Below are 144,179 nucleotides of genomic sequence, written 5' to 3'. Positions count from 1 at the left end.
TCCATATTTTTTTAAGCAATTTAAGTTGCTATACTAAAATATGAGGCCCCCTAGAATAATAAAATGAAACAACACTAATTTGTGTTAGATTATATGGAATCATAGGAGGGTGTTTTGAGCTCAAGTAAGTATTTAACTATATTTTATTTTAATTATACTATGGGAGTGAATACTGTAACAAAAATTTACTTTTTTTAAAATTTAAAATCATAACTGGGAATATCTGGCAAGCACGACCAATAGGTTGTGTAGTTTAGGTGGTGCCATCTCAGGCACGCACATACATGAATAATCTATACTGTCCCGCTGGTTTGCTTAGATAAACAGGGTGAGTTTGCATTATAAGGGACTAAAGACAGTATGGTGATAAGGCAGAATTAGCCCTGTGCATATCTTATCAGTAAACTCATTGTATGCTGTCTGGCCATCGACAACCCTCCTGTAGAATCGGTGCCTACAGAATCATGACACATCAGAAACACCCGCATCATGGAATGCCAAGTCATGTTTTCTAGTATCAATATGTACAGTATGTCCCTTTCTATTTAACCTGGTATAATGTATCATTATAATGTATCATTTGAAATGCTACATTATTAGTATTTCAATCTCTTTTATTACAGTTCTGAGCAAAGAATGTTTTTTTTCACTACAGTTCAACAGCATGTACCTTATGCTATCATTTTACTTCTCCGGACAAAGCATTGCTTTTGGAGCTTTGTAACTTTTGGAAAGTGGGTTTGCTTCGGCCTTTTTGTAATTATTAAGCTATGTATATTAAAATGGCTCATGGTTTCTAGCATTATACGATCTAAAAATGGTGCCTTTGAGCTACATAAGAATTGCACTTAAAGAGCCATAGTTAAAGGGATTGTATTTTTATTTTCCCTTTTTACCAACTGTAGGTTAAACAGTGAAAGGGTACATGGATATAAGCTTATTAATTAACACACACTCTAAATGAATGCCAGCACTCCTACATATTTACAGTATATGATATTATAGCTTTATGCATCTAGCTTTCACTCTTCCTAGGATCATCGATATATTCCTGTTAACCATGCATCCTTCTTATATTAATCCGTTTGAGCTTGGGCACTTTGTGACAATTTTATGTGTATATGTGAGGGATTTAAAAGTTCAAAGGAAATTAATAATTTTAGAATTTACATCAAGATGTACTTAAAGGAGAAGGAAAGGCAATTTTTTACTTGGGGGTGCCAAACGTTAGGAGTGATCCTCTTCTTCTCTTCTTTGCTTTTCAAATTTCCCTGGGCAGACGTATGCACAGTAGAGCAAAATATATACAGCTTTTTCATAAAAGTTTGGCTTTTCTCACTACTGCACAGCTGCAAGCTTAAAGAAGAAGCAGGAAAATGATCGCCCTGTGGTGCTCTCTAGAAGAACCCCAGGCCGGTGCAGTTTTCTGCTGATAGAAGCACTGGCCCAGGCTGTCAGGTAAGTCAATACAATCACTTGGGGTGCCTAACTTTTGTCACCCTCAGGTATAAATAGCCTTTCCTTCTCCTTTAAAGTAGACAGTAACTGTCCAAACAAGTATATAAGGTGGCTGATGTCACAAGGCACAGGAATACTGCTGTAAAAGTGCTGCACAGGCTTGAAACATGTTGTGATAGTGAATAAAGGCACGTTTGCAGCAGTATTCCTGTGCCTTGTGGCATCAGCTCCCTTAAATCATTTTTTTGGACTGATTGCTTAAGATGGTAGTGTAGTGGTCTGGTAAATTAGCCACCCTTTTTAATATTGGCAGACAATGCCCTAGTGCTATAGACACTATATGGGTCCTAAAACACTGTTAGGAAGAGACCTTTTCCTTTATTCTGCCTTAAGCTATGCCCACTGGAGTTTTCATGTGTCCAGTAGATGACACTGTGCTATAGTATAAAGGTCTGGGTAACCATGTGTTCAGAGTCCATTGCTTTAGCCCTTACCTGAGCAGGCAGGCAGGGAATGGGTAGTGGAACCTAGATAGATCAGGCCTAGTAAAGGATAAGCTAAACTCTGTATTAGGTCACTCTAGGAGTAACAGATAGGTTATTTAGTTGAGCAGCCAGAGGATCCGACAGGGAGTGTGAGAGGAATTAAGATTCCAGGTATTAATTGCCCATAAGTAGGGACTAAGTATACAGATTTAGAGATGTAGAGATTCCCCTGGGTTCCATTTAGGGAAAAGGCTGAAAGCTGGTTGTACCTTTATTTGCTGCTGTGTGTGTTCCCTTGCCTGCAGGGACTGAGCTGATCATTGGTGCTTGTGAGTATATGCTATCCTCTGTTGCTTTATGTTCCTGTTAAATTCTATGAACTCCTATGTGGCTCAATCTGTTGAATAAACTATGTTCTCTGGTTAAGCATAAAGATACACTGGCGCCCAATCATTGTGCATAGCACTTTATTGCAGTTACACTACACCCTGCCTCCATACCACTGCGAGGGCTTACATCCTGAGAGAAAGGTCTCATCCATAGCACAAATATATATAAGGGTAAGCTCATAATAGAGACGTTGCCACTCAATTTAATATAGCGCTAGAGTAGCGAGGGATTAAGATATATACCAGATTGTATACTTTACCCCACTGTTTTTTTAGAAAGTAGAGGTACCGGCACTGTTATCCAGAAAGACCTAGGGTTTTGCAGATAAGGGGTTATTCTGTAATTTGGATCTCCATACTTTGTCACCTTAAAAAAAACATTTAAACATTAGGGGGCACATTTACTTAGCTCGAGTGAGGGAATAGAATAAAAAAAACTTTGAATTTCGAAGTATTTTTTTGGCTACTTCGACCATCGACTACGACTTCGAACTAAAAATCGTACGACTATTCGACCATTCGATAGTCGAAGTACTGTCTCTTTAAAAAAAACTTCGACCAAGTACTTTGCCACCTAAAACCTACCGCACATCAATGTTAGCCTATGGGGAAGGTCCCCATAGGCTTCCTAACAATTTTCTGATCGAAGGAAAATTGTTCGATCGATGGATTAAAAACTTGCGAATCGTTCGATTCAAAGGATTTAATCATTCAATCGAACGGTTTTTCCTTCGATCGTTCGATCGTAGGAAATGCAGTAAATCCTCCGACTTTGATATTCGAATTTTACTTCGGCGGTCAAATATCGAGGGTTAATTAACCCTCGATATTCGACCCTAAGTAAATCTGCCCCTAAATATACCCAATAGGTTTGTTTTGCTTCCAATAAGAATTAATTATATCTTACTTTGGATCAAGTATATGGTACTGTGTTATTATTACAGAAAAAGGGTTCCCAGATAAGGGATCCCATACCTGTAAATGGCATGTTAGTTATATAGGCTTGTATTTCAATTCCAGTTACTGACTTTTCATAGTGGATTAATAATTCTATTGACTATTAGCCCATTCCTCCATTCCTTCAGCTCTTGGATGCTGGTGGGTTTCCTCACATGAACCAATTGCTTTAGGTCTTCCCAAAACATTTCAGTTGGATTAAGGTCAGGACTTTAACCTGGCCACTGATGTTAATTGTGCTGGTTTCTGTGCTGACATGTACCAATAATTATTTACTAATCAGCCCTATCCTAATAGTGTGATATTTATGTTAAATATAGTCCGTATATTGTGTGTTGGTCCCCGGATCTTTACAGGTTTCCAGATAACAGATCCTATACCTGTACAGATAAAGGATCTATTATCCAAAAACAAGTTATCCTGAAAGCTCTTAATTACAGAAAGTCCATCTCCTATAAGACTCCATTTTAATCAAACAATTCAGATTTTAGAAACAATTTCATTTTTCTCTGTAACAATAAAACAGTAACTTGTATTTGATCCTAAGATATGATCAATCCTTATTACAGGCAAAACAATCCAATTGAGGTTGATTATAAATTTTACATTTTAAAATTTATTTTTAGTAGACGGGAAGATTTTTTTAAAAAAAATGTGAAAAACATATTTATTAAATGGTGAACGTCATTGATAAATACAATTTTAAAAATCCCATAGGAATGCATAGAAAGTGAGTGAGTTTTTCATGTGGTGAGTTCTAATCTAATATTTTGAGAAATCTGCCCCCAAAAGTAAGGAGATCCAAATTACAGAAATACCCCTTTTCTTGTCCCATACCTGTATATATAATGTATATGATTGTATATAACTTTTTTGAGTTCAGCTTCAGTTCATACAGTGACACCTTGTGACTGTATTAGTGTATTGCACTTTTGAATGCATTATTGTTATACACAGTGCTTAAAATATTATTTAGGCACATAAAATGCATCCTATCAATGCTTTAATGCAAGAGGTACACAGAGATTATGTGAACTTCTGATACAACAATGAGTTGGCACAGGTGACTCCTAAGAATCTCCAAAAATAATTTAAAGTGCTGATATTTGTGTCTATGTAAAATATGTGTAATTTTGCTGATAAATGGGTGGTGTATTGTTTCCATATAGCGGCTGTTAGATGCAAAGGAAGACCCACATTTGTTTTCCAAAAATAAAATGATTTAACTTTTATGTATTGTATTTTTGTTCAGATAAAATGCCTTTGCTTTCACAAACTTACTTACTTATTACTAGTGTATCTGTCTTTCTTTCTTGTTTAGGTATTCCACCTAGCCGCAGTACATTTTCAATTCGACCCTTGATAAATATGCCCATTAACGTACTAAAAACATTTAAACATTAAAGGGGTGGCTCACCTTTAAGTTAACCTTTAGTATGTTATTAAATGGCTAATTCTAAGCAACTTTTCAATTGGTCTTCATTATTTATTTTTTATAGAATTTTAATTATTTGCCTTTTTCCTCTGACACTTTCCAGCTTTCAAATGGGGGTCTCTGCTCCTGTCTAAAGATCAAATGCTCTGTAAGACTACAAATGTGTTGTTATTGCTATTTTGTATTACTCATCTTCCAATAGAGGCCCTCTCCTATTCATATTCCAGTCTCTTATTCAAATCAATGCATGGTTGCTAGGGTGATATGGGTCCTAGAAACCAGACTGCAGAAGTTGCAAACTGGAGAGTTGCTGAATAAAAAGCTTAATAACTAAAAAGAACACAAATAATAAAAAATTAAAACCATGTGCAAATTGTCTCAATATTCCTCTATACAGCATGCTAAAAGTTAACTTTACTCCCTTTAAATAAACCCAATAGGATTGTTTTGCCAATAACATGGAATTATGCAGCTTAGTTACCATCAAAGGTAATGTTATTACACACAAAAAAGGAAATCATGAAAAAAAAAAATATATATATATATACACACACATAAATATATATATATATATATATACATTTTAAGCAAATAATTCTATAAGAGATACAATTCCACTAATTTTTAACTTTTAGGATATCCGGTTTCCAGATATGCCTATGTTACTTCGAACATGTCTTATATAAATAAACAAATCCCTTTACTGTATATTGAATTTAAGAAGCAGTGTTGGGTGCAATACTGGTTGCAGGACTGCGCTCTTTAAACCAGTATGCACATATCTACCTTTTGGATTTAATCTGTTTTGGAATAAATATGTTTGTTTATTTCTATGGAACAAGCCCAATTCTCTCTTGACAACAACCAGCTCTAATCTTTTCTTTCATTTTCAGCTATTCATCTTTGGCAGAACAGTTTTCCCATCAGTTTCCTGGCCTTGATCTCCCATCAGTTCTTTCGAAGTTTTCTCTGTCTGTTTCATTGTCAAAGCTTAAAAACCCTTTGTCCCTGCCAGGACAGGAGGTAAGGCAATCTACATTATTTCCTCTACTAACTCTGATATCTATCTAATTCCAGCAAGAAAAAAAAAAGCAAGTCAGCATTGTTGATTTTAAAGTAAGGGTGTTCCAATCCCTTAAATGTATTGCTACCTCAATAAGTTGATTTAAATCAAACTTGATAAAATGCAAAAAGTGGATTAAAAAATTGACCCTGTTCAGTTCTGCCTTAATTATAGTGTTTGTTGCATTAAACAGTATCTGTTGTGATTAAGTAGTCGATTTTGAAATGCTGTTTTGCAAGTAAATTTTGCAAGCCAAAATCCTAAATTTCCCTATATTTCTACTATTGGTTGGAGTATTGGAGTATCCCTAGATCCTCATGTCCTTTAACTTTCTATGTGCCTTATACATGTCTAACAAAGAGACCCCCCTCCAATGGTGGTATTAACAAGCTATCTCATACCCCTGTGTCTCATGAGGTAGAAGGGAATAGTAAGGCAATGGGTGGACCCTTACTGAGCATTTGGCAGGGTTCATAAACAATGTTCCCTCTAATTCCTTCTCAGCTTTGTGTGTAGAAAAATTATTTTTTGCGTACATTTTAAACTTTTGTGTGCTTGCTTTTTAAAAACTGTGTGCTCAGGTCAGAATTAATTCAAAATATCATGTTTTCACACAAAATTCATTGTGAGCACTACAATTTGTTGTGTACACTGGCCTCAAAATTTGTGTGTATGAGCGCACACCTTAGAGGGAACATTGTTCATGAATATAAATCCATATAAACCCGGGCCAATAATTGGATTATACAGAGTGGCCTACACACTCATTCGACAACATCAACATGCCAATGAAATCCTTGATGAAGAGGAAAATTAAACCTGCCCTACTGATATCTGGCCAGTCCATTGGTGGGCTCCATATACAGGCCAATACTCTCCCCAGTCTCGGACTGGGACACAAGGGGCCCACCCAAAAGCCTTAGACCAGGGCCCACTAAAAAACCTTAGACCAGGGGCCCACTGTCAGTACTATTATTCTTCCTCTCCTCACTCAACCTCTATTCTCCTAGTCTCTTTTCTTTACATACTAGACGTTAGAAACCTTTAACCCAGCTACACATAATCATTTTGCTTACAGCGTGCATGCATACACTTTTGTTTTACACACACATGCACACACTGTATTCTACACATTTACAGTAACGTTTTGGACATAAATGGGGGAATGTAATAAAAATCGCAAACAGCAAAACAATTATCAAAATAAGAATGAAAAGTCTAATTTTGCAATGTAAAACTGTTATTACTTTGCGAATTTTAATTGCGCGTTGCCCACTTTTAAGAAGTGCTTGAAGGAGCAAACAGAACAACTTTTTCAGTAAGAAGTTTTATTACATTCACTGCGCACTGGCACTAACTATAAAATTCACAAAACTTCTTCCACTGTCGGAAGTGGTCGCTAAACAGTTTCCGGGTTCCCAAAAGCTAAATTAAATTCGCACAAAGGCAAATTTTTTCGCACTGAGGCAAAACTTTTCGCATTGCGAATATTTTTTCCGTTACCGACTTAAATTACATTCCCCCAAAGGTGTCTTTTACTTCTGCAGCAGGTGACACAGTACAAGAATTGCCCCTATTCATTTACATGGCAGCCACCTGTGTGTTTGCTGGTCAGGAGATTATTCCTTAAAACACTTGCTACTGCCTTTTAGAGAAATAATAACCTGAGCCATGAATGCACCCATGGGTGCAGAAAATTGCCATATAAATTAATGGGGGGCGGTTGTAAGCTGAAAATTACTCTGTTCACAATGTAGAGTTCTTAGAGAGCTCCAATGCAATTACAGACTCTCTTATCCTTTCTGTTCTACTCTGTGTTTAAACATGCAAACTTGATCATTGCAGCCACACCTCATACAGATGGTCCTATTTATGCTGCTCATAGCCTCCTGATCCAGATCCACACATATGTTAGCCTTCTGGTGCCTCCAAATGAAGACGTGGCTTCAAAGATGAAGATACACCTTTTGCTGCTAGAGTTGGATGAAGAAGTCTGGGCACTCCAAATGCTTTGGCTCAGCAAGTAATAAACTAAACAAAACTTTTTTCCTCTTTTTAAACAAAACTGCTTATCATTAATGTACATTTATCATTAAAAAAATCTGCTTTTCCTATATCTGCTTTTCCTAAATTTCAACAGCTAAACTATATCTCTACTCAGTAGGTAATGAGCACAATTTAACGCAATCTCCCATTCAATAATATCAACTGAGTCCCCTGCTCATAGGCTATTGCCATACAGTGGATCTTGGCCTGCAGATAAACCTGTACTGGAACCAATGCCTCACCTTGGGGTGCAGGCACATGTGGCAGATTTCAGCACTAAAATACATACTTGTATCGTTTCGGCACCAAAATCCTCTGCGTGTGCTTGCACCGGGCCAACGCAATGGTTCTCGTTACAGGCAGGGAAGGGACTGATTCGTTTTGTAGGAACGGTGTTTGGGGCATTAGCCATGGGCACTTGCACATGATCTTAATCAGTGTTAATGCAAAACCTATGCGTGTATTCGGGTGGTGCTACACGCATATGTATTCGGGTGGAGCTACTGTTTGTTATTGTTATCTTTAGACGTATGTAGTGTTTTTATAAGAGGTCTATGGGGTATATTTATCAAAGAGGGAAGAGTGAAGTTAATAGTGAAGTTCCGCCACTAGAGTGAAATTCCGCCACTCTCCATTCATTTCTATGGGATTTTTATAGGTGTATTTATCAAACGGTGAACTTTCACTTTCACCTATTGATAAATACGCCTTTCAAAATCCCATAGAAATTAATTCAGAGCTGTGGAATTTCACTCTAGTGGTGGAACTTCACTCTTTGATAAATTTACCCCTATATCTAAGTATTTACCTTCTATGTTTATTTATTGTGTTGAATTCTGTTCTACTATAAAAACTGGTAAGTAAACACAAATGATAAATTATGCAGGTACAGGACAAAGCAATTTCCATTTGGGGGTGAGGCATCTTTGTGGGAAAAACACTAAGGGGCAAATTCACTAAGTGGCGAAAATGCGATAGCAAAGCCTTCGCCGCACTTCGCCAGATGAAGTTTCGCCAGGGCCCCGCTAATTCACTAAAATCCGAAGTTGTGCTCAGGGAGGCGAAAGGTAGCGAAGTTGCGCTAGCGTTAATTCGTCAAGCAAAGCGAAGTTACGCTAGCAATGCCTAATTTGCATACAGCGCCAAGTTAAAGTACAATGGACGTATATGTAGCAGCAAATACATTACACTACACAAGCCTGTGAAAGCTTCATAAAATATAATAGAGTTGTTATTTTGCCCTATACATGTGCCCACTGTATAGTTTAGGTGCCATATGTTAGTTAGGAAATGTAACAAAAAAAAGTAAGATGCCACCCTTTTTTGGGACTTAGAATATATGTCAACTTTTTTTGAAGCAAGCCCTATCTACTCTATTGCACTTTGCCTGGTCTGAGGTGGCGAAAGCAAGTCTGGCGCAAGAGGTAACGTTAAGTAAAATTCGCAAGTTAGTGAATTTGCATAGTTACGTCCCTCCGCCATAGCGCAACTTCGCCTGGCATAAGGGTGCGAAGTAGCGATAGAGTAGGTCCACTTCGCTAGTGAATTTACACCAGCGCCCGTTAGTAAATCGGCAAAGTAACGAAATGACGTCACGCTGGTGAATTAGCGCTAGCGTTAGCCGCTTTGCGCTTTAGTGAATTTGCCCCTAAATCAGTCAAGACTTGCTGTATTTTTTTAAGCCGTTTCACTAGTCATCTGACTGTCTTTTTCAATTCAGAATGACCTGTGCCAAATATTTGTGGTTATATACCCTGGAATCTTACAGTCAGCTAATCTGTATGAACATGATTGGAGCTATGAGTTATTAAACGATCCAGGGAGAGGTGCCAAAACAGCATTTTACAGTATATGGCAGACAATAGGGGGGTTATTTACTATACTCCGAATGCAAAAATCACAAAAGATTTGTCATTTTATGATTTTTCATAATTTATTAAATCCTCGAGGATGGAAAAGTCTGAATCAGAAATTACGGTATCTCAGACCTGTCGAGGTTGCACATAAGTCAGTGGGAGAAGTCCCAATGATATTTTGATGTGAGCTGGTTTTCGTGCAATCCCCCCGAGGTTTTCAGATGAAAAATCCGAAAATCACCCAGCTCAGCCCTTACTAATATGGGCCAGTCTGTGACATGGCTCGAATTTAAGCAGCTTCATGGTTTATGTTGCACTATGGAGGTGGGGCAATGTTCTGATAGACTGGGGCATTGTTTACATTTGTCCTCCAGCCTATCAGAAAGTTGTCTCAAAGCTATTGAACTTTAAGTCGTGTCGGAGACCAACACAGGTTGAGCTGGTAGGAGCACTTCCAGTCACTATCTCTTTAAGGAGAGTCTTCATACATGGAGAATGTGTATTCCTTGGTATATCACATTTATATGAAAACCCCACTTTAGCTGAGATAACATTGTGCATTTAGACCACATACAGTACATGCAAGGGGTCTGCCTTACATCCTTTCTGACACTTTGTGGTTTGACTGCTCTTATCAAGAAATTGTGGGAAAAGCATGTCTATTGCCAGTGAAACAAATGTTTCAAGAAAAACAGATTTACAGTGGAATATAGAAAAATTCAGCCTTTTTGATGAGCAGCATAAACACTAATTGGCAGATTTATCAAAATGTGAGATTAGAACCCGCACACTTTCTATTCATTCTTATGGGATTTTAAGAATAGTATTTATTAATGGGAGAAAGTTCGATTTCAAAAATCGAACATAAATATGATTCCAAAAATCCCATAGCAATCAATGGAAAGCCACGTTACAGCAAGGTCTCACCAACTGCATATTAAATTAATTCTTAAGACAATGCATGCCTGTTATTCTATATATCTGCACTCCCCACACACTCCTCACAATCTTGGGCCATGTGGCTGCCCTTCTGCATTTGCTGAAACCATCCTGTGACTTAAGTCACATAGATGAATATACACTTTTTACACTAATGCACACAAATGTTCTGCAAGAGTTTTGCATTGAAACATGGGTCATTTCCAAGTTGTATTTTTTGTGTATAAAAAAAAAAAAGATTTCTCTATGTATTAAATGTGATTATTACTATGGCTAGAGCCAGACAATTGTGGATCTCGGCCTGTGGAGAAAGGCTTAGAATCCGCTCCCCCTCAGCTCCTGCCTGCCTGCACCTGAAAGTATTGTCTCCACTCAGGTACAGGTAGACGCAGTGGATTTCGGCCAAAAAATGTCGCCCTGCCTACAGAAAGAGAGGGGAGCAGCCGGAAAACAGATTCTCCACCTGCTGAGAATAAGTTATCATCTGTCCGAAGCCTAAAGGGAGTTAGCAAAAAATGTTGATAAACGCTTTGGCATAAATCAACATAAATAAAGTTGGACTAGAAAAGGGTAAAGCCTTTGATACAGAACTGCAAAAACATTTGATATTTAACATAAAAGAAATGGCACTTTTCTAACTGAAGTGGGACATTGGCTGTAAGGTACTCCTTAGTATCCTGTTTGCATATCTTTTTATTTTGGGGTCCACATAACCTCATGTGCTGCAAGGATTACAGTATACTTTGTAAGGTCTGATTGGTTAATGGAAAATCCCCCATGTTTCTTTAAAATTGCAGTGCTACTTTTAACGACTGCAGAGAAAAAAGCCAATGTTCTAAACTAGAAAACTAAAAAAATGCTTTGCTAGATTGTTTTAATTTCCCAAAACATCCTATCTATTACATTATGAACTTGAAGCAGGTGGAACAGCAGGATGACATCATATCGACATGCTTTATCCCAGCTGTCCCTCCAGATCTGGGCACCTTTAGCATAGACTCTGTTGTGAACTGTATTTCAGCATGGAGTTGGGGTGCCATATAGTCCCATCACAGTAACACTGGGTAGTTAGGGCAGTTTTCTAATCCTAGGGTTTACCTGTATTTTATTTGCTAAAGATAGTACCTGGAACAGTTTCCATAATAAAAATGAAATTATAAAAAATGTTCCAGTAATTCATTGTAACATCTTACCGTATAATGTCAGCTGTACAATGCCTTTTGTGACCATCTGTTGTAACTTACAGCTATGGAAAATCCCATGTGCTGAAACCCTGAAGTTTATTTTCTGAACAACTTTATCCCCTAAGGACATATTCTGGCACATCATTTGACTGACGACCAAATTAAACAGCACTTATCTCAAAACAATGCTTCTGCCCAACAAGTTTGAAAATACAGTTCCTTTGGTTGTCATTGAACAGTATCACCCTTTTCACATAAAACCATTAGATTTCCAAACAAACCAGTTTAACTTGGCTTTTACTTTGAAACCATTCTCTTTGAATGTATCTATGTGAATGTGCCTGCGATTATGCAGACAAAAGTCCTCAAAAGTTCTTTTAACGTATCGAAAAAAATATATTGAGGTGGAGTGGAGGCTGATGTTTCAGCTAATACAATAGCCTTTATTCAAGCAGTGCTTGGGACCATGTTGCCCAAAAACAGTGATCCACTACCAGGGGGATCATGAGCAGCATGTTGCTTTGCAGCTCATTGGATGTTGCTCCCAGTGACCACAAAGCAAGTGCTTATTTTGGAATTCCAGGAGTGGAGTCAAATTATGGTTGCATAAACACCAGGTGTACTGCCAAACAGCCTCCTGTAGGCTGCCAGTGCACATAGAGGCTACCAAATAGACAATCACAGCCCTTATTTAGCACCCACAGGAACTTTTCTCATGCTTGTGTTGCTCCCCAACTCTTTTTACATTTGAATGTGGCTCATGAGTAAAAAAGGTTTGGGACCTCTTCCCTTAAATATGGCACCAAAGTGTTCAAAACTACTGCCATTGTCTTGCATGGGAATCACCTTTAAGTGCTTGTCAGGCAATAGTTGTTAGGAAACCTTTACAGGCCATTTTCAACTGAAAAACACTTGCAGAGGGCACCCATGCAAGTCAGCAGAGGTAAATTCATGGACTTTGGCCCTGTGTTTTGTGCCTGGTAAAAAAAACAGAGCCCAAAGCACTTATAAATAACCCATGGCCTTTATACTAGTTGCCTGTACATATAACATCTAGGTTTCTCACAGTCTCTTGCATGCATTCTCTTGCCATAGAGCCCTCTGAAGGTTGCATAGGCTTATGGCATTTCCTCTCCCCATGGTACTTTCTATTGATGGCTCAGGACAGATGGATTTCAGCCTGAAGATAGTCACCAGGATAAAAAATGCTTGGTGTGTCATTAGGCTTATGTGGTACTTTCCCCCAATAGAGGAACACCCATCACCCCCCAGAGGTCTGGCTTGTATAACATTTTCCTCTGACCTTACAATAAAGCTCTTCCCACTAGATCTTGATAGGATTGAGGTCTGGCAATCAGTCCAGCTTCCTGTTTCTTCCTCAATAGGTTTTGCATTGCTTAGCCTTAGAAGTATGCTTCAGATTGCTGCATTGTGGAATTCTTATCTATTAAGACCTGACAACAGGGGGCAGCATGATAACATTTCAAACTCTAGAGCTATATATATATATATATATATATCTTAACTTGTTGCCACTTCTGGAAACTGGAGTGACGATTAGAAACTTAGGTCTGGCACTTTGCCAATCTGATGTTCCATGTTCTTTCTGTTCCAAATAAGCAGTATCACAACTGAAAATAATGCACGGCATAATTAATCCATTGTAATTGTATACTTGATGAATGGCGCATTGACAGGTACATCTTTAGTGTGACAGAGGCCATTCAGTGGAATATACTTGTAGAGAAGTATACTTTTTATATATGAGCAGCTTGTATGTTAGCAATAGTTGTTTTTTACAGTGTAAATATATTTGCCATTGTAGCCATTTGGATCCAACAATGAAGCTAAAACCATGTGTTTGTTTCACTGTAGGCTTCTGCATTATTTCTGAGGATGACACCATCTGGAACCATCATGTAAAATGAAAACATGCAACGCTCACAGCTTTTGATGTTGTGCGATGTAGTGTGCTTGTAGTTACCAACCATGAGGATCCAGTTATATCTGTCTTTCAGTCTCTGTTTCTTTAACACAAATAATGCTCTCACTGTTGTACTGGTGTAGTCAGTGTTTCTTGGTTTTAATTTACTAACTCTGGGAGAGTATTTCTATATACAGAAAGACCCACAACAAGAAACCACAACTCCTCTGCACCAAGCACATTGGTAACCAAATTCCAGTTTCCTGGTGACATATTTCAGTATTTAATAGAAGCAACAATGTGTGATGTCTCTCAATCAGAGCTACACAACAAACATGGAAAAGGAAATATATTTCCTCAGGCAACATTGCACAGTATCTCATAAACATTTCAGAGGCCAATAAATTATGTTAAAAGCACATTGAAGACTCTACAATCTATTTCCAAGTGCCTTTTTCTTGCTCTCCATGCTTATAATACTTATAATGTGTGATTTGTAGAGGATGAATCATATCTCCCTTTTGACCTACAAAACTCCTATTACACATGCATCTGAAACCAACATAGATATGAACATGATGAGAAGACCTTTAAAGCCACCCATAAACAAGTGCCATTCCTGTGTTTAATAAAGAATACCATTGTTGGACAGCATTGTGGCTGCTGGGGTACACCCTAAATTTAGGGCTCTTGCACGTGGGCAGCACATTGCTGTGACATGGCTTTTCCCCACATGGAAAAGCAGGGTTAACTGAGCCCAGGCTTCTCTATGAGCACTGTGCCATGCAGAATGTGGATAAAATACTAATAATTTTATTTGCGACCCCCATTAACATACACTCTCAAAGGTAAATTTTCCATAGAGAAGTGTGGGGTCAATAGCAAGTTATAGTGGATTCTTGCATTGGCACATCGAGGGGTTATTTCAATGAACAGATAAATTCAGTAAAAAGGCTGTTTTACAGCATAATACTGCTTAAGATTAATACTGCCTAAAAGTAAATCATTTGGTCTCTAAAAAAGATATATATATATATATATATCTATATCTATATATATATATATATATATATGTTTATTTTGTTGTGTGCAGTTCATACACCTATGTGAAGCAAATATATTGGCAAGAAGCCCCCAAAAAGTCCCATTCAGTGGCATAACTACCGGGGGAGCAGGGGGTGCAATTGGGCCAGGGCCCGCACCCCCGCAGGGCCCCTGGCAGTCACGCGCCCACTGCAGCGCCGCGCGGAAGAGGGTGGGGGCGGGGCCCGGCTGCACGGCCCGCACCAGGGCCCGCCCCCACCTAGTTCCGTCTCTGGTCCAATTGTTGAACAAAAATGTGCTGAATAGGTTACAATTTGTGCCTAAAGAGAAATGGTGCTACGTTTTGTGGACTATGAAAGCAAGATTGTTCATTTTGGGTCCAGGGGCCGCTTTGTTTGTCAGTTTGTCACACAGTTTGTCAGACAACCCTCAAACACTGAATTCAAGTCACAGTATAGAGTGAAGACAGTGAAGCATGGTGGCATCATGATATGGGGATTTTTCTCATACTATGGGGTTTGGCCTATTTATCTCATACCAAGGATCATGGATCAGTTTCAATACATCAAAATACTTGAAGAGGTCATCTTGCCTTATGCCAAAGAGAAAAAGACAACAACCCCAAACAAACCAGCAAATGAGTAACATCTTGGTTCCAGACCAACAAGAATGGCATTATAGAGTGGCCAGCCCAATCCACTGCCTTAATCCAATAGAAAACATTTGGGATGACATAAAAATGTTGTTTCTGAGGCAAAACCAAGAAATGCAGAATTGTGGAATGTAACAGGTGCCAGAAGTTGGTCGACTCCATGCAACACAGATGTGCAGCAGTTCTCAGAAACACTGCTTATACAACTAAATATTAGTTCAGTGATTCAAAGGAAAGCAACATCTTGAAACATTTTGAATGTTTGAGTTTGTAAAGAAGAATGCAGACACTGCATTTTTTGGCACAGCCTAATATTGCCTTTTCTTCACTTTATGTAAAGGAATAATACAAATTTGATACATTTTTCTTCACGTTTTGATTTGGAATAGAATGTTATTATTCTGAACACAACTGTACATTTTTTTTTTACTTCCTTCATTTAGCCTGTTGCTAATATGACTTTATTTATGCATAAACTGGGAGCTGGCATGTTGCGTGCGTCAGAGGACATATTCTCCATAGACTTAAACAGAACAGGATCACTGTGATCAGAAGTGTTGGGCTAGAATAACAGTTGGGAGGATGGAGATGCAGCTCCAGGCCTTTTGGCAAAAATAAACACTTCACTGTTTGAAACTGGTTAAAAAAAAACGCATGATTGCTTAAGAGGGAAATGAAAGTGCCTACAGCTTTGACTGGGGCCAAGTTGTATAAATCCAAAATTTTATTATGATTATTTCCCCTCCTCCCCTATCCCTGGATAAAACCCAGCCCCCCAGACTGACTGGGGCAAAGGGTGGAAGCCCAGTAGGAATGAAATGGATTATGAATGAAAACAAGTGCCTCCTACATAAGCTGCCCCCTGTCTCAGCACAGCAGCATCACCCACACCCCAGCAGGCAGAAAGTATTTTTTATGTATGGGGATAAAACTACACACAAATACATTCAACACATTAAGCAAAACACACTACTGTTACTACTCATTACTATTCATTTTCATGTAGTCTTTCCCAAAAGATAAAAAATATAAAGCCAAGTGATAATCAAATGCGGACGATGCTCAACTATAACTCGCCGCTTGTTGTAGCGCTAGGTGAAAGCTGCTGGTCCCCCCCCTGCCAGGGACCCACTTATAACTCCAAGAAACACACGCTGCAGCACTCCGAATCCTGTGAAAGTGTTTTAAGCTAGTCTAAGCTAGTTTGTTGGCACAATAAACCACTTTCACATAATTCGAAGTGCTGCAGTGTGTGTTTCTTGGAGTAATAAGGTCAAGTGATGTCACAGTAGCAGAAATTTAGCAATAATGGTGACCAAATTAGTTTTTTCCACTGCTACAGGGCCTACCTCTTTGTCAGATGGCCAATCAGTATCATCCCTTGGGTTTTTCTTCTGCGTCCCTCTATGTCAGTACATATGGGTATTGCCCCACCCAGACAAGAAGGTAGGACCTATATACCAAAGCCAATCAAAATTAATCAAGACCACATGACTTTCTTCTCACCAGTGTTATTTTTTGTCCTACGCTGAATCTAGATGAAAGTGATACACGGTTTGTTTTTTTCTTTTGTCTATTTATTTATTTTTAATTTCTGCATGGAAACAAAGGAATGATTCCCAGGCAATACAGAAGAATTTTCAAGGATTTGCCAGACACAAAAGGAAGGTGTACCGGGGAAATCCCCTGCACGTTTAATAAGTCAAAGAATAGAGAAGAATTTACCTGATGCCCTGATTCACACAATATTCAAATTGATGCCTATTGGAAAGAAATGCAGGTATGGTCCTAGCCCTGTGTTAAAATACTTATCGCAGGTATCATGTCGGATGTGCTGAATCTAATGTAAGTAATACAAATGTGGCACGTAGAAGCTGATTGCATTTAACACGACACGACTGTCTATTGAAGACGCAACATGCAGCGTTCGCATATGTCGAAAAGGAAGGTAAAATCGCCCTTGGAGTTCTACCCTAAAGCTATTAGAGTTCCCTCCTGCTGAACAGTCACTGCTACCTTTTAAGGTACATTGCCTCTTGCTATCCAAGGATGTATTTACATATCAGGCACCCCTAGGCCAGCTGATGTTCATCGCCCCCCGTCCCCTTCCTTTGTGCACATATGAAAATTTTCAGCATCAGGTTCAAAATACTGGGGATTGGTGCATAGGGAATTTTAAAAAAAAAACGATTGACAATCCCCAGTACTTCCTAACCAATGCGGGTGTGTCCGTCCCCCTAAAATTCTGTCACCCTAGGTCCGGGCCTTTATAGCCTTTCTACAAATCCGGCCTGTTGCTATCACTGTTTTATATTTAAAGTTTCTTATTGTGAGTCCAAGTCCTGTGTGCAGACACAGTGGATATGTGTGCTCTTATTATTATAAAAATGAGTGCCCCAGCTTTCCAAGTGTGATGTAACATAATGTGGCAGAATAAAATCTCTGTGCAAGAGGGGTATTGGGAAGCTTTCAACTTACTTTAAAAAATTGCAGAGGGAGGTTTTAAAAAGTGGAAATCTTGGGTGGAGACTAACATCTGGAGAGGTTAAGTGAGCAAATAGTACTTGGTCAAACTTCTATGGAATTAATGAATTGTTTCTCTGAAGGACGGCATCCAAGAACAGTGAAAAATGAGAGGTCTGCGAAGAATTAGGGTAACACCCTTGCAATGTGCTTAATGCCAGAGAACTGTGCAATGCACTTAATCCACAGGGAGCTGCAAACTCCTAGTCCTGGCATGTTTATATTTAGGCGAAGAACACAAGAATATTTAATATCTGTGGGCTAATTACCATCACAGCAATTCTGAATCACAAGTTCAACATCTGTTTTTTTTTCCTTTTGGTTTTCCCCTTAACATCTGACTGCATTTCAATAACGTCTCAGTATATTCTTGTTAGAAGAAGACACGTACAAAGACTCTGTTGTTCACACTATGATCTTATGACAACTAGAGTTGCTGCTACAGTGCAGCAATTTGTAATGTTCTATTGTTCCAATTTTCAGTTAGGGTTAAAACAAAACAGCTGCACACAGAATAGGTTAGATTGCCAAAGATTTAACTATGTCCTATACCGCCCCCAACATTTCCCTCTGTTAACCCTTGACTTTGAAAATCGTGGGTGTGGAGCACTTGATTACACACACATACATGATATCATCCAATGACTTCTATATGTAAAAGCAAACTTTTCATTCCTCTTTAAAGCAGGTAGGAGAAAAGAAACCTATTTACTGCTGAAATTGCATTTTTGTAATTCATGATGGGTTTGAGTCATTAACCGGTTATGTGACTGATTCATTCACTGCAAAAAACAAAAGCAAATAAAAGGTAACAATCATGAAAATAGAAATTGAATATAAACGTCATCTCATGGAAATTAAGAAACTTTCTGTATATAATCGATTAAATATTTTTCCTCCTCTCCGCAAACTGAAAGCTATAGAAGCATCCATGATCAACCATGTGAAACCACCTGGGTACAGTGTAATGAGTGACCAGCCTAAGTTTAGGAGTAAGAGGATTGTTACCTTTTATTAAATATTTTGTACTATTTCTGAAATACTGAAGTTACTCTTCATGTTCCTCCTCTCCGCAAACTGAAAGCAATAGAAGCAGCCATGATAAACCATGTGTAACCACCTGGATACAGTGCAATGAGTGACCAGCCTAAGCTTAGGAGTAAGAGGATTTGTAGAAACAAGTAACCAAGAGATACAAATATTTTATAATAATATTCGTGTATTTTATTAACAAACTGTTGTTTAAATGCTAAAATTAAATACATGACAAAATGTTTAAAAAAAATTGTACATCATGCCACAAGAAAATTGAAAGGTGAATTTCCCCTGGTAACTTTACATTTATTTTAACGGAATGGATTGCATGACAATCTGAACTGTTTTTTTTAAAAAAATGTCATAAGTTTGCCTCTGCAGCTTTGTCCCTTACACTGACATATTTGTTTCCTTTTATATAAAATGTGAAGGCTTTTGTGCCCATTCTCCAGCATTCCCAGTTCCAATTTGTGAACAAGGTACAATGTCCTGATCCAGTATTTTGCTACCAGCTGCCATCCATGTATCTTGGTCATCACTAAGGTCTCCATCCAGGGCTTGGCAAAGCTTAGAAGGACCATTACAAAGTTCTGTTTCTTTCAGAGGTTTTGCCTTTTCATTTCTTTGTCCATTCCTAAAATTTCTCATGATATCAAGGTCCTCTAAAGGCTAAAGGGACCTTAAAAGAACCACAGCTCTATCTCCTGTTAATGGAACAAAATAATCATATGGTAATAAAGTGGATTTACTGTATATACATGTATATGACCTCCTTGGGACCTAGGGTTTTCCAAACAAGGGATCTTTCTGAAATTTGGATCTACATACCTCAAAAGGGTTGTTCACCTTCAAACACTTTTTTCAGTTCAGTTGGTTTCAGATATCTTTGTCCCTGCTGAGCAGAATCCCTGAGTTTCATTAAAGACAGCTGTTAGAATTGATACAATAGTTGCTAATATTCTACAGATGCTGCTGAGAAATGAAGCAACTAAATGTATCAACTAAATGTATCAGATTGTAACTGTTCAGAATGCTCCTGGATCACTGAGCTGCCAGACTGAAATACTAGAGACAGGAACATTAAACTTCAAATTTGGGAAAACGGTAAAAAATAAAAGATGGAAAGCAATTGGAAAAAGTCTTTCTTTATGTGAACTATCTGAAAATAACTCAACTAAAAAAAACATTTGGAAGATGAACAACACCTTTAAGTACTCTAATAAATAGTTTCAGCATTTAAAAAAACCCAAAAGGATTGTTGTGCCTCCAATAAAGACTTGTTAAATGTTAGTTAGAATCAAGTACAAGGTATTATTATCCTGTATTGTAAAAAGGAAATCAATTTTTAAAATTTGCAGTCCTCAATCCGATGGGATATTTAAACCTGCCTGATCAACAACTCGCCAATTTTTTTGGGCAGATATTGATTGGGGAAGCCCATTGGAGGGCCCTATATAATGGCCAATAGGCTGTTGACCTGGTCTGTCAGTCGCTTTATTGGCCTGTGTATGGCCGCCTTTTGACTGTCGTCTTTTACACTGCATATCCAAACACATTACAAATCTTGTATTCATCTATGCAAAATTATCCAAATACGCCCCTACCTCAGCTTAGATACAAAACACTTATTCACTCTCTTATTATTTCTTGCCTGGACTGCTGCAACTTATTCCTTGCAGGCATTCCAACATATTACCTTTAACAACTTCAATCTGTTCTAAACTGCTGTTAGACCCATCATCTCATTGCTCCACCTCAGCTGCTCCCTATGATTATTCTTTCACTGGCTTCCAATCTCCTCTAGAATCAAATTCAAATTACTAGCCTTCACATTCAAGGCCCTTAACCATGAATCCACTCCCTATATTTCAGCTTTGATCTTAAACTACACTCCTTCTTGCAACTTTTGTTCTGCTTCTGACCTTCTGATCTCCCCTTTCTTCCAAATGCTCTCTAAAGACACACCTGTTTAGGGAAGCAGTGAATTTTTTGCCACGTTTTGCCATGGAAGTGGCGCCCATAGACTTCAATGGCAGGAAAAAAATGTTGCACATCAAAAAACAAATTGCCACACACTTGTTTTCATACTGCTTATGTTTTATGTACTCTAACATTTCCATTGTAAGCTCTTGTGAGTAGGGCCATTTGATCCTATTTTTTACTCTGTAACCCTTGTTATAAGTTAATGTACTTGCTGGTTCTACATAAATAATTGATGATGATGTCTTTCTGAGCCTCAAATCATTTATAATACTTCATAGAAAGGGCCATTCACAGACCCCAAAAGAGCCACAGATATTAGGTATAAAGTGGTGGGGGGAAAAAAGCAAATTCGAGGTTTTAAGCTCAGATACTTTGAACTTTAATAAAGTGCATTACAAATTAGTATTGAAATCCCTGCCCCTCCTTTAAAGCTAGGCTCTTGCTTTTGACTTTCCTGATATGTGGAGGTGTAAATCCCCTGACAAGTATTATCTTGCCACAAAGCATCTCACTACGGCTTATCAAGAAGAGATCTTACTACTTAAGTAGTAAGTAAGTAAAGTAAGTAATTAATTAAATTCCCCCAAGCATTCCTTATGTTAACTTTATATTTTGGTCCAAGGCAGACAGAGTGTTGGCTCCACTCTTTTTAGACTTCAGACTTTTTTTCAGGCTGAGAGAAGAGGATCGGCTTTGTGCCCCATTTCCATTAATTTTAATAAGATCTGCTTGTGTGCAGTCACACACATTGCAGCAGAAACGTCTGTTATTTCTTATCTGGGGCGTCCTCCATTCGTGTGACTGCACACAAGCAGATCTTATTCAATGGACATGGGGCATGAAGCTGATCCTCTTCTCTCAGCTTAAAACAAATATACAAGCTGAGAGCAGCGGAGCCAATACTATGTCTGCCCTTGGCCAAAATGTAATGCTAACAGAGGAAATGTTGGAGTTAATTACTCGATTTACTTACTAATTAAGTTGTAAGATATCTTCTTGAGCAGGACTGAAAGCAGTTGAGAGCAGTGGAGCCAATGCTCCATCTGCCTTTGGCCTTAGCTCTACACACACATCCTACACTGTGGATATTAAGCCAAACAGTTGCTAAAGCCAATGCCAGATGTCAAAACAAATACTGTAACAATGACCTGGAAGAGGAATTATGCTGCAGAACAGGGTGGCTTAAAAGCCGGTACAGCAAAAGTCAAAACAAAGACCATTGTAATTAGATGAAGGAACAATTGATGTAAAGGAAAACCGTTATGCTCAGAGGCCAGACCCACAGACTTCTCAATTTTGCTGAATGGCCCAGAATTTTAAATGGCATAAGGTGAATAAGGTTTTTATTATTCAGACTTGTACATATTTTAAAATGAAATTATACTGCAAACGAGATACATCTGTTTCTGAACTTCAAATATATCAATTCCCCAGTCACTTTTTGCTAAATTGCAGAAGCAATAATTTGTCTCCTGGCAAACCACTGGGGCTTAAGGGGTCACGTACAGTATCCCTATGAAAATGTTACACTTCCAAGTGCCTTTCACAGGCCCACCATCAGAAATCACAGGGCCCGTTTGACAAGTATTTGTTGGCCCCCTGGTGCCCACCCACCACCACAGGCCCTGCCCAAGACCCCACACACCCCTACACAACAGTAAAAAAGCCACACAAACATGGAAGCTAAAAACCCATTGTTGGTCAGAGTACCCCCTACAAGTTAGAAAAAAAAACAATTGGTGGTCAGGGGCCCCCAATAAAAGTTAAAAAAAAACTTCATTGGTGGGCAGCCTCCCCCTCTACTGGTTAAAAAACCCATTGGTGTCCAGGTTCTCCCCGACAAGGTAAAAAAAAAAAAACATTGGTGGCCACCTCCCCCTTACAAGTTAAACAAAATATTGGTGGTCAGGGGCCCCATAGAAAATGAAAAAAGGGTGGTAAGGCCCTACCTTACAGGTAAAAAATACAACGTGTTCAGGGGCCCCATAGAAAAAAATTTAAAAAAACTGGTGGTCATGCCCCCCCTTACAAGTTAAAAAAAAAAAAAAAACATTGGTGGTCAGGGGCCCCCGCCGGTCACTCGTCTACACTTACCTTACCGAAGCGCTGACCGACAGATTCGGGTTGAGGCGCTTCCGGTGCTTCCTGTTCTGGTGCAGAGGATCCTGGCAAATACGCTCTCTGCAAGTTTGCCTCGGGTGCATCCGCACCTAACTAACACGCACCCAGCATGTCCACATTTGGTGCTTTTCAGCTCCTTTCAGGGCTTCAAGACTTTGAGTCTGAACTTTGTGTTTTCGGGGACTTAGGGTCTTCTGGACATCGGCTCTTCAGGACATGGGGTTCAGCTTGTGTGCTGTCATGGGGGGCCTGGCTAATTCAGAAAGAGCAGCACAACCGGACCCCCCTATAGGCCCGGTAAAACAGTTCCCCCTGTGCCCCCCCCAAGAAGGCGGTCCTGGCCTTTCAGAAGCAATAGTGTTGTTCATGCCCAAGTAATGATCTGACACACTTTATACTCTATTTCTTAATCTAAAGAAGAACAAAATGTATTTGTTAGGCAGCCCGAGTGAGTCTAGTCACTTACTTTCCCAGGCTGGCATTCCTTCTTCTTAAAAAAATGTACTGGTCTGGGCTACTTCCCCTGTAAGTTCTGTACCACCGTGTTGTTCTGATATCCTAGACATCATTTTCCCAGGTATCCTTTGCACTGACTTCAGCTGGCTATATGCACAGTACAAGCAATAATGCTATAATGCAGGTGTTCCAGGTCAGGCAAAGCATGTCCTGTAGCAAAATTTGAGCAATTGTAATCACTGGGTTTCCTAACATTTATAAATGTTAACCATTCTTAAATTGGTATCTCCGACATGTTACTTTTTTCTTTAATGAGAAAATATACCCCCCTTTTTTCAGTTGATTTGGAAGATATCAGGCTGATCATTTAGCCCTCAGGCCACAAAATGATGGAAAATGCAGGCCATCAGGACGAGGACCACATTAATGAGCTAATGCCTTCATGAAGCAATCTGTTTGCTATGCTACTGAGTTAGGAGGACAGTTCTTAAACCACTGATGAGTTAAGTGATGTCATGAAAAGAAAATGTGGAAATGAGTGAAAGCATTGTGAAAGGTCCCTATTTCTAAAATAATCAAGACAGAAAGGGGTGTTAAAATAGTTGAAATGCCTCTTTAGCTTTTTTGAGTTTATCCCTTGTTAAATCTGAAAAATAAATTAAATTAGAAAATAGATTAGTGTCACTGAGTATTTATTTATCCATTTATTTTACATATAGGCAACAGTTCCAATGCAGCCAGGATACAGTTGTGATCAGAATAATAGCAGTGTGTTTAAAAAGATAAATAAAGCTCAAAATCCTTATAAAAGCTTTTATTTCCATACACGCAAATGCATTGGGAACATTACACATTCTATTCCAAATCAAAACATGAGGAAAATGTATCGAATTTGTGTTGTTCCTTTACAGAAAGTGAAGAAAGGGGAACATTTAGCTGTTCAGAAAAATAGCAGTGTCTGCATTCTTCTTTACAAACTCAAACATTCACTGTATAAACTGATGTTTCTGAGAACTGCTGCACATCTGTGTTGCATGGAGTCCACCAACTTCTGGCACCTGTTACATTCCACATTTCTTCTGTGTTTCTTGGTTTTGCCTCAGAAACAGCTTTTGTTTGTCACCCCACAAGTTCTTTCATTGGATTAAGGTCCGGGGGTTCAGCTGGCCACTCCACAATGTCAATCTTATTGGTCTGGAATAAAGATGTTGCTTGTTTAGAGGTGTGTTTGGGGTCTTTGTCTTGGTGAAACACCCATTTCAAGGGCATTTCCTCTTCGGCATAAGGCAACATGACCTCTTCAATATTTTGATGTATTGAAACTGATCCATGATCCCTGGTATGTGATAAATAGGCCCAACACCATAGTATGAGAAACATCCCCATATCATGATGCTTGTGCCACCATTCTTCACTGTCTTCACACTGTCTGTTCCTTTCATCAGTCCACAATATGTTGTGCCATTTCTCTTTAGGCCAGTCAATACGTTCTTTGACAAATAGTAACCATTTTTTTAAACAATGGTACTTTTTGGGGGCTTATTGCCGATAGCTTGGCTTCACATAGGCATCTTCTAATTGTAACAGTACTCACAGGTAACTTTATACCTTCTTTGATCTTCCTGAAGTCTTGCACATTTTGGCTATTCATCTATCCATTTGAATGGTCATTTTCCATTTTCTTCCACGTCTTTTAGGTTTTGGTTGCCATTTTAAAGAATTTGAGATCATTTTAGCTGAGCAGCCTATAATTTTTCTGCACTTTATATGTTTTTCCCCTTCTAACAACTTTTTCATCAAAGCACGTCATTCTTCTGAACAATGTCTGGATTGACTCCTTTTACTCTGATTTTCAGAGAAAAATGCACTATAACCAGCATGAACATCATTTGCTGCATTCCTTCCTTAAATTAGGGCTGTAATTGACACCTGTTTTTTCACAGAATGAATGACCTCACTGCACTGAATTGAACCTCACGCTGCTATTATTTGGAACAATCCTCAATTTATGATTGAATTACACTGAATCAGCAGCATGCATGTCATGACTGTTGTGTCAGTTAGTTTTCTATTACACTACTACACATACTAGTAAATTATTTGCCATGTAGAAATATCATTTCTACCAAAAACAGTGATTGATCAGGTTAATGACTGTTATTATTCTGAACACAACTGTATATAATTCAGCTCTAATTGATAGCAAACACTTTTCAGCATAATAACAGACTCAACCCTGTAATTACTAACAGAAAGCAGCAGTTAGGCTAATGTCACAAGAGTTGCAGTGAGAAGCCTATGCACTCCTCTCTGCTTTACCATGTCTCTGTACTGACAGGAGTTGCATCAGCCTATGTTCAGACACATGAAAAGGATTTATCGTGCTAATTAATCCTCACTCCCACGGATCCTTTTCCTGCAGTTGTAATCCAATTGTTTGGCCCTTAGGTGGGCATATCGGGGAAAACATTTGCTCATTTGGCAACCTCACTGGCCAACTTTACCTGTACCTGAAGAGCTAATCAATTATTTGTCTGAAGGCAAGTAGAAATGAGCCTGAGCTGACTCATACAGTCTGACAACTTTTTGATCTGCCCAGGTGCCTCCAAGCATTTTACACATCACTGAAATAAAAGCCTGTCCATATTGTAATTTACTAGTCACAGAGGCACCCATATCTGCAATGCAAAACTGTTGCACCATCAACACAAGGGTGAAACCATGCTCCTGCAAAATAGGCTGGAGTTGATGGAAAATCAATCCAGTTCTCTAAATACCATTTCTTGCACTGTGTTGTTTTTTAAAAAATGTGCCCATGTAACGTAAATACACTTAACCAGAATGGAAACATTCATTGAAAAATATATGCCATAGATTTGCTAGACATAAAAAACTTTAGCAACCTGAAAGATTCAAAATGTTTATATTTTGCCAAAAGACAGATCAAATACCTAACCAAATCAAATCCCTAACTTGCATAAGAATAATATCCAATAAAATGATACTTAAATCTGCAATTAATATAGATATAGGTACGGTATACTGTATATAGCTCTTGGATGCTGATGGGTTTCCTCACATAAACTGTTCACTTTCCACAACATTTCAGTTGCATTAAGGTCAAGATTTTAACTTGGCCATTCCAGAACATTCATTTTATTCTTCTTTAACCATTCTTTGGTAGAACAATGTGTGTATTTAGGCTTGTTGTCTTGCTGCATGACCCACTGTCCCTTGAGTTTCAGTTCACTGACAGATGTGTTGACATTTTCCTTTAGAATTCTCTGGTATAGTTCAGAATTAATTGTTCCATCAATGATGACAAGTTATCCAGGCCTAGATGCAGCAAAACAGACCCAAACCAGAACACTCCCACCACCATGTTTCACAGATGGGATAGGGTTCTTATGCTGGAATGCAGTGTTTTTCTTTCTTGTTAAAGCCAAAATGTTTTATTTTAGACTAATTCATCCACAAAACATTCTTTCAGTATCCCTCTGGTTTGTCCACAAGATCTTTAGCAAACTGTAGACAGTCCCCCAATATATTTGGGGAAAAGCAGTGACTTTCTCCTTGCTACCCTGCCATACACACCATTGCTGTCCAGTGTTCTCCTCATGGTGGACTCATAAACATCAACATTCTCCAACGTGAGGCAGGCCTTCAGTTGCTTAGTAATTACCCTTTGTAACCTCTTGGATGCCTTGCAGTTGGAGTTCTCTTTGATGGTCGACCAGTTCGGGATATGGTAACAACAGTCTTAAATTTCCTCTATTTGTACCCAATCTATCTGACTGTTGATTGGTGGGGTCCAAACACTTTGGAGAAAGTCTTGTAACCTTTTCCAGCTTTAAGGGCATCAACAACTCCTCAGGCACCTCCTTTGTTTCAAGCCATGATGTGTGTTCATATGTGTGATTAGGCTTTGCTGGATGCCTGTTCTTTAAATAAAACACACCTGATTGTCTTCCTATTGACTGAAAACACCAGCCTTTGATTTTGCTATAAAATTATTTCAAAGTTGAAAATACTTCGAAATTCGACCATCGAATTGAATTACTTCGACTTCGAATATCAAACTTGAAGTTTTTTTCCATTGAATTTGGCCATTTGCGGTCGAAGTAAAATCGTTGGATCAAACGATTAAATCCTTTGAATCAAATGATTTGAAGGATTTCAGCGATCGATCGAACGATTTTTCTTCGACTTCAAAAAACTTAGAAAACTGCTCTAGAAGGTCCCCATAGGCTAACATAGCACTTCGGCAGGTTTAATTTGGCGAAGTACTGAAGTCAAAGTTTTTTTTAAAGAGACAGTACTTTGATTATCGAATGGTCGAATATTCAAACGATTTTACTTTGAATTGAATTCGAAGTTGTAGTATCCTATTCGATGGTCGTAGTATCCAAAAAATTACTTTGAATTTCGAATTTTTTTACTTCAAAAATTCCCTCAAATTCACCTCAACCCTTGATAAATCTGCCCCTTAGTGTATAATTTTCATTTATATTATTTTTGCCAAAGTGCATAACCTTGCATTTATCAACATTTTCCAGTTTGCTCCAGCTCTGGATAAAGGATCTGTATCTATATAAATTTATTAAGAATTGTTGTAATATTATTTTGTAGAAATGTATTCACATATTTCATAAGCAAGACTGAAATTCAGGAACAGAACTCACTGAGAAGAGCTGGCGATCAAGAAGGAGATTGATCCGAAACATAAAGATTATAGGAAGTGTTTTTCAAAAATGGAAAAATACTGTAGTATCTTCCAACAGGTGTTTTCTGTGTCACACAGGGTGTCTTTCTAAAAGCCACAATAATAAATCCATTAAAAACATCCAATACCCCATCCACACATCTATATGTATACTGTATACAGAATAGCTTAAACTCTGATTTTGTATAACAGCAACAGAGACATTTCCAGGAGGTCATTATTTTTCTTAATTATTAGCACTTATATTATCAAAATTATCAAACATACTTATTATACAAATACTCATCAATAAAGTGGTAGAGGGCCTTGCTCATTACAGATTTTAATTGAAAAGGAGAACATAAATTAAGCATTCCTGTGACAAAATCTTACATCTTTATTAAATACATATTTCATAATTAATCATTTTGTCTGTTGCCTGTGTATTGCTTCTGCTTTCAATAGTCAAAGTTGTGAAGTTAATTTTAGGCATCAAGCAGCAAGTGTTTGGGTGTAGGTTCAGATGGAAGCGGAAAAATGAGTCAGGATTTGCCATAAAGGTACTCAAATTCAATATATACTGAGTGGTAATAAACCAGATATAACTGTTCCAGAAAGCTCAGGAACAGTACACTGATTCATGACATGCAATCACGAGATGTATCTTTATGATATGTAGATACAGTGTCAGTAGTTTGGCTGTTTTCAAAGCAAGGAAAAATTACACGTACATACTAATGTTTTATTCATTGGTAATAAAATAAAATAGTTCATACCTCTTATGTTTCTCTTCCTTGATCCTATGCCCTCATGCTTAAACAGTGTGCTCCTGTTCTTATTCCACCTCTTACCAATATATTCAGTTCCTCCCTAGCTGTTAGTCCTCTCTTTATTCAATCAGGTAAGTGTCAAATCCATTCTTGACACATACCTATCCTGTCTATCTAACTACCTCCCTGTCTCTCTTTCACCACTAGCCTCTAACCTAATGGAACATCTTGTTTTTCCTTGTATTACTTATTTTTCCTTTGGTTTTTGACCTTCATACTCCACTTGGGTGTCCTTATGTAAAGATGCAAACAATTGTAAAAATGCCAAAGCCAAAAGAAACGCTAGGCAGCTACTCTATTCTCCTTCTGGATATATCCTCTACTTTTGATACTTTTGACCATTCCCTTCTAAGGCAAATCTCTATTGTTTTGGTATCTGTAATCAAGCAGCATCTTGGTTATTTTTCTACCTTTCTAACAAGCCTAATGAACCTCTTGGTTCAGCTTATTGTGGGCGTACCTCTGGGTTCTGTACTAGACCCTCTGTTCTTCATGTACAATTTCTTTACCGTCTTGCTGTTTTTGGCTTTAAGTATTACTAACATGCAAATTACATCCAGATATGTGTAGACAACAACTGACATTTAAACCTAGATCTAGATAAAACTGAATTAAAACCTGCTGATTTTTCTTTCAAGAAATAACCAAGATACATCAGTTTCTTGCTCAAGCAACTGCTAAAACATTATCCATAATCTTACCCTATCCCTCTTTAACTATTGCAGCCTCCTACTAACTGGTCTCCCAAACTCCCCCCACAATCAGTTTCAAACTCTGCTGCTAGAATTCACCTGCTCTCTCCAAAGTGGGAACCTCTTCCCCTCCAGTAAAATTTTTATCATGCTGCCTTGATTGTAAGCTCCAGAGGTACTTCCTACTGTGTCTCTAACCACATAGCACATCATCTCTGTATCTACTATACTCATTTATTATGCTTGTGCATATGTAAAATATTTACATATGTCCTGTATATACATTATCTGTCAAATATAATATTGGTTAATTCTCCAAAAATACTATACTACCTGTGTTAAATTTACAAGTCTATAATTATTAGTAAAAGACTGTATTTTCATTCAGTTAGCTTAGGATAGGCCTATCAGTACAGCTGCAAATACATTGTATGGGTTTTTTTTTTGTAACTTACATTTTTATTGTAATTTTTCTCTTTTACAGGAAAGGAAAAACAAATATGAGTACACAAGTTGTAACCAAACAATGTATCAATAGTACATGCTTAATAAATTTGACAATAAAGCATAATATAAACAGTACATCATTGGTTATTATCTTGTTTGTTTTCTTTTGTTCACAATTTCCTCATCCAATACTATCAGAGCAGATACATTGTATGTTTTAATCCTAAACTGTATGAATATTTGTAATGTATGCATTTTGCCTCACAGGAATTTTTTTTTGTCTTTGCTGCTTTGACACCTTCGGGGGGCAGCCTTGTGCAGTGTCATCCTTTGGCCCCTGGTATTTATGCTACTGATTTACAGTTGTGACTTGTTACGCAGTGAGTACTAGCCAATTCAGAAACTGAGATACCAGCACTGGTGTAACTATAGAGGGAGCAGACCCCACAGTCCTGGAGGGGGGCAGACAGTCCTGCTTTCTCTATAGTTGTCTAGAATTCCCACCCCCAACCATTCTCCTACCTAAAAGCAAGCAGGGGACTCGAGCTGGTGGATTGCTGTGCGTGCACCAAGGGCAGAGCCACTGAACACCAGTTTTGCGAGATTTATTGAACAGGTAACTCTGTATGCAAAGCTCAGGTATTCAAAGCAAGCTAACTAAGAACGTCCCTTTTTTTTTTTATCACTACCAGACAAACAATGCAGACAGAACAGGCAAAATAGCAAACATTATACCAACCACAAATATGCATCAGTATAACAATAAAACTTTATAGTACAAACCAAGGCAAGAAACATTCAGGCATTTAACAACCCCTACTGATGGCCTCTTCCCTCATTCGGAAGGGTTCATTGTAACTATTAAAATATATAAATACACAGTGCCTGTCAAAAATAGTAAGTGCAATGGCATTTTTGTTAGCAGTGTTGCATTACATCTTTTCTAGAAGTGCAAAGTTAATTTTAGTAGTACTAGAACTTAAATATTTACTCATTTTTTATTATATATAAACTATGTTAACTATCCGTTATTTAAGTAATGCAGACTAGCCAGTTACACATTAGATTGCTTCAGATTTATAGAAAAACAAATAGAAATAACTACAGTTTTCATGCAGTCCAACAAAATACTATGTGTATATATCTATATATATATATATATATATATATATATATATATATATATATATATAGACAAATACAAGAGTCCTCTGCACTCAACCCATATCAATATATTTAAGACAGAGACATTTTGTGCATACTGCTACTGAAAAATGCCTTACCCTTTAAACAAAACAGGGATTGTTTGTCCATATATTGCAATATATTTAAGCTGGCCAACTACGTCAAAGTCATCCCATATCTGGCCAGTCCTATGCTCAATTTTATCTGATTCATTAAGAATTCTATTGCTTCATTATACATTTTACAAAGGGACTAAGTTTTACCTGCAACTTACTAGCTGCTTTCAAAGTAAAACTCCCATATTTGGCTGCCCTTTTATTAGACACCAGTAGGATCACCTGACTATATATATATATATATATATATATATATATATATATATATATATATATATATATATATATATCCACACTTATAGTATATATATACTTTTTAGTGGTTTTGCAAATGCTGTATGTCCTATGCAGATATTAGATATCAACTAAACCCAATACCTTTTTTTTTGGAAACATTGTTTCATGCTACCATTTAGCATGAAGAAAATTAGATTTAAAAATTCAAAACAGTAATATTAATACCTTAATGACATTTGGTTAATTGAGAAGTCTCTGAACCTTGCAATATATTGATTTATTGGTGTTAGGTTTCAAGGGAACTGAACTGTAAGTTCAGAGTGGCACATTTTAAATACACATACTGCATGTCTGATTAGTCTGCCTGCAGCTACAGAGAAAAAATTTAAATCTATATTTAAACTAATTGGAATTCACCGTCCTCTATTTTATTACTATCACTATTACTATTTTATAGTAAATTGGAAGTATATAACTTTCCCTGGAGTGGCCACAAATAAAATAATTGATTTGAGTATTTGTTTAGGTATTTTCTGGGGAATTAAACAAATTAAATATTTTACCTGCCGTGACTGCCATTCACTGCCACAACAAGGTGTTTTGGGCACCAGGGAGTACGATTTCCTGCTGGCTACAAAGTACCCCATGTGCCATCACCCTTAGGGCCACAGAAGCAGATTACAACTGGATACTGCAGTATCCTAAATGTTTCCCAGAGACTTCAGTGAACCCCAAATGATGAGATAATGATCTAGTCCTGTTTTTTTATTTAACCTAATTCCATTACACTAAGACCAGTTGCAGGTGCCATGCCCCATATTCCGAATGCACCAACAGGCATGGCATTGTACATTCAAAGCTTGTTCTGCCATACAAATATGAACATATGCATTTTCACTCTGATATTCACTCCATGTGTTACCTAAAGCAGGATCTAAAAGATACCCAGAATAGATTATTGTCCCCTTAATATACACTGGGTTAATTGTGGATTTAGAATTGCTACCATATCCATCTATAACGGTCCCTGCCAGAAGCACAGTAGGAGGGGGACAGCCAATCACAGCCCTGCAGTCACACAAGCACAGACAGGCTTCAGTTCCCTATCAGGTCCTGCTAGCTGCTGATTAGTTCCTGCAGTGAGCTGAGAGCCGCCGGCTCCCTTGCACAGGCTGGGAATTTAGGGAGCAGGAAGGGAGGGACTAGTAGGGTTTTTGCAGAAATATTTAATAAATCAGCCTGAAACACTACTTCTTTAAGCACAATTCTTCTATATCTAAATGAGTATAATGCACTGGTACGTTCTTATTTTTTACACAAAATGTAGCTTTAAGCTAAACCTCAACCACAGATTCTGCATTATTCCACATTGTCGGACTGGTGTGTTGGAGGCTCACCGGGGCTTCCAACACCCTGCCCCCCCAGGGTCCCCCTGCTACTGTAAATAGGTGTGGGTATGGTCTGGCAGGGCCCACTGGGTTTTTACCCAGTGTCCCGTTGGCCCAGTCCAAACCTTGATTATCCAGTATGCTTAATAAGGTGGAATAATGCAGTAATAAGTATATCCAATTGCCTCTACCCTTGTCAGAACTTGCCTGTTTAGAACACTACTGAAACCTGGTACTTAAAGGAACAGTAACGTCAAAAAGTGAAAGTGTTTTTAATTAATGAATAAATAATGTAGTGTTGGCGTGCACTAGTAAAACTGGTGTGTTTGCTTCAGAAACACAACTATAGTTTATATAAAGAAGTTGCTGTGTAGCCATGGGGGCAGCCATTCAAGCACAGGACACAGTAGATAACGGATAAGTTCTGAAGAATTACATTGTTTACTACAGAGCTTATCTGTTATTGGGTGGGTATCTTGTGCCTTTTCTCATTTTTCAGCTTTGAACTGCTGCCCCCCATGGCTACTTTTATTATGCCTCCAGAAAATCAACGTGTGTGCGGTTCTGTTTCCAAACGATTGTTGTTGCTAGGGGACCTGGCCAGGCCAACAGAGGACCAGCACCACCATTGCAGTACAAGTAAATTAAAGGTGTGGGGTGGAATAATTACATTGCCCCCCATGGCTACCCAGCAGCTTGTTTATATAAACTATAGTATAGTTTGTGAAGCAAACACAGAACTTTTACCAGTACAGAACAATATTATATTATATTTTAATTGGGCTAAAACTTAAATTTTTTGGGCGTGGAGCATTTGTACCCAACTTTCACACAATGATAAATCCCCATCTAAAAATCCCCCTAGGAATGAATAGAGAGATTTTTACTGCGGTGAGCTCTAATTTCACACTGATAAGGCTGCCCTGTAGTATCACACAGGCCTACAGTTAAGTACAGCCCCTTATTTTTAATTACCTCAAAGAACTGGATGGGGCACACATAAACCAAAAAGCCAAACCGGGATGGAAAGCTGATCCATGCTTGTACTTCATGAACTTGTCATGTGGGATGGAGACAAAAAATGCTAAATAGAAACTACTCACCTGCTTTCTTTTTTTTAAAATAAATTCTACAGTTTACATTTTCTCAAGCATTTTTTAAAAGGTTTTTTTTAAAGTTGTAAATGGAAAGCCAGACCTGATGTATTATTGGCATATATTCTAGCATTTAATGTGGCACAGCTCAATGATTCTAAAATAGAATAGATCTTGGACGTTAGTTTTATTATGAGAGTACATTGGTGAATGGTCTTCATAAAAAAAACCAAAAACCTTATTCTTTCTGATCTTAAGAAACATCATACAAACATTTTGGACTAGAGATGTACTAGTTACAGTAAGTCATTTTGATGGAATAATTATTTCTCCATATTTTTAAAACCAAATAATTCCACTGAGTTTTGTTAAAAAAAAAATGATCTTCTCTACAAATTGGTCCATGTTCCCTCTATTTCCTTTTCCGCATTGCTATATGTGTGCAGATCAGAATAAATGCACAATTTTGTGTTTTCTCCCAAAATTCTTTGTGCACACCACAAACTGTTGCGTTTGCAGGTCTCAAAATATGTGTGTGAGTGCACATCTTAGAGGGAACACTGACATCAAGCAAAAAGGGGTGTGTTACCTTTAAATTAACTTTTAGCGTGTTACAGAATGATTAATTCTATGCAACTTTTCATTTCACCTTGATGTTTCTGCTGCAGCATGATTGCTTTATTTTTTCTGTATGTCTCAGTGCAAGCCAGGATGAGGAATCCTACTGAAAAACAATTCTCAGAAGACAGACTTGAGAGCCAAAAAAATTGCATAATATCAACCCTGTTTGAAAAATCATTTTAGAAAAGATACGCTTTCTTGTATTATTGTTAGAAATCAATGCAAATATGGTCCTCTACATATGCAGGAGGAATCTAGTCTCATTGCATTCTTCTGTCTATATCCCCCCAAGGTACCTGGCAGGAGCCAGGTCTTATCTGTGCTGATAAAAAGGCACAATACAATACATGGGCTTTAAGGAATATATAGAATTTGAGGAATTATGATGATGTGCTATATAGAGGAGGAGGAGGGTGAGCACAAACAACACTCTTAGAAGGAATCAGTGAATTGTAAACCAAAATCAAATGAATTGCTTACACATCATGGCCTATACATTTTAACATTAAAGGAACAGTACCACCAAAATATGAAACTGTTATAAAGTAATGAAAATATAATGTACTGTTGCCCTGCACTGTCAAAAATTGTGTGTTTGCTTCAGAAATGCTACTATAATTTATATAAACAAGCTGCTGTGTAGCCATGTGGGCAGCAATTCACACAACAGATAACAGATAAGCTCTATACAGTATACAATGGGATTCTTCAGAATTTATCTGTTATCTTTTGTGTATTTCTGTGCTTAAATGGTTACCCCACAGCAACAGAGCAGCTTGTTTATATTAACTATAGTTGTCTTTCTGAAGCACTAGTTTTGCCAGTGCAGGGAAACGGTACATTATACTGTTATTCCTTTAAAACACTTTCATTTTTTGGTGTTACTGTTCCTTTAAAGGAATTGTTCAGTAGAAAAATAAAAACTAGGTAAATAGATAGGCTGTGCAAAATAAATGTAAATGTTTATAATATTGCTAGCCAAAAATGTAATCTATAAAGGCTGGAATGACTGGATGTTTAACATAACAAAACAGAACACAACTTCCTGCTTTGCAGCTCTCTTGGGGGCAAAGTCACTAACATTCGTAGTTTCGCCAGGCGCAACTTCGCTGCGCTTCGCCGCACTTCGCCAGGCGTAGTTTCGCCAGCGCTCCGCAAATTCACTAAAATCCGAAGTTGCGCTCAGGGGTAGCGTAAGGTTGCGAAGTTGCGCTAGCGTTGATTCGCTATGTAAAGTGAAGTTACGCTAGCGAAGGCTAATTTGCATACGGCGCCAAATACAAATTTCAATGGAGGAATACGTATCAGCACTGCAAATGCCAAGAAAACCTTCAAATCATCAAATAAAATTTTATTTTGCCCTACACATGTGCCCACTGTCTAGGTAAGTTGCCATGAGTCAGGAAATGTAGGGAGGAAGGAGGGGAGCCCCAAAAAATTTTTCGATCTTTATCAGCCTATCACCCATAATGTAGAAAACACGCCAGCGTTTTTTGTGACTTAGAAAAAAATTTTGATTTTTTTTTTTTTAAACAATCGCTATCTACTCTATTGCGCTTCGCCAGGTCTGAGGTGGCGAAGGAAGTCTAGCGTAAAAGGTAGCGTTCAGTACACTGCGCAAGTTAGTGAATTTGCGTAGTTACGTCGCTAGCGAAAATTCGCCTGGCGTAAGGGTGCGAAGTAACACTAGCGAAACTACGCCAGCGTTCGTTAGTGAATTTGCGCAGTAACGAAAATGCCAAACGCTTGCGAATTAACGCTAGCGTTCGGCGCTTCCTGAATTTGCCCCTTGGTTTCCACTGATTGGGTACCAGGCAGTAACCAATCAGTGACTTGAGGGGGGCCATGTGGGGGCCACAATCTGAGCTGAATACTGACATTTTTGGCTAACTAACTATCTTAGAAATATTTTTTATTTTGCACAGCCTATCTATTTAGCCAGGTTTTATTTTTTCACTGAACTGTTCCTTTAATGGCTGAACCTGAACCATTTTTGAAAAATTACATTTAGAAAAATCACATTTCAGTATAGCATACTACTATACCATACTACTCGGTAAATGGAGGATGATTACTGTTTCTAAACAAGGCATATGTGGCAAAGATAAACTGGAGGTTGCAGTCTGTCCTCATTTACTCTGAAATACATTAACAGGTAGATGGTAGATGAATGGCTTTTTCTATTTATATGATTCAATTATATGATGCCCCATCTGGTTGGAACATGTTTTCTTTTCGTAAATAAGACATGGAGGAGGTCACAATTTCCATGTTCCAATTGAAAAATGAACGCACTGTTTGTTTTTTCTGGCATTGTGGATGTGTCTGTAATAACAAAGCCAAGTGGGTTTCTTCATTGTATGTGGAAAACTGAGGCTATTTACAAAACATCTAATAAAAACACACACATTCATTTATCTTTATGGAAATTTTTTTAGGAAATGTACAGTTTTAACTCAACTCTGCTACTCGCAAAATTATTTTAGTTTATACACAGCTGACACACATACTTTAAGGGGGTTATTTATCAAAATCCGAAATTTTCTCATTATTTTCTAAAAACAACTCCGACCAAATCTGCACCAACTTTTCCCCCTTTTTATCAATAAATTTTCATGAAAATTTCTTGTGTTGGAAAAGACTCCAAATCGTATGTATTTTTTGGCTTTCTCACCGAACACTGTGACTTTTTTGGATTTGACGCCAAAAACCTTAGACATTTTGGGGTTATCACCTGAAAATCTTCGGATTCGAACTTCTGCCATTGATTTGTACATGACCTCAGCAGGTCTGACTTGTGACTGTTTTTTTATTCAGACTTTTAACACCATCAGGGTTTAATAAATCAAAACATTTTAGTTTGTTTTCCACAAAAAATTGCGTTTTGCCCTTTAAAGAGGAAGTCTAAAATAGATTATGCTAGAAATGCTGTATTTGTATACTAAATATAAATATAAATATAAAAATAAAATATAAACATGAACTGCACCAGAAGCCTAATAAAACAAATAATTTATGCTTTCAAAGTTGGCCGCTGGGGGCTGTAACTATGCTAAACATCTTTGCAAGACCAAGACTACACACATGCTCAGTGTGGTCTGGGCTTCAGTTGGGAGGTTAAGATTAGGGATCATCATAAATTATCAAAACAACACAAGTCAAATAATATCTGCCATAGATGCCCATACACACAGAGTGCACTGGTCTATGGACACAAATCTCTACATGATCGCCGGCTTCTCTACATGGAAACAAACAAAGCTGCTTGAGGTCAGAGAAGTAATGTGGGGGCTCCCCACTTCTGTTCGAAAAGGATGATTGTTTCCCTGCAGAGCAGTTAGGGACCGTCTGAAATTTCCTTTCCGCAGCTGTCAGAGCAAGTAAAACAAATGGGGAATTTCACTGTATACAATCAGGTTTCTTATAAAAACCTTTACATCCCCTTTAAATGTCTGACCAGAATAAAATGGACTTTAGTAAATAACTAAAGTGACACATACCAGGGCAGAGAGTTTCCTCTCATCTGCTCTTGTGTACGTTAGTTAGGATTGTGGTCTGTTATGTTCTATGGAGATGTATGGTTGATTTCTGAGCTAGCCAACTGGTAAAGAATACAATTCAGTGGGCAAAGGTCCCACAAGGAGATTACAGTTGGTTTCCTGTTTTCACTTGCCCATCTGACCCCTTCCGTTAGCTGGATGGCATGACAGGTGGCCCTCAGTTGGATGTGGTGGTTAATTGCAGCAAGCTTTCCCGAGTCTGGTTAGTGAAGTTACTTAATCATATTTATACAAGGAGAGCAGGGTTGCCAGGTTGGCGGTTTTCCAGCCAAATTGGGCTACTAATTTAAAGCCCAGGCTGGTTTTGAAAGTACAAACAAACCAAGGTAGGGATTTGGGCTACATTTTGGGCCTTTGGCTAGTTTGTACTAGTTTTGCCCTTATGTGCCAAGCCTAAGTCTCCCAGTGCATGTTGGGTAATGTAGTTTTTGTTTAACAATTTCCCGACTGACAAGTTTAATGTACGACTACAATACACAGCATGGAATAGGACTGACTTGTGTAGAAGTCCGGAGTTACCGGTTTTGGGCTCTGTACGCCAGTCTCCCGTCACTCTAAAGCATCCCCACATTTTCCAGTGACTTTCCTCAATTTCATACAATTTTGGGGCAAAAATCTGCTGGCCACCAAAATGTCTAGAGGTTGACCTGTTTTACCAATATTTATTGAAATTATATATGAATTAGGGCCTCATGGGGCCACTATATCTCCTGTTTTCCTATATTAATTTATTTTTTTAGACTTTTTTTTACTGCACTTATTGTGCTATTTTGGGCTACTTTTGAAGTGTAAATTATTTGATAATCAGGAGTCCATACATCTGATTTCTGTATATCTTTAGACATAGCCAGAGGGACATGTCCCGGTTCCAAAGGCAATCAGCACACAACATTTTTTATATCAAAAGATATATTTCCCAAGGCTTATTTTCAGTAAAAAGTTTGTTAAAAAGTTTTTGATACATACTGACCCCACATGGCCCACCTTACGCGTTTCGTAACCTTTCGGCACTTAGTCGAGGCACTTAGTGAGAGACACCTATGACTAAGTGCCGGAGGGTACGAAACGCGTAAGGTGGGCCATGTGGGGTCAGTATGTATCAAAAAGTTTTTAAAATGTGAATACTAATATATAATTTATTTTTACTGAAAATAAGCCTTGGGACATATATCTTTTGATATAAAAAATTTTGTGTACTTTTGAAGTGTCTCTTGGCTAGTTTTGGGCTGGTTTTGTAGCTGACTTTTTGTTGGTTTTGAAATTTAGACCTGGCAACCCTGCCTGCAGAAGTGATAGATTTTCTACTTGTATCCATGCTGCACCTTAGTCACAATTTTGGCATATCTGCGGCTGCCACCAATTGCCTTTAATGTTTACAATGTTTTACCCTGAATAGTAAATGGTGCGCAAATGCGGTTTCAATAAATTAGACCATTCATAGAGCCTCAATATGTACCTCGGTCATTGTGCAGGACTCCTGTGCAGCTCGTGCACTGCCTAGCTCAAAATTCACGTTAGTACTGCCCATCAATAGTGAGCATTTAAGTGCATAGCTTTGCTTACTTATTATCAAATACATAGCAGTCTTTTTAAGCCCATAGGTTCTGATACTTCATTTTCATACAACTTTATAAATTGGAAAAGTCCTACTACAATTTCTGTCCTTTTATGTGAGAGTTCTTTTTATAGCTTTCTATTCTCTGGTATATGCTTCTTCTATGGGAATAGCTCCAATTCAAATTGTAAAATCAAGAATTGTTTGGTATTTAAAGGGATTCTGTCATGATTTTTATGATGCATTTTTTTATTTCTAAAGTACACTGTTTACACTGCAAATAACTCATTCTACAATAAAAAATGTAATTACTGAACCAGCAAGTGTATTCTTCTTAACTTGTAATATTGGTATGTAGGCAGCCATCTCAGGTCATTTTGCCTGGCCATGTGCTTCAGAAAGAGCGAGTACTTCAGGATTGAATTGCTTTCTGTCAGGCTGTTGTTTTTCCTAATCAATGTAACTGAATGTGTCGCAGTTAGGGTTGCCACCTTTTCTGGAAAAAAATACCGGCCTTCCTATATATTTATCTTTTTTCCCTATTAATAACATCGGGATCAGCTATAATTTTTACTGGCCAGGCCGGTAAAATAACAGCCAGATGGCAACCCTACTGACAGAATACCGCATACCTCCCAACATGTGAAAAATGTAAAGAGGGACAAAACCATCAGCCGCACGGAGCACAGCAAAACATTTTTGACAATACCCATTTTATGGCCACACCCACTAATTAACATGTTAATTTTACAACATTTGACAGGTTATGAAAGTTTGAGCATTCCCACATTTTCCAGTGACTTCTCAATTTCAGACAATTTTGGGGCAAAAATCTGCTGCCCACCAAAATCTATATGAATTAGGGCCTCATGGGGCCCTATATGTCCTGCGGCATAACCCATTTTGCTTCATGGAAAAATTAGCGAATTTTCACATAGATTTGTTTATTTATTTTTTTCACTGCACATATTGTACTATTTTAAGGCTACTTTTGAAGTGTCTCTTGGCTAGTTTTGGGCTGGTTTTGTAGCTGGCTTTGGCTGGCTTTGAAAATTAGACCTGGCAATCCTGACAGGGAAGCACATTTATCAAGGGTTAAATTTGTAATTCATGCGAGTTTTTTAAAACTCCCATAAACTCCAATAAATAGGAAAATCGACCAGTCAAACTTTATTAATAAAATTTAATTTTTTATAGACAAATTTTAACGAACCGAAAATTCGAATCAAATTCGATTCGATCAAACTCGATTCGAGTTTTTCTCTGAAAAAAACTCAAATGTCAGGAAGGCTGCAAACATCTCCAAATTGATCCCTATACCTCTCCCTTAAACAGTAATTCGGCAGGTTTTAGGTGGCGAATAAATTCTTAAAGGGCCAGAGCATAATAAATCTCGAAAATCTCTTTTCTCTACATACTATTCTCTATTCTTCCATTATTAAGCCTCTTTGTTGCCATAAAAAAATAGGGAATGACCATGAAATAGGCCAAGTGGTTAGAAGCAAGAGGCCCACTGACACCTGAGCCCACCGGGAGTTTTCCTGGTATCCTGGTGGGCCAGTCTGACACTGGCCACAGAATAAGTCTTGGTTTATGGTTACATAATTCAGCAGCCACGTAATATACGTATAAATATTTTATATATATATATATATATATATATATATATAGTCCAGTAGATGAAAGCACTCACAGCTCCATTGTAAAGATAAAGTTTAAAAAGTTCCTTTATTGAACCCACATCAGATCAACGCGTTTCCCTGTGGGGGTTGAAACGCGTTGATCTGATGTGGGTTCAATAAAGGAACTTTTTAAACTTTATCTTTACAATGGAGCTGTGAGTGCTTTCATCTACTGGACTTTATAAATTTTTGGTTAGCACCCAGCCTTGACGCTAATGAGTGGTGAGTGCAGTGACGGCAAGTATTTTTATATATATATATATATATATATATATATATATATATATATATGGCCTAAGGCATAGAGGAGGGGCAGGTACTATATGATTGACAGCGGAGACTTTTAAATAAGTTTATAACAGGTATATTTGTTTTAATAAAAAACATAATTTGGGTTTCATATTTAATTTGCAAAGGACTTTCATTATACAGCTTTTTAAGTCTGGGTGACAGGTCCACTTTAAGTATCCAAAATAGACAATATTGTGTGTGCTTCAACCACCTTATTTAACCTTGTAGGTTGGGTGCAAAACAGTCCAGAAACCCCTGCCAGGGGTTTGCATAGACATATAGGAAAAATATAACGCTGCAGCACCTCTTTATTGCAAAAAGTGAAAATTTGAATTTATTAGGTCAAACAACCAGGCAACTTTTCAGGAGTACTCTTGCCCTTGAGAAAGTCTTGAGGCTTGAGAAAGGGCAAGAGTAAGCCCGAAACGTTGCACTTTAAATGACTGGAAGGACAGAACTGAAAACATTTCCATGAAAATATTTAGGCATATTATTTTGTCATACAAAATTATGTTGATATTCTCTGGGTAAGACTGAAGCTGACACAGATATGGAGGATGGTAAATATACAAACATTACCAGGGTATATTTGTATTTAATATTCAAATTATATTTTGTGATTAAAAATATACCATATGTAAGGAAAAAAACATTTAAAAGTGGAACAATTCATATTTAGGCATACAGTATTTTATGGAAAATAAGGAATTATTTTTTGTTCCTTCAAGGGCAATTCAGTCCATAGAAAATGACTGCATTCTTTTTTATATAATTGCGTTGCCTCGTACAGCCAGATTCTGTCACAAAGGAGTATTCATTCGCTTCCTTCCTACACTTTTCAAGCCAAAAAGCAGCCTGAATCTAAAAAAGGTTTTATAGAAAAAGTAAGCCTGTTATCTCATTAATAAGACAACACCCCATATATATTTAATTAGTGCTTACTTCTGTTTCTCCTTCTTTAATAATTGTAGACCATTGCCCATAATGAAATTCTGAAATTTGTGTTAGTAAGAAAAAAGTACTATTTAACAAAGTTTTCACATATTTTTGATGAATAAAAAAAGCAGTGCCAGTCAGGGCTTGGCCAAGTCTACCGGGTGCCCTAGGCCTAGGGGGAAGCAACAAGTTGGGGAGGGAGGAGAAAGCAATAGGGAAGGGAGAGCGACAGAGAGCAGCAAACTCTTTAACAGACCCTTTAACAGACCCTTTAACAGGTACCTGCCCAGCGCCCCCCCACATTGTTGTGCCCTAGGCAGGTACCTCTTTTGCCTACCCCTAGTCCCATTCCTGGTGCCCGTTAACTCAAGAATGTAATCTGAAACAGCTGTGGAATAGTTTTTTACGGGGTACAGGAGTGTACTTAACTGTGCCATATGATCTTTCTACCCCTCAGATATCCCTATCACTTTATCTATAAGACCAGCTGCTGACAACAAATCTTTTAAATGTAAATAAAGAATTTTTATTTTTCCATTTTATGGGTTACTGGCTAGTGGCATCTGGTTCTGGTTGTGAAAGTGAGAGAGACTAATTTTTTATTGCGTTTTAAAAATATGCATACTGCTTTCACCATTTAGCTTAACAAATTAAATTTAAAGTAACAAACAAGCAATGATGGCACATAGAAAATTTTCCAGATCCTACCAGTGCTCTAGTTATGTTGAATTGAACGTATAATGCACATTTTTAATCATTAATTAATACATTTAATTAAATAATTACATTTAAATAATTAATGTGTCTCACAACTCACAGTGAATAGCTCTGCAAACATGCCTTTTTGCAAGTGTCCCCCTTGTTCTCCCCTTACGTTACAGACATGTCTTTCTTTAAATCTCCTTGCTTCGTACATTATGAGAAACAGTTTTTCCCAGTTTCCATTCCCCTGTTTGAAATATGACAAACCAGACGAATGGATGGCACTTTTGGGCAAGGCTTTATTGCAATTCACAGCTACCTGCCAATAAAGCCTTGTCCAGAATTGCCATCCATTCATCTGGTTTGTCATATGTCACAGTAGGGGACACTGAGGACTGAGAACCTGGTTGGGTGAGCAGCGGAGAACTGGAGTGGTCTCTTTTTGTTTTTTATTGATACCTGTTTGAAATAACTGTCTGTCAAAAGTCCAAAATCCTAGTGTTACCTATAATGCTCCCAACAATTGAGCACTACATTAATCTAACATTACATAATTAGCTCACCACTATATATAACATTCATTCTGGATATGACCCTCTCTTTTTCTTCCTGTTCATTCCTCCAGGACTTTTGTTGTGTTGCACCTATCCTCTGGAGCTTCATCACTCACTGAAAACTTACCTCAGCCTAAAGAAGAGAAGGGGAACTGGTAACTGTCATGGTTTCCTTTCAATCTCATGAAAATGCCCTTTCATGTTTGCAAATGCTTCTCATAATAATTGCTTCTACAATAATTGGGACATGCACAGTCTATAACAAATGCTGCCACTATCAGGTGAGGATTATTTGGTGTGTCATAGACCCTACTGTACCCTAAAGTACAGTAGCACTACTACTTTGATTATGCTTCCCCATACAAATAATGTATGTATGTATGTATAACTTTATTTGTAAAGCACTGTTAAGGAGCCACAGCACCATACAATGCAAGTACAATATATGAAAGGTTTGCAATAAATACAATAATATACATAGTAAACAGAGCTCATATAAGGACACAGAGGGTAAGTGCTATGTGGTAAGAGACACAGTGTGAAGGAGGTCCGTGTCACGCAGAGCTTACATTCTAAGTGGTGGGTGGCTAACACGAACAAATTGGAGGGGGAAAAGTGCACAAAGTAAAGGCATTGTCTAATAGGTACCAAGACTATACTAATGTTCTAGTGCTCCAAAACTTAGACTTTTTAGCTTTTTTTTAAAGGAATAGTTCATTGTGAAAATAAAAACTGGGTAAATAGATAGGCTGTGCAAAATAAAAAATGTTTCTAATATAGTTAGTTAGCCAAAAATGTAATATATAAAGGCTGGAGTGAACAGATGTCTAATAAAACAGCCAGAATCCAACTTCCTGCTTTTCAGCTCTATAACTCTGAGTTAGTCAGTGACTTGAAGGGGGGCCACATGGTACATTTCTGTTCAGTGAGTTTGTAATTGATCCTCAGCATTCAGCTCAGATTCAAAAGCAACAGATATGACCCTTGTGGCCCCCCCTCAAGTCTCTGATTGGTTACTGCCTGGTAGCCAGGGTAACCAGTCAGTGTGAACCAAGAGAGCTGAAAAGCAGGAAGTAGTGTCTGACTGACATGTTATACATCAAATCACTCCAGTCTTTATACATTACATTTTTGGCTAACTAACTATATTAGAAACCTTTTTTATATTGCACAGTCTATCTATTTACCCAGTTTTTATTTTTACACTGAACAATTCCTTTAAATGATAGAGCACTCCTTATGGAAATCAGGGATGGAATTCCAGAAGTAAAGAGCAGCAAGACAGAAAGGTTTGAGACGAGAGATGGCAGTGGATGTGGTTGGTGTGAAAAGTAGGTGACTCTGAGAAGAGCAAAGAAGACAACACAGTGAGTGAGAGTAGGTGGGAGAAAGATTTAAACTTCCTATGCCTATGTTTCAGAAAGCTATGTATGGTATAAGAGCAGCAGTGTGTGGAATGAAGCAGAGAGGGTGATAGTATGATAAAGTGGGGACAGTCAGCTGGAATTGTAAAGGAAGAAACTACCTTTGGAAGCACATGAATGACATTAGCAGGACTAGTAAAATTCTGCCAATATATCTTGAAATGAGATCCTAGTTTACTAGACAGGAAGACTGACGAATCTTCTGCCGTGGCTCCCTTGTTGCTCCTCTTGTTGAACTCATTGGCAAACTTTTCTCAGATTACTAGTGAATGATTCACTTGGGAATTATTCACCCCTGCGCTGCTTTCCCAAAAGTAAGTATAACTGTTTAAAAGTTTAATACTTGACTGTCCATGTATCTTCATGTGTCCTAACAAATTGTCACTAGCACAGATTCTACGGTAGGAGCCACCTGAGCAGCTCCTGCAAAGCCGCACTCACCCCCCAGCCTTAACCTTTTCCTGCTACGGTGGGGGTTCGTGGGGGGGGGACACAGCTAGTGCACAATTGCGCTTTCTTAGACTAAAATTTTTTTTTTGGGGATTTTAAGTTAATTGTATTTGTATTGCTATTGAAAGCAGTGTTTGTCTGTCCCTTTCTATTCTCTGCCCTGGTGGCTCTGGCTTTTAAACAATGTAAAGGTCCCCATTCGTTGGTGGACGATCGATTTCAGTGCAATCCGACCAATCCGTCAAATTATCGTGAGGTTAGTGGGAATCGAACGATCGTGCATCTTGCGATTTTTCGTCCAGCTGTCAGAAAATTGACCGGCCAGGTTAAAAAAATGTTATCGTTCCCAGTGCAATTTATCTATGTTTGCAGGTCCAAGCAGGCAGCTACCCTCAGTTTTCCTGGCAATGTCGCTTGAAATGGTCTTTTTTAGTTGATGGACAGATCGTTTCGAGATAATCGTGGTCTCACGATAATGAAAAGATCTTTTAAAAATCTTTACACCTATGGCCAGCTTAACAAAAAGCCAACGGATTGGCAGACTTGTCTTGCTGGAGGAGACTGAATTTTGCAACATTGTTGAAAAAGTAACAAGCAGGAGTTAAACAAATGCTGCTTTCAACAGCATTTACATTTACAAATTTATTTTAAAGCGCTACATTTTTTTTAATAAATTTATTTCATTAGGCAACAAATTATTTTTTGGGTTGGCGTGTCCTTTAAAGGTACCAGGAACAGCTTTTTGTGTAAAGGCTAGGTTTTAACTATAGAATAGAAAAGAAGTTTAGATTTAACTCCTCTTTGACTGGCAATCACATAAAGGACATGCAGAAAATTTCTACAACCTGGCACAGTGTATATATATATTTTAAGGGCAGCTGTTTATGTGCCCTCCGGTGCTCTAGAGCCACCATGAATTTTCTCAGAAACCGCTTTGGAGTAACAGCCTATTATATGATACATGGTGCTTCAGTGAAAATCATGCGTTTCCACTTCTCAGCTCCAAAAATGACAGCTTTTATAAATGTAAAGCCCCCCACATCCTGGGAACCAATCTCATTGGTTCCTAGTTTGACAGTTGGAAAGTGATAAGTCTATGCTTCCCAGCTGTCTATTAGCTGTAGGCTTACGTTGCATGAAAACACTGTAAAACATTCATGTAAGTTATTGGACTGGGGAGTGATTTGGCTGCCAGAGAAGATGGCTATTTAATCAGAATGCTCAAGTACAAGTACCATCCAAAAGTGATCAGCACTAGCATAATGATGCCCAAACATTAATTGCTGAAAATGTGGCTTCTAACCCTAGGATGCATCAAGCAGAGATAAAGGATGCATCTTCTTTTTTATTGTGTTAACGGATGTTTAATATGATATCACAGACAGAGTAAACTAAGGCACAGGAGCTGGTTGGTCTGAAAGAAATGCAGGCAGAAAGTACAGTGAGGTAAGAATCTTCTGACCAGCTTCATACAAAATCTTCCAAACCCCCAATACATCATTTATCTTTGCTCCAACTTAACAGTGCATTCAAAGCACGTCCAAGTCTTCAGAGCCGCAATGCAATCTTTGGCTTTGTAACTACTGTTCCCAATATGAATCACAGCCAGTAACATGAAAAGTAGGCCAAGGTCACGGTTCATTTTCCAGTATGCTCTTGCTTGCTGATGATCACTGAAATTAATCACTAAGATGAATAGAAGTGACACAGCTAAAGGGTCAGTTATCTGACTTGAAGTGGGATTTAATATATTTGTAGCATCTCTTTCCCCTGACTCAGACACTACCTCCTACATAAGCCTTGGCAGGCAGGCAACCAATGGATTACTGCTAGGGTTGCCACCTGGCCGGTAAAAATGATGCTTGGTGCCAATGTTAGTAATAGGAAAATAGGAAATGTTATTAATAGGAAAAAAACGTCAAGAATATAAGAAGGCCGGTATTTTTTTCCTGAAAAGGTGGCAACCCTAGTTACTGCCCATGTGCAAATATGCCCAGTGTTTATAATTGAGCCCCACTAAGTTTCCCCAGGAGCAGTAACCCATAGCAACCAATCAGCAGGTAGCATTAAAGGAGTGGTTCACTTTTAGTATGACATACAATGGCAACTTTTCCATTGTTCTTCATTATTTTTTTATAGTTTTATAGTTATTTGTCTTTTGCTTCTGACTCTTTGCAGCTTTCTAATGGGTGTCGCTGACGCCATCTAAAAAGTAAATGCTCTGTAAGGCTACAAATGTATTGTTATTGCTACTTTTTATTCCTCATCTTTCTATTCAGGTCCTCTGCTATTCATATTCTAGTCTCTAAGTTAAATCAGTGCTTGGTTGCTAGGGAAGTTTGGACCCTAGCAACCAGATTACTGAAACTGCAAACTGGAGAGCTGCTTAATAAAAAGCTAAATAACTCAAAATCCTTAAAATGAAAACGAATTGTAAATTGTCTCAGAATATCGCTCTCTATATCAAACTAAAAGCTAATTTAAAGGTGAACAACCCCTTTAACTGGTCATCTGTTTGTTTGCTGTGGGTTACTGTTCCTGGGTAAACTTATATATAGGGGTAGGTAAGCTAATCTTTTGTTGCCTGGGTGGCCCTGACATTAATACAAAGGCAGCAAATTATTTACTTTAAGCCCTGTTCTCTGAAAGTGAACATTGGTAATGGAACACTATCATTGTACACTAGGTCATACAAAAGCATTAGCCAGAGGCAAACCAACATTTCCCACATCCTCTTCATGCATTTACACAATACAATAAAATAGTTTACATAGCAATAGGTTTGCTATCTGACCTATGAAATTTAAGTGGTTGTAGCTTACAGTCACAACATAATTATCTGCTTTTGCTACTTCCTTGTACAGGAATGAACATTTTGATTATACAAATAATTGTCACAAAAACCCTACAACAGACCACACATATTTCTTTCTCAGGCCATCCCTATGGCAGAAATGCACATACAGGTCTGGAATAAAATTCAAAATATGCCCTTGTGGTTCATGTATACAGATAAATAATAATGTATATGGCATCTTACAGCAGCCCCTCTGTGCATTTCTTATATACATCTCCATGGCCCACAGCAATATGTTTTTAAGTTTGCAAACAATTTGGGAATGTGGCAAATTTCAACAGTATCTATTGGACATTGCTTTACATCCCAAGGGTCCTGTACCCTATTCTGCTGCTTGTTTTCCCCTATAGTCATAGAGTTTACTTCCTACCTGTGGAGAGATGTACAGTATGTATGCCTATCTCACCTTATATGCTGCTACTTGTATATTTAGAGCTGTTAATTTTGCCAAATAAGTAAATGGAAATGTATATGCAAGCACATAAAGAGAGTAAAACGTTTTCCACATTTTTTTAATAATCTTTAGGAATGTATTTTGAGTGTACCATTAACAAATGCTGTGTCTGCTACCAGGCATCAGTTATTGAAGAAAGCACTTACTAAGCTTTGTAAGAAATATAGCTGAACACTGATTGCAAGCAAGTTTTAAGTGCTACTGTATATCAGTTAAGGCCCAACATGGTAACTTCTCTGCTACACGCAAGTGTAACAGGGAGCCTTGTAACTACTGGTTGTTATGAATAATAACAAATTCTGGATTCTCTCTATAGTAGATACATCCATAGGGCCCCTCTTCTAAACCATGGATAGTTTCCTTACACACAAAGTAAGTCATACCACACCTTGGTGTGGTGCTCTATGCCAGAATAATGAATGTAATGAAATTTATTTATGAATGTGGCTCATGTGGGTTTGACAACTAATCGGATCAGGTAAAAGGTCAAAAACTGATAAAAGAAAGTGCAAGAGCTAAAATTAAACTAGCAGGTGTACAGTAAATGATTTACTGATACTGTTGGATAAAACAGACACAGCTGCACAATCTTTGGCATGGGGAGGAACGTGTAAAAAAAAAGATGCAATGCAAGTCAGGGCCATAATGTGGTACAGTATTATAGGTAGAAGCATTTTTCTTTAGATACAGCCTTAAACCTGTAGCTGGATCTGAACAAAAAGACTTGAAAAAAAAATATCTGGTATTGCTTAGAGGTATCTAAACCACTTATTAACTTTTGGAGGGTTCTCTGCACAATTCAGTTGTAGCTACACTTTACATTCCTGTACAGTTGAGTAATGTTTTTTGCTGGTACTTTGAAACCTCTTTTGAATCCTGTTAGCAACAGAAACATCCTAATTGTGTACAAACAAAAAAATCTTGATAGGAAAGCAAAGCTGGCCAGATAAAACAATAACATCAGAACTATGTCCATAAATAGGAGATATAAGGTCACAAGAACATCTACAATTGCATTCAGCAAAGTGCAATATTAAGCAGAATCACCTTGTTATTTTCCCTCAATACTGTGGGTTTTCCCAGAATTCTGGCCTTTGCTTTTGATGCGGTTGTGCTGCACCTACCACAATTGTGTGCATTTCTGCAATATGCTGTAAATGCAACAGCATGTGTGCTGCATTGCAAATATTTTGCCTGGCATCATTGGGGGTTTCTTTCCAGCCCACCAAAAAGTGACTTTTTATGAGATCTTACAGCATCCCCTCCGATATTTGTCAAAATCCACAGATATTGCTAGTCATGGTATGTCTTTTCTCAATTTAAGATGTAACCTGAATGTAAGGTTGAAGGGACTGCACAGGGAATGCCAATCAAGATTTAGAACCAAAACTATTTTAGGTGAGCATGGGAGTGTGCTACTGTTCAGATCATAGCTGTCCCAAAATGTGCCAAGTCAAGAGGAGTACTTTATTTACCCTATAACCTGTGTTACATTTGGAGGATTTGCACCAACATTGCAAGACTGATTCACCCCTCTCCCCAACCTGGGAGACTTTCAAATAGATCACTAAAATCTGACTTGAGTGGTAGTACCTATAAGATCCAAAGCTACAACCCTGTTTCCAAAAGTTTGGATACTGTGTAAAATATAAATAGAAACAGAATTGTATGATTTGCAAATCTAAACCATATATTTAATTGCAAATAGTACAAACACACATATCAAATGTTGAAACTGAGAGAAATGTTATTGTTTTTTGAGAAATATATGCTCCTTTATTAATTTGACACCAGCAATGTTTCAAAAGGTAGGGCAGGGGCAAGTTTCACACTGCGTTGCATCACCTCTTCTGTTAAAGGGATTCTGTTATGATTTTTATATAGTTTTATAGTTTTTATTTCTAAATTAAATTGTTTACACTGCAAATAATTCACTCTATCATATATAATTTAATTCCTGAACCAACAAGTGTATTTGTTTAGTTGTAATATTTGTATATAGACAGCCAACTCAGGTCGTTTTGCCTGGTCATGTACTTTCAGAAAGAGAAGGCACTGCTTTCAGACTATTGATTCTCCATCTCAATGTAACTGAAGGAGTCACAGTGGGACTTGGAATTTTACTATTGAGTGTTGTTCTTATATCTATCAGGGAGCTGTTGTCTTGTGTCAGGGAGCTGTTATCTGGTTACCTTCTCATTGTTCTGTTGTTAGAAATTTGCTTAGAATGTTATTTTCTTTCTGCATGCAAGAAATACAGTTTTTGGCATGAGGATCCCTTTAAATAAAGTCCCAGTCCCAAATTTTGTCCCAGCAATAAATAATTGCAGTTTTTCTCTCGATGTGATCAAATTTTTTAACCATCATTTGAACGTTGAATGATTTAGGTTATGCATTAGGTATTTTATGGAGAAAGTGGACTCCCACCTGGAGCCCTCCAGCTGCTGCTGCTTACCCTTTTGATTATCTGGTATGCCAGGGACTTATGATGAAGAAGAGATTTCAACTTTCCAAACTCATTCATAGGGGCATGCTTTATTGGAAGGGACCCTCTCTGCTGCGCCTCGCTTAAAACATCAGTTGGAGAGGGTCAAAGGGGGGCCGCATAGAAAGTTCAATGAGAGCAATAATACTTTCTGCACTAGTGGAGCTGAATGTCTGGGCCTCTTAAAGTTACAAGAGGCGGCTTTTTGCAGCCCCTTGTAACTGGCCGCTTGCTGCTGTCTGAGGCAAGGTGGGTGTTGTTTAACATTTTCTTTACTATCGGAACTCAAAACATAATGAAACTTACTTAAGGCTGAAATACAAAGCTCAAATGCCCAGGGTTAATGTAATAAATGGTGCTAATTGTGTTACTTGACTAGTAACCTGTAGCAACCAACAAGCAGGCAGCATATAGTGGTCAGCTGTTTGAAAACAAGCATGATTGGTCGCTAGGTTTCAGGTTGCTTTTCAGACGTATTCGTACTCTTTAAGGACTGTAAGGTCTTTTGGGCAGGGCCCTCTTTACCTCTTGTTTACCTCTTGTTTTCTATGTATACACCCATTTATTGTACAACTCTGCAGAATATGTTGGTGTTTTATAAATACATAATAATATATTGCAGGCAGATAACACAAAATCATTAGGCCTCAGAATGAACAGCAATTTTAAATTGTTCAAGGAAGGCATAGCTCTTGAATGAAATGAGGGGTCAGCCTTAAAATGAAGCCTGCACCCACTGCCAACTGAAGCATGCCAAGGGGTGCTGGGAGTTGTAACGGCAAAGGGGCATGGAAGCTTTCAGAAGCATGATTGCAGTAGTTTGAGAGGCAGAGCCTATGTCAGTAGATATCTATCCAGGTCCCCTTTCCCTTACCAACTTGGAAATTAAGTCAGTCTGGCTATAGCAGCAGACATAACCCAGAGCAGAGGAATATAACAGAGAGAGGGGAGTCTGTATAGAAAAAAATAATTGTCTGCTTGGTATTATTAGGGGGTTCTAGCAGCCAGACCCAGAGCAGGACGCCTGAAGTGTGGCTCTGGCAGCAGAAGCTTAGCATAAGCAGGATAGAGGAATGTCTTCTATGGAGCCCACTCCTTATTTGGAAGTCAGCCCTGAAACTGCATGTTGTCACAAGGCTCATGAGTTGGTTTAAAGGAGAAATCAACCCTAAACTTAAAAGTCCCCTACGCTACATAGACCCCCCCTACCCCCCAGCCTAAGTGTTACCCCGGGCAAATGCCCCTAACGTTTTACTTACCCCTCGGTGCAGATTCAGGCATCAGAGTTCACGGGCACCATCTTGAGGCGCTTCGGTAATCTTCGGAATGAGACAGGCACGTTGGCACATGTGCAGTTGGAACAATTTTCTGTCTCGCGACAACTGCGCATGTGTCGAAGCTTGCGAAAATTGCTGAATCGCCGGTCTCATTCCGAAACATTACCGAAGCGGCTCAAGATGTCGCCCGTGAATTTCGATGCCTGAATCTGCACCGAGGGGTAAGTTAAATGTTAGGGGCATTTGCCCAGGGTAACACTTAGGCTGGGGGGAGTAGGGAAGGGGGACTATGTAGGGTAGGGGTTTTTTTAACATTAGAGTTGAATTCTCCTTTAAGGCAGTATCTCCCCATTCTTTCAAAAGGGCAAATTTACTAAAGGGCGGAGTGACTAACGTTAGCGAATTCGCAAATTCACTAAGATGCACCTTTTACTCAACGTTACCTGTTCCGCCAGACTTGCCTTCACCAGCTCACACCAAGCAAAGTGCAATGGGCTTATTCAATTTTTAGTCCCAAAAAACGCTGGCGTGTTTTACTTTTTCAGGGTGATAGGCTGCAAAAGTCCGTAAAATTTGTTTTGGGTACCCGGGCTCCCCCATACATTTCCAACCATATGGCACATAAACTATACACTGGGATCATGTGTAGGGCAATATAACAACTTTATTTTATTTTGGTTTCCCGGGCTTGTGTAATGTAATGTATTTGCTGCAACATATTCGTCCATTCAACTTTAACTTCCCGCCGTATGCAAATTAGCCAACGATATCGCAACTTTGCTTCATGCAGCAACGCTATCGCAACTTTGCCAGAGTTCGGCGCCCTGGACGCAACTTCGGATTTTAGTGAATTAGCGCTGTCCTGGCGAATCTACGCCTGGCGAAGTGTTGCGATGTGAACGAAGCCGGCGCTGGCGAATTTCTGGACGTTAGTGAATTTGCCCCAATCTCTGTGGTTTGTGATAAATTGGGTTCAAGGTAGGGTTGCCACCTGACCGGTAAAAGTTATGGTTGATCCCAATGTTATTAATAGGGAAAAAAGATAAATATATAGGAAGGCTGGTATTTTTTTCTGGAAAAGGTGGCAACCCTAGTTCAGGGCAGTGGTGTAACTAGATGATACTGCAGTGTCGGACAGTCCCCTCTCTCGACGCCAGTTTCCTCTCCCGATCACCAAAAGAAAAAAATGTTTTAGGTGCCCACCTCTTCATTCAGGAGCGACGCCTTCACACAGCGACAAGCGAGCGCTCGTTGCATCATAGTAGGGGGGCGGGGGGGACCCTGGACATTAGTCCCGGTGGGCCCCTGGTCCAATCCTGTGTTACTGGGCCCCACAGCAAATTAATTTTAAGGCCCCCAATGTAACCAAAGAGTTTGTCTTTTTTTTTTTACCAGTATAAGTTGAAATTGCTCATTATTTAGGGCCTCATGGGGCCCCTATACCTCCTGGGCACCCCCTGCAGCCAAAAGGCCGCAGTTACGCCCCTTGTTTTTTTTTGTCCAGCCATGGTCTGAACGGTCTGTGGGAGGCAAAATAGGCCCTGTCATTCCAAGTACACAGAGGCCCAAACAGCCCACTATATGGTAAATTTCTACGGAGCCGTACAGCAGTCCCTCTGGCATTTGCCAGAACCCACAGCTTGCCAGTCCGGACACGCTGCTTCCTTCTCGCTAGCCCTCAGCAAAATGCTCCCCCACACCGAATGGCACCGAATCTGTTTTTATAGCAGTTGTGATGCCAGTGCGCATGCCCACAACTTTACTCAGAATTTAGAGGGAATTGAAAAAGAAACCGCGGAATTGCTGAGGGGGTTGAAATAATAAAAAAAAAAAACAGGCAACTCTCAGAAATTCGGGGGAGCTGACAGGGCCGCAGTTTGGCGGGGTGGGGGTATGAAATATAGCGTTCTTCTTTCTTCCTTCCGGCCTGCTCTCCATGTGGCAGAATGTGGATCATTCCTCTCAGCATTCTCTCGCAGTGAGTCAGGCTCAGACTGAGACTCGTCCGTGAGTCGCAGGGCACAGGATACACGCTCAACTGGTTAGGCCGCTGCAACAATGTGACATTTAAGGCTCACTGGCCCCACCCACTGGGTGTCTCGGGGAAGGAGGAAAAGTGCAGGCTGTCTCAGCTGATAGGTGGAACCGGAGGGTGTCCCATCGCTCACACTAAAGTTCCCAGTGCCTGGAATTCCCAAACTATGCCGCTGGATTTTCTTTGACTTTCTGCCCGTCTGCCCACTTGGTCGGCGGCTCTGGGCTTGGCAGGGGAGCGTGGGAAGGCTGCAGATCCCGCTGGATGATGCTCTGGGCTGAGAGGTAACAACTTTCCGGGTTCGATCTGACATTAGCGCTGAATAATCTGTTCGGAATGTCTCCTGCTATGTACTATTTATTGCGCTGCATGTGTGCAAACAGATATGAAAGGACTGTCCAGTTAAAGGGCTACACGCTGGAAGTTGTAGTTCAGCAGCAGAACTCGGTTACAGTATATAATGGAGCTCAGGAGTGGTGTAAGCAACACATGTGGGTGCACATTCTGCCTGTCTGTGAGTGGCTGCCACTGGCATTTCAAGTAGTCACAGAATTCAGCTTCTAAGTCTGGAGACTTGTGATAACTACACATTGTAGCACATTTTTACTCTAAGGTGCCTTCCAGGTAATGTGGCTGGCTATTGATACACAGTGCTGAACACTGGCATACCCACTATTAATGGTTAAACACACACAATCTGTGTCTATGAAAGCCATACAGCGCCTGCTTGTGATGCTGAATGCACATGCAGACAACAAACCGAAACCCACGTCATGTGCTAGACACAGGGCTAATCTTAGCAAACATGGACGATTGGGACAGTTGTTTTCTTATACTTAGACTATAATCTCTACAGGGCAGGGCACTCTCTACTATTGTATCTATTACCACATGGCACTTAATTTCTGTAGACATACTTATTTTTATGTATTTACTATAATGCTTGCCCTCCCCGTGTGTACCTGATTTACAAAGATCAACACGTGCACTTCTGAATTAATGCTGAAGATGGGGATGTGACTAACGTAATGATGCACTGATCTAGGATTCTGCCCAAACTTTCAAGCACTGGACATTGTAGGGCAGAGAATTGTTGTCTTTGCTTAACTTTCAATATGAAAATTGGGATACAGACTTTGTTCTATGTTTGGGCAAAGTGCCCTGTATTAGGAAGTATTTAGCATTCTTCCGGTGAATACATAGTAGGCTACATAGATAATGTTTGGTGTGAACAACTGACACAATTATATTGTAAAAAAGTGTCTGTATTGTTCTATTAGCTATGGTACAAATAGCCATTACTTCCTGTTGATGACATTTGGTGTGCCAAGCAGCAATGAGAGGGAACCTTGTATAACTTAGCAGAGAGCATCTTTATTGTGTAGTGGTTTTCAGATTGTTTACCTTGAGGACATTTTTGCATTACAATATTTAGCCTTGCCCTTCCTTTCGAAAAACTATAGGTTAAAGAATATCAACAGGTGGACCTCTACAATATCTGACCGATAGGCATGGAGGCCAAATGAACAGATGCCATTCAAGATGGTCAGACAGTAAGCCCTAACTGCCTGATTGGTTCCAGGCAGGTATAGCTGTCAATTTATGACCGCAAATAAGCATTTATCCTAGCAACCTAACTGACCATCAAAGTGGGCTTTTTCAGATCTAGAAGAGAAAAAAAGTCATTCTCTCAAATCCCGCTATAAATGACCTACGGACCACACTTTGGAAACCACTGATCTTGTTTAATCTGTAAAAACAGCTAGGGATGGCCACACTAGGACAGTAAAGATCACAGGCCTATGATTGAATGGTAACTCTATATTACAGCTTTAAAGGAAAACTATACCCCCCAAACAATGTAGGTCTCTATAAAAAGATATTGCATACAACAGCTCATATGTAAAATCCTGCTTCATGTAAATAAACCATTTTCATAATAATATACTTTTCTAGTAGTATGTGCCATTAGGTAATCATAAATAGAAAATTGCATTTTTAAAAAATAAGGGCCGCCCCCTGGGATTGTAGGATCGTAGGATTCACTGTACTCACAAACATACCAACAAACCATACATTTTAGGTCACATGAGCCAATTAACAGACAGAGTTGTGTCTTTTGCTTCCACACTTCTTCCTGTTACAGTTAGAGTTGAAGTATTTCTGGTCAGGTGATCTCTGAGACAGCACACAGACCATCACAAAATGGTGGTTCAAGGCAAGAGATGTAAAAGGGCAATATTTACTTAAATATCTATTCCAGTTTGGTAAGATTCTTTAATATGCCACGTAATATAATATGAACTATCTGTTGCTTAAGTGTTCATTTTGGGGGTATAGTTTTCCGAAGGGCCATCAACCACATCAAAAGAGATGGGCAGTGTGATACTTACGGATGGAATTTTTTTGACCTCCATGGATGGAGGGCCGATAATGGAAGCCAGTTTTAGACACTCCCTGTTTTTAAATTAAATCCACTATACACCACACCCATGTTACCACAAGAATGTCCACATTATTTGTGGTAGCACACCAAAAACCAAATAGTTGGTGCTCACTGGAGGGATATCACTCATCACTCATATGTGAAAAAAGTTGTCATATTAAGACATACCCTTAATTCCATATGTCTCCTCTTCCCCTGTGGATAAAACAGCACCCCAAGCACATGATTAAACACCTTAAGGACCCCTAACAATACTTTTTAAATTTTAACAACCCCCTACAAATACCAGGCTTATGTTCCACAGGCAGAACAGGGCACACACAGGCAGAGTATGGCACACACAGGGAGCATAGGGCAAGCAGTGTATGGCACACACAGGCAGAGTATAGCACACACAGGGATCATAGGGCAAGCAGTGTATGGCACACACAGGCAGAGTATAGCACACCCAAGAACCATTGGGAAGGCAGAACAGGAGACAGGGAAACCTATCAGGACCACTCTAAGATGTACTACATACAGTGACACAGTGCTGGTGTTCCTTCAGCAGTTTGTATTATTGTGAACAGGTGAATAATGGGGGCAGTTTCAGTCTGGGTCTCAGGTGTGAACCTTACAGGGCTTTAGGGTGTGAACGATAGAGGTGTCACAGGTGTGAACAATGCAGGGGGAATTACATTTGTGAACAATACAGGAGATTAAAGTCTGAATTTGAGGTTTATACGATACAGGGGCCAGTTAATCTCTGTAGTGATACCATTTAAAGTTTACATATGGTAAGCAGACACAGCAGGCAGACTTCCATGTGGGGGGCCACACACATGCGGCCCATGGGCCGCCAGTTGGACAGCACTGGTCTTGGGCATCTAACCCAGCTCCACAGACTGCATCAGGGTAGCCTTTTCATGAGAATATTATGAGCAATAATAATAATCATTTTAAACAGGTGAAGTCAAAGTTTCAGTTCAGCATTCAGAGTAGCAGGGATGCTAACTCTTGAGTAATTCCAAACCCTTTTTTGGAATTCCTTTGGTTGGGGCTCTCTGTATATTTGCTTAAAGGGCACCTTCCCACCTATATAAAAAATTGTCTCCCCCACCAGAGGTGCTGGCTAACTGAGCCCACACTCCAGCCGTGGGAAATAGTAGTATTTTGTCAAGAAAACCTTCCTTGTAAGCATTAAACTACCTGCACCAGGAGTGAGCTCCCCGGGGCAGATGGTCATGTTGGGTAACATGCATGCACATAATATGTGAGTGTGCATGCATGTAATATATGATTAGCATATGATATGACCAATCGTACACTTGGACACTTGCCCATTATGTGCTTATTATGCTTGTGTGTTTCCCAACATGGCTGTCTGCACCAGTGGCTCCTTCTAGTATAAGTGTTACAGCACTCTCAGAGGGGGCTTTGATTGTGAGTTTTATACAGTCATTTATGTCGTGCATGGTGGTATCCCCAGCATTAAGTAAGAGATTGATATTTTGTCTACTATATGAAAGGCATTTTGAGGACTTTATATATAACATATATGTATAAATGTGCACATCACATTTCTTAGAATAACTGACAACTGAAGATGATCTTGTAAATATATGTGCATATAAAGTGTGTGTATAGCTTCATAAAAATATAAATAAATATATATATATATATATATATATATATATATTTACAGTGTGTGTGCATTTAAGTGTAATGTAGCTACTGAAGATGATTTTGTAAATATATGTGCATATAAAGTGTGTGTATAGCTTCATAAAAATATAAATATATATATATATATATATATTTATATTTACAGTGTGTGTGCATTTAAGTGTAATGTAGCTGTATACTTTTAAAATACCTTGGTATGCACAGAGCTAAGCACATGAGATACATAAATACAAAAATAAACTGGTGTTCTGTACATACTTTGTATTTCATCTAAATGCACACAGAGAGACTCAGCCAACAGATACTGTACTGTATTGAGTGGGTAGGCTAAATAATCATGCTTAAGCATTTTGTACAGTCTGTACTAGATAAACAGAAATATATACACACTAGAGCTTAACTAGTCTTGGGATTCGGTGATTTTAAAGAGCTCCTGACATTGCAGGTACACAGGGGTTTATACAACCCCCACCAGCCCAAAAGATAGTGACTGTCTATGGTTTCTAAAGCAGCCCCTCTGGCATTTGGCAGAACCCACAAATTTCCAGTCAGGGCCTGGCCTAGACTATTATTTTGCTGTCAGATAAAAAGTTTACACAGAGCTTCACTTGTTATGTGTTAGCAGATAGAAAAACATTGTGTGAAAAGGCATTACTTTAATGGTATCTAATATAAACAAGTGTTTACTCCAATTTTCATCTTTACTAACTTTTCAGGTTTTTTAGCTAGAGAAAATAAGCATTTGCCTTCAGGGATTGCTCATATAATTATTTTATACACAATGTTACAGAATATTTCAGTAATTTAATCTGTTCATTTGCCATTCACACTTTCCAATAAACTGTGAATTACTCCCTGTATGGATATTTTGTTTCTCTGTATGTTACATAAATGCTTAGCAGGCAAGAAAGAGCACACCCATTTGTGGATCTGTCTGTTTCAGTCTGTAGTCAGCTGAGCTCACCAGCAATTATATAAATACTGTAAATATCAGTTTCGCATGAGAATCATACACCGAATACTGCCTGTCTGGGGATTTGATCTTTGTCACAACCGTGTCATATGCGAAATTGCATGCAATTGGCTCCCAACTGCATCATGTGACTATTTCTTCTCTTGTCACACATACACTGGGGACTAGATAACAAAAACTTCCTTCAGCTTCTCCCAACCCAAACGTCTTTAAGAAAATTACTTTGAAAGTGCTGCTATTTTGTTAGGATCTAGGTTTACTTCACTTTTTTTTTTTTTATTTATTTCCTTATGAAAATATATTTTTTTTAAAAAACAAAGTTAAGCCTTAAAGGAATATTGTACTGATCAACTGTGAAGTTGCACCCTAGACTTAGTACCTACCCCTAGTTTTGGCCTTGATTCTGTTTCACTAAAATCGGATTCGGTTCGGGATTCGGCCAGGATTCGGCTGAATCCTTCTGCCCAGCTAAACTATATGCAAATTAGGGTTTGGATTCGGTTCGGTATTTGGCCGAATCTTTCACAAAGGATTTAGGGGTTCAGCCGAATCCAAAATAGTGGATTTGGTGCATCCCTAAACTTTACACATCACTGTCACATTTCATTTTTGTTGTGGTATCTGATAGTGACTCTCATGCCAATTCAGTCCTTTCGCCCCTGTTACTAGCGGGGTTAGCAATTTGATGCTTTTACCCTGTGTGTGTATAGACAATCAATGCAATAAACACCAAACACTGGTCTAAGGTTGATGCCGCCTCTAATGTACTTTAATGGAACAATGCTTGTCAACACCATTACTGCCAGTTTTTCATTCTAAAGATGCTCTGGCATGTTCCAAGTGAATGGGAGGTGGCAGGAAAGATTTCATATGTTTCTCCACTGGCTGAAGAAAAATGGCACACAAAATGACCCTTGTGTAATCAACCGAATGGTGAATATAAGATGCCATTTTTAGATTTTTTTTTTTCAATGCATGTTGGTACACCAAAATATAGTGGTCTTTTTGCTAACATGTCCCCTGTCCATTGCCCAGAGGGGAGAAAGGACACAGATTAAATGGTGGAAAGGCCTTTGTGTACATAGAATTGTGATTTAGCCACACTACATGCATTCATTATCATTATTTTTAGCATTGATATAGTGCCATTCTTCCCCACAGCCCATTAGAGATTCAAATATAAAACACAACAGTTTACATAAACAGAAAAAACATTTCACCAGAATTGAATCACAGTTGCCATTAAATATTGTTAGACAATAGAGGGAAGCCCTGCTCACGAGAGCCTACGATCATTAAAGGTATGTTCTTTCATTGGATCCTATAAAATGACCAATTGTTTTCCATCCTTCCACATGGCCACAGGCCCTAATAGAAGAACTGATGCATCTTTTCGCTTGGTGTGGAACTGAACAGGATGACTGATTTAATTTCACTTATTCACAATTATGAGCAAAGTGCTGATGTGCACAATGCCTTAAAGGGGTAGTAAATGTTTAATATGTTATAGTATGGCTGATTCTAAGCAACTTTTCAATTGACCTTCATTTTTCCTTTTTATAGTTTTTGAATGAATGCCTTCTTCTTCTGACTCTTTCCAGCTTTCAAATTTGGGTCACTAACCCCATCTGAAAAAAAACAAATGTGATGTAAGGCTACACGTATTGTTATTGCTACTTTTCGTTACTCATCTGTTCAGGCCCCTTTCCTATTCATATTCTTATTCAATTCCCCCCCTTTGAATGAATAACAGCAGTAAGATGAATGTGGATGCAGTTATTAGTGCAGTGCAGTTTCCTGTGCAGCATGAACATTGCAGCATTGACTATCATTGCCCATCATCTATCATTGTCTGCACCAAAAATATTCTGCACTGTAGAAATAAACAGAACCACCAGAAGGAAAACAAGTCAAGCACAGGGAAATATAGAGGGACTAATTTGCAAACACTGGACAAGTTTACACCAGTGCGGTTCAACCCATGCCAACCAATTAAACACATGCTTCTTTAGTTAAACAAGCTTCAATTCTCCTTTCAGTTTGCAGAACAAAGCTGATCACTGGTTGTTATGGGTTATTACATACTGGCAAATTAAAAATCCCATCAAATTCCAAGCAATGCTGTGGTTAGAATTGAACTCAAGTGTCCAGTACTGCAAGGAAGCGAAATAAACCAATGTGCTAATCAGTGGCGTAACTATATATTACTGGGCCCCACAGCAAATAATGTTTCAGGCCCCCAAGTGTCTAGAGGTTGACCTGTTTTATCAATATTTATTGAAATTGTATATGAATTAGGGTCTGATGGGGCCCCTATACCTCCTGGGCCCCCCTGCAGCCGCAGGGTCTGCTTCCTCTGTAGTTATGCCTCTGGTGCTAATGTGCTTCAATCCTTTAATTTTTACTACAACTGTATCTTACAGCGTACCAGCAGTCACTGAAAGGTACTTTCAAGTACAAAGAATAATAGATGTGCAACTGTAAAAGCAGATGAATTATAAAAAACACGAACAACTCTTCAGATTCTGTGCTACTGTAGCATATTGGAGATACATTTCAGTTTTTAAATTCATAAACTGTAAGTTTTACAAATTCCATGTTGTAGTAAAGACTGTTACGTAACATATAGTATTGTCATCCATATCCATTGTCAGTAGTACAAAACGTTGTCCTTTATAAGCAGATAGGCGTCCTTTTTGAAGGCAAAGCTCCGAACTGAAAGACACAGTGGGAAATATACAATGGATGTGACAGCATAAAATATGCCCTGCCATTGTATAAAAATTTGCATTCAGATAGAGTATCCAACATGTATAGAATATGCTGACCTGAAATACAGAGCTCAACTGCTTCCCATTTTAGCTGTGGGATTTATTGGGTTCTATTTTGTTCATACACAAAAAGAAGCCTTTTATATGCCTGCTCACGATTGGCCCTTTTAGGTAAAAAACAACATTATGTCTTCATTATTTCTTCTCAACTTGCCCACTCCCTGACCATCACATGACCACATCTGAGAATGTTTTCAAAATGTTTTCAAAAAATATATGTAAAATGTGGACATGGCAAGTTTTTTTCCTTTAGCCACAGTACATTAATCTTCATACTGTGACTTACTGTTTTCTTTCCTAACATCTTCTTAAAGTGAAAACGAATTTGAATTTGATGAAGGCCTATTTCACCCTGCCATTTCATTATTCACTTGCAGTTTGTACCCTGTGCAGACACATAGAACAATACTTTCCTAAATAGGAAATGTGAAGTTGAAGTTAAAAAAAAAAAAAAAAGTTTCCATTAGCTTCCAGAATAAGAACATGTGTTGTTATCTGCATTAAGGACTATTAAGATACTCAGAATATTACAAACATATCTGTGGTTATCGCAGCCTTTAATAAAAGGAAAATGTATTTTTAGTAATATTTATTGAATATAAAAGAGCTTGGTTGGCTTTTACTTTTAACATGTTTATTCCTTCTTGAAATATTGCTGTGCAAGTTCTAAACTTTGTCTGTTATGTTATTTGACCCTTTCTAAGGATATGGAAGTTTGTCACTTCTACTGTGTTCTTATACTTTGTATAATGATTGAATTATGTTTAAATCTGCTAATTTAGCACAATATAGATTGTTGTTTGGTTCATCCTTATGGCTAGGGGTGTATTATGATTTTGTAGTTTGGGAACATGGTGAAGATATTAAATAGAACACTTCTTGTGTTTGAAACCTAGGTGGTGACTGTCAGCTCAGCTATCAATGGCTTTTGATGTGGCATCAGGATAAATTTATTCTATCAAATGTAAATCAGTTGTGTTCTCTTGATTCATCACCTTTGCTTCTTCAGCCGTAAAACCCTCTTTCAAGATGTACTGCAGCTATTATTGAAATGGATTTAGGCTTATAGTAGCTAGTAATACCCCTATTCCAATAATCCCTGCAGTGTTAGAGAAGATAATAAAGATTATCCGTGCACACAACTGGTCTCTTACTCTTAACTTAAATGAATGCAACTTGTTAACCTCTTAAGACTAATTATTGTTGTGATCAGATCTTATTCATGGCTAGAAAGACAAATGGGGGAATGTAATAAAAGTCTCAAAGAGAAAAACAATTTGCAAAAATAAGAATAAAAGTTTGCATTTCGCACTGTAATTCTCTTCCTTAAACTGTTGTTGCATTTTAATTGTGCATTGTGAATTTTAATTGTGCATTGTGAATTTTAATTGCGCATTGCCCCCTTTTTAAGAAGTGCTTGAAGGTGTCGTAATGGAGCAGACATAACAACTTTTTCAGTAGGAAGTTTTATTACATTCACTGCGCACTGGCGCAGACTATAAAATTCACAAACATTCTTCCCGTGTTGGAAATGGTGGATGCAGCAATTACTGGCATAGCCATTCTTTTATTTATTTTTTTGCATATAGTATAGGCCATACACATAAAATGTTTTTTTCAGGCTGTCCCCACTGTTTTTTACATCCTATATGGCTGAAACCCTGGAAAATGCCTATTAAGCACAAAGTACATGTGGATATTGTATTGACACACCCATGTGCACATCTCAAAGCTAATATAAAAAAAACCTTTAAAATGATGAAACTATAAACATGGACAGTGTGTTAATGAGGAACATGAAATCAGCACAGAACCTGGATGTCTCAGCAGGAACACAGCGCAGAGGTTACAAAACCGCTGTTGTCAAGACAGGACTGCAACTAGGGGTAGGCAGAAAAGGCCTGTGCCTAGGGTGTAATGGTGGGGGAGGTGGCTAGTACCCTAGGCACAAACACCTCGTGCTTAGTTGTACTTGTTTTAGCCCTGTGAATAATCTGGGGCACTGCGCCAATGAGGCAAGTTGAGAAATGGCCTTCCTGGTAATTTTAAGAGCAAATTTTCAGTTTCCAAACCAGAAATTCAGCTCTTCTACCGCTATTGACATGGACCCTCCCTGGCTCCCCTCTGGCTCCAAAAAGGTGAGTGCATAGGGGGGGCGGAAGCAGCAAGTCATCTTAGGGGGTAAAGGGGCCAGGATCATCCTGTGAATAATTGCTGTCAGAGGCATGTACTACATGCATGTACATACCTGCTATTTCTGCTGTCAGTGGCATAACAGTTAAGCCAGTGGCATAACATTTGGAGCCACCTGCAGGGAAGTTTTTCAGGCCCCAACAGTTAAGGCTATAGGAAGAGAGCAAGCAGAAGTGTAACTGCACAGTCCTTTTGATACTATAAATGGCATAACCGGGGCTGCCCTCAAAAATCTTGGGGTCCCATTTTCCTACTTAACCACATTTCCCCATAATGCCTAAACAATCCAACGAAACACCAAAACCATAACCGGCATAACTGGGGCTGCCCTCAAAAAATCTTGGGGTCCCATTTTCCTACCTAACCACATTTCCCCATAATGCCTAAACAATCCAACGAAACACCAAAACCATAACCGGCATAAGCGAGGCTGCGCTCAAAAATCTTGGGGTCCCATTTTCCTTTTTAACCACATTTTCCCATAATCCCTAAACAATCCAATGAAACACCAATGAAACACCAAAACTCCCAACTATTTTTCACCAGTCCCCCTGCCCACTAAATGAAGCCCTGACTGAACTTGACAAAGACTCTTTTCCGCTTTAATTTTGCTAAGGTATAGAAAACTTCACAGTAAGTTGGGGGAGCAACACAGGCATGAAAAATGGTCTAGGGTAGTGCAAAATAAGGGCTGTGATTGGCCATTTAATATCCCCTATGTGGACTGGCAGCCTATAGGAGGTTCTGTTGTATGCAACCAAAACTTGCCTCTAAGCCATAAATTCAAAAAATTAGCACCTACTTAGAGGCCACTGGTAGGAACATCTAAGGGGACGGGGAGCAACATGTTGCGCACAAGCCACTGGTTGGGGGTCACCAGTAATAAGGCAAAACCTGCATTGCGTGTGCACTAACAGACTCATCCTATGCATTTTCTTTATTGGTGTACATACATGTGCCATTAGCCTACAGAGAGCTATCATAAAAATGAAAATTTAACAGACACTTCAATTCATGGAAATAAGAATACACCTAAATCTAATCAACATTATACAGCAAACTGTGTACTGTTATCTGTACAGTATCTTTTCTTAGCAGTCTGTCTCTTTTCATGCAGGAGTCAGAGTTAGATTCTGACTGACAGTTGGGTCAAATACAAAAAAAATACGTTTGTTCTGCCTAGATGATGTAGTCGGGCTGTTTTTCGAAATATCTTTTTTTGTTAATGCTTTGCCCCATGCCATCACTAGATCTGCCCCACCCCCTGTCCTAGTGTTTCCAAAAAAAATACCAGCCTTCCTATATTTTTATATTAATTCCATATTAATTACATCGGCATCAAGCATCATGTTTCCCATCCAGGCCAGTAAAATACCAGCCAGGTGGCAACCCTACCTTGTCTGGACCAATGGGGGAACAAATGTGGCTTATGTTAAATGTTAATTTTCACTATAGTTCCCCTTTAACCCACCCTTTTTGATCCCTGACAGGTGTATTGTGAAGGCCCCTGACATCACAATGACTTTTGCACTGCAAATTAAATATAGAACTTAATATATGTATAGAAATCATTTTATCTTAGGTAGACAGAAAACCATAACTATTTACTGGAGGGGGATTACAATCCTCCAACACAATAAATAGTGAAATTTAAGGGCACCCCATTCTTACTCAGGATTACATAATTTATAATGATTCCTCATAGCTGTTGCTTTTTAATTTAGACCAAAATATGCAGACATAACTTCCTATTTGTTACGCATGCAGATCATTTTCAGTTAATTTATTCCCTCCACTCATTTTTTGGTACAAGAGTTATGAATCCCTTTATGTCTGCACCATTTGTTCTGGAAATGGAAACCATTAAGTTTAATATTTTAGGAATGTTTGTTTATAACAGAGCAAAAGAAAGCTTTCTGTGCTTGCTCTCAGATCTCTCACTCTTTCCTGGTTTTGGTGCCCTTTAACCTTTTGCATGACTGTAGTTCTATGTATATATAAGAGCATTCCAAAATTAGGCCCACTTGCACATTTATAATGGTTTCCACATGGAAATATTTGCTTTCTTATAATATTCTTATAGTATTCAGACATTAAACGCACAGTTAGCAGAATATTATCTTGGGATTTTCCAATAAAGAGACAATTTATCTGTCTGACAGAAATGCATTTTTAATATACAGATATGGTTATCAATATACAAATATGGTTACAGATATAACTGCTTAATTCTTTAATAGAAGACATTTTTCTTTTAGGTACACATAATACAGGAAAACTGTAGTACTAGTAATTTGTTGCTCTCACTATCATTGTATAACCCTTTTAAATGTTTAACATCTGCCCCCCATATCTAATATATGGCACTAAGTTTGCCCTGGGCAGTATCCCATAGCAGCCAATAAGATGTATGCTTTTAAACCAGTAAATTCTACCTGCTGATTGGTTGCTATCGGTTACTGCACCTGGGCAAACTTAGTGCCCTTTATTACAAAATCCCCAAAATGTTGTATGTATAATATATACAGTACCTGTACATGTGTGGTTGATTAATATAATGAATGTGGATTAAAAGTGCAGAGTTCTAGCTTTAAAGCTGCTGTTCTCCTCTCCATTTTTTTTTTTTTTTTACCGGTTTTCCAAAATTGAGGTTTAAAGTTTAATGTTCCTGTCTCTAGTATCTCAAGCTGGCAGTTCACTAGTCCAGGTGCAGATTCTGAACTTTTACAATTTGCTACATTTAGTTGATACATTTTTCAGCAGCATCTGTGTAATATTAGGAACTAGTGTATCAATTATAGCAGTGGCTTTTAAGGACAGGACTCCACGGACGATTCCGGCGCGATCCGACTCGCTGCGCAAAAACGCAGGCGTCACGTTGGATGCGATGGAAATAAGGTAAGTAATGCTATTGTCGGATCGTGTCACATTGTTGATGCGACACAACTGCAGCGTGCAGTGTCTGCGGTGGTCTTTCGTGACGCATCAACGCTTCGACGCGATCCAACAATAGAATTACTTACCTTATTTCCATTGCATCCGATGTGACACCTGCGTTTATGCGCAGCACGTCGGATCGCCCCGGAATCGTCCGTGGAGTCCTGCCAGCAGCAGGGCCAAAGATGAGAAATATATCAACTAATGTATCAATTTGGAACAGGGATCCCCCCAGAGCTGCTTTAGAAAGACATAAGAATGTGATAAATGAAACTTTAAACTTTAATATTAGAAAAATAGTCACAAACTAACTATAGAACTTTTTTATATGTCCTTATGAAGGGACCAGAAGTAATTGGACAATTGACTGACAAGCTGTTTCACTGCTCGGTACAGGCAGTTCCCTCATTATTTCATTAACTATCAAGCAGGTAAAAGGTCATTCCAAGGTAAAAGTTATTCCAAGTGAGGAATTTGCATTTGGAAGCTGTTGCCATGAACTTTCAATATGAGTCCAAAAAGCTGTCAGTTCAAATAAGGCAGGCCATTATTAGGCTGTAAAAACACAACTTATCATAGAGATAGCAGAAATATTAGTAATGGCCAAATCAACAATTACATTCTCAATAAGAAGGAATGCACTGGTGAGCTCAGCAACACCAAACGGCCAGGATGACCAAAGTAGAAAACAATACTGTTACTTTGTGAACTGATTTTCAATTCCTGAGGCACAGAAATAGCTTTTCCTGAGAGTATGTTATATTTACCTGTTGCTAACAATGAAACTATGCTTTCGTATGTTATAGTTTTAGTGTCAGCCATGTTTAACTGTTGCATATAGAGGCACGCATAATGGGTTTAAAATAATCTAAGTAGAAAATTGTTTGCTGTTATTGCAATGAACCTACCCAGAAAGTACAAGGCAAGAGTTATGTACTCGGATCAGTCTGACTAGGAAACCCAAATACTGGGTCGTTCTGTGCATTGAATCAAGGCAGCTTTCTTAGACTCTATAGCTGAATCCGGTGTAATTCACTTCTCTTGGCAGGTATACTGTTTTCTTATATGTTGCCTTGGCACATTTCTAACACTCATTTAATATGACAGAGGGGAAAAGGGGCTTGTAGAGAAAGAATGGCTTGTTAGGGGAAAGAGCCCTGTAACAATGAAAATATTATTATATTGATGGACTAAAAAATCTAATACCTCTTTAGGTTTGATGAATTGACATCAACAAACTTAAAATGCAGGAAACCACAGCTTGTTGGCAGGCTAAATCCTCTTCAACGTTTGCTATGCTAACTCCTTGTATACACTTTCAGTAATACAGAATTTAATACCAACCACGTATACTGATTCATTTCCGTATATTACCCATTACCTTTGGCTACCCTCTCTATTGGGCACATGTCAATGCCATATGAATAGTGGCAGGAATCTTAGGCTCTCAGCTTTTGTTTAACTGCTCCCTACATACCCTTGGGAGTGGGTGAAAACCCCTCCAAGGTAGATAACGAATTGTGCTGCAGTCCAATGTGTTTCTTTATTTACATTGGAGGGTTTTGTTGGAGAAAAAACACACGAATGAGAAAATGTTGTCTTGTGGGAACTAATTCTTCATTACTATCCACCCCCTCCAACTGATATTTATATTGACATTGAGGACTTTTGATGATGCCTCCTGTATGGAGCTCACTTCTGACACATTGGCTGGTTGAGTAATGTTTCCTACTTTATCCCTTGCACTTTGAACGATTCCCACGGTCTGATATGTTTGCTTTTTTAATACTTAAAAAAAAATGGTAGGTTTGAAAAAAAAAAAAAAAAAGCATGATATCTCTGTATAGTATGGATGCACCGAATCCACTATTTTGGAATCGGCCGAACCCCGAATCTTTCACAAAAGATTCGGCCAAATACCAAACCGAATCGGAATCCCAATTTTCATATGCAAATTAGGGGTGGGAAGGGGAAAAATTTTATTTCCTTGTTTTGTGACAAAAAGTCACATGATTTCCCTCCCCGACCATAATTTGCATATGCAAATATGCAGGGCCGGCCTTAGGCCAATTGGACCAATTGGGCCCAATTGGGCCCCGCACCTCTGGGGGCCCCGCACTGCCCCTTTCCTTTCTATTTTGTGCCTGTATGCCCTTATTTTCCTAAATACTTGCTGTGTCAGTAGCCAGCAACACTTTGTCTAGGGGCCCCGCCAACATGGTCCCAATTGGGCCCCACATTTGATAGGACCAGCCCTGCAAATATGGATTCAGTTTGGCCGAATAAGAATCCTGCTGAATAAGGCCGAATCCTGGATTCGGTGCATCCCTACTGTATAGTGAATGAAGCTTATTTTCATACTACATAGCACAGCGGTACACAGGTATTTTTTATAGATAAAGCTGACTGGCCTCCCCTCCCACCTACTGTATTCTCCTTGATGCAGTAATGCTGCTGATTAGTTCTTATGTCTAGTTACTTCTTCACAATTCTGCAATTTTTTATACTGTATATCTATTAAAACATTTTTATAGATTATTGTGTTTTCTAGGTATTTAGTAGGAGTCTCCAGTGGCTATATTATCAATAAAAATTGTTTTTAAAATCCACAAATTACAAAACAGTTCAATAAATCTATGGATCCTGGATCCACTCTATACCTCATTAAACAGGACCCTTTCCCCGACTTCATTAAGGGTCCTCCTTACCTTAGGTAGGGCACAGACCTTCTTTATGGGGCCTTATGATCCAACTCAAGTTATCTCTGAGCCTATGGTAATACATCCCTCCCCATACTTAGCAGTTATACTTTAGCTATAATGCTTCTATAATACTTTTGCTTTTTCCTTTATATATATATATGTATATATATAGTAAACTGTGAAGGAGTCGGCACTCTCGTCATTAAGTACAGAAATGCCTGGGTGCAGTGTCCAAAATTTTTAGAATATCTATCTACAAAGAAGGTCCGCACTCTCAGGTCTTAAAAAATAAAAATGTTTATTGACTAAAGGACTAACATTTCGGCCTCTCCGAGGCCTTTCTCAAAGTTTTGAGAAAGGTATATATATATATATATATATATATATATATATATATATATATATATATATATATATATTTATTTTAGGGCCCCCTAACATTTGGAAATAAAAGGTTTATCAGAATAATTTTTTGAAACTGCTTATCAAGAGTCTTGGGCTCACTAAGTCAGGGTCTGTTTCCTCTATAGTGACAACGTTGATTATAAAGTGGTATTTTGTTTGCAGTTATTTTCATATCAACATTGAAGAGAGAGCATGTGATTTTACATTTCTCCTCTGTGTGTACTGATATATTTCCTTCTTCATAAAATATCCATCAGTCTAAAAACTGTAATATACTGTATTATAACATTTGTTTTTTTTAACCTGAAGGGCATTGCCACTCTCAAGGGAACTCCCAGAATATGAAATAGTGTTGAGAATTTCAGTTATGCGACATACTGTATGGGCGGGCTCTTTGAAGTGGTTTAAATAAATGAAGACTTATTAGAAGCAGATGAATGACCCAAGATGACTTTGTTTTATGAACAGCTTTATTTGTATTTTTAACAAGTTTTATCATTAGGTTGTAATGTTATTATATTATTGGATTTTATTTCTAGTTACCTAGATGAGTTACAAACATATATCTTTTATATTTTAACCTGTCCGATCGACCAAACGACCGATCTCCGTGGGACGAAAAATGTCGGGACTCTCCACACACGGTCCAAAAATCGTACGAAACCTTGATTTGTACGATCAGATCTTTGCGTCTATGGCCAGCTTTACAGGTGATACATCTGAAGAGCTGATCTGGGTAATGTGACGGTAGAAAATCTATTTAATAAATGCAGCGTTTTGTTGTAAGCGATAATAAAGAGAAATAAATGCACCATTTTACCTTTTGCCTGTTAACTATGTACTGTAGAATGTGCATGCTGTTGAGCGCAGGCTCAAACTATCAGAAACAGAATCTACAGTATGTTTTCTGGCACCACATTCTTACTACACCCACTGAATTAACTAACACTAGACAAAGAGCATTGGGGACTGTAAAACTGACCCTGACCAACAGTCCAAGGAGCTACTCACAACCAGATATCTGCTTTAGATATTCAGTTCCTCCCAAATTTGCTATTCATATCTGCAGCTTGGGACCTCCTGTTGATTTTGATTATTTGTGTTTTTACTGATTTTATTGTGCTTTTAGTTCTACACTGCTGTTCTTTACTTGTTTTTGCCCTTATAACTGTAATTGTAAAGAATGTGATTAGTTCATCAGGTATTTTGAACACTGATCACATTGTGTATCACTTACTTAATTACTATCTTATTGATTAGAAGGATTTTATTGCACCTTTAGTGAAACTAGAATCAAAGAAACTAAATGTAGTGTTTGCAGATAGTATTCTGCTCATTATATGTATTAGATATATATTTGGGTGTAATTTTTATATCACAAGAATGGTGACACATATAAAAACATTAAACATTTTTTTTTTTTTAAAAATTCACTATGTTTAGCCATGGATTCCTGATATCTGTTTTCCAATTAAATGGCACACGTGGGTTACTGTATTGTTGGGGATTTTGTGGATGCAGTAAATATGCTCATTGTGGTTTTGTTTGTAACGGCAGTAGTGGTCAAATCAATCAAATAAATTCAAATGCATTATTTACATTTTGGGGTCTTTACATGCCAACCTCTAGGTTGAAGTAAAAAAAATGTAGTTTTGTAAACATTGTATGTATTTCTGGATAAACTCTTTAGAGGCTTTTACCACACATAAAACACAGACAATTTGTTGTATTTGAAGTAGTCAAAGTGTCCGCAATAAAAATTCATATGCACTATTTATATTTTAGCATCTGTGTAAGCCAAATAATTGGGTGATCCTATGGTTTAATCTTTGCAACTAAGAACATGTGAAAGAGATAAGGAGCTGATTTAATAACTTTGCTAACAGCAGCAATATGTACAATGGGTTAGAATTTAAAAACTATTTATTTTCCATATTTACATAAAATTCAGATTTTGAGATGATTTTCAGACTGCTTAATGAAGAAAATATGAAAATAAGTGATCGGAATATGACCTTTCTAAATATATTGTTTTCTGAGGTCAACTTACTGTATAGGAACCTTTTTGAAAAAAATTCAGGCAGCGTGTTTTGCACAGGCTGAAACATCAGTCATGAACCTGTATATGCACTATTTATGCACATGCACCCATGTGAAAAAAGGTTGCAAGTCACCCCATAATAATGGATGATATATATGAGAAATGATCAAAGTGGGGTTACCCAAAGAGAGTCCTGGATAGGGCCCACTGTAAGGTATATTTTGATTCCTGTGTTCATTGGGTTAATATTGTGAAATCGGCATACCCTGATATTGAGTTTCAGTCTTTTCATTTCATTCAGAAGGTGTTGAGCTTTGGGGATTCCGCTTATGTCCTCTGATACAAGGCTGGCTCCTGATTTAGAGTACTGCTGCATAAGGATAAATCCATTATTCACATTGGTATTAGGCAAAACTATAGCAGAATGCCACATGTTTCACTAAGTTTGTGGTGTGTATTTTGGTTTGTTTTTGTGGTCTGCTTTAAATAGGGGAACCACATTGTGGATCAAAACACATAAAAACACGTTTGTTTGGAGCAAACAAGCTGCAAAGGAAAATATTTTTTATTAAGTAATGATAAAATAACTTGTATTAAAGCACAAGAACATCTCATTCAGGGTCCGCATCATGCATTGTAATCATTGGCCTAAAGCTGCATAGAATTTGCTGCGGAACCTATCGATAGACAGATGCCTTTCATTTAGAAAGAAACAGCCTCACTCAGTACTTCCAGCTCAGTGTTAGGGGCAAACACATGGGCACATTTTGCACCTTGTCTATATGGTGCCTACCGTTGATTCTTCTGCTGAACCTACTACTGGTAAATAAGTGAGCAGCTAAGCAAAGAAAGATATTTGTAACAATGAAATGGGTCTGGTCTCTTCTAAGATGGTACTAAAGTTATCATGTTGGGCTTTTCTGATATTGCCTTTGAAGATAACAGCTGTTCCCAAGGAAATAATGACATTAAAGCAGAATGACAGCACAAAGCAAACAAAAGTATTACCAAAAGCATCACAGTATGTATCTTGCTAAGTAAACTCTCTTTGTACCCACTGGGTCCCACAGCTTGTTATTATTTCGCATTATTAGCCTTGTGTGGTCTTCACTGAGCTCAGTTCATTTCTTTGCACCTTCATATTATACAATGAATTGCAAACCTGAGTGAATATATGTGTATGAGATTCAAAAATGTATCCTTTTTATTCCTTAAGACTGCAGTTTCCAAATTGTATTCCCTAGGGGGGCCTAGAGCAGTGGCAGGGGAGCCTAGAGCTGTGACTGGGGTACCCAGACTAAAGGACCAGATTGAGTAAAGTTCAGGGGGAGGGGGCTGCCTATTTGATCTATTGGCTAATCAGTCACAAAAAGAATGAAACAGTGGTGCTAAAGCAGTGCTGTTAGGGTTTGGGCAGACCGCCAGATTTGGGGAGATTTAGTCGCCTGGCGACTAATCGCCTCTTCTGCAGGGTGACAATCTCCCCGAACAGCCGTCCATCTGCCTTCCGCCTGTTTGAATGAAGAATCGCCTGCGCTAATGCACTCGCGGCGATGTTTCCTCGTGGGGCAACTTTGGGCGACTTCGGAAATCGAAGTGCATGATCCAAAAAGTCCAAAAAAAACAAAAAAACAATGAGAAGTTTCTTTGTTCTACCTGCAGCTGACTGATGCTAATTAATGATTGGTTGCCATGAGTTACTGCCACGGAGCTAATTTACCCAGTGTCTATAAATGGGCCCCATGAATTTGTCTAGCTCTTGAAAATCAACATCTGGTGATTTTATAGAGCAGCAATTCATTTTAATGTTCTAAAGATCCTTTCCAAAAAATGTTATCAGTATGTATGAATATACAGGAATAGGATCCATAATTTGAAAACCTCTTATGCAGAAAGCTTTGAATAAACTGGATGGCCATATCCCATAATTACAGCAGGTTTAATGCCAGTGTCGTATGCATCATACTTCATAATTTGACATGTTTTAATTTGGGTCTCAAAACAGCCAGGCTGGAAAAGGTGGATCTGAAAAATAAAGATGGTGCATTCAGTCTCATCATCTGTATAACATTAATGTAGGCCCACTTGTGTATGGCACTTAAGTAGCAGCCTCTTGTGATTATAATCACTAACCCTAGACCTGAAACCCTTCTTCACTGACAATCACACTGCCCAAGGTACTGTTCTATGGAGCTATGGAGCAATCTTGTCTCTTGTCCAGAGATCTCTTGCAACATGCACAGTAGAGTAAATGTTTTTATTTTACACTACTGTGCATGCACAATTCCTAGCTGCAAAAGATCCGTGGGACATTAGAAAAGATGATGGTGTGGGGCTAAATAGCTAAATATATCCCTATAGATAGCAATTATTATAACTGGTCAGTGCCTAGAATATTGACTCCCCCAGTAATTATCCCTTTTCTTGCCCTTTAAATAAGTAGAAATATTACATCATACAATGAATATTCAGGCCCTGGGCCTGTCCTTGCCTTTAGACATTTAGACAACACAGTGTTTTCATTCAGCTATACCGGTGTCCCATGTGCTATAAGCCAAGATTACCACACTCCCCAAGTTATTAGGTGGTTGCTAGGGTGCTGGCAGAAAGTGGTATATATTGCAAATGAATGGGCCTGTTGAAAATATTTTGTGCTGAAACTGATTGAAGGCTACTTAGGTTACTCATGTGTAGGTTTGTGCGTTTGATTCACTCTTTCTTGAAAATGTTGTACTCATTTCCTTTTTTCTGCCTCTGATAAGGAGTGTTATGCTCAGACAAGATAAAAAGCATGAGATCCATATCCTTTACAGGAAGAAAACCCACAGGGTGCAAGAGCATGAATGCCATTCTCAGGAAACCTGATTTCCTGAGAAATGTATTTACTGAAATAATATAACTTTTAAAGAGTAATGCTTTAGGGCATTGTTACCTCGTCTGTACCTGCAACAAGGAAAGGAAAGCAAAGTTCCCCAAACAGAATGTGATATTTTGGAATTTGTAATGTGAAATGGTAACACTTTGGCAGATGTTATAGGTCAGTAGTTCTTTTATGATCTTTAATACTTTCAGATATACAGAAGTGCCAAGAACTACAGCTCTTCTCAACAGTGCCAAGACCTCTACTCTCTAGATATCTTTAGAATAAAGTGACATACTTTATGTACATACATTAGAATAAACAAGCCATAGATCAGGGAAACTGCTCTGTCCTTAATAAGGTTCTACATTGATCTATAGACGTTTTAAGGCAAACATGAATTTGTAGTTATTGGTTAAAGGGCACATGCACAGTAGTATAACAAAATATAAGACCACTGGGAAAACCCTTCAGAGTTGTTACATAGTTACGTAGTTAGATCTGGTTGACCAAAAGTCCATCAAGTTCAACCCCTCCAAATGAAACCCAGAAACCATACACACACACACACACTGACCCCTCTTTACACTCACATACACGTTATATACTCATACACTAACTATAGATTTTAGTCACAATAGCCTTTATTATTTCTGTCCAAGAAATCATCCAAGCCCCTCTTAAAGGCATTAACTGAATCAGCCATCACAACATCACCCGGCAGTGCATTCCACAACCTCACTGTCCTGACTGTGAAGAACCCCCTACGTTGCTTCAAATGAAAGTTCTTTTCCTCTAGTCTGAAGGGGTTTCCTCTGGTGCAGTGATGCTCTTTATGGGTAAAAAGATCCCCTGCTATTTGTCTATAATGTCCTCTAATGTACTTGATAAGTGTGATCATGTCCCCTCGCAATCGTCTTTCCGGAGAAAACAACCTCAACCTTGACAGTCTACCCTCATAATTTGTCTTCCATCCCTCTAATCAGTTTAGTTGCATGTCTTTGCACTCTCTCCAGCTCATATATATCCCTCTTAAGGACTGGAGTCCAAAACTGCACTGCATACTCCAGATGAGGCCTTATCAGGGACTTATAAAGAGGCACAATTATTTTTTCATCCCTTGATTTTATGACCTTTTTTATGCAAGACAGAACTTTATTTGCTTTAATGGCCACAGAATGACACTGCCCAGAATTAGACAATTTGTTATCCACAAAAAAAAACATGTCATTCTCAGTTAAGTAAACTCCCAAAAAACTGCCATTTAGTGTATAACTTGCATTTATATTATTTTTGTCAAAGTACATAACCTTGCATTTACCAACATTGAACTTCATTTCCAAGGAGATAACTACACTTTTAAAAAGTATCAAAATACATCATTCCAGCAAGAAAGAATAAAAAGTATATATACATATATAACAACAGATATTTACAAAGTTTGATGAGATGCATGCTAAAGCATACAACTCCTTTTGAATTAATATTTTTAAATAAGTAAGCAAACTACAGTCCACTGAAGGGGTTGTTCACCTTCAAACACTTTTCAGTTCAGTTAGTTTCAGATAGTTCAACAGAAATAAATATTTTTTCCTGTTTTCTTTTCTAGGTTTCTTTTCGCCAACTCTTTAACTGTTTCAAGTTGATACATTTAGGGATTCACTAACTGCGAGTGAAGGATTCGTAGTAAAAATCGTTCGACTGGTCGACCAGGAATTATCCTTCGATCGTTCGATCAAACTATCAGCGCTAAATCCTTCGACTTCGATATTCGAAGTCGAAGGATTTTAATTCCTAGTCGAATATCGAGGGTTAATTAACCCTCGATATTGGACCCGTAGTGAATCGGCCCCAAAGTTAATACATTTGTTATCTTTGTCCCTGCTGACCAGAATCCCTAAATTTCATTAAAGGCGGCTCTTAGAAGTGATACAATAATTGCTAATATTCCACGGACGCTGCTGAGAAATGTATTGACTAATTGTATCAAATAAATGTAGCAAATTGTAACAGTTCAGAATGTTCCTGGATCACTGAGCTGCCAGACTGAAACACCAGAGACAGGAACATTACACTTTAAGCTTACATTTTGTGAACAAAAATAAAAGGTGGAAAGTAATTGAAAAAAGTATTTGTTTGTGGTGATCAATCTGAAAACAACTCAACTGAAAAAAGTATTTGCAAGGGGAACAACCCCTTTAACCCTTGCCTTCTGTTCCCTGTTGATAGAACAGTAGAAAATGCAGTTCATTTTTCTTGGACAAAAGTTCTTTTGATGTGTAATAGAATGGTTTCTAATATAAACCAAAAAAGTAACAATTTATTTACTAAAAAAAGCCCATTCACACTACAAGATCTATTGTAGTTGAACAATTATTTTTTCTTGGCACATTGTTCTTTGGCTCTTTTATATTCAATGTATTTCATTAAATAACTGTGTTATCAAGCAGAGTAATATAGAGCAACATGACACAGAGCACTGAATATACACAATTACATGGGTGTTTTGAATGTTGGTGCGTGAATGAGAAGTAAATAAACGTTACATTTCTTGATGAGATCTGTGGATGGCACAGGATTCTTCCTGTCCGACACAATTCACAGCTGTACATCCAGGTTTAGCAACAAGACTAACCTGTTCTAAAGAATATAATGCAGGAAATGTATGCATCGTGTTCAGACTTGTTTCTGTAGCTTTGTGATACAGACAGGTGGATGTAAGAATCTTTTGTCTTCATCTACCAGTTGAGAATGTATGGCTTGCAAAAATAAAAAATAGTACCTTTGTCACACTGTGTACAAACTGTAAAGTGAGATTATCAGTTGCAGTTTATACTTTTTGTGAAGGCTTTTTTTATACCATCAATTGGAAGAAAATTATTTAAAATTTAAAGTTTCAGAATTTAGCTTGCTTTGGAAAAAGCCTTCAAAGTCTTGATGAGAGTATAAGAGGAGACACAATGTGGGTGAAAGGGTTATTGTATTAAGAATAAAGATGGTAAAAAATGTTTGCATCAATGTATATGTTTGGCCCTTTTGAGAGACGATCAATAGTAAATAGAGTTTCTAGAGGATAACATGGTCATAAACAGCTGCTTATTTCAATGTATGAAGTATGTTTGGGAATTCAGCAATGGGCGTGAAGTACAAGCTCAACTATAAAGTCTAAAGTAAGGGCAGCAGTTAGAGGATGAGGATTTAACAGCTGTTTCTGCTTCACAACAAGTCATGAAGGAGGAGAAGCTAGGATTGGTAGAAAAGGCATGAACTGTAGGTCAACATAGTAAATGTTCACAACTAAGAAATATTACATGGGGGGAAAGACAGTTATGTTAGAGAAAAGCTAGGCAGTTGAAAGATGGAATGTGGAGGAAGAGAAACTACTACATGTATGGGACCTGTTATCCAGAATGCTCGGGACCTGGGGTTTTCCGGATAACGGATCTTTCCGTAATTTGGGTCTCCGTGCCTTATGTCTACTATAAATTCACTTAAACATTAAATAAACCAATAGGCTGGTTTTGCTTCCAATAAGGATCAATTATATCTTAGTTGGGATCAAGTACAAGCTACTGTTTTATTATTACAGAGAAAAAATAAATAATTTTTAAAAATTTGGATTGTTTGGATAAAATGGAGTCTATGGGAGATAGCCATTCCGTAATTCAGAGCTTTCTGGATATCGGGTTTCCGGATAAGGGATCCTATACCTGTACTTAAAAAGAGTCATTTAAATTAGTTCACATGCTAAACATTCACTTTTCTAATAACAATTTTCAAATGAAAAATCCTGTGATCAGTGATGAGAGTAGCACCAGAAGGCTTTCTGAATAAGGGACAAGAGGGGTGAATAGTTGCTGTTTTTTTATACTGTGTGGGGCATTGTGAGACCCCTTATATGTAAATTCTTTTAAGGACATTTTCATTTCCTGATATTGCTATCCCTTTAATTTACAGATCATATATACCACACAGACATAATTATTATTATAATGTTTTGTGTACAGTTTTTGGTAAAGTAATGAAATAACTTGATAGATAAAAAATAATTTCAAAATGGAAAGCCTTTTATTGAAAAGATCAATAAAACACCAGGGAAATAAGTAAAAAGTAAGAGAGGGTGGTGGCAGCAATAACACATTGTCATTCAGGCTTTGCACCTTCATGGCATTTGCATATATTTCCTTTTTGGATTAAGTTATTTCTTATGTAATCTCTATACATTTAAATTTAAATATTGACATCCTAGGTTTAAAGAAATAAAAGTAGAATGATATTGTATTTTTTTTTCTGTGAGGTACTCAAATAGCTCTCCACATTCCAGTGATGCATACTGTTTGTCTTTCCATAACAGGCTTAGGAAGTAAATCAATAAAGATGTCGGAAGTTCGACGTGACAGTACAAGCAGCTTGCAAAGAAAGAAACCACCATGGCTAAAGTTAGAAATACCATCTGCAACTGTTACAAGCGAGGAACTTACATTTGTGCAGGTATTTGTTGTTGTGTTTTTCTACAGTGTATTATATTGCATTTTCCTCTTTAGTGAATACATGTAGAAAATTGTCTGAACATGTGTTTATCATTTAGTGTCCTCTACAGGAAAAAGAATGCAAGATTGCATCAATTTCATTGTTTGGTCTAAGGGTTGATCTTCTACAGGTAGCCCTTAATATAGTCCCATGGTGGTGGTTATTAGTTAACTGTTTGCTAAACCATGAGCAATATTAAAGGTAAACTATAGATTCAATACCAAACAGATGGACGGCACTCTATTTAAGGAAATAGCAAATTTATTGCAGGCTCCTACAAGGATCCAACGCCCTACGCATTTCGGGATACAATCCCTTAATCATAGTTAAACTATACCCCCAAACTATGTAGGTCTCTATAAAAATATATTGCAAAAAACAGCTCGTATGTAAAACCCTGCCTCTTGTAAATAAACCATTTTCATAATAATATACTTTTTAGTAGTATAATCCTAAAGAGAAAATTGCCATTTTAAGAACTAAGGGCTGCCCCCTGGGATCCTAGGATTCACAGTGCACACAAACAAACCATACATAATAAATCAGCCTCTAAATGGTTATGTTTATTGGTTCTACAAGCACAGAAAGGGTGAAAGGCCAACTTCTTAAACCAGCAGAACAAATTGGTATGTTGAACTTAATAGAACCTGACATTTTGCATACAGTATGTAAGAAAAATATAGCTCATCTCCAGTACACCTTCACTATTGTAAGACAAGCAGTCTGAAATAATGATCAAAGTGTTTATAGGCAACGACGTTCCGCAAATTTATATTTTTAAGACAAGAAGCTTCACCTTTCAGTTAAGTGAAACAGCTTGAGGGGTGATAGTTACATGTTCTTAGACCTCTCCCTGCAGTGGGAGTAGACAGACCTGTTTGCTTTTATTTTCAGCTTACATTTTGTTCCGAATATATATATATATATATATACGTGCATGTGACAGCACTGTTGGGAACCTACATATACTAGCAAAATACTCTATTAAGGGATAATTATTACCTTCTTCTAAAATATGGCATTTGAATGAATATGATATTTTTCTCAAGTATATCAGAGATGTGTATCCATTTTGCATAATGGTAAGAGGTAAGCAAATCTTTCTTCCTTTTCATCTTCGACTTTTACCAGGTCCAAGACCTAGAAGGAAGTATTTTGTAATTGTGTGGCATGAGTTGTGGCTAATGGTTAGCTGTGAAGTTTAAAGAGTAAATAGTTGCTGGTGCCAAAATGCTGGCAAAATATAGTATGGAGGGTCTGAGAAAGACCAAACCTTAACCAGTGTGCTGATGTGTGACTTAAAAGTAAGAGTTTTGGACCAGACTGTCAGATTCACTGCCAATTTCTGTGTGTACTAAAGTATTTATAAACGCTACAAAATGATACAGCAAAGCTTCATGAAATACAAATAAAAATGGCTACATGCCTAAGTATGATAGCCTTTCCACTGATGATTTTTTGCGAACATTGTGCTGTGGTTGTTTTGGGACACTCTTTAAAGGGATGGTTTACCTTTAAGATAACTGTTATTATCTTATTATATTTTATAGAATGGCTAAATCTAAGAAGCTTTTCAATTGGTATTCATTCATCCTGTGGGCATGCTGCTGATATACAGGATCCCCACATTGTATACATATATATGTATACGTGTGAGTGTATTGTTTTTCTTTTAAAGTTATAGACTAACTTTATATCACAAATCTTAATAACATTGGATTGCCCCTTCATCCATAAAGGGAACAAAAGCTTTATTAATCGGAGTAAAAAGACTTTTCTACAAACTTTTCTGACAAAAGCTACCACTGTAAAAAAAATTAAACTGCTATATTTCGATTTACCCATGTCCATGTCAATAAAGGATTATAGAGTTGTGATTTTCCCACATGCTTGCTTGGCAGTCTACAGTACAGACTAAATTTCCTGGCACACAACAACATATGGAGGAATGTAATAATAGTCGCTTACGCAAAAATCGTGCACAAAGTAAACAATTTTGCCATTTAGAACACATTGCCTCTCATGTGACAGTAGGATAGCAATTGTGAATTTTATATTTTATGTTATTAAACCTCTTAATGAAAAAGTTGTAATGTTTGCTCCAAAGTTGATGCCACCTTCAAGCAGTTATTAAAGGTTCACAATGTGAAATTGAGATTTGAACACTGAAATCAGTGTCTCTCATGTCACAAATCTGCAGGACTGTATATGATTTGTTTACACAAAAAGTAGGGGCAATAATAAAATATGTATAAAAGTTTGCAGCAGGTCTTATAACATTTAGCAACCAACAACCAATCAGCTGGGCCTGATATCAGATATGAATGCTGGACTGAAAGAATATGGTTTTTGTATGTGTTTCTTTTGATTAATTAAGTTCTGCATTGGATTTAAAAATGTAGTAATGTAAAGTCTGTATAGATAATTGTAGAATATATATTTGCAGAGGGAGAGGTAGAGGAAATAAACACTGAATAGATAGTGGTTGAGAGGTAGCGAGGTAGAAGAGAAGAAAGTATGATAACGGTAGAAGGACAGGCAGAGTAAATATCACACTAAAATGAAGCTGGCACGAGATACTTTATACTAACTAATTCCCAGTGAATGGGAAGTGATTTTAAACAATGAGTGCTGTTTTGATCACAAATGCAATTACTTTTGTGACATAAGAGATATGGCACGTGAGGCATTTTGACTGCAGTTGTAGAGAACAGAAGTGCAGTGGTGAACAGGAGCATTTGTCCACCGATTTTTTTTGTGCAGAACTTTTTCTCATCTGTGTCTGACTGTTAAAATAGCCGTGTTTAAAACACAATTTCTCCACTTGTTAAGCATGCTCAAATTACACATGAAGAAGTAACAATCCATTATACTTATACAATAGATTTTAAGTTTTCCCTCATTTTACATTGTTGTTTTGTGGTCCCACCTATATACAATGCATAATACATTTCCCTGGTTTTACATTTTCCTGGATTTTACATAATTTTTTTCTGGTCCCCTGAAAAATGGAAAATGGAGGTTCAATTGTAATTGTATAATACAAAAAAGCCAAACCTGCTAATTCTGTGGAGAGCTGAAGCAGGCAAAACCAGTTTTAAAAATGTGAACTGTATTGTCTGCCTGGATTAACACTTTACTCCTGTTTAAAACAATCCTCGATACTTTCCTGGTGTACTTGTATCCTAGTTTTTTATTTTTTGTTTCAGCCGTTCAAGCGACAAACAATTTTAAGAAGTGTGAGTATGCCAGTGGAAAATACAAGAATTCCATCACCACCAAATGAACAGAAGCGACCCAATTTACAACGCCAGACCTCAATCACACAGACTATTAAAAGGTACAAACATTCATTTGAGGATATTGGTTTATTTTGCTTTTAGATTTACTAATGCATTAACCTGAGAATACAATAAGTCGGAGATATTAACTTTGTTTTGCACAATGCAAAACTAGGAGCTCAACTTGGATCCATGCTAGACCAGCAACTGCAGTCGCGGCTAAATTCTATCTTACAGTATTACTCTAACCTTAGTTTATGGGTAATCTTAAGAGGAGCTGTAGTTCTGTAACTGCTGGAGTGCCAAATGTTGCCAATCCTAAAGATATAAAATAATGAATAATCCTCTGTGCTGAAAAACCTGCATATCTGTGTCAAATGTGCAACATTTCTGAGACTGATTTCTGCACTTCTTTTCCATTGAAGTAAGACACCTTGGTATGTTGTATAAAGATTGGGTTATGTAAATTCTTGTGCCAATTAATTGCTCCATATTTGTATATTTGTATAAGAAAGCTTTCTCTTATTAAGATGGAGGATTAATTTTGTTCAAGAAATAGAAGGCTGGTATCAGTGGTTACATTTAACTGAATTTAGATACAGTACCCTATTGTATAGTATTACCCGAAACTTTTTACTACAAAGAAGCCAGGGGTATAAAAAAAGGAAAAATTGTTACTTTGTAGCATTACTTGCAATGTCACCATTTTACTTTTAACAAAAACATTTGTGAAATGGGATGAGTTTGCATATGTAAACTGGAATATCTGTTCAGTGCCCCTAAAAGTCTTTGTAAAGGAGAAAGGTAAAGTAGAAAGGTGTAGAATAACTTAACCCAAGATTGGCTTTATTTCCACCAGAGTAAAATGAAGGAACAACTGCTTATTGCTGATATTAGCCTTATTATCAAGGTTATTATGTTGCGCCCATTTACAGCTTATATTCGTGCTAGGCAGAAGAATTGTCAATAAGAGGGCATTCTCAAGCTTAAAGCTTTTGTAGCAGGGCCAGCTTTGTTGCCTATATATACAACTGAAGCAGAAGTAAAAAGTACTTTCCTCTTGGATCTACATACTACTTATATATACACTTCTAGAAGACTTCAACTGCACTGACTTTAGCTTTACTAACCTCACTGCTGCATATCTTTGCTGATCTTTCTAGCAGCTGAAAGTAGAATTTTCTTTTCTTCTATATTTCTTTCCCCCTGTTCTATGATTCCTCTTTCCCTGAAGGAAGCACGTCATGTTTGAGAGAACCAGTACAATGCCTGTGAAGGGCCCACTTGCTGGCAGGAGACCTGTACGTTTAAGAAAGAGGCGCACTCTCTCAACTTTATTTTGGAGGTACCCATGCAAGTGCACGTAAAGTACTGCATGAGTTTTGTTTTACAAGCAACTAATCTACTATCTTTGTTGTGTGCATTTTCTAAAGCAGGGATGTCCTACCTGAACCTTGAAGCTCCCACATCTGATGGAATGCAGGGAGTTAAAAAAAGGTGGAAGACACCAGTGTGGACATCCTTGCTCTAAAGTAATTGTTTTGCCATGGCTTATATTCTAAGCATGCCTATTAATATCTGTCCAACCTTATAACATTGTTTTTATTTTCACAAACAATTTAAATTATTTTTGAATTAGCTGCCAAAATGTCTCAAGGTGAAGAACTGTAGGCAAACATGACTGGTTGCTTACCAGCTTCTATATGCTCCTAATATAGATAAACTAATTTTGATCTGATTCTGATCTCTGCAGTGGATTTACAGAAACCTAATAAAAATTATATTAAATGTTACATATAGGATCAGACATATGTCTTTTTCTTGAGGAGAATCATACTGCAATCTGTTACAAGTCTGTCTCTGTGAATGGTTACTTATGGTTGAATAATATTCTGCTTTATTAGAATAAAGGATGAGATATTCCAAACTTAAAGCAGCATTCTAAGAATTTGGAGATGGCTATCCAAAAATGTTCTTACTCGGGTGAAACAGGATTATCCAATAATGACAATAATAATATCAAAATGCCGAAAACCACTACACTTTTAATGGATGGGCTTAGGACCTGGTATCCAGGACCATCTGCCATTGACTTCTATATGATTTCAACAATTTTAGCTGGAGTATTTTCGGATTTGGCTTTTTAGTAGCCTCAGAGCATGATAAATCTCCCAAAAAAATTTTTTTTTTCACAAAAATTCTAGTTTTTCCCCTTTAAAAACTCAACCAGAAAGATTTAAAGCTTAATAAATAGGCTTCTTAGAGATTTTAGTACAAAATCTGTAAATGTAAAAATTTGCTTTTGAGTTCATGAAAAAGTCAAGGGGCGTCCTAGGCAAAACATTGTTTTTTTTTAATTATTTTGAGAGTTTTTATATTTATTATTTTCATAAATAAGCACACATTCAAGTCGGGTAAGTTTTTTGAGTTTATTTGAATTCAAAAGTACTCAGTGTGACCTTACCCTTAGGGCAGAGAATAGAAAGGGACAGACACTGCTTTTAGTAGCAATATATGTACAAATAACTTAAAAAACATAGAACATTTGTAATGAATGTATATCTCAATGTCGTGACTTTGTGTTTTTTTTCTAGGCAAATTTTATTTTTTAATATGTTTTTTTCTTTATATTGCACTCTCAGAACCTTGTGTTGAGTTAAATATAAATTTGTTTGTCAGTGGGTGCAATCCGCATGTTCTTGTTTTCAAAGTGTACAGCACTGAGCATTTCAGAACATTATACAGCAATGCGTCAAGAATGTCATATTCAAAACAGACCCAGACACGGCTGAACCACAACAAACCTTTATATAGAAGAGTTGATATTCTCTTTCATCTGCTCTCCTCTCTACTATGTGCAAGCATTCTGGAGTTCCTGTTTAACATTCACTTTTTTCTCAGTCTGTCCATTGATTATTTTTTTTAGAGAATTCTTTACAGTTTTTTTCATCCATCTTTTCAGTTTTACACTACTTGGTACAATAAATATTCCTATCGCTTTGATTTGGCCTTCTGTTCTAACCATTTGTTAATGTTTTAATATGACAAAGGTTTTTGTGCCAGTTCATTCTCCTTGCAACTTGTGGCTAAATTCAATCCTACAGATAAGCCTACTTGTATCAATTGGCAATGTGCAAAGTAATGGGTACATGGGTGTAGAGGAGCACTGAAATTAACAATTCCATTGAGTAGGTATTACTTCCCAGGCTCTAATTACATGTTATGCCTACGTACAACTGACTTGCAAGAGACTTAGAAAAGGTGGTGCCACAACCTGTGCATTATTCAATAATGTTGGTGCTATTAAATCAATTCCAGGGATAGAGAATAAAAATCTGCAAATAAGGACCAATGACAACTATATGGTATATAGGAAAAATCGCCATCCTTGCAAAATAGTAGGAAACTTTGCTCAGTTGGGCAATGGGGTGGAAGAGAGAGAGAGTGAGCGAAGATTACTTTTATTGGCAAAACCTGCAAAGAAAAATATTCTTATACAATTATTATTAGAGGATTATAGAATCCATTTTCATGACTTGTAAATTTGATTAGGCTGTTTACATATTGGTCTGGGTAATAGTAATGTAATGTAAAATTCCATTTATTCTAGTTATTTTCCCCTAAGTAAAGTCCCTTCTTTTGATGCAGCTCTATGTTGTAATCCCCATTGGCAAAAATGCCCTTAAATTCGAACGACTTGAAATAGCTTTTTGCAAGTCTGTTGAATCGTGTAAATGCTTTCATTTTATAACAATTAAACCTTTTGAATAGCAAAGCATTTTCAGGAGATTTTACATACTGCTCGAAAATCCAGGGTACATCTATCGCTTGAAATGATACATCAGTTATCACAAAGCAAGACAAGATGTGATAGTGGCAATACCAGGCGGGCTTTTGGGCACAGAGATGGCCTAGTTATAACACGCTTATTAAGCCCAGTCCAGACTACTGCAATTTATGAACCCTGGAACATTAACATTCAATCAAAGAAATTCAATTTTTTTGTGGCTTACAGTGTTGCAACATATAAACTGCTTTAAAAGCAGCTGTTACCAATGTAATAGAAATTGTTACATGATTATGTATATATTTTTCTGTTTGCAGGGGAACTGCCGACTGGTTCGGAGTCAGTAAAGATAACGATGCCACACAAAAATGGCAAAGAAAAAGCCTTAGACATTGCAGTCAGAGATATGGAAAGTTAAAACCTCAAGTTATAAGAGAAATGGATCTTCCAAGTCAAGATAACATATCCTTAACCAGCACAGAAACACCACCCCCACTCTACGTTGGATCAACTCAATTTAATATGCAGAAGGTAGTCTTAATATTTATAATCTGATAATGTGCTGCATTAACTAAAGAAATATTAGGCATCATTTCTAATGGAAGTGCAAGGTGCAAAGTGCACAAAACAGGTACAAATTATTTTTGCTCTTTTGCCTTTGCTTTCCCTTCCTGTGCTTCAACTGTATGCCCAGCGCTTGTATAAATATCTCTCTCTCTCTCTCTCTCTCTCTCTCTCTCTCTCTCTCTCTCTCTCTCTCTCTCTCTCTCTCTCTCTCTCTCTCTCTCTTTCTATATAGTACATATGGGTGGAATGTATGCATCCTCTGGAAGGTGATAAGTATAAGGAAACCCTAAGAGGTGCAAACTTGACCACTTTGGCATTCCAGCACTTGCTCCCCATGCTTATTGTAAAAAAAGTCCAGCATTCAAAACAGTATTATATTATGTCCCACTTAATGGGGGTAAGCTATTTACCACTTTGATGCTTTTTGTATTTATTTTTTACAAGTAGGGCCTTTGATAGCGTTTGTCATTTGTCATATTATGTAGCCGTGTGAAGTGTTGGAACATGTACAATAAACACTTCTTATAGTACTTGTTTTAGTCAGTGATATGGAAGGAAATTAGCGTTAAAAGACTTTTTAGGGAATGTCGTTTTTGCTCCGCCTGTTTGCTCCTATAAAGCCTGTTTATTTATTTTTGTCTTTGGCCCTTCCTTTTTGCACGAAGGCAGATTCCCACATTTCCCTTTGAATTACAGAGATCTTACCATTCCACTGCAGCAGTCCAGACAAGTAGCTGTTTTTTTTTTTTTAAGTTAGGCTGTTTACAATGAAAGGTACAAACTGTTTTTACACATGAAGTGAAATAACTGTGGTTATTTAAGGATAGCTCATTATTTGGAAATAGAATAATTAGAGAATATATATTCACAAAGCAGAAACATCAGGCTATTCATGTTTTAGTTCAACTGGTAGCCTACCTGTTGGATATAACTCATCTGTATATTAAAGCTGAAAGTCATGTATAAGAGTACTATCTTTTTTAAGATTTTAAGAAAGCTTTTGGTATATTTCAGATTATAGATCCTTTGGCCCGCGGACGTGCTTTCCGTATGGTGGATGACAATGATGGCTACAGCATGCCTCATACTCCCATTACACCTGGTGCAGCTTCTCTGTGCTCATTTACCAGCTCCAGATCTGGATTTAGTCGATATCCCAGGAGACGAAAAAAGGAATCGGTGGCTAAAATGAGTTTCAGGGCAGCAGCTGCACTTGTAAAAGTAAGTTTTTCTATGCAGTGCCATTGCATGAAGGTTGTGGGTCAAACAGCGAATCTCAAGGAAGATGATGTTTGCAATAATTCCATCAAGACACCACAAAGACATTTCTACTGGCTGTGCATTTTAATTCATAGCTGTGGCATAGAGTACTGAAAACTACTCTTCACAGCAGTGTATCTCCTTTCTCTCTACAGGTATGGGATCTGTTAGTCAGAAACCTGTTATCCAGAAAGCTCAGAATTAAAGAAAGGGCATCTCCCATAGACTCCATTTTAATCAAATAATTCTATTTCTCAAAAAAATATTAACCTTTTCCCTGTACTTGATACAGACTAAGATATAATTAATCCTTATTGGTGTCCAAATAATGCTATTGGGTTTATTTAATATTTAAATGTTTTTGGCAGACTTTTAAGGTATGGGGATCACTGTCTAGCTGTTTTACCATTTGATGCACAGAAGCAAAGCTTGTGAATCCTGTACTGCAGTAAAGAGTATAGAGATATTGATCTGAAGATCCAGTTTGCATGCTAAAGAGACATGCCCGGCTGCCATTGTAACAAGACAGGAATATAATTTAAACCAAAACTAATGTCGGCTAAAAAATATAATTGTTAAAATTGTTTTAAAAAAACGGCTTTTATGGGGATGGTTTTGAACAGGTGACTGGACTCTCATTATTATTATTATTATTATTATTATTATTGGACATTCCACCCCTAGCATTTATATTGCTAAAGTCTGCCCTCGTTTTGTGTACCATTTATAAAAAGTTTTACAGAACAAAGTTTTTAACAACAAAGAGCTTTGGGCCTGCCAACTGGTATGAATGTATGGATGACTTATCCCTTTTCAAAACTAGAGAGTTTGAGAGTCTCTGTGTTTATTCACTGTGTTCTGTGGCATAAAGATTTGTCATTGTAAATTGTCAAGTATATTGTCCACAAAAACTCGAGTTATCTTTGTTTGCTGTTGTTGTTATAGGGTCGCTCCATTAGGGAAGGTACATTACGTAGAATACCAAAGCGGAGCTTCACCCCAGCAAGTTTCCTGGAGGAAGATACAATGGATTTCCCAGATGAATTAGACACATCATTTTTTGCAAGGGTAATGCAATTATGTACTTTCCCACTACCACTATTTATACTGGATTGTGTTGCTCATTTTGCTGCCAGAAACATAACTTTTCACGGTGGAAGATCTGCTATATTTATTGCAAATATTAAAAAAGAGCAACTATAAGGCTCTCAGGAAAAAAAACTTATAATGGGCATAGGGCTGTCGTGTTATTTCTACAGCAACAGTACTGTGGCACATTAGTCAATGCTCCAATCCCACACGTGGTACTACACTGAGGTAGATATTGGTTATAAATTGGGAATAGACTTTGAATTCTTTTTGTTTTACTGATTCTAACACTTAGCACTCTGCAGTAATATTTATATGAGCTTATTCTTATTTAGTGAATAAACCTTAAAATCTGTTTACACTGGGGAAAATGTCATGGTTATTGTGTGTGGTACAAGATATTGAATATATGAAAATTATGAAATTTGGAAAGAAAAAATTTCAGTTGAATACTAGCCATATCCGGACTAGCAGATTGCTGAAAGGGTAGAATGTCCCTTGTTTATTGTGAGTTCAATGAATAGGGCTTGTGCTGTTTAAATTACAGCAATTGTATGGTTTTTAAAAACAGGGTAACAACAGGAAAATTGTAGTTACTCAATTTATAACAGTATACATTCACTTTGTTGTGACATTTTGTTAACAGAAATCCATTATGCAGGGCCATTATCTGTGCAATGCTAATGTAATTATCTACTTTACAAAGACCAAACATGGACTTATTTCACTTTCCCTGTTTTGCTCAAGAAATATAAAAAAAATAGATAATTAAAACAATTGAGTAAGTTCAGTGCAAGCCCTGTTCGTTGCACTCATGATGAGCAAAGAGGTGGACTGCCCCTTTAAAACCTGATAAGCGTTGTATATAAGTGTTACATATATAAACTTTTTTAACTATTTATTTTTTAAGTACCGTTTTTTTTGTTTATTTTTTTATTTATTTTTTTGCTCCATTGCGTCTGTTTTTGGAGCATCCCGCTATTTATGTTTTCGGTTGTCTTTTGGTGAGAGCACTTGCTTGAACCAGGTATAGAAGTACATGCACGTTGGGAATGACTGACCTTTGTACTGTTTGATTTGATGTTTGTGCCTGCTGCGTCCCACATTCCCAGATGGTACATTGTCCATAGGGTTAATTTATCAAAGAGTGAAGTTCCGCCACTAGAGTGAAATTCCACAGCTCTCAATTCATTTTGAAAGGCGTATTTATCAATGGGTGAAAGTGAAAGTTCACCCTTTGATAAATACGCCTATAAAAATCATATAGAAATTAATGGAGAGTGGCGGAATTTCACTCTAGTGGCGGAACTTCACTATTAACTTCACTCTTTGATAAATATACCCCCATGTGTTTTTTACAGTCAAACTTGGAGAAGAGCCAAGTAAGGGGAATGTAACATCATCACAAATGCGCTACAGCATAATACAATAGTCCCATTAGCTAAGACTAATAAACACCCTCCTTAGTTTCCCTTTAACATGTAACGGCATCTTTTTTGTAAAAGCATGCACATAAAATAAAGGCAATTCTTCCTCTTATTTGTTTCAGCAAACCTTTACCCCTGGAAGCAAGCAGTGCACAAAAAACTTGCTCACTATAATGGTTTAATACATATCTGTTATTACTGACATCACACAAGAAGAGATGGGTTTATTATTCACAATATCTTAACAGCCCTTTAACCAACAGCGAATTGGTTGGAGGACGGTATAGTTTTTTTTAACGTGGATATTTTTTTGTGTAGAATATTAATATACATTTGTCCTGATAAAAAATGTTATTTATCAGGTTCAAATGTTAAAATACATTAACTTTGGTTATCAGTCTCTGCAAGAGGTTTCAGCGATATATTTTTCAGATGGTTTTTGATCTTATCCTTTCATATGTTTCCTTTGGTTAGGAGGGAGGTCTTCACGAGGACCTCTCCAGTTATCCAGATGAAGTATTTGAATCTCCATCTGAGGCAGCCATCAAAGAGACAGAACAGACAGCAAATACAGAAGATGGGGAAGAACGGACAGGAAGTGCTTTGGATAAAAGTGAACTTGAAAAAAGCCACCTGATGCTGTAAGTGTTTGTAATCAGATTGTTCCAGTTGTTTCAGATTTGGGGAACCAGAGCACAGAACGCATAACATATTGTACAATGTGTATTTTAAATCAGAAGGCTGGAGTACAGTTTTCCTTATACAGAAACCCTATACAAAAGTCTCCACCACACTAAACATTTTGATCTTATTGGGTGGCCTTTGCTCAAGTTGTCAAGTGCACTTTTAGGTCAGCACTTGTACAACACAAATGGACCCATTTGTGTATCCTTTGGGAGATGCAACTCATGTGCTATTATGGGTAGTTTCTTCATGATCACTGCATGGCATGGAGTCAAACCAGATGAATAGGGCTTATGAAGATAGGCTGAGGCGATGATGTAACAATGACTCTGCTTGGCTCATTTATGCTGACTTTCTTATTACCGTCCAAAAGCCTCCTGTAGTGTGGAAACCCACTATAGAAAACCAGTGGAGACATGCCTAAGGATAAATAGGTTATAATAAGTAAAAAGTGGTTGATTTATCAAAAATTGAGTCTGCACTTTTACTTGATTCAGATAAAAACGTGGTGATAAAACGTGAACACCTCTCTTCCTGATTTTGTGAAACTTCCAATAGTCAACAATTATTTAAAAGAAAACACATATAGTTGCCATAAAAACTCAGCAAGTAAAGTCTGGTGAAATTAGGTATAAGTCACTGGAAATCTCAAGCGACTTTATGTAGTTATTTGTTTTCCCAGTTCATTAAAACATTTGAGATTTTCAGCCTCGTTGAGAATAAATGGAAGAGTGTGATTTTATCACTGGTGTGCAACTTTTTTTTTCAGGAAAAAAGGGAACTTGACTATTCTATTTGCATTTTGTCTTAAGGGCTCTTACTCACTGGCGTTCTGACCTGTGCTCCCCTGCGTTCCGTTTTTTGGCGTTCAGCCTCAGGGGAGCGCAGGAATAGACGCATGTCATTATTTCAAATGGGGCTGTACTCACTCAGGCGCGTGTAGGCGCCGAACGCAGGTTGAGACGCAACATGCTGCATTTTTCCTGCATTCGGCGCCTACACGCGCCTGAGTGAGTACAGCCCCATTTGAAATAATGACATGCGTCTATTCCTGCGCTCCCCTGCGGCTGAATGCCAAAAAACGGAACGCAGGGGAGCGCAGGTCAGAATGCCAGTGAGTAAGAGCCCTTAGTAAACTGGTGTCCAAGGTAAAAAAAAGTGAAAAGTCGCTCGCAATTTCTTGTAATTGTTTCTGCATTCGCGGCATTTTCATTCCTCAAACTAGAATTTTGATAAATCAGCCTCCAAGCATTAGAGCAGAGAATATAACAGTGGAACATAAAATTATAACTGTCATTTTCCTATGTACTTTTAATTTTATCAAGAGAATTTTACATGGTTACAAATTGTTATAGCTCAAATAGCTGATGTGTATTTAGTCCATTTTTAAGTAGCATTTAATGAACATTTATGGGAAAGCAAAAAAAGAAAAAATACAAAACAGATTTTTTTCTTATTTATATGCAGACATTGCATCACTGATGAGTCTTAGTCACCAGGAAAATATTGCAGACACAAAGAGAGCTATTATCATAGTTTTGTACGCCTAACAAAGTTCATATTATAAAAATGCACTGCAAGAAGGCCAGAAGTTAGAGAAGACAAAGGTCTCCAGTCTCTCAGATTCTATTTTAAGGCCTCAGTCTTAACTTGATTAGCATGTACTAAAATGTACTTAGATTATACATTTGCACCTTCATTTCGCAACTATAGAGTTGGCAGATTAAATGTATATAAAATGAAAAAGTAAAAAAAAAATTACTGTACAGTTATGTCACTGTTAAATCTACTTTAGTAGATACGAATAGGACAGTACATACAGTATATATTGTAGTTTAAAAAAAAGTCCCAAAAAATGCTGGCGTCTTCTCCTTTTTTCAGAGTGATAGCCTGCAAAATGTTTTTTTAGGTAACCAGATTCCCCCATACATTTCCTAACATAAACATAAACTATACAGTGGGCTCATGTGTAGGGCATTATAACAACTCATATTTTATTTATTAAGGTTCCCTGGATTTGTGTAGTGTAATCTATTTACTGCAACATATACGTCCATTCAACTTTATAATTTCCTGCCGTATGCAAATTAGCCTGAGCTAAGACCTCTAACGAAGTTGCGCTACGCATAATTGAACGCTAGCGCAAATAGCACCCTGGACGCAACTTCGGATTTAAATTAGTAAATTAGCGTTGTCTGAGTGTTTCGACGCTTAGTTAATCTACCCCATAGTAACCAATCAGCAGGAAGAATTTACTGTTTAAAAGCAAACTTATTCTATCTGTTACTGCTCCTGGGCAAACTTAGTGCTGCTTATTACATATTGGAGTAAGAGATTTTCTGCCTGCATACCTATATATGTAACCAAATATGGAGCTTGCTGGAAAAAAATATTAATTTAAAGCCATGGCAGTTAGCCACGCAAATAACAGTCTACCCAAGGGTTCCGCTTTGTCATTTAATAGTGATTGAAAAAAATGTAAGTCACACTACAGATACAGATCTTTAAAAATCTTTTCTGCGTGATTTTAGGCCTTTGGAACGGGGATGGAGGAAGCCAAAAGAAGGGGGACAAATTTTACAGCCAAAAGTACGACTGTGTCAGGAAGTTGTCAGTGTCAGCCCACAAAAGAGAGGACAACGCATCACTATTCCAGTAAAAAAACTTTTTGCAAAAGAAAAGAGGCCATATGGTCTTGGCATGGTGGGAAAACTGACTAACAGGACATACCGTAAAAGAATAGACAGCTATGTTAAAAGGCAAATAGAAGATATGGATGATCATAGGTGAGTACAAATTGTCCATATTATTTGCGAGCAAATAATCTTTTTTTTTCCTTTTTGCTGAAGTGTATATAGGGTAATGTGAAATATAAGGAAAGTAAAACTATTAAGCAAATTGTTAATTGACTATGTACCAGTTCTATATTGTAGGTGTACGTGTATCTCCTACTGTAAGTAATAGGTCACTAGCACATTGGCTATATCGAGGCATTGAGACTCCAAGGTGGCTTCTGCTTTCCGTTTTTCATTTATTTCCACCCACATCAACCAGCATCAATTTGGATTTTGAGGGGGAACTTTCATCCTTTGTTATTTATTGTTTATGTACATAAATTTGCAATTAATTTAGGGAATTTCATCATCTACAGTATATAAATAATTAAAACATTCAGAGAACCCGAAGAAATCTCTGTAAGCAAGGGACAAGGCTGAAAGCAAGTATTGGATTGCCATGATCCTCAGACCCTTAAGTGGTACTGCATTAACTATCACTATTATTTGTCTGTATTATTATATATTATCTATTGAAATCTCTGCACGGGCTCAGGAGTACTTTCCAAAACCATTATCTGTAAACATAGTTTGCCGCTGCATCCACAAACGCAAGTTACAACTCAACCATGCAAAGAATAAACCATATGTAAACATGATCCAGAAACATGGTTGCCTTCTCTGGGCCTTAAAAGTGTTAAATATTTTTGGAAATTATGGACGTGTTGTCCTCTGGACCATCCTGATGGTATGAGGGTGCATTAGTGCACAAGGGATGGGTAGTGTGCACATACGGGAAGAAATATGCTGCAATTTAGAGATGCCTTTTTCAGGGAAGTCCTTGCTTATTTTTTAGCAGAACAATGCCAAACCACATTCTGCACTCATTAATATAACAACATGGTTCTGTAGTAAAATAGTCCAGGTGCTAAACTGGTCTGTCTGCAGTCCAGGCCTGTCACCTATTAAAAACATTTGGCACATCATGAAAGGTAAAATACAAGAAAGAAGACCCCGAACTGTTGAGCAGCTGAAATCTTTTTGTCAGGCAAAAATGAGACACTTTTCAAAGCTATTGCAATTGGTCTCTTCAGTTCTCAAATGTTGTTAAAAGAAGGGTGACACAACACAGTGCCCAGTCCCAACTTTTTTGAAACATTTTTATATGTATATTTTACACAGCATCCCAACTTTTTGGGAAATGTCATTGTATCACTTTGAAAATATGTGTACCTGTGTATTATATTTGTATAATGCAGAAGAGCTATGAATATTATGTAAAATATAATTTTCTAATTGGTGTTATGTTGCCAATCTCATGGACTATTTATAGGGAGGCAAGAATCGTTGGGCCCCCTGTATTGTGTTTTTATGCTAACCTTAGTAATTGGTAATGTGCTCAATATGAAATTTCATATTATCTTGGAGAAAATGCGTTTGATACTAACATTTTTCTTCTTCAATTGATCTTTATAAGGAATGTTTTTACTTCCACAACAGGCCTTTTTTCACTTATTGGATTACAGTTGTGCATTTACTCATAACAATTCTGGCTGTATGCATCTACGGAATTGCTCCAGTTGGCTTTTCTCAGCATGAAACTGTAGAATCGGTAAGTAATAAAGAAAAGCCAGTTGGGGGCCACAACTTGATAATTTTGGGGACATTTGTACACACAAGATGGTGACCACTAAAGACTTTGGTTACATTACTCCATGTTTAGATGTGGCAATTGAACATGGAGAAATCATTTTTTGTTTACGTATGGTTAATGAAAGTTGTTAAAGAGAAATGTCCCCCCCCCCTACTGTGTCTTCTTCAAATGTACCTGTTTTCTCTTTGGTGTACTGCAAATTAGGTGTTGCATAGTATGTTTTTAAGGCAGCCAGAGTACACGAAACACAGAAGGAAATCTCCAGTGCTCGGTCTTACCCACCAAAATAGTGAGTCAAAAAAAATGTTCCTGCTATGTAAAGTGGGTACTTCATAAAAGTTCCATAGTAGCCTGCAGGGGCCACAACCCTATAACATAAACGATGTGCACCCCCTCCCAGATAAAGTCTCCTGACAATTGCATGATATTACCATAATACACTATGAAAGTGTATAATATGTGTTACAAAATCTCAAATGCTTGTACAGCAGCCAAATTACTTTTAGTAGACATCCTCATTTTGTTTTTAGTTGCTCATTATATCACTATAGCTATGTTCTTCTTATACCTTGTTCCGTTTGTATGCTTTTTAAGTATGCTTTAAAGTTACCACAAATTAGAGACCATGGCACTGTTCTTTTGCAAGAACAGTGAATATGGATTTCTGCAGGAGAAAAGGCAAAGCTAATATGCGTTATTAATATTTAAATGAATCAAGTCCCAAAAATCACAATGTTTTCCCTTATTTGTATTTGATGTATTCATATGGAGTATGGCCAATGTTTGGGTTGTTTGATTTAAACATGGGTCAGAAGTATTATCTGATTTGACAGCCAGTGTAGATAACAGTAGGATTGATTTGTCAGCTTTAGGGAAAGCAGTAGGAAGTACTGTTCTGCTAATGCTGCATACACACACTAATGAGAGGCATCAGTAGACCCAATATTTGCACCCAAGGCCCCAAAAAGACACCTAATAATATCATCTTGGAGCTACTGCCTGTAGGCTTCATGTATCTAATTAAGCTGGTGTTAATTCAGTACCAAATAATTTCCCCAAAACTTAAATTTTGTTATGGCTTTTTATATCTTGATTTTTATCATTTCTGTGTTAATGTTACATTTTTCATTTTTGTAGGTTCTTAGAAATAGAGGTGTTTATGAAAGTGTCAAATATATTCAACAAGAAAACTTTTGGATTGGACCAAGTTCGGTAAGCCACATTTATATCTTATTATTAGTGACAAGCAAAATTTTTCTCCAATGGGTGGAAAAATTTGCCGCGCTACAAAAAATTTTACGCGCCTCATCACACAACAAAAAAGATTTTGACGCCCATAGACCTCAATGCGTTTTGGCAAATTTTCCCACTTTAACTAACTTTTTGGCGAAGCAAAATGGGTCAGATTTGAACATCACTACTTATTATTTTATAATATCTGATATTCATGGGTAATTTTGATACTACAACCCTTACCTTTGTTGTTTATTCAGAGTTAATAAAGAAGGTTGGAGTCAGTTCTTTGGTAACACTCTAATACAACTGATTAGCTATAAATTGTAGCAAATAATAATAAAAGTGAATCAACATTCTTAGTGAAAATAGATCTATGACTAATAGAAAAGATCTTGGTAGAGCTCAGCCTGACATACTGTACCTACACACGCTACAAATATTGTCTTTGGCTCATTGAAATCTTTTGCGTTTGTTCTTGCTAAGCCATTGATAACACTTTTACACAGCTGTTTCTCAGGTGTGACTGCATAAATGGTTTCACTGAACAAGGAATGCCAAACCTCCCTCTTCACTTATGAAGAAAACTTGCAAAAAAGATAAATCTACATCAGAAAACAAATTCTTTTTACCGCTTAACTGGTTGGTTTTTCTACCTTGTGATTTTAACTCTTAACTTATAACCATATCCTCACATGTTAGAGTATATGAGATAAAAGCCTTTACATGGCAGTTCATTATGCTATTTTCCAATAAAATTAGAAACCTTTCTCAAATCTTTCCTAAGCAGGAGAACATCGGAGCAGCCTCTTTCTTTCTCCTGACAACTTCATTGACTACTTGGTGGTCAGACTGGTGGGAAAATGACCATGGTGCTGTTATAACAAAATTCATTCATAGTAACAGTACATGTATCCATTAATATCTTGGAATTAAAAATAAATATATAATGAATGTACATGGCAAAAGTGCTTAGAATAGCCCCCTCATCAATTTACATTCACTTATTTTTAAGGTTTACTTATCCTTTAAAACCTGCAGCAGCTAAGAAAGTATTCCAAACGTTGTTGTAGAGTAAATAAGGTAATGGATTATAGGGTATTTTGTCCCCTTTCTGCCTGGCCAAAACACACTGTGTGCCACTAGCCTTAAGATAGCCATACATGGGCCTCTATATGCTTCCAACTTAGACCCTCCAACTTAGCCTACCAGAAATATTAGCAGTGTATTGTTCCATGTATGAGGACCTCCTGTCTGTCCTATCAATATTGTTGATGCAGTTCACCAAACAGACATTTATAGGCATTTAGTATAATCAGATCTTTGAAACCCCCCCCCCCCTCACCAACAGTCGGTACAGCCTGTTATGGTTCAGAACATACGTGACCAAATTGGACAGAGATTCCCTCATGTTCTGACCTTACCTAACAAGAGAATCTCAACAGGTATGGTCAGCTTTAGTCTTCCCTAAGCATCCATTGTCCAAAATATTTCTAACAGTCTCACAATCTCACATTGGTTTATACGAAACTAAAAAGAAGCCAGATTGGCCTGTTGCTTAATAGACCAAGGGATATGTCATATTGTGTGCAAAGCTCGTAGACTGGGTCCAGAAATAGAACTACCGTGGAAACAACATCCCAGATTTTATTGAAAAGCGAGCGGCCAGTTACAAGGATCGGCAAAAAGCCGCCTCTTTAACTTTCAGAGCCGACCCAGAAATTACTGTTTTTAGTAGGGCTTAATAACTTTGAAAAGAGCATGTCAAGAGTGAGAGACAGAACTTAGCATTAGCTACACATACTTTGCTGTCTGTCTGAATTCCTTAGAGTACTGATACTGGCAGTATAGCCAGTATGTGTTTGCAAAAATATGCAAATTAGAACCTGAATCATAATTTGCATATGCAAATTAGAAGTGGGAATGGAAATCATGTGACTTTTTTTCTCAAAACAAGGAAGTAAAAATGTTTCCCCCTTTCCACCCCTAATTTGCATATTTGCATATGCAAATTAGGATTTGGTTCGGTATTCGGCCGAATCTTTAACGAAGGATTTGGGGGGTTCCGCCGAATCCAAAATAGTGGATTCAGTGCATCCTTAACTTAAATCTACTCAAATCTCATGTAAAAATAAGTAGACATAAGATATTCTCAAAATTGTTCATGCTTAAAGGGGAACTCCACAAAAACATAACTTAAGCTTTTTGAAAAGTAAACATAATTTCAAGCAACTTTGCAATATACATCAATAAAAAAATATGCAGACTTTTCATGATTTTTAATGGTTTGGAACAGTTCCCTAAGCCTAGCCCCCGGCTCTTCTTCTGATCTGTCTGACTACTTTGCTGAGCTGGCTGACTACTGTTACTTTGTATCAACAGCCATCTGTCCTCAACCTGTATCTTCCAAACCCCACAATTTCATGCACATGTGATTTCAATAAGGAACTGAACATCACAGTGCAATGCATTGTGGGTTATGTAGTTCCTGCATGCTGTCTGTAAGTTGTGGAGAAGTTGTTACAATTTGTAACATCAGTTTTTAGTCCCTCCTTCCCTGCCAGGATTTCAAATGATGCAGAAAGAGAAGAACTGTTAAACAGCTGGATTTCAGCATTGAAAATTGCATTTATTCATACTTTTTGAAGAAACCGGTAACTGTGATGGGTATATTAGGGGTTTCTGTGTTATGTTATGTTTATCAAATTTTGGTTTGGAAGCAGAAGTTCCCCTTTAAGTGCTGTTCACAAAGGGATTTGTGCTTTTAAATGCTTCTTGTCATAGTCTGCCAGTTCAGCTTGATTTGATAAAAATTGGTGGTTTTATAAACAACTTGTTTTTTTTAACCTTGGCACGGAGCGGCAATAGACCTGTTGCACTGAATAAAATGTTACATGACAGTGTTTTTTCTTTTGCCTGGGAATTGAAACATTCCACACAGTGGCCAATTGTTTAGTATAGTAAGGGATTTTATCTATAATATGTAATTATATACAAACTTTGGCGCTTACAATTCTGCTAAAATGAATCATCCACGGGTGCTCCACCACCCTGTGAGGAATCTTTGCCTCCGTTAACAAATGTTTGTTGGATTTTTCATTTATACAGAGAGCAGCATTCAGGCAATTTTTTCACAAATACATACTGTATGTCTTGTACTGCAATCTGTTGATCAGATATGTTCCTTTCAGGAAGCCTTAATACACCTGGGTGCAAAGTTTTCCCCGTGCATGAGACAAGACCAAGATGTTTACAAATTTATCAACATGAATAGAGAAAAAGAGAGGAACTCTGCATGCTGTGTAAGAAATGACAAATCAGGATGCATACAGACATCAGAAGAAGAGTGCTCGGTAAGCAGCTATCCCCTTGTTCACCGCACCTTCAAGGAAGTGTGTGTAAAGCTACCCATACAGAGTGTATTGGGCCCACTTAACCTTCTGTCCCAAATTTGCTAGAAAACCCCTTCAGACAAGCACCATATCAGCGCAGTTTTAAAAGCTGCCAATTCTGCCCCTACAGCAGGACCGGAACTAGGTGTAGGCAGAAGAGGCACCTGCCTAGGGTGCAACGAAAGGGGGGTGCTGGGCAGGTAGCTGACTTTTGCCTACCCCTAGTCCATGTTCGCTGCTCCTCCCACTCCTCCAGCGCTCCCTCCCCTCAAGCGCTTTACCCCATCTCCCCAGTCACTTTCCCCGCCTCTCACCACTCCCCTAGGTCGCTTTGCTCTGCCTCCAGCGCTGTAACACTCTCCCCTCCTGCGTTGTGCGCATGTGTGCGCACAATGTTTTCAGGAATGCGCAAGCCCGCACGAGCGATCGCGGAGGGGAGCACGGAGGAGAGCGTGGAGGGGAGCGCGGTGGCCACCCGGGACGCCTAGGGCGCCCGGTTGGCTTGGCCCGCCACTGCCCTACAGACCAAATTGGCAGCTTACTGTCACCTGCATGAGCCAGATCAGCTATCTATTAGGCAGGTTAGGACATTCAGTCAGACAAGGACTATATTCTTGTACATTGTTTTGTTCCTCCCCTGATGGACTTGCCTAACATGCATGGCCAACTTCAGTTATTGGCACCATGCAAAGTAACAACACAAAGCTATGTATTTTTTGAGAGAACATACCAGTCCATTTCTAAGAAATTATTGCTAAATTATTGGTAAAAATTTCAGATTTCCTAAATAGAAATGCTGAAATCAAGCTTTCATTTTTTTTTCCCAACCAGAATATTTAGGATATTGCAATTGTACTATTTTATACAGTATTGTCAAGAGTAATTCTCCTACTTGCTTCCAGAAGGGGGTAATTTTAGGACACTGCCAAATAATATGCTACAAATCACCTAGGGGCAGATTTATCAAGGGTCGAAGTGAATTCGAGGGAATTTACTAAGTAAAAAAATTCAAAATTCGAAGTAATTTTTTGGATACTTCGACCATCAAATAGGATACTACGGCTTCGACTTCGAATTGACCAGTCGATAATCAAAGTACTGTCTCTTTAAAAAAAACGTTAAAATCAAAGTAAAATCGTACGATTTGAAGGATTTAATCATTCGATCTTACGATTTTACTTCGACCGCAGAATACCCAAATTCGATGAAAAAAGTTTGAATTCGAAATTCGAATTCAAATTCAAAGTATTTAAATTCAATGGTCGAATTTCGAAGTATTTTTTTACTTCGAAATTCGACCCTTGATAAATCTGCCCCCTAAAGTCCCACCAGCAATGGGGAGATCTATATCTGGATTTTATATAATGTTGCAGGTGTATAATGCCAAAATAACTTAGTTTTGTGCTCTCCTCCTTTTCACTGAAAGTTTGATAAAGGGTTTGGGTATATGGAGTTACTTAAGGAAATACATTTCAGACTCTGGTGGTCATTGATAAAGTTAGTGTAGTGCATATTTATCTCCTTAGCGTAACGTATATTTATTTATTTTCTAAATGGTTGTATACAGGCCCGGACTGGGAGTCAAAATAGGCCCTGCCATTCCAAGTACAGAGGCCCAAACAGCCCCCTACCAGCCCACTATATGGTAACTTTCTATGGAACCATACAGCAGCCCCTCTGGCATTTGCCAGAACCCACAGATTGCCAGTCCGGGCCTGGTTGTATTGCCCTTTTTTCTTTTTGGAAATGCTAAAATACTGCACTACTGTGCCCTTCTTTCCAATTCTTGGAATTCGCATTGCGAACAAATCTTCACAAATGATTTGCGAATGTGGCCACTGTGCGAGGCTGTTGTGCCCGAAAATAGCATTCAATTTGTAACTGTTTTGTGAAAATTTTCTCCACAACCAAAATTGTGGCTTATGTGTGTGCATAAATATTCACAATTTGTGATTTTATCCAATCTCTTTTAGACAATTCGCTGTGCAAAATAAATTTTGCAATTCTGCACATTAAATACTCCAATCTTATCCAGCTTTATATATATATATATATATATATATATATATATATATATATATATATATATATATATATATATATATATATATATATATATATATATATAACCATGTGCAGGGCAAATATATTCACTGTGCAAATCATTCTGTGCTGCTCAAACTTTATAAATGAACCCCACAGAGGGATATAGGCAGAATATATCTTAAAGTATCTATTATCTATTCATCTTCTCTTCTTATATGTTCTGCCATTTGTGTTGTGTTATTTAGATGTTTTGATTCAGGTAATTAAAGTTTATATCATTTTACTTTATATCTTGGGTTACTATTCTGATAAAATTCCCTTTCCCTTTCAAGTCTACTCTTGCTGTTTGGGTAAAATGGCCCACTCATTCCAGTACACCAGAATTGGCAAACAAAAGTGTAAGACATTCTGGATCAGTGTGCCACCAAGATCCCAGGTATGTTGCTCATTTCTTCCCTATATAATTACTGCTGTTGTATGTTTGGTAAAACATGTTATATTCGGAAGGGGTTTTTTACAGTGAGAGCTGTGAAGATGTGGAATTCTCTCCCTGAATCAGTGGTACAGGCTGATACATTAGATAGCTTGGCTTTTTAGCAAGTGAGGGAATACAGGGTTTTTTTTCCCTAATTTTACAATTATTTAAATGGAGACGATTTTAAAGGTACTTTTTTTAACATACAATGTGCAGTAGTTTTGAAAAGACAATCTATAGGATAGTTATGTAATCACAAACAGATTTTCTTATTTGTATCCAGAATAAAATATTTGGTCTGTCATTTCTGGCTTCATTCACACTAATAGTAGATAATAATTGTTAAAAACAATAATTGTTGATTCATTTATATAAATATAGATTTGTAGTGGAAGGAAACTTCTTGTTTTGTAGTTGAAGGAAACTCCAGCTACTGACCAATATAGAACTGGTTAGTGCCAGATCTAAACTTGGTGGGGTCCTGGGCTGCGCACACCCAGGCCTGGCACACCCTGGCCCTGCCTTGCACACTTACCAGCGATGCAGGTGCACATCCTGATGCGCTTGCATCCCCCCATGCACGCTAGCTCCAACCCACTTGCACGCTTGCCCCTCTGCTCAAACAGCTCCATCGTCTTACCTATTCCTGCTATAGCTGCTGCATTTCCTCCATCGACCAGACTCGAGTGCTCAGTTTAAATTGGTGCCGGCCCCCAATCTTTTACTTCAGGTTTAGTGGTTGAGAAAACATTCAGCAGGTGGGGGTTATTTAAAATGACATCAATCAAGGATGTATTTCTACTCTATGACGTGTAGTCACATATCTATGTATATATAGGCATATATATACTATAATAAACAAGGGAAAGTTGTGCTCACCACTCATTTTTAAAACCATTAGGTTACTCTTCTGATTCTGTATTTGTGGTAATATAACAAAACAAATCTGGATGTACAGTTTAGATTTGGATAAATGGCACTTACTGTATTTCTTTTGTTTTCCAAGGTTCTGCGCTGAACCAGCATCAGTTCCCCCACATGAATGGCCTGATGACATTACAAAATGGCCGGTATGTATACACACAATATATATTTCTTGCCAGCTTTCATACCTACTTCCTTTTTAGCTACCAACATGTCCTAAAGGGCAACTGAGCATAATTTGTCAAAATGTTGCTATGCACATGTAATGTAGAGTTTTATTTACCACATTTTTGGACCATATCACATAAAGTAATTTTCAAAAAATTACCTTTATTTAAGTTTTCATGGACTTTTACATTACATTATTACACATTTATCTGAGCTGCTTGAGTTGTGTATATAGCTCAGCTCCTTGGCTTTACCAAGCCATATCTTTTGAACTTTAGATGAAAAGTCTTCCTTCAGGCATGTAAGTACTCTCTTAACACATTTTCCATATATTTAAATAATCAGAATAATGTTATTTTTTAAACTGGTGGTGAATATTCGAATTAGAACTGTTTCTAGGGAGATGTGATAAACCTCATATTCAAATTCGAGTTGGTGGTTTAAAATTCAAAATTGTAAATTTTGACCAAAACAAATTTGAAAATTCGAATTTACCATTCGAACCTTAGTAAATCTGCCCCTTAATGTTTGCAGGTCTGCACAAAAAACAGCGATGGAAATTTCCCTAACCACCTTCACATGGACTGCGTTATAACAGGCAGGCCCTGTTGTATTGGTACAAAAGGAAGGTATGTATTTGGATATTATCACTGAGAGCAGTTTATCATCATCGTGAATTTAAAAAAAAAAACAACCATCGCTTAGTGTAAATTGATTTACACTTTTGCAATACATAATCTTAAGATTCTATCAAACAGAAGGAACAGAGCAAATCCGAAACGTAACAGGGACATAATAAACAATATTTTTTTTTTCTTCTAGTTGTGAAATAACATCCAGGGAATACTGTGATTTTATGAAAGGATATTTCCATGAAGAAGCTACATTGTGTTCACAGGTACTAAAAAGCTTACATGTACTTGATAATTTTAGATATATTATTCTAAGAATGTTGCAGCATAAAATCCTACTGATTCTATTACTCCAGCCTTGTGTGTTAGTGATGTGTGGGTCAGGCTTCTCTACAGACAGAAAACCCTGATTTAAATGCTGTTGAAAACCCGTACCTAACCCTAACCCAAAAAACCTTACCCCATACTCAACCCCAACCTGCAAAATGTTGCCACTGTAGGACCCGTTCCCAACTAGTACCAACATCATCTCATGTACACTACTTATGTTGCCGCCTCTGGCTCCAAGACAGGGAATAATCAGGAGCAGTGTACTTCCACAGTCTGACCCGCACCCAACTCTAAACTGCATTGGTTGACCAAATTTCAACCTGAACTCCACACATCACTATTGCATGCGTACTAAAATGTATTGCAACATCTGGGAGATTAAGGGCCTCATCTATTAATGTCCTTGTTGTAAGTGCTAGAGCACTATGGGGAACAAAATCCCACCCCTTAGTGCTCATTCGGGAAGCACATGTATTCAGGGCATACCTATGAAGTGCAGAGTGGAGTGGAAATGGACTGTGGGGCAGGCTGTAGGAACAGGGCTCTTACCCTCCACCAAAAGTGGACCTCACACTATAACAATGACCCTTAATGTATCAATAAATCCACCATGGAAACTCTGCAACATGAAATGGAGGGTTCTAGAACAGCCAAGTCAAAGGCCAGATCTATAAATATGGAGGTACTGTGGGGGGAGGGCTGAATATGGAACAAGCTGTACATGAAAGAACCTCCCAAAACATTGCACAGTTGAAATTCTGCATGGAGGAGTGAAAAAACTGTTCTTCCAGTCAATGTCAGAGAATGTAGATGCCACTTGGGGTAGTGTCTACCAAAGAGGTATACTTCTTTTTTCCACAGAAGAAAATGGAATATATTTTTGGTTGAATAAATAACCGCAACATCAAATTTTTCAGTTTTTGTTTGCTCATTTACATTATCTTTAGCTCTATTTACTGTTTGAATGAAGAGCAAATATTTCTGTATCCACATTTGGTAAAAAAAGTGTGCATTGAGTTTACTTATTGTTTTACATGACTGTAGTAAGCCATTGTCTTTTCCTTTCACTGTGGAAGAATGAGAACAGATCGAGTATGCTGCAACATTAAAGGAGCAACCCTATTCTAATGAATTTTTCATTTAGCCTACCTCTGACTTAGGCTGCCATATATAGGCTGTCATGAACAGAAACAGTAAAAAATAATAAAGTTATGGCCTCCTTCAACACCCTGTATCTTCATATGTTTCTGTATGTATACTTCCACGTTTCTAAAATAATGGGCCATAGTTTTGCAATAGTATGCAAAATGCCTGTTTGTGTCAAATGGTGGAGTCTAACTGAAATATTGACTGTAAGTGTAAGGGGCCATTATTCCTTACTACTGTATCTGTGCATTTAAATAATGGTCCAATTACTAATAGTAATCGTCTTGTTATTCTTAGGTGCACTGCATGAATGATGTGTGTGGACTACTGCAATTCTTGGACCCAGAATATCCAGATCAAGTTTATAGATTGTGGCTTTCTCTGTTCCTGCATGCAGGGTATGCTATGGCTAACTGTTTAAAATGAAAACAGCATTATGAACTGCATTACTATTATCTTGTTCTATGTTCTTATTCTCATTTGTCCAGGTCTGTACATTGCTTCACAATTTTATTAATAATACATTGCCTATATTCACTATATCCACAGCTTTGCTATGGATAGAAGTTATGGTATCATCTCAAATTTTGAGTTATATTCTAGTGCACTGATCCCCAACCAGTAGCTCGCGAGCAACATGTTGCTCCCCAAACCCTTGGATGTTGCTTTCAGTGGCCTCAAAGTAGGTGCTTAGTTCCTGGTTTGGAGGCAAGTTTTGGTTGGATAAAATCCAGATGTACTGCCAAACAGCCTCCTGTAGGCTGCCAGTCCACAAAGGGGCTACCAATAGCCAATCACAGCCCTTATTTGGCTCCATTCAGGAACATTTTTCATGCTCGTGTTGCTCCTCAACTCTTTTTACATCTGAATGTTGCTCACAGGTGAAAAAGGTTGGGGATCCCTGCAGTGCTTGAGTGTTTTCTTTTGAATCTAGAATTGAATCTAGAATTTTGTTTTTTCAAAATGTGTGGACAATTAGCAAGAGTTTTCTTGTTTTACAGTTTTTCTTGATGTATTAGGACAAAGACACACCTGCCACGACTTTTGGGCTGGATCACGGCGACTGATTGTTATAGTGCCAGTGATTCATCACAGCGAGTTGTGCAGTAACCTTTTGTTGTTTACTTGCCGCGATCAGTAGCTGTGATCAAGTTTTTTTTTTTAAACAAAGTCACTGCAAGTTGTGGCGACCAATAGTCACTTGTGTTTTCGCCCTTATTAGTAACACAGTAGCAGGGCAAAAATGCACATCATTTTTTTTTTTTTTTTTTTACAAAAAAATGTCTATTGGGGAGCAGGTTTACCAGTTTTCCCAGGGTGACTTCAGGCAAACATATTTTTTCCCCTAAGTACAGTAGAACCCTGTTCCTGAAATTGACATCGATTTTTCATGGTTCCTGTGAAAAATTGCACTTATGAAAAAAAACATTCTCTGTATAATTTTGAATAGTTTTTCCTTGTCTGTCTACTAGAGTCGTGTTTTTTTCCTAATGTTTTTTTTCCACCTAAAAAGAGATCATAAGTTTATCGAAATTTGAAATTGTCAAAATTATTTCAAAATCTCAATTCAAAACATCAGCAAAAATGTTTTCATAACAGATGAAATATATTTTATCAACTGATGATGGGAAACCTTGACAAATATAAATATCAGTTATTGTAAATAGTGGGATAACTGTTTTCCCCTGGCTCTTTTTTATGCTCTTTTGGACATTTTTCTAGTAAATACCTAAGATGTCCATGGCATATATGGTTTGTAAATAATTACATTTTTATATCTATTCCAGTGGTGTTTTAGATATTGCTTGCCCTTTAAAAAGCCACTTGTATATTTCATGATATACTAAATATTTTGGTTAAAAGCGATGTTCACCCAAAAAAAGTTTTTGCATAATAAGAGAAAATATAATTGTAAACAACTTTCCATTCCAACTCTTAAAGCAATGAAGTAGAAGTCAGATTTATTTGCAGGTTCATTAATAAGCTGGCTTCTGCTTCATTGTTTTATAACATTTTCGATAATGGAAAGCTCAACCTGCCATACAAAATGACACTTGTGGAAGTGTAGGGTGCTTAATCAGAAGACCCTTCCCTGGCACTGGGGTCAATACATTAATAGAGAAAATATCAGGGACCACACCAGTACTTTGAACTGTGTCAAAAGTGATTTATTTAGTTCATATACATCAGCAAAAAAGTGCAAGAACTGCAATTAAAAGCAGTACAGGTATGGGATCTGTTATCCGGAAACCCGTTATCCAGAAGGTTCCAAATTACAGAAAGGCTGTCTCCCATAGACTCCATTATATCAAAATAATCTTTTTTCTCTGTAATAATAAAACAGTACACTGTACTTGATCCAAATTAAGATATAATTAATCCTTATTGGAAGCAAAAACAGCCTATTGGGTTTATTTGATGTTTTCATGAATTGCTAGTAGACTTTTAAATTACTTTAAATTCACTGACAAATTTAAATGAATGTATAATGGAAATTTTCAGTAACATTTCCGATTAACGACTGAAAAACATAATTAATATCTATTGGAAAGTTGCTTGCAATGACATTTTTCATTATGCAAAACTGCATACATTAACTTGTTTTTTTCTCTGTTTTTGGTTTTTTTTTCTACAGAATCTTGCACTGTTTGGTTTCTGTCTGTTTTCAGATGACAATACTGAGGGATTTGGAAAAGCTGGCTGGTTGGCATAGAATATCCATTATTTATATACTGAGTGGAATTACTGGAAATCTAACTAGTGCTATTTTCCTGCCCTACAAGGCTGAGGTACTGACCTTGCTTATTTTCTATTGACGGGATATACTTCCCAGCCTTGGTTTTGAAAGGACAAATTATGTGGAGTGTTGTATGGCCTGAAATGCATCTTCCAATACATAATTATAGTAGAAATGGCTATATTTAAAGTGGCTAAACTTTAAGGGGGTTATTTATCCAAATCCAATTTTTTCTCATGTTTTTAATAAAAAAAAAGTCAGACCAAACTAGAATCTACGATTTACCTTATTTATCATAAAAAAAACAGATCAGGAAAAGCCGCAACTTTTTTGGCTAGTAATAATTTTTCGGATTTGATGCCCGAAAACTCAGATTTTTTCGCGAATTTGGCGGAAAAGCCTGTAATGTTTGGAGATATTATGGTCTGCACTGGGTTTTGTACGATCCAAATTGCGAATAGGACCTTGATATTGACTTGATATTGACTTCTACAGGACCTCGACAGGTTGAAGATGGAGTATTATAAACTTGAATTTTTAGTTTTTGGCATTCATACTTTAATAAATAACCCCTAACTATTAGTCCTGGTGCTGTTATTTAGCCATACACCCTACATGCACATGCTGCCAATTTTATGCATTGCCAATGGAGGCCAATGTGTGTATAATTTTACAGCAGATATTGATAGTTATTGCTTCATGAGATTATTATGATTTGTAGCTGCCCTGTCTTTACTAGTGTCCCACCACCCAAAATAGTATGGGTCACTAATAATCTTTTTTTGTCTATCATATATTTGGTGCATTAGTACATTTAGCAGCGTGGCTGTAGTGTTCAGCCTGGAGATGCTAGGAATGAAGCAGCTAAGAAGCTATAACAACAGTACCAATCCCAGAGTGGCAATTTATAATATCCGTTTTGCCAGTAAATTTACAATAATACCTACTGAAGTATCAAATTAATTTTGCTTTCTGTAAATTCAGCAGCAGCTTGTTATATTGTATGGCATTTAGGTATACCATTTCCATACCTCCCAACTGTCCCTTTTTTGTAAGGACAGTCCCTCTTTTGACAGCTCAACCCGCAGTCCCTCATTTGTACTGGAAAGTCCCTCTTTTCTCTGCACTGAACAGCCAGAAAAAGAAACGAAGTTTCTCACTTAATTGGCTTTTAGCAGAGAGCCCAGAACAGCTAACAGGTGCAAATAAGATATTTTGTAAAAATTTTGAGACACAAAACACAGTTTAGATAAGGAGAAATATTTTCAAATTTTCATAACCTGCCAAATTTTGTTAAACAAACATGGTCATTAGGGGGTGTGGCCACAGAAAGGGGTGTGGTCAAAAAAATTGCTGCGAAAAAAATTTTTTGTCCCTCTTTTTACTTCCAAAATGTTGGGAGGTATGCATCTCTGATTCCTGTTTCATGTATGGGAAATAGGTTTTTCTGGATATGGAGTTGTTATGGGGTCATTTAGAAAGGTTGAACTTGAGGGCCTTTTGTTTTCAACCCAAATTATATTAACTATGTAGCTGAAACATTATCCGGATTGTTTAGTCATCAGTGTATACTGTATTTATGACAGTTTAGTAAACAGTAAAAGGTATTGTCTAAAGGAAATCTGTTTAAAATGAAGAATTGCTTGTTTTAATCAGACTCCATGGGAAATGTCATTGCCATATTTCAGATCTTTCTTGATTACAGGTTTATGAAATATAGAAGACAGACAGGCAGGCACATCTGCCCAGCTTGCTATACTTTTAGTACAGTATTCGCTAATGAAAAAATAATGTCCAGATGGCTTCCTAGCTCCAAAATGGCAGCTGACTTAGATTTGATACAATTTGGGTTCAATGTTAAATTTGCATTGAAAAAACAATTCTTTGTCCTGCTAAAATAATAAGTACTTATCCCAGCATTCCCATGATAACGAAATACATTAATTGCAAACTGGTTCACCTTCAAGTTAACTTTTATTATGTTATAGAATGACCTGTTCTAAGCAACTTTTTAATTGGTCATCATTATTTATTTTTTATAGGTTTTGAATTATTTGCCGTCTTCTTTTCAGCTTTAAAATAGGTTCACTGACCCCTTCTAAAAAAAATGCTCTGTAAGGCTACACATTTAGGGGCCCATTTACTTAGCTCGAGTGAAGGAATAGAATAAAAAAAAACTTAGAATTTCGAATGTTTTTTTTGGCTACTTAGACCATCGAATTGGCTACTTCGACCTTCGACTACGACTTCGAATCAAACGAAAAAACGTTTGAATATTTTTGACGAAGAAAAATCATTCGATTGATGGATTAAAATCCTTTGAATCGAACGATTCGAAAGATTTAATCGTTCGATCCAACTAATTCGAAGTCGAAGGATTTACATTCAGCAGTCGAATATTAAGGGTTAATTAACCCTCGATATTCGACCCTATGTAAATCTGCCCCTTATTGTTATTACTACTTTTATAACTTTTTTCATTCTTCTTCTATTCATATACTAGTCTCTTATGTAAATCAACTAGATTGCTGTAATTGCAAACTGGAGAGCTGCTGAATAGAAAAGCTAAATAACTCAAAACCCACAAATAATAAAATAATGAAAATCAATTGCGAATTGTCTCCGAATATTACTCTCTACATCATACTAAGGGGCCGATTCACTAACTTCGAGTGAAGGATTCAAAGGTAAAAAACTTCGAATTTCGAAGTTTTTTTTGGGCTACTTCGACCATCGAATGGGCTACTTCGACCTTTGACTACGACTTCGAATCGAAGGATTCGAAGTAAAAATCGCTCGACTATTCGACCATTCGATAGTCGAAGTACTGTCTCTTTAAAAAAACGTTGACCCCCTAGTTCGCCATCTAAAAGCTACCGAAGTCAATGTTAGCCTATGGGGAAGGTCCCCATAGGCTTGGCTAACTTTTTTTGATCGAAGGATATTCCTTCGATCGTTGGATTAAAATCCTTCGAATCGTTCGATTTGAAGGATTTTATCGTTCGATCGAAGGAATTATCCTTCGATCGTTCGATCGAACTATCTGCGCTAAATCCTTCGACTTCGATATTCGAAGTCGAAGGATTTTAATTCCTAGTCGAATATCGAGGGTTGATTAACCCTCGATATTCGACCCATAGTGAATCGGCCCCTAAAAGTTTACTCAAAGGTGAACAACCCCTTTAAATATTGAAGTGCAGATAGTTTAGTAGAGGTATAACAAGATGTAGAATGAACGCACACCCCCAGCTCCTAGTACTTCAGATAACAGATCCTGTATGATTATTCAATTTTATTCCTAAATCTGACATTGATTATAACACCATTGATAAAGTAGCACCACATGCACTACGTATAAACAGATGAGTGATATGAGCGGTATAACAATGTTCTTTATGTAGGTGGGACCTGCTGGCTCACAATTTGGAATTTTGGCGTGCCTTTTCGTGGAACTCATCCAAAGCTGGCAAATCCTTGCAAGACCATGGAGAGCCTTTTTCAAGCTATCTGCAGTCGTCATTTTCCTGTTCACCGTTGGACTCCTGCCTTGGATCGACAATTTTGCTCATTTTGCTGGCTTTGTCAGCGGCTTCTTCTTATCCTTTGCATTTCTCCCTTACATTAGCTTTGGCAAATTTGACATGTACCGCAAACGATGCCAGATTATCATATCCCTTTTAATATTCTTTGGTCTTTTTTCAGGTTTAGTCGTTCTATTTAAAGTGTACCCAGTCAAGTGTGAATGGTGTGAATATCTAACCTGTATACCGTTTACAGATAAATTCTGCGAAAAATATGAACTTCATGCCCAGCTACATTGACCCCTAAGAAAAGGAGTTTTAAATTAACCGCATTTCAGGTGTTTTTTTTTTTTTACATTTTAGAAAGATTATATTATATTCTCTTTAAGGTACTGAAGGAATAATGTAGCCATTTTAAACCACAGCAATTCAGGGTTTTTTTCTGGAATATTTTGCTGTGGAAAGAGGAAATATATTTTTCTTAAGTATGCATTATGAACGTATACATGTAATGTGCACATTGTTAATTTAACTGTATATAGAGCATTGGATAAACTGTTTAATGTATACCAGATGATTTTATCGTCTGAACAAACAGAAATATCTGGGGGGGGGGTTTTGTTCACTTTTATTGAACAATAGTGTGATGTCGTTTAATGGTAAAATGTCACCGTTTTTTTTTTAAATTGTGTCTACTGCAGTTGCTGCAGAAATTAAACTATAGGTAGTGTTTTAGCTACCATCATTTGTAACTAAGAAAGAGTGTGTTTATTCTAAAGAGAATGTGTTTTATTCTATAAAGGATGCAAAAAATCAAGGACCTGGCATGAGCACTTCATTTACCTCTCGTAATATTTAATATTAACACGTATGTTTAAGACAAATACAAGAGTCCTTTGCACTCAACCCATTATCAATATATTTAAGACATTGAGACATTTTGTGCATACAGCTAATAAAAATGCCTTACCCTTTAAACAACACAGGGATTGTTTGTCCAAATATTGCAATATGTTTAAGCTGGCCAACTACGTCAAAGTCATCCCATATCTGGCTGTAGTAGTAGAGCACAACTTTCTCTTGTTTGTTATAGTTATACAGGAGCAGTGACCAGCTCCATGTTGTAGCTCCCACCCTTCCCAGCTATAGTCAGGTGATCCCACTGGTGTCTAATAAAAGGGCAACCGATTTGACTTTAGGGGGCAGATTTGCATAGGTTCGAATATTGAGGGTTAATTAACCCTCAATATTCAACTGTCGAAGTTAAATCCTTCGACTTCGAATATCGAAGTCGAAGGATTTAGCGCAAAAAGTTCGAACAAACTAAAACGATTAAATCCTTTGACTTGAAAAATTTTAATCCATCGAACGAACGATTTTCCTTCGATCAAAAAAACATTAGAAAGCCTATGGGACCTTCCCCATAGGCTAACATTGCACTTCGGTAGGTTTTAGGTGGTGAAGTAGGGGGTCGAAGTTTTTTTTTAAAGAGACAGTACTTCAACTATCGAATGGTCGAATAGTCGAACGATTTTTAGTTCGAATCGTTCAAGTCAAAGTAGCCCATTCGATGGTCAAAGTAGCCAAAAAAATCATTCGAAATTCAAAGTTTTTTTTCCTCTATTCCTTCACTCGAGCTAAGTAAATGGGCCCCTAAGTTTCCACATGTTATCGCTGAGAATATTTTTCCGACAGAATATTCGCAGTGACTACGTTTACTAAACAGCGATGCACTCAGAAGTCATTGCGATCACTTGCGGTAACTACGTTAGCGAACCATCGGTAATTACCAGCGGTAATTTTAGCGAGTTGCGATTTTCTGGAGACAAATGCCGTTTTTGCGAATATTTATGCTATAAAATAGTCTTGTTTTATGGCGGTTATTATAGCAATTATTACTGTGACATTTATGGCCAGAAATGCATCTTCAAAAGTCATAAACTTTATTGACTGATGATTATACCATCCAACAGAACATCACCAGAGTGACACCAATCAAACATTTATGCATCATATAAACCCTTCTGCCAATAGAATCATATGAACAAGAAATCATTCCAGTCAATCTCTTTGCTTCATAGAAATGCACAGTTTAATGTAGCCAATTACAATGAAACCAAAAAAGCGTAGAGACTGACAAATCCTTGGACTGTGATGCCGCTGCCAATAATACGACTCTGAGCTGAAGCTGCTGCTGTTGCACCAGATAGAAGCAGAAGCCAAAACATCCTGTCAGCAATAGCTACAGATCTCTCTTCTGTCAGCAAAGAATGATGGGTAAAAAAAAAAAGTATTATGGGATATTTCCTGCCCCTTGAGAATTTTCTGGTGAAAAAATACTTTTACGCCACTACATAGGTGGCGGTAAAATTTTGCGAATATTCTTGCGTACATTTTGTTTTTTGCACATTTCGCTGTTTAGTAAACCGACCATTAATGTGTACATAGCGTTATTTTCAGCAATAACTGGCGAAAACATATTTTTGCACAAAAAAATTGCACATTTTTATTTACCGCAGGTTAGTAAACTGGCGAAAATATATTTGGCAACAAATTTGTCTGTTTTTTGTGCGCATATTTTTACTGCGCTTAGTAAACGGACCCATTAGTCCCTGTGTAAAATGTATAATGAAGCAATTGAATTCTTAATGAATCAGATAAAATTGAGCATAGGACTGGCCAGATATGGGATGACTTTGACGTAGTTGGCCAGCTTAAATATATTGCAATATATGGACAAACAATCCCTGTTTTGTTTAAAGGGTAAGGCATTTTTCAGTAGCAGTATGCACAAAGTGTCTCTGTCTTAAAGGACAAGGAAAGGCAAAAAATTAAAATCCCATTTTTACTTTCTTTTAATTAAAAAGAAACCTATCTCCAATATACTTTAATTAAAAAATGTGCACTGTTTTTATAAGAAACCTGACTGTATGCAGTGAAATTCTCCCTTCATTTACTGGTGTGGATAGGAATTGTCAGATGGTCCCTAACTGCTCAGCAGGGAAACAATCATACTTATGAACAGCAGGGGGAGCCCCCGCCTTACTTACCAGCCATGCAGAATTCAAGCAGCTTTGTTTGACGATCACTAAGCAGCCCAGACCACACTGAGCATGTGCAGGGTCAGGGTCAGGCAAAGAGGTTTAACAAAGTTACAAGATGACAGCCCCCTGTGGCCAACTTTGAAAGCATAAATCATTTGTTTGATTAGGCTTGTGGTGCAGTAAGTTCATGCTTATGTTTAGTATACAAAATACAGCATTTCTAGCCTTATTCTATTTTAGACTTTCCTTGTCCTTTAAATATATTGATAATGGGTTGAGTGCAGAGGACTCTTGTATTTGTCAATATGTATTTTGTGGTCACAGCCTCATTGCACCCCCGCCTAATGGTTTTAAAAATTAGTGGTGAGCACAAATTTCCCTTATTTGTTATAACGTATGTTTAAGACATAATTTCTGAATGTCAAAACTATTTTCTCTGCCTGACTATAGTATTATGTTCTGTAGTGTGTATGTAAGAGCTCTTAATAAAACCTTTTCCTTATACAGGTATGAGACCTGTTATCCAGTATTCCAGATAAGGGATCTTTGCATAATTTGGAACTCCATATCTTGTCTATTTAAAAATAATTAAAAAACAAAAATGTTTAGCTTCCAATAAGGATTAATTATATCGTAGTTGGGATCAAGTACAAGTTACTGTTTTCTTATTACAGAGAAATAGGAAATCATTTGAGTCATGTAATTATAATGGAGTCTATGGGAGATGGCCTTCCCGTAATTAAGAACTTTCTGGATAATGGGTTTCTGGATAACTCATTCCATACCTGTAGTCCTTACTGACTGGTGGTTTAAACTGTCAAATGCATACAATAAACAAACAACCATGTTTTGGTATTATTTTTACCCTGCTCCTTTTGTATAATATAAAAATCTCAAGAAAAAAAATGTATAGTGCTGTTTCTGGTCAGTTGACCTAACTTCTATACATGCTAAGGGGCAAATTCACTAACCTCCGAAATTCACCAGCGACAGCTGCGCTCACATCGCAACACTTCGCCAGGCGTAGATTAGCCAGGACAACACTAATTCACTAAAATCCAAAGTTGCGTCCCGGGCGCCGAATGCTGGCAAAGTTGTGCTAGTGTTACTGCGGCAAGCGAAGCAAAGTTGTCCTAGCGTTGGCTAATTTGCATACGGCGGGAAGTTAAAGTTGAATGGCCGTATATGTTGCAGCAAATACATTACACTACACAAGCCCAGGGAACCTTAATAAAATAAAATAAAGTTGTTATATTGCCCTACACATGAGCCCACTGTATAGTTTATGTGCTATATGTTAGGAAATGTAGGGGGGAAGCCGGGTACTCCAGAAAAAATGTACGATCTTTTGCAGCCTATCACCCTGAAAAATGAAAAGTCGCAAGCGTTTTTTGGGAAGTCGCATCTATTTTTTGAGGAACTCCTATCTACTTTATTGCACTTCGCCTGGTCTGAGGTGGCGAAGGCAAGTCTGGCGCAAGAGGTAACGTTCAGTAAACTCCAAATCTTAGTGAATTTGAAGTAACGCTCTTTCGCCAGAGTGAAACTTCACCTGGCGTAAGACTGCAAAGTAGCGCTAGAGTCTAAGGGCGAAGTTATGCCAGCGACCGTTAAATTGGCGAATTATCGCCAGCGTTAGTCACTTTCCCTTTAGTAAATTTGCCCCATAGTATTTTAGTGTTTCATTGCTTTACAAGCCCACTGGTCATCCTCCCATTGATCGTAGAAATCGTTTGAAGTGTCAAGGTCAACGTTTTTTAAAACAGACAGATTTCCGAATGGTCGAATATCCAAAGTTTTTTCAATTCGAATTGAAGTCGAATTTGGCCTATTCGGTGGTCGAAGTACCCAAAATTTACTTCGAAATTCGAAGTTTTTGAATTCGAAAATTCACTTCGAATTCACTTCGACCTTTAGTAAATGTGCCCCCAAGAGACTTTATGTTATATGTTTATGTTATAGTGTATGGTTATGTGTAAAAATTCTCTCACTATATATCATTTATGTACAACATGTTTTGTGTTCGATTTAAAGGGGAACTATCGCAAAAATGAAAATTTAATATAAGCTTCAGCATACTGAAATAAGAAACTTTGTAAATACGATCAATTAAATATTCTGCACCATCTCTGAAATAATAAAGTTTATCTTCACTAACCCTCTCTCAGCATCTGTTTCTCTTTATTCTATCTTCATGCATCAGTTGGGTGTCAGATAGTTATTGACAGTTAGATCCAATATATCTTATGGGGGGCTCACTTTCTTAGAAAATGTATTAGACTTCATTCAAATAACTGATTCCAGTACAAACAAAATCTAACAAAATAATTGCCTTTTGCACAAATCCTGCATGTAGAGAGACATGATGTCTGGTGATTTTAATAGAGTGAGCTCTGATACATCTTCTAGGCAAAACGAGCCCCTTATAAGATATATTCTATCTAACTGATAATGAATATCTGACACCCAACTGCTGCAGCAAGAGAGAATGAAGAGAAACAGATGCTGAGAGAGGGATAGTTTAGATTAACTTGATTATTTCAGAAACAGTACAGAATTTATTATTGATTGTATGTAGAAAGTTTCTTATTTCATTATGCTGAAGCTTATATTAAATTTAAAATTTCGTTATAGTTCCCTTTTCAGGTAAAAAGTTGCAATTGCAATTTTTTATTGCTGGGTGCAAGCACTGTGTGACAAAATTGTGCCGATCAGTGCAACATACTGCTGAGCAGCTCCACTCAGAGCCCTAACACTGGTTAAACCTTTAAAAGCACATCTGGCACAATATGCAGAGCAATCCTGGGCAAAGGAGCCCTAGACAAATGGTAAGTACAAGGCTAATGTTATAGGCATTGCTTCTAGCACCTAATGAATAGCATATGTATGAGGAGCATAGATGTGGAGCCCATGTGCTACCCACATGTTGCCCCCTAATTAACTGAGGGTGCAAAAATGGGGGAAGTTTTATTGTGGGCCACCCTATAGTGAGAGAGTCTTACAACATAAAATGAAAACAGATCAAACAGACTAGCATCAAGTCACCACATGGTCTATGTGTTCCAGGCATTGCCCCCCTCTCCCTCCCTGCGATGTGCTTTAGTGTAAAAAAAAAAAAAACGCTTTAAAAAATTACCACCCTTAAATGCAACGTAATGGAGCTCCCTGTCACCATCTTGCCAATCTTCATATAGTCTTCCGGTCTGAACACTTATTTGCAAATGCACAGTCAAAGCCAATTCCTGACTAGGCTGAACTGAGCATGACCCAAAGACTACACAAAGTTCCACAAGATGGCGACCAGGAGCTCCGCTGCAATTCTCTGCATTTAAGGGTGAGAATTTTTTATGGATTTTTTTTTTTTGTTACACTAAAGCACATCGCGGGGAGGGGGGTAATGTCTGAAAGCTTAGTGGGGCTTATGGTAGGGGATTTAGTTCTCCTTTAAAGGAGAACTAAACCCTAAAATGAAAAGGGCTTAAAATGCCACGTTTTATATACTGAACCTATTGCACAAACCTAAATTTCAGCTTGCCAATAGCAGCAATGATCCAGGACTTCTAACTTGTCACAGGGGGTCACCATCGTGGAAAGTGTCTGCGACACTCACATGCTCAGTGGGCTCTGAGCAGCTGTTGAGAAGCTAAGCTTAGGGGTCGACGCAAGTTATCAAGCAGAAAATGAGGTTTGTCTGTAATATAAGCTGATGCTACAGGGCTGATTATTACATTCTGATGCTAATTGCACTTGTTTCTGTGCTGCTATATAGTCATTATCCATATTAATTACTAATCAGCCGTATACTGTGGCTAGTGATGGGCAAATTTCTCCTGTTTCGCTTCGCCGAAAAAATTTGTGAAACAATTCTGACACCCATTAAATTCAATGTGCGCCTAGAATTGTCGGCAATTTTGCAAATTTATTCGCCGGCGGCGAAAATGCAGAGATTCGCCGCCAATTCGCACCTGGCAAATAAATTCGCCCATCACTAACTGTGAAAGTTATGTGTACTGTATATTGTGAGTGGGTCCCTAAGCTCAGTAAGTGACATCAGCACAGAGCATGTGCAGTGAATCAGCAGAAAAGAAGACGGGGAGCTACTGGGGCATCTTTGGAGACACAGATCTTTACTGCTAAAGGGTTGTGGTTGCCTTGGGCTGGTAAAGAAGCACAAAACACAATGTACAACATTTCTAGCCTACTTTTTAGTTTAGAACCTTGTCCTATAAGCTGCTCTAAAATGTGCCCTACCCTTTATACAAAACAGGGATTGTTGGTCCATATACTGCAATACATTTAAGCTGGCCAACTTCATCATAAATATACTGCACTATACGGGCAAAAAATCTCTGTTTTGTTTAAAGCGGAGGGACCTCTCATGTACAACTACAGTTTCCAGCATCCTTTTCTTCCACTTAGTTCAGTCAAGCAGCTTTTTCTGTTTTAAATTCACACTGTCGCCTATTTTTTTTATGATTGCACAGAAAGTTAGACTTTGAAGGTCAACCACATACAAAAAAACCAAACACTTTTTCTTAGCCATGTAGCCTGAATATTTGAAAGTGGTAACCACAGGTAAGCATTCAAATGGGATCCGAGATATCTATCGCAAGAATTGCTTCCACACTGCAATTTATGGAACCATATTAATTCCCCAAAGCCCTCTCACTTGTGATTTTATTTTATACCTGGCACTGTGGTAGGCGCAGTAGTCATGAGCTAATTTTTTTGCCAGGAATGGTTTATGGCAAAATTACACATTACGCCATCTGCAAATTTTTATGCAAAAATTGACTGCGACAAATGTCTCTGAGACAAAATTGTCACCAAGACAAAAAAATAGTTGCCACAAGAAATAACACCCATTGACTTTAATATATTTAAGATAAGCAAGTCTCTTGGGAGAACTGTGACGCACAGTTTAAAGGACAAGGAAAGGCAAAAAAATTAAAATCCCATATTTACTTTCTTTAATGAAAAAGAAACCTATCTCCAATATACTTTAATTAAAAAATGTGTACTGTTTTTATAAGAAACCTGACTGTATGCAGTGAAATTCTCCCTTCATTTACTACTGTGGATAGGAATTGTCAGATGGTCCCTAACTGCTGAGCAGGGAAACAATCATACTTATGAACAGCAGGGGGAGCCCCCGCCTTACTTCCCAGCCATGCAGAATCCAAGCAGCTTTGTTTATGACAATCACTAAGCAGCCCAGGCCACACTGAGCATGTGCAGGGTCAGGGTCAGGCAAAGACGTTTAACAAAGTTACAAGATGACAGCCCCCTGTGGCCAACTTTGAAAGCATAAATCATTTGTTTGATTAGGCTTGTGGTGCAGTAAGTTCATTCTTATGTTTAGTATACAAAATACAGCATTTCTAGCCTTATTCTATTTTAGACTTTCATTGTTCTTTAAAGGGCAATTTCACCTTCATTAGCAAAACTGCTATAACACATGGCCCTAAACTCCCAGAAATGTGTTCAAACTTTCATAACCTGCCAAAGTTGGTAAAATGAACATGGTAATTAGTGGGTGTGGCCATAAATTGGGCATTGTCAAAAATGTTTTGCTGTGCTCCGTGCTAGAAATATTGTCAGTTTCCCAGCTGCCCCAAGTCTGTGACTTGTGCTCTGATAAACTTCAGTCATCTTTACTGCTGTACTGCAAGTTGGAGTGAAATCATCTAACACCCCCCCCCCCCCAGCAGACTAACAACAGAACAATGGGAAGATAAAAAGATAACAGCTCCCTAACACAAGATAACAGCTCCCTGGTAGATATAAGAACAACACTCAATTGTAAAATCCATGTCCCACTGTGACACATTCAGTTACATTGAGTAGGAGAAACAACAGACTGACAGAAAGCAGTTCCATCCTAAAGTGCTGACGCTTTCTGAAAGCACATGGCCAGGCAAAATGACCTGAGATAGATGCCTACACACCAATATACAACTGAACAAAAATGCACTTGCTGGTTCAGGGATTAAATGTTCTATTGTACAATAAATTAGAATGCAGTGTAAACAGTGTAATTTAGAAATAAAAAAAAATACATCATAAAAATCATGACAGAATCCCTTTAAATACCAAACAGTTCTTGATTTTACAAGTTTGAATTAAAGCTATTCCCATATACCAGAGAATAGAAAGCTACCACAGGCAGCCTTGTGGTCCCCTATCAAAAAGAACTCTCATAGAAAAGGATAGAAACTGTAAGTAGGACGGTTCCATTTTATAAAGTTGTACAATGGCACATGCAGGGCAGTGTCTACTTGGTGGGATTAGAAACTAGAGCTACTGGGGACACAGGCTTAGCTTGAGCACTAAGAAGAGGTGCCCCTCATGAAAATGAAGTATTAGAACCTATAAGCTTAAAAATACTGCTATTTATTTGATAAAAAGTAATCAAAGCTGGACACTTAAAGCCTCGCTTACTAATGATGGGCAGTACTAACGTGAATTAGGAGCAAGGGTCAGCAACCTTTACTATCAAAAGAGCCATTTTGCCCCCTCTTCCACTAAAGAAAAATAGTCTGGAGCCGCAAAACATAAAACACAGCTTATAAACGTTTAAAAGTTTTAACCTTTTTTTAATTTGAACTGTTACAACAACAGGATACAACAAACAGAAGTGCAGTGTACCGGGAGTTTTCCTGGTATCCCGGTAGGTTTGCCACCTGGCAGGTATTTTACCGGCCTGACCGGTAAAAATGATGGTTGATCCCAATGTTATTAATAGGGAAAAAAGTTAACTATATAGGAAGGCCGGTATTTTTTTCTAGAAAAGGTGGCAACCCTATATCCTGGTGGGCCAGTCCGACACTGGACCAAGGTAAGATAACCGTTAGCTTACAGCAGTCTCACAATCAAGAAGCCGCCAACAGGTGCCAGAGCTGTATACAGGCGCGTTTCAGGCCCTTAATGCCGCCTGAGGCGGCGTTCGAAATGTGCATTGCTAGTGCAGAGAGCGAAATTGCGTTTGAAAAGCCAAATTTCAGGTTTAAAAACCGTAAATTCGGCTCTTAAAGTTACCAGGAGCGGCGTTTTGCCGCCCCATGTAACTTCTGGGCAGCTGCCGTCTGAGGTACATATTGAGGCCTAAATGGTCTAATTGATTTAAAAAGCGCAGTTGCGCACCTTTTATTATTCAGGGTAAACCGTTGGCAACATAAGAGGCAATTGGTGGCAGCCGCAGATATGCCAAAATTGTGAATACGGTGCAGCATGGATACAAGTAGAAAATGTATCACTTCTGCAGCGACAACCTAGCGCTTAAATCACTTCATTTCTGTAACTGCTCCATCCTTCCGGCGAACCAACTAAATCCCGCCCCAATCGTTCCTATTGGTCAATTGGCCTAGGCTGTGCCTCGTCGGTGACGCTACTCCAAACCGCGGCCTACAGGAGCCTGTCTGTTGTCTTGAGCGTCACTTTTGTTATTGTCACTATTAGGTACGCGCAGCGTTAATGTCCCGGGGTTGGTTTCGAAATGTTTTTGCCGGTTTCCATATATCTGGCGGCTTTATAGGAGTCTGTCCGGGTTGCTTTAACTTAGAGCGGCGGGTTCCTGGGCTTTGTTCAGAGTCTGCTTTGCTGACACGTTTATCAGTAGAAGTCAATTGAAATCCTAATTCAGATAATTCAATGCCATAGGGCTAGTAAATATCAGTGCACTGGCAGCCAATGCATTCTTCCTGGCACTTCATCCTAGATCTCTGTCTCAGGATGCCATAGGGGGGTCTTATAATTATTTAGTAATTCATAATTAGCTCAGGCACATGCTACACCTGTCTGAGCCCCTCTGAAAACAGCAGTGTTATTATAATGACAGCTCTGTATTCTGCTAACCTTTACTCAACCACATGGAACTTCCATTTGGGAACTGGCCCGCATTAAAGGAAAACTATACCCCCAGAACTATGTAGATCTCTATAAACAGATATTACATAAAACAGCTCATATGTAAAACCCTGCTTCATGTAAATAAATAGAAAATAGCCATTTTAATAAATGGGATCGTATCATTCACCATGCACACAAACACCATACTTCTTAGGTCACATGAGCCAATTAACAGACAGAGTTCTGTCTTTTGCTTCCACACTTCTTCCTGTTACAGTTAGAGCTGCAGTATTTCTGTTCAGGTGATCTCTGAGGCAGCACACAGACCATCACAAAATGGTGGTTCAAGGCAAGAGATGTAAAAGGGCAATATTTACTTAAATATATATTCAAGTTTGAAAAGATTCTTTAATATGCCACTTAATTTGATATAAGCTATCTGTTGCTCAAGTATTCATTCTGGGGGTATAGTTTTCCTTTAAGATAATAAAAACCGGTTAACCATAGGCCTATGACCCATGGCCTCTGTTTTTCAGCTGCCAGAGAAGCATCCCTGTGATCCGTCCTCTTGTTAAATGAAATCTGCCTGTCACAAGAGAAAATTCAAATCTGCATTCTGATAGGTATGTAATATAAACGTAGAAGTGAAATATCTGGTGTGATGACTTGGCTGTCTAACCTTGGTGTCGCAACATGAGCTGTAATTGTTCCGCTATTGTTACATTGGGTTTCCTGAGCAGTCTCTGGCACGGCTTTCTTCAGGACTGACTACTAGGACTTCTCTAAAACAATGAGGGATCATGTGCATGTACATTATCTCTCCTACGCTGAATCTTTTTTTTATAGCAAAGGCAAACTGCAAGGCTTTAAAATTCAAGACTTGGAAGATCTGATTCATTCAAATGGACTTGTAGAAGAGGGTCGATTATTATTATTGATCTCTTTAGTTCAGTGGAAAGAAGAGCTGCAATAGTCAGTAAGCTAGTGAGAGTGTCTCAGCTGACACTAGCATGGCTGCAATCGGAAAACAGTTAACAGATACATAGAAATATAGAGATTTTAACAGATTTTGTTTTCTTTTAACATTTACAGTATGTCATGATGGAAGAAAGAAATACTTCTAAAGAAGTGTCTGATGTACTTCGACTCAATGTGGGAGGCTGCTTTTTCACTGCAAGACGGGAATCTCTTTGCCGCTTTAAAGACTCCATGCTGTCTTCAATGTTCAGTGGTCGTTTTCCACTAAAACTTGATGAATCTGGTAAATTTGTACTTTAATATTGTTGGATAAAGCATTTTACAAGGTTCCCAAATGTGTGAATTTTTGCCCAATGTAGCCACCTACTTGGTGGGCCAAACAAGACAGATGAACAAATTGTAGCCACATTTTGCCTGTTCAACCTTTAAAACAGGGAATGATGTACAGGTGTATGTTAATGGAATGGGGCTTAAAAGCTCCCTGCTTTCTCACTAGAGCTTCTGAGTTAAAGGACAAGGAAAGGCTATCAACAAGTTTACTTCTATTAAAAAGTCTACCTGTTAGTGATGGCATCTGTCTTCTGTAATAAGCTCTTTGTGAGTTTAATCACTGCAGTGTACACAAAACCGCTAACTACATTAAGAAAAAGTCCCATGATGCCTGGCGATTTCAGCAAGACCAAGACTCTTGGTCATGCACAGATCTGCAAAGTAACAGGTAGCGCATGTGCATTTCAAATCTTCGGGAGCTTGCCTTCTATTTCTTTTCAACCGCACACCAATTGGAGCAGGAAACGGTGGTAATCATGGTAACATGTGGAGCTAAACACAAAAAACACAGATCATTAAGTCCTTATTACCTGCCTGCAGACGATCAGTGTTTATTTCACTGCAGCTCCTGCCTCCTTCTGCAATCTATCTGTGTGCTGCCAGCTCTGCCTTATCCTCTTCTCTCTGCTCGCATTCATCGAGGGGAATATTGTTGGCGCATGCGCATTTAGTTTGAGAGCGCCATCTTTATAACGTCACTGAAATAAACATTGAGGCGCCAAGTGAGGAGAAACACGGTTAAATTTGAGTTGGCACTATCAGAGACAGGAGCGTTTTTTTGAAAAATTATTTCAGCAATCAGGTACATGCAGGGGCCCCCTATGGGATAAAGATAAATGCAGGAAAAGCCTTTCCTTGTCCTTTAAAGGACCCGTAACATAATTTTTAAAAAAAAATCGTTAGTATAAAACAAAAAAAAACCACAAAGACAAATTAAAATTTTAAATCGCAAGGCGACCTGGCGATCCATCGTGCGGCACTTGATTTCTCCTCCCTGCCTTCCTTATAGGAGATAGCCAGGGAGGAGAAATGGAGCGCCGCATGATGGATCGCTGAAGTGTCACCTTTTTTGAAGAGGAACGCCAAGCGGAGTTTCGGTAAGTTATTTCATAATAAAGACTTAGCGATTGTTTTTTTTTTTGTTCTATACTAACAAATTTAAAAAAAAATAATTGATGTTACTGGTCCTTTAAGGGTAAGTGTACTGTTGGTCTTACTACTCAGTCACATTGGTTGCTGAGGGGCTTGATTTTAAATGCACTACAAACTTAGAATGCTAATAGATAGTGTAGGACTCACGTACAGTGAGGGGCCTGGACGTGGCACATGAGCTTACATATTTTGTGTAAAATGTGGTACTAACACCTAATTTTTTGTAATAATTATTTTTAAAGGCAAACCGTGCGCTGGCAATTTTTCACTTTCTCTTTGCAAACAAACAGATGTGCCCATTTGGAGGGGATTGCATTCATGGTCTGACAACTCTTTGTGCTGACTCCATCTTTTTAGGATTTGGCTGAATCCAAAGATTGAAAAATTTGTCCGAATACAAATCGAAACCCTAATTTGCATATGTAAATTAGAAAAAAACAAGGGGGAAAGAGAACCGCTTGCTGATCGTGTAAATCTAAACCATAATTTGCATATGTAAATTAGAAAAAACCGATGGGGAAAGAGAACCGCTTGCTGATCGAACGGTTAAAACATTTTTGACTTTCTGCTGAAAAAAAGCCAAATTCCTGAACCGAATTTACTATTTGTGCTGAATTTTCTAATACTGAAGTTTAAGGTTTGGGAGGAGGGGGTTGCTGACTCTTTAACTGTTCTAAATTGATACATTTAGTTGATACATTTCTTATTGTTGGCCCTGCTGAGCAAAATCCCTGAGTTTCATTAATTGACTATTGAATTGATTCAATAGTTGCTAATACTACAGAGATGCTGTTGGGAAATGTAGCAACTAAATGTAACAAATTGTTCAGAATCTGCACCTGAATTACTGAGTTGCCAGACTGAATCACCAGAGACAGAAAAACTTTTGTGAAAGAACAGTCAAAAATAAAAATAATAACTTGTAAGTGTGACAGATCCCCTTTAAATCGCAACCCCATATGCATTTGAATGTTTTCAGGCTGCTGCAGATGTTTGCTATTTGCTTCCATTTTGGGAAGGCAAATAAGTAATTTCTCCAGAATGGAAGTGTCCCTAAAAGCAAGTTCTTTGTGTGCCGTGAGTTTGATCAGGCAACTGATTCTCAATTAGAATCGTATCACTGGGGGAAAGCAGACAGGTTCATGGGTGCTTTTGACTTTTTGTCACAAAACTATTTAAATCCATAATTTCTATTCTCCTTTTGTACTTCTGTGAAATAATAGAAAGAGCCTTGATTATTTGCTTTACCTTTTAGTAGTTGCATTTAATTAGATTTCTAAACTATTTTGTCTTGTTCTTGTGTTATATAGGTTCTTGTGTTATTAATAGGAACGGAGCGCTTTTTAAATATCTTCTAGATTACCTGCATGGGGAAGTCCGGATTCCAGAAGATGAACAGACAAGAACTGCTCTTCAGAAGGAGGCAGATTACTTTGGAATTCCATATCCTTACAATCTGAACGGCCACTTAGCAAATGAAATGGAGACATACTCGTTAAAATCTAACTTAGAGTTAAAAAAGGTGCTAAGGATGTCTTGCTTTCTCTTTGTGAAAAATCAAAAGGCGCCATTGATTTTATTGTGACATTCTACAAACATTTTAGTTACCCAAAGAGGGAAATGAAGAATGCATTATGATTCAGGAAAGGGACGTTAAAGGGGTTGTTCACCTCTGAGTTAACTTTTAGTATAATGTAGAGACTGATATTTTGAGACAATTTGAAGTTGTTTTTCTATTATTTGTGGTATTTGAGCTTTTTATTCAGCAGCTCTCCAGTTTGCAATTTCAGCAATATGGTTGCCAGGATCTGAATTATTTTAACAACCATGCTAATTGATTTAACTAATAGATTAGAATAGAAATATAAGAATAGAAATACGAATAACAACAAGTAGTAATAACAGTACATTTGTAGATTTACAGAGCATTTGTTTTTGAAAGCTGGAAAGAGTCAGAAGACCAAGGCAAATCACTAAAAAATAACTTTAAAAAAAAAAATAGAAAATGAAGACCATTTGAAAAATTGCTTAGAATTCTATAACATACAAAAAGTTAACATAATGGTGAACCACCCTTTTAAAGGGGGATGTTTTTGTTACATTGCCAGACATTTCAAGGTAAACCAAAAGATGTAAGCTATAGCAATGGGTTGGTGAAGAGGAAAACAATGTACTATATTGTGTAGTATGTGTATTGTGAATGAATATGACTTTTTTTTACATTTTATTTAATTTATAAGTAGACCCACTTACATACAGACTGGGGTGTTCTCTCCATGTCTGATTTTAGCCACATTAGACCCAGAAATAACCCACATTGTCCCCAACTTTTCTTTTTACCTATGATGTAAAGAGTTGGGGATCAACACAAACATGAAAAAAAGTTCCTGGGGTGCCAAAATAGAGATATGATTGCCTATTTAGTAGGCCTATGTTTACCAGCAGCCAATACAGGAGTTGCCTCCAAGCCAGGAATTCAAAAATAATCACCTGCTTTGGGGCCACTGGGAGCAACATCCAATAGGTTGCTCAGGAGCCACTGGTTGGAGATCTCTTCTCTAAGGGACACCTTAAGAGATCCATTGTAAAGGCCTTGAATCCTTTCTTGGGTCTGTATATTAAGGCTCTACATTTGCTGTTGATTTTATGAGAAATGAATTGTTCAAATGTTAATAGTTTTTGTTCAGCAAGCATAATATCTGTAAAACCTTTTGGAGCATGCACTCATTGAAGGCAAACTTTCATCAGGCGATTAGTTCAAAGTGAAGAAAGTTTATCGTGTCCACAGCCTTACACGTCTATGATTAAGTGTTTATGACACGAAACGCGTTAGGCTGTGGACACAATAAACTTTCTTCACTTTGAACTAATGGCCTCCTTCATTGAGTGCCTGTTTCAAAAGGTTTTTTGGTTTGTCTGCTCCCCGTGCTGAGGGTTCAGGGCGGTGCACCTGGGGCTCTTCCTTTTTTTGGTGAGTTATCACCATATTTGGAGACCCTAATATTTCAGATTTATCATTGAAGCATAATATCTGTCCTGTATTAGTGGGGAGCTTTTCTGGTTAATTATTGTGTACTGAAGTCTAGATATTTCACTACATTTGTATAACTATCCTTTGGTTGCAAGGATCTCACATTCTAATGGTATCTATTAAAATATCATGAGATTTTTAATTTTTGTATCTGTACTTTCAGGTTTTGTTTGATTTCTGTGATTCCTATAACCTCATTTGCACAAAACCCACAGTGTGGGTGCTGCATTACTTGCATACCCGTGACTCAAGCTGTGAGAGTAAAGTGATTGGGGTGTATGCCACAAAGCAGCATGGAAAGATTGCACTTGAGGAACAGCTTGGAGACAGGATTTATTGTAGTAATGTATATAAAAGGTAGCTAACTCTAAACACACTGGAGTTCTTTTTTTGTCTTTATACTTCTTGGAAAACTCAAGGCAGAGGTATAATTCTTTTATTGTTTTTCTTTTGTTCTGTCAGGGAAGCTGGATGTAACATTCAGTATATTCTCAGATACTGCAGTGCATCTGAACTTAAAAACACGATGGATGCTTATGAGGCCTGGAAGGGAAGAGGTAAGAACAGTATTCTGACAAATAACTAATAATTGCTTAGAATTGGCCAATCTATAACAAACCTAAAGTTGAGCCATGCCTTTAAGGGAGAGACATGCACTGTTTGGAGCATGTCTCCTCAGTTTCCAAACACCTGTTGACACACAAAAAGCAGAGGCACACAATTGGCTACAAAGTAGATGTTGTCCTACCACTTTGTGTGGCTTGTGTGACACATTGCAGATAAATTGAAACCAAGTTTGTGTACTATGTACACGTGTGTCTTTTTCAGCCTATGACACGTTGATCAACAGAACTACTGGGAAGGAGACAGTGAACAGGATCACTAAATACATATATGAGTATGGCAAGTGTAAATAGACTCACCCGTTCACGATTTCATTCCCAGCCTGCCGTAGAAGTTCAGTAAATGGGTTAGCGGCAATCTGCAAATTGTCATTTGCCTGTCTAGAAGGTGCTTGTGTCTCCTGTTGATGACAGCGTATGCAATCCCTGTAATATATATAGAAGTACATGCAGTGTGCAAGCGATTTTCAAACCCTGTGTATTTCATTAGGATCAGTCGTGGGGAGTCACACAGACATTATTCACTGCCATTCCTTTTCATTCCTGTGTACAGAAAAGTAAACAGAATAGAAACCCAGCTTATACATACAGAATACTGTTTCTCCTTCAAAGAATGCCTTGATTTTTCTATTGCAAAATGTAGCACTTGAGTAAAACTTTTGCTTCTGTGTCCAGTGACATTTCTGAATTAATCTGGTTTCTAATGGTTTGCAAACTGCAGGTTTCCGTTTTTGGCGTGTTCCTCAGGAACTAATTGAGTGTTGGACTCTTCAAGAACGTTCAATACAAGGCAATGAACAGAATATGGCTCCTGTGAAAAGAAGGTAAATAAAACAGAATGATGGCTTAGAAACTTATAACCGATATAAACATATAGTATTCAGAGTGATTCTATAAAGTGACACATGCTGACATTTTCCCTGAAGACAATGTTTCACAAATAGTATTATGTACAGGCCTACATCTATATTTGTGAAAGTAATTATAAATATTTATTTACGTATACATTTATGGAGTCAAATTGATGCGTGATACATGTTTTGTAACAGCATTTGAGATTACACTGTACATTCCTATACTGTGTTAGGAAATATCCACCATCTCATTAGTAGCAAGGAATTATTTGGAGATTCAGGCTGACTGCACAGGCACAGTTTGTGTATGTTGACATGCCAATGCCAATCAATTCTACTATGGATATTGGCTGGTATGGGCATCAGGCTGGTTTCAACATTTAATCTGCTGATGCATCGTATAAGCCAGTGCATGGTGCAAGAGCAGATGAAGAAGTAAAGACACCTTGTGGTCTGCATGAACGATCCATACTGTATGTACCCCCATGTACTCTCTCTCTGTTAGTTTGGTCCGTGGGCTGATCATATGGAGAGCATAGGAGTGCACAGTACTCTAGATCTTCAGGGAGAGCCATAGGAAAGCTGGGCAATGTGTATGGCAAAAAGGTCCTGGGTTATTATTTTATTGTATTGCTACTGTTTATTACTCATATTTCTATTCAGGCCCTCTCCTATTCATATTGTATTGCTACTGTTTATTACTCATATTTCTATTCAGGCCCTCTCCTATTCATATTCCAGGGTCACCTCACCTAATACTATTGAGGAACTATCTGTCAGCAATATAAGCATACAACCCAAATTGTAGTGGATGATTAATCATCCTTTTCCTCAAATATGTTTTACATTTCACATACAGTTTTTGAATTCCACCTGCAAACTGTACAGCCATGTCGTTTGTCAGTGCAGTGGAGATTGCTGACTTTTCCTAGAATAAGCCAGTTAAGGCAGATGGAATCTGCAACTTGTAGCATGAGCGTGTTGCTTGTAGCTTCTTTATCCTTGGATCTAGTATTTCGATTTTAAGATTTCATGGCAGGTCCCCCTGAATTCATGTTGCGATGTGTGCTTCTTCAGTTGTTTTGTTTTTGTCTGTCATCCTGATTTTGTTCCCCAATTAACTGTACAGCACTGCTGAATACATAGGCACTTTATCAATAAACAATAGTATAATACATTAATTGACATACTATTACAAGCAGAAAAAAATACAAGGCAAAATCAATATATTTAATAGTTGATAGTATATGTAGAAACATTAAGTCTCGATAGGTGGACTTGTTTAATGATTTTTTCTCTCCATCACCCGACCTAGCGCTGCTGATTAAAATGCATGCTCTGTTAGGAATAAAGAGGCCAAATATGACAGTAATTTCTTGCTTCCTAGGAGACTGGTGGAATATGCAGATGAAAGAGAAGAAAATACATTGATATCCAAGGCAGGTCCCAAACCCATCAGGTATTCTGGCCCATCTACAAATACGCAGATCCGAATCAAGAGCTCGTTGAAATCTGTTAAAAAGGGGGTGACATCAGAATCTACAGATGAGATCACACAAAATACATCAAATATGGGTTTTTTAGGCTTTGAAAGAACAGAGTCAAAATATAAAAAAAACAGTTATGACTTGGGGATTCCTAACCAAAAACACAAACAGTTGGCAGAATCTATAACTGACCCCAATGGCAGAAGAAAGGAAACCCAGGTTGACACAAAGAGTTTGACATCAAGCCGTGTTATTAAACTAAAGAGGACTTCTCTAAACCGAACAGCAACATCTGCAAGTGAACTCTTTCCAGTGGATAAACAATAGTTTCCAATGCCCAAATGTTACCAAGATAATACAAAATATATTTTTTTTATATAATTTAATACTACAAAGGTGCCATTAAAGCAGTACATTTTGGACTTAAAAAATCTTTGCTCAGAATTTTATTATATTCCACTTGGGGGCATATTTAGACTGAATGGAGTCTTTTACTCCAAATTCTCCAAAAGACCCTTTACAATTGGAATGTATTTTGTGGGTGTTGCAACTCTCTTTGAGCAACACTCTTTGATAAATATTACCCATGGTGTCATCTTGATTGAGTGCCCAAAATTAAGCTACTGTACTTTTTAGTTAGTTTATTTTTGTGCCCCATTGACCCTGTAACTTATAAGATAAGCCAGCAATAAATGCAGAGCACTTAGAATGGATCAGTAACAGGTCTAAGGTTGAGTGCAGTCAAGGCAAGCCCCTGCCCCGATCGCCCGAACCCCTCTGTGTACATGTGACATGTACTTACAGCCATGCTCAGCGCTAACCTCCCCCCACCACCACCACCACTGTTGCATCCTAGGCATGTGCTTCTTCTGCTTACCTCTATTTCTGGCCCTGGATGGAATATACAAAAGATCATAGATATATTACATAGTACAGGTATGGGGCTTGTTATCCAGAATTCTTAAGACCTGGGATTTACAGATAAGGGGTATTTCTGTAGTTTGATTCTTCATACTTTTAAGTCTACTAATTGTGTGAATAAGTCTCTATAATATGAAAGTACAGCATGGAAATACAAGAAGTTATATTTCTACATGGCAAATAATTTACTAGTAGGTGTAGTCGAGTAATAGAAAACTAACAGACCCAACAGTCATGACATGTTGCTGATTCTGTCTAATTGAAGCATTGAGGCTAAAATGATCTCAAATGCTTTAACCAAACAACCAAAACCTGAAAGACATGGAAGAAAACAGAAAACTACCATTCGAATGGATAGAAGAATAGCCAAAATGACAAAGACTCAGCCAATGATCAGCTCCAGGAAGATCGAAGAAAGTGTAAAGTTACCTGTGATACTGTTATAATTAGAAGATTCCTATGTGAAGCCGAACTTTAGGCAAGAAGCAACTGTACATTTAGCTTTCCAGCTCCTTTTAATGCGACATGTTACATAGAATACAAATCTGTGTATTAGAGGTTTCATCTTTTAATAATACATTGCCTTTCCTGCCTCTAGGCACAGGCAGAGCAATCATTTCACATAGGGCACTTCCCTTTGACTCAGGTCCTAGTTTGTGGAGAGGCCATAAAGGCCCGGGCCTAGGGCGACAAAATATTAGGGGCGACATGATGCCCAGACACTTTATGGGGAGCAATGGGGACTCACAGCTCCCCAGGAAATCCAGCCCTGCTTCCACTCCTTACATTCTCCCATCCATGTCACTGTATATACTGTATATACTCTCACACAGCTGCAAACACAAGACTAAACAGTAATGCAAAGCTTGCCTGACCACAGCGCCAACAAAACTGCTGTTGACTGTGATTGTGAAAGAAAGAATGAAGAAAACTGGGTAGCGCATATTTGGTTAATGCAAGTAAAATTTATATTTCTGAATAGAAGAGGACCTGGTATTATTTTATAGGGTGACACAGCATCGGACTGGTGGCCCTGGGCCCCCCCAGCTGCAAACCGTCTCGAACCCTGTCCCAACCACCCTCTCCACTGTTCATACAATCAGTGATAACTTTCATGAATAGGCCCCATAGATCAGCTGGTTGCTGTTGTTGTTTGTGTGAGTACTACAATTGCCTTAAATCACACTACAATCATAAATCTTGGCAGTAGTGACAGCTTTTAGTGATGGGGAAGCCACCTGCAGCAGTCTGATTTGTTCCAGTTTGCTGCCTTTATTTATCTAGTCTCCTGGCTGAATTAAACACTCATTCAGGCATAGACAATCTATGTGGCCTAAAAAAAATATATTATGATCTAAATATGATTAGTTAAAGTAAAAGTACCTTCCTTTGTTAAAACTTAAAAAAAAAAGTTAAACATTTTAAATTCTGGGAAATTGCCGAAGGAAACAGAAGCAAACCCGTAAACATGACTGTAGTTCATAAACTGCATTACTACAAATTAGCCACTAGATGTCACCAGTGTCCTAAAAAAACAAAACACTCCAATCTTTTTCTGCTCTATAAGTAAAGGCAGAGTGAGGTAGAACTCTATAAACAGAAAGGGGTAAATTTACTAAGCGGTGAAAATTCGCCAGGCGAAAATTTGTTCAGGCAACACAAATTTACTAAAATGCGACGTTTCGTCCTGGGCGTCGGACGCTGGTGAATTTTCGCTAGCGTTACTTCGGCAATGCAAATCAAAGCGAAGAAGCGATAGCGTTCAAGTATGCCTAGCGCAACTTCGTTAGAGGACTTCGCTCAGGCTAATTTGCATAGGGCGGGAAATTGAAACTTGAATGGAGGTCTGTATGTTACATGTTGCAGCAAATACATTACATTTCCACTGATAACTACACAAGTCCAGGGAACCTAAATAAAGCCAATACAGTTGTTTTAATGCCCTACACATGAGCCCACTTTAAAATAATTTTCCATATGTTAGAAAATGTATGGGGGAAACTGGGTACCCGAAAATGTTATGCCTTGTGCAGCCTGTCACCATTTTTTGGACTTAGAAGATTTTCCACTCAAAAATTATGATGTAAGTAACTGAAGAATGAGGAAGATCTACTGTATGTACTCTAATGCACTTCCCCTGGTCTGAGCTGGCGAAGTCAAGTCTAACTTTCAGTAAAATCCGCATCTTAGTGAATTTGCGGAGCAACGTCCATTCGCCAGAGAGAAAAGTCGCCAGGCGTTAGAGTGCGAATCAGCGATTGCATCTATCTCCTTCGCTAGCCAATTGTCGCAAAGTGGCCAAAAGTGGTAACGCTGTTGAATTGTCGCCAGCGTTAGTCACTTTGCCCTTTAGTAAATTTACCCCAAAGCCCCCCCCACAGATATTCTTATAGCCTCCATACAAAAAACAGATATTTGTTCTTCGCATATTCATGTTGATATGTAAATACACAAGTATTTCGGATTTTACAAAGTGGCCAATAAATATTGGATGATGTAGCCCTGATAAATATAATAATGGTTGCCAGAGTTTCAGATCACATGTCTTAACAAATTTCCATCAATGTGACGGCCAATGAGCATGTCTTAATGAACACGTGCGCCATTTTCCAGGGTTGCTTAAAGAGAAAGTGGGTGGGGTTCCCAGGGGGGGGGGGTGACACTCTGAATCCCTTCAATGAGTGCCTAGAATTGTATATATATTTGTGTCCATTTGACCCTGTAACTGATAGAGAAGTCAGCAATAAATGCACAACACTTAGATCAGATTAGTGCTGGGCCTTAGGTTGCGTGCGTCCAAAACAAGCCCCTGCCCTAATCTCCTTAACCCCTTCAGGCACATGGAACGTGCGAACCTAATTCTGGATTTACAGACATGTAAAAAGGGGAAGGCAGACAGAAGTGTTACTTGCTCAATGCCCCACCCCCTCTGTTGCCCCTTAGGCATGTGCCCCTTTTGTCTTCCCCAAATTCCAGCCCTGGATGGGATTTGCATAAAAATGTAATTTTGTGAAAAATTACAGATGAACTATCGTTTATTGTAAACTCCCGACCTACCACTAACCAGTCAGATTACATAAAGTAGTAAAAGAACAAATCAGACAATGTTCTATTAACTGACAGACAGCAATCGTACGAAGATTGTATCCAACAAATAGTAGTGACAGTCACCCATTGATATCGTCAGATGCAGAGAAATTTTGTAACCTGTCAGATCGATTAAACGACAGATCACCATGGTACTAAAAATGTAAGGAGGATCCACACACAGTCCAACAAATTATACAAACCATAAAGGAGAAGGAAAGGCTAGAAGCACTTGGGGGTGCCAAATGTTAGGCACCCCAAGTGATTGTATCGACTTAGCTGTAGCCCCGGGCCGGTGCTCCTAACTGCACCGGCCCGGGCTTATCCCAATGAGCACCACGGAGCATGCTACTTCCGTCTTCCTCCTTCGCGCATGTGTAGTAGAGGGAAAAGCTGAACTATAACTTAAAAGTCAGCTATTTCGTTCTAAGAAAGAAGAAGATGGAAATGGATCGATCCGTGGTGCTCACTGGTATAACCCGGGCTGGTGCAGTTTTCTGCCGATAGGAGCACCGGCCAGGGTTACAGGTAAGTCGATACAATCACTTGGGGTTGCCTAACATTTGGAACCTCCAAGTGCTCCTAGTCTTTCCTTCTCCTTTAAATTCGTACAACTTTATCTTTGATTCCATGGCCAACTTTAAAGGCAACATGTTACCGTGAATAAAAACGATGTATTAAAAGTTTCATCTTTTAATTATTTATTACCTTACCTGCCTCTATGCCACCAGCAGAGCAATCATTTCACATATGGCACTTCCCTTCCATTCCTCATATTCTCCCTTCCATGTCACTCTATATTCTGTATATAATCTCACACAGTAGTAAATCTAAAACATATACTGTACAAGGGCACACACATTACATGGGACTGACTGTTAGAAGTCCTGGCAGAGCTGGGATATTCTCCTGCTCTACCTAAACACAAAGCACCTGCAGGCCATATTAACTTAATCCATGACCCCTAAATGCTAATACACTACATTAGTAGACTAGCAGGTGGTTGGAAAATGAACACAGGGTTTCAAGTAGTGATGGGCGAATTTATTTGGCAGGCGCAAATTTGCGGTGAATTCCCGCGTCCAAAAAAACTAACGCCGGCGTCAAAAACAACGATGTTTCGCAAATTTTTTGCCGTTTCGTGAATTTCAGGAAATTTGCGAATTTTTCTGTGAAACGCCCAAATTCGCCCATCACTAGTTTCAAGGTGCCAACGGAAACCTCGCCACATGCTGTCATATATAAATAACTGATGTGCATCATCCTTTAAAAGTATGGAGTCCAAAGTCTTGACTGAGCAGCTGTAGTACGGGCTACATTCAATTAAAAAGGGTTTTTCACCTTCGAGTTCACTTTTAGTATGATGTCGAGAGTGATATTCCGAGACAATTTGCAAACAGTTTTCATTTTTTAATATTTGTGGTTTTTGAGTTATTTACCTTTTTATTCAGCAGCTCTCCAGTTTGCAGTTTCAGCAATCTAGTTGCTAGGGTCCATATTACCCTAGCAACCATTCATTAATTTGAATAAGTGAGTGGAATATGCATAGGAGAGGCCTGGATAGAAAGATGAGTATTACAAAATCGCAATAACAATACATTTATAGCCTTACAGAGCCTTTGTTTTTTTACATGGGGTCAGTGACCCACATTGGAGAGCTAGAAGGAGTCAGAAGAAGAAAGCAAATAATTAAAAACATATAAAAAAAAATAAACAATGAAGGCCAACTGAAAAGTTATTTAGAATTAGCCATTTTATAACATACCAAAAGTTAACTTAAAGATGAACTACCCCCACTATTTTGATGGCTGTAAACTCAGAAATAATGCCTTGTTTTTTTTAGGAAAATTTGGAAGAGTATGCAGCAAATCTCTATATAAAAAGGGAACTGTTTCTGTATTCAGGGCTCTTAAATAAAGCATTCCCATTGTTTATGTTAGAATATAAGCTCCAAAATTGCACCAGGTATTTTTTCACAGATCCAGGTTTTCATTCTGGGCCACACACAGGTCTCAGGGCTCTTACGACATTTTTAGCTGCGCTCCCCTGCGTTCTGGTTTCATGCGTTCAGCCGCAGGGGAGTGCAGGAGTAGACTCTGAATTCATTGAATTCTTTTCAATGGGGCTGTACTCACACAGACGCATGTAAGCGGCAAACGCAGGTTGGGACGCAGCATGTTACATTTTTCCTGCATTCTGCACTGAATGCATGAAACCAGAACGCTGGGGAGCGCAGCTAAAAACGCTCGTTTGTAAGATCCCTTATGATCTTTCATGCTTTGCAATAGAAAGTGCTGACAGGTGATTAGCAGGCACTTTGGATTCTGCCGTTCTCTGCAAGAGCATCACAGTGTCCATAGGCCAAGTACTTACACATAGTGATTATAACCCTATTGGGCCATTTTGTGATCAGGCCGTTTCTGAGACCCATGTTTACCCCTGCATATAAAACACACTGAACAGTAAGGTAACCCACAACTACAATATATATTTGGAACATCCAGCATGGGTAATTATTGTTTTTATAGGAAAGACTAGTGAACAGTAATTCTTTGCTATATAAAGTAGCCAAAGCAACAGGTCTCCAGATCTCTGTGACCGTCCAGTTAGTGAGTTTATTGACAGATGTGTACTGTAGGTCCAATTTGATTGTACAGGTATGGGATCTGTTATCTGGAAACCTGTTTTCCAGAAAGCTCAGTATAACAGAAGGGCTGTCTCCCGTAGACTCAATTTTATCCAAATAATCCAAACTTTTTTAAAAGGATTTCCTTTTTCTCTGTAATAATAAAACAGTAGCTTATACTTGATCCCAACTAAGATATTATAATCCTTATTGGAGGCAAACCAGCCTATTGAGTTTATTTAATGTTTATATGATTTTCTAGTAGATTTAAGGTATGAAGATCCAGATTACAGAAAGATTCATTATTCGGAAAACCCCAAGTCCCATACATGTACTTATCTATCGATCAATGGCCCCCAGCCAGTAGGTGAGACAGATGAGCTTGCCTTGTACCACTTACACATTGTACAATGATATTACCTTTACTGCAGGAACCAGGGCATGTGTACACCCAATCGGCAGTAAAATACGGTTGTGTTGAATATTTTTAAAAATACTGTAAAACTTCTGTAGACTTGAATTGTTTGGGGCCTTTAGAGGACTGGCTTAGAAAATTCATTTGTCTAACTTACCAATGCAAACATAGTGAGTTAGGTAGAAAAAAGTAACATATCCATGAGGTTCAACCTTTTCTGTCTATATTAAATATGATTTACTGCTTGTTGATCAAGGCTGAGCCAAAACCTCTCCAATTTGCCTCAGAGGGAGAAATATTACCTTGTTGACTCCAAGATAGCAATCAGACCAGTCCCTGTATCAACCTGTACTATAAGCTATCAGAATGGATGCCCTCATGTCAGTTGGAAGGACCTTCTGGTAAATAAATAATTAGAGAGTTTATTATTTGGTCCCCTTATATATTTATTCATAGTTATCATATCACCCCTTAAGCACCACTTCTCCAGTGTGAACATCCCCAACTTGGCCGGTCGTCATATCTGAGACTTTCCATAGCCTTTACTAGCATAGTTGCCCTTCTTTGGAAGGATTCAGTGCTATCCCATTTGAGCACTGGAGACCAAAACTGCACGGCATATTCTACATGGAATCTTGTTTACTCTTTGCAGCACGCTACAACCAATTTTATTATCTACAATAACTTCTATGTCCTTCTCCATAGTGGATTTGCCCACTACAGTCCCATGAAGGGTATAGATCTCTTGCCTGTTTTTACATCCCTGTGCATGACTTTACATTTGTCAATAATGAATCTCATTTGCCACTTAGCTGCTCAGATTGCCAGTTTGTCAAGATCGTGTTGCAAGGATGCCACATCCTGGATGCAATTAATTGGGCTGGATAATTTTGTGTCACCGGCAAACACTGATTCATTACTTACAATATCCTCCCCTAAGACATTAATGAACAAGGTAAATACAAGTGGACCCAATACAGAACCTGAGGGACCCCACTAAGAACCTTACTGCATGTACCATGGACAACCTCCCTCTGTACCCAATCCTGTAGTCTGTTTCCTATCCATGTACAAACAACTTTACTAAAACCAACAGACCTAAAGGTGGGCAGATTTAAGATGCCGATTTGAGTCCTTAAAACCGATCCGGTAGCTTATCTGCACATATGGGGCCTTTTGACTGGTCTCCCTGATCAATATGTGGCCAAAAACAGCTGGATATCGATTGGGTAGGTTTGATTTTTCCCACTATTGAGGACTGCATCGGCTAATTGATGCGGTCCTTATTGCATCGGCACCGCCTTTCCCATCATTGTAATCTGATCGTTTGTCCCTAAGGCCGAACTATAGGATTAGCCTGATATCGCCCTGCCTTTGGTGGGCATAAAGGGAGAAAGATCCGCTCGTTCAGTGACCTCGCCAAACGAGCAGAACTTATAGTTTAGAAAGCAGACATTTATGTGGCACTGTATTAACTCTGCATAGATCACATCTACTGTGACCCCACTGTCAAACTTCTTACTACCGTACATCATAAAAATTTAAAATTTTTCTAACAGGACCTATCCTTCTGAAAGTCATGATGCCATTCCCCAGAACATAATCTTGATTGTGATCCTTTAACAAGACTTCAAATATAAATTTTTTTTTTTTTTTTTTAAACAGGGAGATCCTGGTTTTTGTCTTAGATAAGTAACAGGGTGGAGCAGGATTGGGTGTTGCTTTTCAGTAGACGCAGAAGATAGGGGCACTTCTTATTATCTTTTCTACAGACATGAATAGATGGGTGGAGGTAAAGGTGAATCAGCAATAAAGAAACCATTGTTGCATTGGCTTTTTTTGTTTTATGTACATGTAATAAGTAATACATACTTTCTCCCTTTTTTATTTTTGAGAATTAGTGTGTGAAATAATTGTGAAACCCCCTCAATAGTACATTATAATGAGGTTGTTGGCTGGGTTGTGGCAAAATACAGTCTTTGTTGTGCCCTAGCTATCAATGCAGCACTTAAATGCTCACCCATTTTTGTTCAGTTCTGCCCCAGGCTGAGGCAGTTAAGGGTCAATTCTTACCTCATTATGTTTAGGGGGGCCCAGTTTAATTATGACTGATGAGCAGCGTCATTGATCATTTCAAATCAGGGGTCCTAAAACGATTTTGTTGTGACTGTTTCAAATTGTGACCTTTTTTTGGTTTCAATATTTTTTCATTTGACATTTTTATTATTCCAGTAAAACGTTATTATTGTTAGTGCCAGAATATATTGGAAAAAAGCAAGACTACACTAATGGCAAAGAATGCTGTAGTATGAAGTATGGCAATGACCTACTTAAAAAATTAGGTTATTAATAAGTTTATTATCTTCATTATTTGTTTTTTTATAGTTTTTTTTTAATTATTTACCTAGTATTTTTTTTTAGTTATTTACCTTTTTCTTCTCACTCTTTCCAGCTCTCAAATGAGGAGTCACTGACCCCATTAAAAAAAAAAACAAATGCTCTGTAAGTCTACAAATTTAGTTATTGCTGCTTATTACTCATTTTCTATTCAGGCCTCTCCTATTCAAATTCCAGTTTCCATTCAAATCAATGGAATGGAATGCTGCTAAATAAAAAGCTAAACCACCTTAAATTATAAGAATTGAAAACCAATTGTCTCAGAATATCATTCTCTACATCATACTAAAAGTTAACTCAGAGGTGAACAACCACTTTAAACCTGTTGCCCTTTTACATTCATGCACACTTGATGGATGGGCTCCTCAGCAATTTGATGTTTTACACTTTAACACTTTATAGGCTGTCCAAGGCAATGTTTAATATAAACTACCCATAGAGTGTAAATCATATAGAAAAATAATACTGTGAACAAAATACTGACCAGGCAGTAGAATAGGAATAATCCCCAATTCCCATGTGAGGGACAATGTGTACCCTGCATGAAATAAAGAAGGCCTTGTACCACCTGCTCAGAGGATGTGCCAGGTTGTCTCCTATGCTATGGTATGACTAAAGTGTATTTGAACACTACTGACACACTTCTAACCTTTAACCCATTGCCAACAAATGGGGAGATTCAGTTGCCAGAGCAAGTGGTCTGTGTGACTGATATTTGTTTAACTCATTCACATTCACCCACTTAATTTTATTTTGTCTTTACATACTTTTAGGTCCCTGGCCCAAAGGGTGTTTTGTCTGCTGCTGCCCTCAGACAAAGACTGAACTCACACAATGAAGTGGCAGTTGGACCTGTGTGACAAGGATTACCTATCAACCTCGTGGGCAAAGAAGGGCTTTCTGCTTCCCCCATTCTCCACCTGAGGGCAGCAGTAGACAAAATGCTCCATCTCCCTGGGGTCTTAATCAGAATTTGTCATGTGCTGTACAGTAACTGTGACAAAGCAAATAAAGCAGCAGCACTCCGGTATCTTTGAAAATTTGCAAAACTTTACTCAAATGGCGTAGCCTATGGCATTTGAGTAAAGTTTTGCAAATTTTCAAAGATACCGGAGTGCTGCTGCTTTATTTGCTACATGTATACTTTGCCCTGGCAGGGGGTACGGCTTGCACCCGGGGCTGCAAGGAGCCTAATCCGCTTTTGAAGCACACTTTATCTACATTTACTGTACAGTAACTGTGAGTTACTATTCCTTTTCCACAGCAGCCACTTGTAGTGCAGCAGAGATCTTTGGTGCCATCTCCAGTATCTTCAGATCCTCTTCTTTCTTATGGTGATTTTCGTATTTTTCCAGCACATGCGTAGTAGGCACAAATATCAGACTGGCTCCAACTGCATGTGTGCAAAAAACTCTGTGCCGGCACTCATTTCCTCAAGGAATCCAAAGATACTGAATGGAGCACAAGAGCTCCGCTGCTCTACTTTGAATGAATTTGCCAACATTAATATCAGGGACACTTTTTCAAGTAAGGTACTATGGATAGGGACGGA

General features: G+C 38.0%; 2 protein-coding genes across 5 annotated transcripts; both read left to right on the top strand.

Moving 5' to 3' along the window:
• The first annotated feature begins 54,946 nt into the window (after positions 1–54,946).
• On the top strand, positions 54,947–114,590 carry rhbdf1.S (rhomboid 5 homolog 1 S homeolog). 3 transcript variants are annotated; one of them, XM_018239065.2, is made up of 19 exons: positions 54,947–55,408; positions 80,532–80,668; positions 83,917–84,047; positions 85,223–85,333; positions 88,093–88,306; positions 89,357–89,563; positions 90,548–90,670; positions 92,593–92,759; positions 95,334–95,588; positions 97,077–97,188; positions 98,368–98,442; positions 101,655–101,816; positions 104,234–104,337; positions 105,383–105,446; positions 106,003–106,097; positions 106,291–106,366; positions 107,874–107,974; positions 110,212–110,365; positions 113,715–114,590. In XM_018239065.2, the coding sequence occupies exons 2-19, from the start codon at positions 80,555–80,557 to the stop codon at positions 114,132–114,134; spliced, it is 2,685 nt and encodes an 894-aa protein (XP_018094554.1). In that variant the 5' UTR covers positions 54,947–55,408; positions 80,532–80,554; the 3' UTR covers positions 114,135–114,590. The 3 variants fall into 3 exon arrangements, with proteins under 3 accessions (XP_018094554.1, XP_018094555.1, XP_018094556.1); XM_018239066.2 differs by lacking the exon at positions 85,223–85,333 and having other exon boundaries at positions 54,950–55,408; XM_018239067.2 differs by lacking the exons at positions 54,947–55,408; positions 80,532–80,668; positions 83,917–84,047; positions 85,223–85,333 and adding an exon at positions 85,365–85,520.
• A 9,127-nt stretch (positions 114,591–123,717) lies between these two features.
• kctd18.S (potassium channel tetramerization domain containing 18 S homeolog) lies at positions 123,718–133,612 on the top strand. 2 transcript variants are annotated; one of them, XM_018239064.2, is made up of 8 exons: positions 123,718–124,336; positions 125,263–125,349; positions 125,819–125,987; positions 128,545–128,708; positions 130,381–130,574; positions 130,680–130,774; positions 131,562–131,664; positions 133,082–133,612. In XM_018239064.2, the coding sequence occupies exons 3-8, from the start codon at positions 125,825–125,827 to the stop codon at positions 133,506–133,508; spliced, it is 1,146 nt and encodes a 381-aa protein (XP_018094553.1). In that variant the 5' UTR covers positions 123,718–124,336; positions 125,263–125,349; positions 125,819–125,824; the 3' UTR covers positions 133,509–133,612. The 2 variants fall into 2 exon arrangements, with proteins under 2 accessions (XP_018094553.1, XP_018094551.1); XM_018239062.2 differs by having other exon boundaries at positions 124,060–124,336; positions 128,497–128,708.
• The last annotated feature ends 10,567 nt before the right edge of the window (positions 133,613–144,179 follow it).

The sequence above is a fragment of the Xenopus laevis genome, chromosome 9_10S (assembly GCF_017654675.1).
Source record: "Xenopus laevis strain J_2021 chromosome 9_10S, Xenopus_laevis_v10.1, whole genome shotgun sequence".
Lineage (NCBI taxonomy): Eukaryota > Metazoa > Chordata > Amphibia > Anura > Pipidae > Xenopus > Xenopus laevis.
This window is presented reverse-complemented; position numbering and strand designations above follow the sequence as displayed.

Excerpts from the sequence above, each read along its gene's own strand:
- rhbdf1.S (XM_018239065.2), top strand. The coding sequence starts at position 80,555 with ATGTCGGAAGTTCGACGTGACAGTACAAGCAGCTTGCAAAGAAAGAAA. Across the intron at positions 85,334-88,092 it reads CTCTCAACTTTATTTTGGAG|GGGAACTGCCGACTGGTTCG; the intron begins GTACCCATGCAA and ends TTCTGTTTGCAG. Across the intron at positions 95,589-97,076 it reads GAAGATATGGATGATCATAG|GCCTTTTTTCACTTATTGGA; the intron begins GTGAGTACAAAT and ends CTTCCACAACAG.
- kctd18.S (XM_018239062.2), top strand. The coding sequence starts at position 125,825 with ATGATGGAAGAAAGAAATACTTCTAAAGAAGTGTCTGATGTACTTCGA. Across the intron at positions 130,775-131,561 it reads TGAGGCCTGGAAGGGAAGAG|GTTTCCGTTTTTGGCGTGTT; the intron begins GTAAGAACAGTA and ends TGCAAACTGCAG. Across the intron at positions 131,665-133,081 it reads ATGGCTCCTGTGAAAAGAAG|GAGACTGGTGGAATATGCAG; the intron begins GTAAATAAAACA and ends CTTGCTTCCTAG.